The sequence below is a fragment of the Astatotilapia calliptera genome, chromosome 9 (genome assembly GCF_964374335.1).
Source record: "Astatotilapia calliptera chromosome 9, fAstCal68.1, whole genome shotgun sequence".
NCBI classification, from domain to species: Eukaryota; Metazoa; Chordata; class Actinopteri; order Cichliformes; family Cichlidae; genus Astatotilapia; species Astatotilapia calliptera.
The window spans coordinates 16,913,629-17,057,807 of record NC_137430.1 but is presented as its reverse complement, the minus strand read 5'-3'; the positions used below and the strand labels follow the sequence as shown (position 1 = coordinate 17,057,807).

The window sequence follows — 144,179 nt, the reverse complement described above, 5'->3', positions numbered from 1 at the left end:
ATCTCGAATGCTTCCCGGGCTCACAGAGCCTCACATGATTGATGCACCTTCCTCACTTTCAGTCACAGAGGCTGAGCAAAGGTAATAACCAGACCATAACCTTCTCAAAGACATTTCCCTTTGTCTTGGACACCTTTCTAATGCCACAAACATTCAGACCCAAACGGGCATAGAGAAGAAATACAGCACATTCACAAACATACACCCCTGTCTTCTGGCAAATCACAGCTGTGAGTCAGCTATTGGAAATGTGGCGAGTAAGGCAAGCACTTGATATGCAGGCATCTGCTTTGTGGCTTATCTCCACTGCTCAACTGTGCAGAGCAGTTGCTGCTTGGCTGGCCCTGGAAAAAAGCTTTTTCTCGATTCTTTTTCTCTCCTCCTTTCGCCTCATTTTCTTTGCCTTCTTTCCCAGTTTTGGGGGTTTCTCTGGCTCCCCATGGCTCTTAATTGTTATTTTGGAAAAACATTATCGGAATAATTTCCAATTATGTCAACTGTCATCAAATGGATGATTCAACCTTAATGTGAAAGATGGTCCAGTGCCATTGCAAATTATGTTAGTGTTGAGGCAGTGTCACTGATAGGAGATAGAGGGTAGGACGGAAAGCATGCACGTCAGGCAAGGAAAATAAAACGTATCCTAAAGTACAAGACTGGTAACTAAGGTAAGTAAAAGCAGAAATTAATGCCAAATTAATCCTAATTAATCCCAGTGATTATCTCCACTCCATTTCATCTGGTCACAATCACTCTTTGGGTTTGATGGTCTTGACCTCGTCGATGTTTTCTCTCACCACTATCTGTAATTTGAAAGACGTTCTTCAAGCAGGCAATATTTTTCTTTCTGAATTGCTTTATTGTGAAGAGAGATAGAGAACATCAGCTTTTTTCAGTCATGATTAGACACAGACTGTATAACAATATTTCCTTAATATAACGGAGCCTGTCTTTTGTGACAACAGAAATATGCTAATTTCCGGTTCAGCTGTAGGTCAAACTCTGTTTACCCGAGTGAGCCACTTGAGTTCTCTGTGCACTACATTTCTGCAAACAAACCAAAGGTTTCATGTCGGTGCAGCCTCCTACATTTCATAAAATAAGAAAAAAAAGGTGCCGATTCAGCTGACTACTTGCTACCATCACTGGAATTTTCACCACAGTGTTCACACTGTGTTTATTTATTTTAAAAACACATAAATTATAGCCACTTAATTGGGAAAATGTTTATGCTGAATTACTGTGATTACCAAAAAATTGTCTGTTATTCATTTTGTCCCAATTCATTATAGCAATCTATCATATTGTTGTGATACAGCCACAGTATGTATTCCCTGGTATCTGGAAATGAAACTGGTCACAAAGAGGATGCTGCAGAAAAAACATTCTTGCAAATGCTTTGGTTGGTAGCAGGTTGTCGCAGTTGTCCATAGTTTGCATGGAAGATGCAAAGAGTGGTGAAACTGCAGTGAAAGCTTTGAGAAGTGCAACACAATCTGGAAATAGAAAATTAAATTTGCACCATCTGGAGCGTGTTGGTTGCGGTGCTGAAGCATGAGTTTTCTGGTTTTTGTTACACTTTTTTACCACTGCTTGGCTAGTAGTTAGTGTGTGTTTACAGACAAATCAGCAACTTCCATGCAAACTACAGGCAACTGTGGCAATCTACCAAAGACCAAAGCAATCACAACAAGGTTTTTCCTGCAGCATCCTACTTTGTGGCCTTTTTCACTTTGCAATCACTCAACAAGAAACCCTAGCAATCAGTGGTTGCCTTATGGTTGCTAAACTGTCTCTAGTCCTGTGTAAAAGCGGCTTTGTTCTATTGACCCTACTGCATCACACTTCCAAATTGGTAAAAAAGTTCAAGTCAAATGTTTAGTGATTGCGCAACTGCAAATATTCTGGAAGTAGATTGCTTTTGACCAAGAATAAGAAAAATAAGTGACATAAACAGGAGAATGAATTTAAACATGTATCTGCTTGCAGTCCAACCTGAGAAACTCTATAAAACAAAAGTTAGTTAATTAGAAGAACTTTGCATTGGTCTTTGAATTCATCCGGTCCAAGAGTGTGACTTTGTGAATTGAAATGCTGGTTTCTCAAATGGTCCAAAACGGATTCATCATCCGTTGGCAGTACTAAAGCTGTTGTCATTGTTTTTTAGTGGTGATCAGAACCAGTAAACACACTTATACTGGAGACTGGAATATGAATGATTCATCACAGATTTATCACAAATGTCAAACTGCAAATGGAGGGGATTAAAAGATAGTGTTAGAATCAGGTTTATTTCATAAAAATACAAAGAAATATAACTTTAATGACCTAGTTAACATCACATACATTATGAAATCATGATCTGTGGATCAAACAAACGGCGAGTTATAACATCGATGGTTTAAGTCTTCTTGATACATTGTTGCCTTTAGACATTTAATTATTAGGAGAAAATAATAAAATTTGGGGGGTTTTTTGAGTGCATGTTTTCTTTAGCAGTTTGACTTTCCTTCTTTGAAGCATCAGAGCACCAGTTTTCTTCATCCCATGGAGCAGATCTGAAATGTCATGGAGAGCGTAAGGAATGATCCGGCTCAGGCAGCGGCTCAAATGAGAGATTAAAATATTAAAGTGAAGAAAAAAGTTTAAGATTTCCACTGAATGGGTGAGAATATCCAAAGTCAAATCCTTACCAGTTTTGAATATGGTATTATAATCTTCTTGTTCTTTAAAGGACACAAGAAATAAAAAATAAAGCAACATCTTTGGAAACGCATGGGGGCTTCTGTGCTTTTTAGATTTTTATCCTCCAATAACTGTGGACTTCTGCCATATCAGCTCCACTGGTGAGAGTAGACCCATTTTTGGGGTGCTCAAGTCTAACCTTACCGTTACCGTTTGCATTAGCAAGTTCAAATTCATCTGATAACACAGGATCATTAATGTGACTTAAAGAGTGTCTTTGGTCTTTAGATAGTGTCAGAAATGTTAGCTTACACCAGCTATATCATTATAAGTACAGTTTTTACTGAAACATATTCCGATTATAGTTATATAATGGACATAGACATAAAGTGTAGACTCTCAGTTTAAATTTAAGGGTATCTGTATTCAAATTGGATGAAAGGTTTAGGAGTTTTGGCTCCTTAACATGTGCCACCCTGTTTTTAAAGGGATCAAACGTAATTGACTCAAAGGCTATTTCACAGGCAGGTTTGGGTAATTCCTTCATTATTTCATTATCAATTAAGCAGATAAAAGGCCTGGAGTTGATTTGAGGTGTGTGGCTAAAGGAGCTCTCCGTGCAGGTGAGACAAGCCGTCTGCGAAAACAGAAAAAACCCGTCTGAGAAAACGCTACAGTGTTAGGAGTGGCAAAATCAGGTTGCTACATCCTGAGAAGTCTGTGATTATTCATTCTGAATTATTCTTAGATAGTACAATAAGTGATCTAATTAATTAAGTTGCTTTTGAAACTGCCATTGTAATGTAATGTGAAATCAGCATGTTTCATTGGCACTGTACGCATGACTTTACAATGCATATCTAAAAGTTTGATTCTAGCATCGCCTTTTATGAACTCAAATCTAACTCGATAAAATCAGGCTGATTGAGTTAGAAAAAAAGACATCAAATCCACAACAGGACAAAAATCCCCAAATAACTGTTTTTGACAGACTGACGGGAAACCGTGAGCCCTTTGGCATGAACTACAAAATGTAATTATTATGAAGGGACTCCAGCGATGTGGTGAAGAAATGGTCATGGTGAGGCAAAGATGAGCTTAATGTAGCTGCACATATGTTTTAATTCTAAATGTTTATGCATTGAGTTCCTGTGCCGTTTAATAATCTTTGCTATCATTCAATAATTCACCCTCAGGCGCGACTGAATCCATTCTGAAGTATAACTGAATAACGCTGATCATTATCATTAAATAGCACTGAATTGTTTTGTTGCTGCTTCCTCAGCTTAATTTCTACCCTGCCCGAGGTCTAGCTTTCTCTAAACCACAGAGTGCATGAATTTATTTTTTACCTGTGCATATTCTTTATATAACCTTTCAAACTCTCCCTCTTTCTTTTTTTTTTTTTATCCCCAGGCCTGTGTAACAAGGAGAACGTAACAGACAAATGATAAGAACTGTTTGTCAGTTATTCCCAGTTCACAGCCATCCTATTACCTTTTTTATGATGGCTTCTGACACACTTCCTCGTGCCCACATCTATCACTTAAAGTTTTCTTATGCTCTCCAGCAATAATCAGGTTGCTTGTGCCGTCTTTATGTAGTTCATTCAATGTCGTCTAAGGACGGGACAAGATATTTGTAGTGTATTTATAAAGTGAAAGTGGTTGTTGAAGCTTTTGTCCCATATATTAATAAGAGAAACTCAAACATGGTGTTAAAATTGTGTATAGGTTCATAATATACAACATATACAGTACTGTGCAAAAGTCTTGAACCGCCCTCATTTCTGTATTTCTTAGCCTCAAAGGAGCCTTCCTTGAAATTTGTCTTGAGCTATAGTTCTCCAGGCTTTCTGAAAGGTTTTGGAAATAGGGAGAAAAAAGTTGAGGTATGCAAAATTACACAATGGGACAGAAAATCAGAGGTCTCATGTACAGAACAGCAGTAAGTGCCATCTGTAAAACACGGTGGAGGCTCTGTCATGGCTTAGGGATGCATTTCCACCAGCTGTGTTCTGTGGATCTTGCCAAAATGCAGGAAGATTACCATCTATAAACACAGCGTTGTATAGTGGATAATCATGATCCCAAGCAGACCGCCAGTGTAGTAAAAGCATACCAGGATAGAAAAATCCATGACTGACAGTGCAACACTGTCAGTCATGTATTGGCCTCCCCAGAGCCCAGACATCACATTATAGAAACAGTGCGGGTTTATCTTGACAGAGAACAGAACAAAAAGCAGCCAACATCCAAAGAAGAGCTCTGACTGTCCTTCAGAAAGCCTGGGAACTATTCCTGCAGACTCCTCACAGAAAGAAAGCTTGCCTAAAAGAGTTCAGGCTGTGCTGAAGAATAAAGGTGGCCATAGCAAATCTTGAGTTTCAAGTTCATTAAAATGGTACAAGCTCTTTTTTTTTTTGCCTTATATACTATATTTCCATGTATGTTTGTATATGTTTAAGTAAATCACTGCACCTATTTCTCATTTTCCTGGCAAAATATAAAAAATTGAGGGGCGACTTAAGACGTGTTGCACTGCACTGTATACTGGACTTAAAATAAATAATATAATGCTACTGAATTTAATTAAATTTCCCTCTAACTCTGGTAGTAGGTCTCTTTTTCTCTTTCTGTGCCTCTTGTTTGATGCCTCTGATTGTTCACTCTGACTTCATTATGCATGTTTATTGAAGAAATAGATTCACAGACACCATTAACTTCTCATACACACCGAAATGTAAATGCTAATTGAAATAAGGCTCAAATTACACTATCTTGGAGTGGTAATTTACCCCAAAGTATTTTCCCCTCTCAGTGTTTGTAGTGAACTATAATATAGTTATTCACTGACTTAACAGTTGGTTGTGGAAGACAAGTGACACTGAGTACTTCTCTGGAGTCAGGCTGAGAGCCTTGGGGGAGACTTTTAAGTGCGAGCCTGGAACAGCGGCTGTCTGAAAATGTTTTTGGTGAGATGTGGTCAGTATAACTGATTGTGTTGTACTTAATGGATCACAAGACGTGTGTCAAATGACATCTGTCCATAAAAAGGATTTTTTTTTTAATGCAAAGCTGCAAACTGCTATGATTTACATAAGGATGAATAAGACAATAACTGCAGGTTTTTATTGCATATCAATCCACCTGTGTGACTTTCATTACATTTGACAATGGTGGCATGAAATATGGGTGCAGTCCAGTGATTGATAATTGCTGTAGTGTGGCCGCCTGCCTGCCATCTCCACTGTAGCCTGCCAATTCATCAGGCATCAGAGGCAGATTGGCCTGATGACTGATGTCTGCGTCTGTCTGTGACAAACCATGGCTGTTTGCGCGCTGCTGCAACTAGACACCACTCACCTCGCAAATCTGCCTTATTAGTTGAGGCTCTCGAACCTTGCTTCAAATAATAACACAAAAGGGTTAGAATTAGTTTGAAGTGCCTAACCCTTCTAAAACTTCAAAATTAAATGTAGTTCAAACTATAGTCTCAAAGTTTCAGCTTCTTTGTGTGCTATTAGCATTTTTAGCCCTTTTAGCAATATATAAGCAGGTCCTAACAACTGCGTTCTACACACTGCACCTCTGTAAATAAGGCAAGGATTAAAGCAACCCTCTCTGTTATTTGCTGACTGACTTCCTCTTTCAATCCATCATCCTCAGGTAGCGACTGGTATTAAACAAATTAACTGCTGCTCCAGTGAGCTTTGCTATCAGATAGCCATGACTGAAGGTTAATGACGTTGTTGTGCAATTGGGAAATTAGAATTCAGGGAGGACATCACCTAGCATGATGCCCTGTTATGAACACGTGCCCTTTGACCGGCTCTCACTTGTGTCACGCTCTGGAAGCCTGACTCTTACGGGCACGCGGTCTGTTAGAACAGGTGGCGCCAGATGCTCCATGCTAAACAGAAACAACATCATTAATCAGGGCAGGGAAAGGTGTTGTTAGTTTACTTTTCACTTGAATTGTTTATTACAGTAATGTTCACTGAGCAGCCAGGGTGGCTGTCATACAATAAATTAGCTGGCAGTCAAAGCAAAGGCAAGCAAGATTCAGAGGCTGACTTGAGTGTGCCTAAGGTGGCTTCAAACTGAACACCTGGCTAGAGTGTAATTTGCTGCACAGTTTCACACTGTATAGTAGGTCCCAGGATTGTACTTCTCATTATTTTGTTATGTTTGGAGTAATATTTGTGTGTGAGGATACTTTGCTGCTGGCAAAATGGTACTTACAGGACTCCTGACCTCAGAGCCACTCTTCAGCATCTCAAATTAATTGCTTTCCCTGCTTGATTTACTTTTACACCCTGAATAACATTCCCTCTTGTGCTACCATGTTGCTTAACTCTACACAAGTCTTGTGCATTGTTAAAGCCCTTTGCAGCAGCTCTATAATTAGGTTTTCTGTATTTCTCCGTCAAAGTGAACCAAGCCAAAAAAAAAAAAAAAAGCAACTAAGGAGCTTCTCCTTTTGACAAATCCATAACTGCACCAAAACATTTTTTGCCGCAGGTTAATTGCTGCATTTGAAAAGTCGACCTCCTTTGCCGGTCTTGAATGGATCCTTTCTTTGTCTCCTGTGTGCCAAACATGAAAAGAAGAAAAATAAATAGCTAGAATCCTAAGGGTTGGCAATGCCAACAGACATTGTGCTTGGCTCGGTGCCTGGTTTCAAGAGAGAACTCTTTCATTTGCAGCAGGCTTTCCTCACTCAACAGGAGGATAGAGGTGGATTTTCCTCTAAAGCTCCAGAAAATCACTCCTTTAATTTGAAATCTGGGTGATTTTGTCACTTAAGACTTTAGTGAAGAAATGTTACAACTTTTCTCACATCAGCAGCTTGGTGTGCACCATATTTAATTTGGGATCTTAGTATAATACAGCACTGCAGCGGATTCAAGTGGGTGTTCATGTATCATTAACCCTCTTTATAACTCCATTACTCCCTGTTATTTAAGGAGTTATGGAAACAACTCATAGGGAACAAAAATTCTGGTTTAAAAAAAATAACAACTGCAAAAAGATCTTTCATTGTGGTGATTACTGCTTGTAATGCAATATAGTGCTTTAGACTCCATTTCTGAGTACATAAACTATGCCTTAGGCAGGCGTATGCAGAAACCTTTAAACAGAAAAAGAAGGCTCCATCAAAAACAATTCTCCCGTTCACCGATGATACGTGGATTACATAAAACCTTCTGATGCAAGTCTTTGATAAACTTGAATGAATTTGCATTGAAATGTAGAATAAAAACTACAGAAGGCTGTCGACTCGAACCATCCACTGAATAGTTTGCAGGAAGCACGATCAGAGACTTTATAGTAGTTGTGTATTCAATACAATATATTGAATTTGCACCATATTCACAGCAGTATCAGTTCGGGAAGATTCTGTGAAAGCCTGGAAGACAGAAAAAAGAAAAATGATTTTGCACAGGGATTTTAAACATGCGTTACCATTTCTCCAAACTGACTGTGGGAAAATAGCTCAATTTTAACCTCATCTGTCTGCACTTGTTTCCAGAATAGTTCAAAGATTTTACTTTTTTACTACTTCAAACTTTGATTTTTGTGATGAGTTTCTAGGTGAAATTTTCTGCTGATGACTCCTCTGTGTAGACCCTTTTGTGTATCGGTGCTGCACAATGGTGGACGCCTCCTCTTTGCCAGCTAAAACCTTCCTGCAGCTCCTTTGGAGGCACAAGCAGTTTGTTTTCTGCCTAGAAGGTGTGTGCGTGTGTCTTATGTGAAAGTTGTGTGGGGATTTGCAAAAGTTGTTAAGACTCTTTACCCTGAATAGCGTTTTGTACAATGTGATTCCAACTATACTATGATACAAAGCAAAAATACAGTTAGGCACACGATTTTTGTACTTCTGTTTCTGTACACCACCAAAGTGCATTTTAAATGAAACAATGAATATGTGATTAAAATGCTGCCTTTGGACTTTAATCCAAAGGGTTTAACAAAATATTTACACAAATTTTTAGGAATTGGCTCAAAATTAATTTGACAAATAGCAGTTGGTAATAGTGTTACTCATTCAGACTACATCCAGGAAACTTCAAGCTCAGTGGAGCAGGAGTTTGAAGCTGTGATTGGCGCATGCAGGGACATTATCAGCTGCATTTCCTTTGCATTCTATTGGTGAAACATTTAGTTCCAAGATCAGTTGATCATGATCATTTAAATGTGATTAAGATTAGAATTCAATGAACTGCGCAGCCCTACTTCTAAATAAGATATGAAATAAATCCATCCAGAGAAATGGCAAAAACTCTAGGGGTGGCCCGATCAACAGTCTGGTACAATGAATGCACTGCAACAGCAACCCCAAAAGGTCTGAAAGAACACAGACGGCAACTAAAGCAAATGACAGCAGAGAACAGAGTTTGTTCTGCGGTTAAGAAAAACAACTTTACAGCATCTAACTAAATCAAGAACGCTCTCAGGGAAGTAGGTGTATCAGAGACACCATCATGAATGCTAATACAGAGAGTTTACATCAAGGTGCAAACAACCGGTTATACACAAAATCAACTGACTTTGCCAGAAAATATGTAAAAAAAAAGACGCGGCTCGTGATCTGAAGCGCACCACGCTTTGTGTCAAACATGATGGAGCCAATGTTATGGCATGGGCATGTTTGGCTGCCAGCTGAACCACTGGTGTTTATTGATGATGTGACTGGTGATAGAAGTAGCAAGATGTATTATGAAGTGTACAGGGCTATACTCTTTGCTCAGTTTCAGACAAAATGCTGCAGCACTGACTGGTCAGATGGTTAATGACGCAAAACATAACTGCAAAAGCAACCCATTTGAGATATTCAGTGATGTTAACCCAATAGAGCACATGCTTTTCAGGAGTTACGTACAAAATTTAAGGCAGGTCTTTGTCCATGAAATTATGGTGCTAGCTGTAACCTAAGTATTTGTAGGTTAGCACTACCTACAATTAGGTTTGATGAAAAAGGCTTAAAAGAGCTTCAAATAACGCAATACATGTTCTACAGGATAAAAAAGGACAACTGAAAGTGTAGCTACATGTGACAGTTTTCATGGTGGGATGAGCAGGTTAGTGTGTGTCTGTGGAAGGCTGGGTGATCAGAGTACTGTGGGAACAACACTGCTGCAATTGCAGGTGGTGCTGCTGACACTAAAGCACTGGAAAATGGCTTCAGTGGCTGAGAAGCAGTTTTTTGTGCTTTAAGGGGTCAAAAGGAGCCCTCTTTTGGCTTTTGGCTTGCCTTCACACTGAACAGAGCCATCAACTAACAACCATCACCGTCAGTCAAATGACATGTTGCAGCTTTTCTTTTGCGGCGGGAGAAGGGAGATGAGGAGGAAAATCTTCTGCTGGGCCTTGAAAGATCGACAATACTGTGTTCAGCACAAGGAGACATTGATTGCCAGTCAGCGATGAGCCTGCCAGTCAGTCTTCATCTCCATACTCTTGAGAATGTTGACGTCTCTAGCTCGATGGCGGTGTTTGCTTATTTTTAACGTTCGGTTGCTTTCACTCTGCAGATGATGCTTTTATCCGGCAGGCAGGGCAAAGTTTGCCAGTCACATTATTAATTCTTTGAACACTGGATAATTACAACAGATTAAAAGGTATATAAAACAATTCGCAGTGTGATTAAGTGCATTTCCACATGGCACAATCAATAAAGCAGCTAATAAACACAATTAGCAAAACATTGATTAACTAATCACTCAATTAATTATTCATTATTCTCGCTGTGAACACTGAATAAATTTCACAATCTATGAAAAGTAATTAGTTTTGCAGACTAATATTGTCATTCTAATTCACCGTTGCAAAACACAGTCTGCAGTTACAACATTGGCTTTATTGGCTGGGTTAGAAATGTCCTCAAGTGTTTTTCTATGGCATCAAGACAGAAGCTCTTTATTATACAGGCTGCATCTAAAACCATGTAAAACTTTCTATTGCCTTTTTCAGGCTTGCATCTTTTTGTTTAATTGGAAATTCAGGGGAAAAACATAATCATTGCAGGTTGTCGGATGATGCAGCTATCAAGTAATGGAGGGAGGGGTACGATGCTGACACATCAGGGTCACTTGGTGATCATCTAGTTTTAACCTTAAGCTCATACACGGCCTTTGTATAGCCAAAAAAGAAAACACCCCCCCCAGCTCTGGTGCTCACTTACCTTTTATTTCCAATTGGATTATTGATCATTGGTTTGTTGTCTTGATAGCATTAAATAGACACAGAGTGAGGTTTCTGAGAAAGAAAAGCCAGAGAGTAATGATTATGCCACAAGTTACTGCTCTTTCTTCTTTTTCTTATGGCCTTTTCAAGCTGAACTGAGTTTGCCAGCACAACATCAGTGCTTTGGCCCACAATTTCAAACATTTTATCTCCCAGTGAGGAAGAGGAGCAAGCAATTAGACCCATAAATAAGAGAGAAGCCCTAAACCAAAGGATGCCAGCTAGCTTGTTTTGTCATTGCACCAAGTTCACAGCAAGGTCGATTGTTAAATGTGGCCTAAAAAAGCTGGACTGTGGTGAGGATATCACGGTTGCACGATTCAGTTTCTGTATTGAACAACTGCGTCAGAACATACATGCCACACTGTCAGTTTTAATGATTCATGTTATTCCTATGACAGCAGATTTCTTGCTGCTGGAGTTGGCCTATTTATCACTCCCACTGTAGGCAGTAAATGATGTCTTGCATACTTTATCCAAAGGACAATTGTCACCCGTTGTAGCCCACCATGGAGCGTTGTTCCAAATGCATAATTAATGTTCTGCAATTAAGTAGGATCAAGCAAGCTAGCTTGGCTTTTCATTATGCCTGATAGTTTGGTCTGCTCCCTCTGTGTAGAACAAATATCAACAAATGTGATAATCTGGTATGAGATGTTACTTGAAATCATCATGTTTTAACTGGTCAGTGTGGAAATTATAAAGTTGTACTCACTGCTTATACTATTTTTAATACAACTTTCAATACTAATCAGCTGGTCTTTTGTAGTTAATTTTTAGGTATTCGGAATCAATAAGTTTCAGCACATGAAACTATTATTCCCTCAGACTAGTATGACAGTTTGGATGCTTAAAAAACACCAAGGTGGACTGAAGTAAAAAGTTAAGGCAGAGCACCACGTTTGGGCAGAGTTACACTTACAGTAAGACTAAGAATGAACTCACAGTTATTCACAATTATTAATCATAAAAGTAAAATGATTACATAGTTATAAAGATATACTTATAAAGATTACTTAATATGAAAACTTTAAACACATAGTTTTTACAGCCATATGTTGCCGTGCAATCACTACAAAGTGCACCATCATTTTAGGAAAGCACAGTTTGCTGCACATGCTGTTCCACCTGTGTCGGTCTAATCCTACCCTGCAAAAAAGATACAAACAGAAGATGCAAAACTTTTTACCTGCGACCCAGGTGGCCTCTGAAGTAAGATCCTTGCTACTTCTTAACTTTAGATTACAACTAGATATATTTACATTAAGTCCAAAACAGCTTTAAAGTATCTAACAAAGATAATAATATGCTGGCCTCCAAACTCATAAAGGGGGTTTTTGCTTGGAAATACACACTATAAGGACAAACGTACTGAGCCACCTACACATTATACCTACAAGAGCTGCTCAACAGATGTTAAACAGATGGTAGAAAATTTGTTTTCATTAGCTCGCAGCATGAAGTTTACCACAAAATCAAATGAGATGGATACCAGTGCAGTTTTACATGGACCTAATTATACAGTGGCTAGAAGTTGCATAATAATAATAATAATAATAAAAACTTTAGCAGCTTTCACAGATTTCAAGACCACTTTCAATCGGCCTATGAGCTAGATCTTTTCTCTTCATGTTTTCTCCTCATTGGATTATTTCCAATTTGTCAGCCATAAGAGCAGAGTCAGCAGGAAAAGCTGCTAAAACCTGGAGGCACAGCAGATACAATTCAGCAGTACGTTTACACACATTTTTAGTTTTTAAAAAAAGTCTTGTCATACTATCATCTGATGGTAATTTTGCATTCATTTTGGAAACCCTTAGATATTGCCTTTGCCTGTAGTGTCATCAAACTGTAGCCGATGGGTTCCTTAATTAGGTGGATACATACCTGCACGTGGCTAGCATAATAACTACCTCCTACAATCAATTATCATTGTTTCCATTATCAGTTTGATAATACAATTCTTATTCTGTAATATATAGATGCAGGAATGTATTCCTCTGCAATAATTTAGACAGTGGAAGACATGAGGAGATGCACGTAAATAAGATAAAAGCAGAAGATAAACTGTTGAGGAAAGAAATGGTCCAATAGAAAGGAGCAGCTTAGAAAAGTGCCAAACAACAATTCTTAGGAAAATAAAACCTTGCAGGAGAAGCTGTCTGTCTGTCAGTGAACATGAGAGCAGAAAGCTAAAGTGTGGCCTCCACAAGGCAAATGAGAATATTAGCTTTCTTATCCACCATCTCTCTTCTCTGGAGAAAGTTGACAGTTGAGCAGGTCACCTCTCTTCAACTGAGCGGGGCAAGAGCCTCTGCTCTTGAATACAAAGATCCCAGCGTGTGAAAGGTGGGTGGCAGAAACAAAAAAGGCAGCCAACTTGAAGATCTCCTCAGCAAAAAGGACAAGCTGATCAGTAGGGCCAGAGAACAACAGAAAACAAATAGCATGGTGATACTGAAGGAAAGATGGGCAGAGGGAGTTCCTTCAGAAAGAAGATGATGTTCTCTGAGCTTCCAGATGAAGCTCTCTGACAAACTGCAACAGAGGTGAACAAGATCCCAGCAGCTGGAGAGGAGGCAAGATGCTGCTGGTCAAACATGTTTTGGATCCACAAGGATACACAGAGAAATTTATTAAATTAATTAATCAAAAGTCAAATCTTACAGTTACTTATGATATTTCTCCAGCCCAAAATGTATCTTGATTTGAATTTTCAGCATTTGGTCTATTACTTTTCTGCTTTTGCATTTTGTCAGCCATACTGTGCAACCATAAGTGATATTGTGCACATCATAAAACAGTATTACCTGTGATGCTTTTACACAATCTTTAACCTGGTAACCTCAGGATCAGTTTTGAGGAGATTGCAGAAACACGTGGCAATTCCATTTTCAGTGTAAGGAAGATGACTCCCTTACTACTATGTATATTATAATTTGTATAGTACCTTATGAGGACCTTTCACTTTACTAAAAGCACCTTTTTTAGCATCGCACTTTAAGCATAGATTTGCACTTGAAGAACATTTGCACACAAAAAGTTTAATTATTTATTGAATATTTATTGTGTATTTTAAAATCAGTTGGTAGCCTTTGTTCCAGGTCCTGCACAGTTGCTCCTCATCAAGAAATGTGGTGGTTGTCTGTGAAAGGGAGAGGTTGTGGTTGAGAGCAAATAAGGTCTATCAGTAAGGAGAATTAATGCAAGTGTGTGTGAAAATCTAGAAATAAAGGTGGTGCAAAATGACTGTAAGATGTGATCAGTTACCTTTCTTTCCTGTGTCCTCTCCAGGGTGTTTCTCACCTGTTAATTGAATTATGGTTTAGCCTGTGACAGCTGAAAGTATGTAGTTGTCGTTAGATGAGTGAATGGTTTTGTGAGGACAGCTATATTGTGAATAAATGCCTCATTCCACTATACTTGTCTTGGTCTGCCTCACTGTAAATCCAGCCTCAAAAGCCCACCCTGTTACATTCGGTAAAGGTACATTTAACTAGAAATCATATGAGACTGAACAATAACAAGGCATGAAAGTGTTTAATTAGCACTTAGGAGTAAATCAATAACAAAATACTTATAAGCCTCTTTATTCACTTTTGATAGTGAAATGTTGTAAAACTGTTGTCATTTTTTCCAGTGAATAATAAGAATTTATGTGCCTCCACTTTATTAGTTTTAGCAACTCAAAAACAACACATGTGCCTTGGGACATGAGCTAAATGGGAAAGAGGGGGCTGCAGAGTTTATAGTATGGTGGAGCTGTATGCTGTTGCGTGTGCTGAGTGATGAATTCTATTAGGGAGCCAATTAGAGCAACATCTGAGTGAGAAGCATGAGGATGAAGAAAGCTATTCATCACTAGACCTACAACAACTCTGTAGGTAATCATAGAAATACTCATTCATCTTCAAACTTACTGAAAAGGGTAACTTGTGTTGCTTTTTTTTTTAGCCCATTGTCACCTCTGATTTAACAGTGGTGTTAACAAGGACTGTAGTCAATGACAGAGTGAGCTGGCACAGAGTATTGCTATAATGGGATGCCATACAATATGGAAGAAGGCTTTTTCTTTATTATCAGTTTAATCCTTCTCTTCTGCCCATTTCTTTGGCTCCCCAGTTTCTGCAAATATTTCTCCTATTGATTTTTCATTATACAAAAATATTACCAGGATCCTGCATTTCTTCCTCTGTCTGATGGAAGTTCAGTAAAATGTTAAAGAGAGGTAAAATAGTGGCTCACCAAGAAAAGTTTTACATTTCCGCTTTGATTTAGTCACGTAACAGACCGCCTTTCTTTATGAAAGCGAGAGCGAAAGCAAGAGAGGATGTATGATTTGTGTGTGTGTGTGTGTGTGTGTGTGTGTGTGTGTGTGTGTGTGTGTGTGTGTGTGTGTGTGTGTGTGTGTGTGTGTGTGTGTGTGTGTGTGTGTGTAAAATATTTAGTGAAAGGAGGCTGCAACAAAAGTTACCACAGGCGTCTCAGTTGTGAGTGAGCCATCATAATGACTACAGCTTGCTGATGCTTGTTTGTGACACTGGTAGCATATCAGATGTTAGATCCTCAGATGTTAGTAAACAATTAAGCAAATACAAGTAATCTGCAATAAATTACAGGTAGTAATAAAATAAACTACTAACTCTGTTACGCTACGTCCGCACCTACACGGGTAATTTTGAAAACGCAGCTGTTTCGTCCACACGTAAACGGCGTTTCGAATCACCGAAAACTGAGATTTTTTTTAAAACTCCTTTTTTGCGTTTAGGTGTGGACGAGGAATACAGAGTTCGTCATGCAACGTCAAAGGTATGTGCCCTTTTTCACGTCACGCTGTGCACCACCTTATTGTTTACATGACATGAATTGCAGAATGGCAGATAGAGACAAAATGCTGTTACTGTTAATCTGACTATCTTCAGTTTTTACACGCTTACATACACACACAGTTACTGTCCCTCCATTTACAAAGGCAGAGGCATCATGGTGTGATTATTTTAAGTGTAGTTGTTTTTTTCCTGTGTAATAATATTCAACATTGCTATCAATACATTTGTCAAAAAATGCCTCTCTGTGCAAAATGGGTTCAAAAACATAAACAGCTGTGGGATACTGTTTGTCTGTGATTTGAACAGGGGGAACAAATCGTGGCAGGATCCGCCTGATGTTATATGTATCCCGCTGTACTTTTACTGTATAAAGAGCTAACATCTCCAAAATGTCAGGAGTAGTTAGTCATTATGAGAAGTGTTTGTGAACTAAAAATCAAGAATGTGGGATACTGTTTGTCCGTGATTTGAAGAGCCCAGCGCTGCTCCCGAGGAAGGGAAAACCAATTATGCAGGGGAGACCTACCTCTGCACTTGTGCCGGTGAAATCAAAGGGCAGATATGCTTCACCATATTTTCTAGTCTGTGGCTTAGAATGAGGTTGGTTTGGAAACATATTCAGCTATGCTTCATCTCCTGATTTGCGCTAGTGGAGGCGCCCCGTGCTAGCAGTGTCGAAGCGTTGTTTTTTTTGTTTTGTTTTTTCCTTTTTTCCTTCCTTCTGTATGTAAATTATAAGTGCCTCTACACCAGGTCCTTTGACCCCAAAAGATGCTATTTGATTATGTGTACATGAAAGTCAGCAGAGTTAAGAAATATTTGAAGAAAATATTTGAAGAAAACACAGTTGGACACTTACACACTGAAAGATGAAACCACTGACAGCTCAATTCCAGTTTTAATTTATTTCCCACATGTGGCTTTGACTAAAATGCTACATCAATGGTCTCCTATACAGTCAAGCAATTTTATTAGTAACAAGCAACTTAATTTGAAAAGCATCAAGTCAAACGAAGCGTCTTCATTTTCTGCATATTACGGGCCAGCGTATCTGTATAACAAACTAACACACAGACCCATGAATCTGTGTGCCTGGCTTCTTTTTTGCATAAATAAAAATGCAGTTTTTAAATGATGATTTAATTTATTAAGAGGAAAAAAGTTTTCCAAAGCTACCTGGCCCTGTGTGAAAATGTAATTACCTCCTAAACATAATAACTGGTTGTGCAACCCTTGGCAGCAAGAACTACAAACAAGCCTTTGTTATAACTGGCAACGAGTCTTTCACATCATTGAAGAGGAAATTTGGTCCACTTTTCTTTGCGGAATTGGTTTAATTCAGCCACACTGGAGGGTTTTCGCCAAAGCCTCTCAATCAGTGTCACAGGTTGGCAGTGTAGCAGGCAGGCCGTGGATCCAAATTTAGCTTTAATGCTGAACTCTTTCGTAAACACAATCTCTGGAAAACATGGGACAAGGAAACACACTACCTAGAAGGAGGATGTGACTAAGGACGAGGGGAGACTCTGACAATAAATAAATAGAGTCGAGAGGAACAAGTGGGAAAGACTGTGGGAACAAATCAAGGATAACAAGACAAAGGAAGTTAAACTCACCAGACAAGAGACTCCCAAAATAAGACAGGAAACAACATGTGCTAAGACAAAAACTCAAACATAAGGACTAGACACAGAAAACAACCATGAAGACCTGCCTGGAGGAACAGAATGAGATCACAAATAGGAAGCTAACAAACGTATAACCATCCTAAACAAATATCTGCAGGCACAAATAATAAAGAGACTCAAATGTACTAGAATTACACAATAAACAGAAGATTAAATAGAACTAGAACATAATCCCTTCTCAAAACCCCAAAGAAATCCTAAACCCACAAACTCAAAACTCTGGGCTCAAGACCTGGGGACCATAAATATCAAATATAAATCGTTACTTTGACTAGACCACTCCAAAACCTTATATTAAAAAAAATGTTTTATTTATTTTTCAATCCATTCAAAGGTGGGCACAAACTGATGGCTTGACGTTCTCCTTCGGGATTTTCTGGTAGAGAGCAGAATTCGTGGCTCCATCAATTACCGCATGTCGTCCAGGTCCTGAAGCAGAAACCGTCACACTAGCACGACCATGTGTAACTGTTGGTTTGATGTTCTTATTATGAAATGCTGTGTTAGTTTTACACCAGATGTAACAGGTCTGGCAGTAACCACATCTGGGTGTTGCTAGTGAACTTTAACTGGTTAATCAGTATAAATTGATGATTTAACAAAGAGGGTTGTTACTTTTTCACACAGAGCAGGCAGGTTTTCAGATTTTTTTCTCTTAATAAGGGACTGTAAAGCACTGTACCATATATGATTGCTGTTTCAGTAGTCCAGTCGTCTTCTCTTTAAAATCCTCGCTGGTACTTGGTGGAATAAATTTTTCTTCTCCTTTGAATGTTGCTATAATTGAATCTTCTGCATCACAGATTAAGTGTGGGGAGTGGTGGAGATCCCAACAGATTTTTGGTAGCACAATGCTCTGGGGCGCTATCTGTAACCTTCCAGACAGTAACTTAATGGTGGCAAGTGACAACTGAGCACTGTTATTCAAGGCTGTCAGAGCTGGAGATGCAGGGTGCTGTTTAATATGCATGGACTCACTAATTACAGCCCTCTTACTCTAATGATATGGCCTTGAGACCGCCATGCTGAGGAATGGGCTCAAATCTGCATTCCTTTGACACACACGAGCCACTAAAACACACAACAGAACACCAGTTTGAATCGATGTGAGAAAGCCCTGGAGCAAATCAGCATGAAAATGGAAATTTGAGAAGGTGCCGGTTGTGTAGATTGGCACAACACATATGCCACAATAGATACATTATAATAAAGCCTATAAACTAGAATTAAAAGACCAAAATGTAATAAAGAGACTGTCTGGCTACATGTGGGGATAGGAGCAGAAGACCAGAGATGACTAAAAACCACAATACATGAACATGCCCAGAGAAAATTATAATGTCAACTGGCAGATCAGTTGGGTAATTGGGGTACACGAGGTGCTCATGCCGTTTCTGATCCAAAGCTGACAGCAGGACATAAACCTGGGATGCTGCCTAGCACACTGTCACCCAGTGTCAGCGAGAAATCTGAAGTCCTCTCTTCTCCCATCCATCTCTCTGCTTTCTTCAGCTCCCAAGAGAACACTGCCACAGCTCCCAAGTGCTCCCTCTCTGTACACACACAATTATCACCTCTTCCCAATATGTTTCCATTCACATGAAACATTTGCTTCTGTTGCTCTTTCGCTCTCATATGCGTACACCCGCCGGCACTTTCCAAAGGCATTTTGGGACCTTGTTGCGGCAGAAACTTTAAACATGTGGAAGCAAAATATCCTTTATGAGCCGGGGCAGACTGACACAACAATGCGGTGACACTCTTTGATAAATACCCAGCCAAAATTTCGAAAATACATTTCAGCGGAAAACGCTGCACATTCAGAAGCTGCCCGGTGTCGTGGGAGGTGACTGCATTGTGTTTGTGAAATGCAAATTCATAATTCACACAAGTATTGCAGTTCCCACGGTGTGTTTGTATAGCCACAGATTGTGTTGGATTAATTTATGAAGGGGTGAGTTTTTACATATTTAGTTTTTTATTTTATTTTTTATTTTTTTGTATTAGAAGTCTTATATCAAATCACTTTTTATTGTCACATCACATGTGCAGGTACATTGGTACAGCACATGTGAGTGAAATTCTTGTGTGCGAGCTTCACAAGCAACAGAGTTGTGCAAAATACAATAATGTAAACAAGCAAAATACAAGAATGGCTACATCTGAAACTAATAAATATATGTACAATATATAATAGTATATGCATTTCTGGATGTGTATACTAAATATTTTCCTACGTGTGTGTGTGTGTGTGTGTGTGTGTGTGTGTGTGTGTGTGTGTATACACATATTTTACAAATTAAATAGAGTAAACAATAAATAAAATATATAAAATAAAATATACAGAGTTGAGACATGTGCAAAACAGTGGCATTACTGTACAGTATGGAGTGCATAATGTTAAAGTTCCAGTAGTGAAGCTGAGGTGTCTATGACGTGTTCAGCAGTCTGATGGCCTGATGGAAGAAGCTGTCTCTCAGTCTGCTGGTACAGGACCGGATGCTGCAGAACCTCCTTCCTGATGGAAGTAGTCTGAACAGTTTATGGCTGGGGTGACTGGAGTCCTTGATGATCCTCCCCGCTTTCCTCAGGCACCGCTTCCTGTAGATGTCTTGGAGGGAGGGAAGCTCACCTCCAATTATCCGTTCAGAGCACCGCACTACTCGCTGGAGAGCTTTGCAGTTGTAGGCGGTGCTGTTGCCATACCAGGTGGTGATGCATCCAGTGAGGATGCTCTCAATGGCACAGTGATAGAAGGTCCTGAGGATGCGGGGGCTCATGCCGAATCTTTTCAGTCTCCTGAGAAAGAAGAGGCGCTGCTGCGCCTTCTTCACTGTTTTGTTTGTGTGTACTGACCACGTAAGATCCTCAGCCAGGTGTACGCCAAGGAACCGGAAGCTGCTCACTCTCTCCACAGCAGCGCTGTTGATGGTGATGGGGGTGTGTACTTCTCTGCACCTCCGGAAGTCCACTATCAACTCCTTTGTCTTCGCGACGTTGAGGGTGAGATGCTTGTGCTGTTCTGCTGGAAACTCCAGCAGAACAGCATGAGAGAGGTGTGGAGGGGCATGAAGACCATCACTGGATTCAGGCCAACCAACAGCAGGGGAGCTGAGGGAGGTGAGAATAGAGCCAATGAGTTGAATCTGTTTTTCAATAGATTCAACACCACAGTGTCTGCTCCCACCCCCACAACCTCACCTGTAGTCAGCCTGGAATCCAGAGCCACACCACTGTGCCAGCCTCTCTCTTCACATGTTGCCTCCTGTGAGATTCCTGACACCCCTCCCCCACCCATCACCTTCACTCAATACCAGGTTGAGATGCAAATGAGGAGACTTCACTCAGGCAAGTCTGCTGGACCAGACGGAGTGAGTCCCCTTGTCCTCAAGACCTGTGCCCCCCAGCTGTGTGGAGTCTTTCATAAACTGTTTATGCTGAGTCTGAGTCTGCAGAGGGTCCCGGTGATGTGGAAGACATCATGCCTCGTCCCTGTACCAAAGACGCCATGTCCCAGTGGCCCCCAGGATTACAGGCCCGTGGCATTGACCTCCCACATCATGAAAACCCTGGAAAGGCTCATCCTGGACCAGCTGCGACCCATAGTAAGACCACACCTGGATCCCCTTCAGTTCGCTTATCAGCCTCGTCTCGGAACAGAGGACGCCATCATCTACCTGCTCAATCGTGTCTACACCCATCTGGACCAGCCGGCGAGCACTGTGAGGGTCATGTTTTTTGACTTTTCTAGTGCTTTCAACACCATCAGGCCGACCCTCCTGGATGATAAGTTAGCAGCGATGCAGGTGGATGCTTCTCTGGTGTCCTGGATTGTTGATTACCTGACAGGAAGACCACAATATGTACGTCTCCCACAGTGTCAAATCAAATCAAATCAAATCACTTTTTATTGTCACATCACATGTGCAGGCACACTGGCACAGCACATGCGAGTGAAATTCTTGTGTGCGAGCCCCACAAGCAACAGAGATGTGCAAACACAACAACACAAACGAGCAAAATACAAGAATGGCCAACCTGAAACTAATAAATATATGTACAATATATAATAGTGTATGCATTTCTGGATGTGTATACTAAATATTTTCCTACGTGTGTGTGTGTGTGTGTGTGTGTGTGTGTGTGTGTGTGTGTGTGTGTGTGTGTGTGTGTATACACATTTTTACAAATTAAATAGTAAAAAAATAAAATAAAATAATAATAATAAAATATATAAAATATACAGAGTTGAATATGTGCAAAACAAGTGGCATTTATATACTGTGTGGAGTGCATAATGTTGAAGTTCCAGTAGTGAAGCTGAGGTGTCTATGACGTGTTCAGCAGTCTGATGGCCTGATGGAAGAAGCTGTCTCTCAGTCTGCTGGTACAGGACCGGATGCTGCAGAACCTCCTTCCTGATGGAAGCAGTCTGAACAGTTTATGGCTGGGGTGACTGGAGTCCTTGATGATCCTCCCCGCTTTCCTCAGGCACCGCTTCCTGTAGATGTCTTGGAGGGAGGGAAGCTCACCTCCAATTATCCGTTCAGAGCACCGCACTACTCGCTGGAGAGCTTTGCAGTTGTAGGCGGTGCTGTTGCCATACCAGGTGGTGATGCATCCAGTGAGGATGCTCTCAATGGCACAGTGATAGAAGGTCCTGAGGATGCGGGGGCTCATGCCGAATCTTTTCAGTCTCCTGAGAAAGAAGAGGCGCTGCTGCGCCTTCTTCACTGTTTTGTTTGTGTGTACTGACCACGTAAGATCCTCAGCCAGGTGTACGCCAAGGAACCGGAAGCTGCTCACTCTCTCCACAGCAGCGCCGTTGATGGTGATGGGGGTGTGTACTTCTCTGCACCTCCGGAAGTCCACTATCAACTCCTTTGTCTTTGCGACGTTGAGGGTGAGATGGTTGTCTTGACACCAGTGGGTCAGGGCGCTGACCTCCTCCCTGTAAGCTGTCTCATCACCGTTGGTGATAAGACCCACCACTGTAGTGTCGTCCGCAAACTTCACAATGATGTTGGAGCTGTTAGTGGCTGTGCAGTCGTAGGTGTAGAGTGAGTACAGGAGAGGGCTCAGTACACACCCCTGTGGAGCACCAGTGTTCAGTGTGATGGGGGATGAGGTGATGCTGCCAAGTCTGACCACCTGGCGTCTGTCAGACAGGAAGCTAAGGATCCAGCTGCAGAGGGAGCTGCTCAGTCCTAGATCCTGCAGTTTCCTGTCCAGCTTCGAGGGAACGATGGTATTGAATGCTGAGCTGTAATCTACAAACAGCATCCTCACATACGTGTCTCTCTTCTCCAGGTGTGACAGGGCAGTATGTAGTGTCAGGGCTATGGCATCATCAGTGGACCTGTTGTGGCGGTATGCAAACTGTAGAGGGTCCAGTGAGTCGGGTAGTGCAGAGCAGATGAAGTCCCTGACCAGCTTCTCGAAGCATTTGCTCACGATGGGGGTCAGGGCTACAGGTCGCCAGTCGTTCAATGAGGAGATGGTGGAGGATTTGGGTACAGGGACGATGGTGGCCATTTTGAAGCAGGCTGGGACTACAGACAGAGAGAGGGAAAGGTTGAAGATGTGCGTGAACACTCCAGCCAGCTGAGCCGCGTACATCTTATATGAAGATGTACTGGCAATTCCATTGAGACAGTTCTGACTGAAATTGAAAGCAATGCATCCAAATTGTTCCCCAGCCCTCAGCAGGGATTCAGCTCCTGGAATTCCGCAGCTCCGTGCTGCACCGTGGTTAGCAGCGGGGGAGGATACAGCATTGTGAATGCTTTCTGAAGCCATATCTTCACCCTGCTCTGCGGGTGGTTTTCACACCCACAAAATGGATCAATTATCCAATCTACAGGCACCCATCCACACCACTCTCACACAATTAACTCAGCCAGACACACGTCAAGAGGACTAGATGATTTGGGAAAGGCTTCCTCGCTCATAAAAATCGATCGAAAATGCATACCCTCTAAACCTTTTCTAAAAATAGCACAAAAAAATTCAATTTTACTCTAGCGCTCCTTCAGATCCCATCTTTGTTCCCCTCAGCACACGCAGTGATCCCTAAAATCTGGCAAATCCAAGTCCAAACAGTTTGGCCTAAGACACCACTAAAGCTCCCAGACTGCAGTTGTTTTTACAATCACAGCAATGAGCCACTCGGCAAAGTCATATCTGTGACAAAGCGATACGCTGTAAATGTGAAAGGCCCCTACTGTTCTTCTCATGTGGCTGTCATAAAACATGGTGTTGCTTTAATTGCTTTTTGTGCTGAGATGTAAGGGACATGAAGGAGGGGAGATAATTATAATAAAATGAATAGATAATTAATGATTATGCTGCATAGATAATGTCATTACTTTTGGTTAATTTCCAGCTTAGCCTAACACATGCAGGGACAATCCTTGGACTTTGTTTTTAAATAGAGTAGGACACACCCTTTAGGTTTATGTGCAGTGGCTTCTGCTTTAATAATACAGGTTGTATTGCATGAAAAATGACACCGCACTAAAGTGGGGAAGGGCAGCTTTGGAAACTAAAAAATGTTGGCTCCATATTGTAACCTCAGATTCTAAGAGCTGTTTTGCATCTGTATGTATGACAAGTGTGTTCAGAGCAACATATTATGCAATTTTTAAATAGCTATTTTTACAGTGATACACTGAAGCAGACAACTATCTATTATTTATTTATTTATTGTTTTGTTTTCTCAAAAGAGAAGTCAGTCATATTAACAAATTACTTGTAAGTTTAACCTAAACCTAACTTTATTTTTTTCTAATAAAGACCTCCCCCACAGCCATTTATACCACAACAAAGCAAAAGAGTTCGTGTTTTTCACTACCACATTTGTTTCCAGGTAAAAGTGGAGTGAAGTTTCCTTTAATATGTTAAAAATATGTTATTAAATAGAAACAGGTGGTTTTGCATTTTGCAGCTCTGTTTCGTGCTCATTACAAATAAACTACCACAGGTAATTGAGTGGTAATAACCATGTTATTGCGTTCTTGGTTCTGCCTTGTTACCCTACTATTACCACTTTACCAAAGAAAGTGCTACCAAAAATTTGGTTAAAAAATGTTTGTTAAGAACAATTATGTGTCCCTGTATATGTACCTCCATGTAAATTGAGTTTGACATCCCTGCTCTACACCAACAGAAGCCACACATTTGATATTCAAAGTGTGCTTTAACACGCAGCCAACATATATTCTTAAAAAGTATTTACAATCCTCAAGCCTGACAGAAATACACCACATGTGTTGTTCCACAGCGACAGTGGCAGTCTAGTGAATACCTCATTGCTTGCAAGCTTTGTGCTTTGCTTGTATAAGCTGACATGCAACTGGTCAGGTTGTGTATGACGTGTGCTTGATTCACAGCGGAAAAACTTGGCACACACTTGACACCTGCTTTTTGCTCTGTTCAGAGTTAACATATAAACCTGTGTCAGAGCTCCGAGTGATGACATCATCTTTATGCTTGATTTAAACCGCTACATGTGCATAAACCTGCATGACGGTAATCTTTAATAAAGCATGACTCGTTTCAAAGCTATTTCTTCAAAGCTGGGACATTAACTAAAATGTAAATAAAAACAGAGTGCAATTATTTGCAAATCTCATAAACCCCTATTTTATTCACAACTTTATATAGAAAAGCCAAATGTTAAAATGAGAACATTTTAAGAAAAATGTTGGCTCAACATATCTTAAAAAAGTTGGAACAGCAGTTTGTAAACATGGGGGAACTAAGGAGAGCAGCTGCTGAACCGTTGGGAGAGGAATGTAGTCCCATTCTTGTTTAATATAGGGTAATATAATACCCTACATCCTAATAATGCAGCTGCTCAACAGTCCTGGATATTCTCTGCTATATTTTTTGTTTCATGATGCTCTAAATGATTTCCATTGGTGAAAGCTCTGCACTGCAGGCAGTCGGTTTATCTCCTGGACTTTTCTACTACACAATCATGCTGTTGTAATAGATGCAATATGCAGTTTAGTACTGTCTTGCTGAAATATGTAAGGCTGACCCTGATAAAGATGTCATCTAAACTGCACCATCTGTTGCTCTAACACCTGTATATACCTTTAAGCATTAACAGCGCTTTTCCAGATGCTTTTCTCAATGCACGGCCCATGCAGCGATTTTGGGCATCCAATAATGATTTTCGCCTGCGTCCCTCACGCACAGGGATTGTCTGAATCTGTTGACGACGTTATGTATTGTAACTGAAAAGATATTTAATGTCTTCAAAACAGTATGTTGATGAACATTATTCTGAAATTATTCCACACTTTGTAATTGCAGTTTTTGGCAGATCCTTCAACCTCTGTCCATCTTTACTTCAAGAAACTCTGGCTCTCTTTTTAGAAACAAGAGCTGGAGAACCCCACAGCTTAAATATGGCTAAAATTAATTTTTTGTTGAAAAATGCCTACAAAATATAGTTTGGCTGCCTATTAAAACATAGCAATAATTTTCTTTTAATACAGAAATGTAGCATGATATTTGTAAAGGATTTAGTGGGTATGAAGACACCTTTAAATGGTCCCGATTACTTTAGAAAGGTAACATAACATGTCCTCACTGTTGATTAGTGATTATGGTTATTTCGTCTCTCCAAGCACAGATAACTATACACACAAACTCAATGAACAAATACAAAGCTGTGACAAACCACTGGACCGTTCAGCCCTGATTTTATAGGCAAAGGTGGACACTGTGCGTGAACTTGTGTGTTTGTGGCTGTGTGAAGGTAATGAAAAGAACAAGAAGTACTGCAGGAGAGAGCAAGATGGGGGGTGGGTGGAGGTGGGTGGAATCCTGGGTGAAGGACAGAACTGCCTTAGCACTCTGTCACTCCAACAGCCAGGTAAGCTCATCATGCTCTGAGATGATCATCAAACTGCAAACACGGAATAACAATATCAGCTGGGCTACATTCAGTGATCCTTACAAGAATTTATAAATGACATAGTTACATTGCGGCAATTACTTTGAGACAAACTTTTCAGAACAACTCACATTTCCATTAACATATGTTCAGCCAGACATTTTATTGCCTCCCTCGATTTTTTTTATTGCTCCAGCAGATGTTCTAGTGGCTATCATCAAAGAGATTTATGCAAGCTGATTACAGCCAAAGAGTCCCTAGAACTGAATAAACATATTCAGGCCGGAAATGGACCCAGGCTCCTTCTGTAGCTAAATAAGGTCTGGTCTCCTTTGGTCTATACAGCTTAACCCACATGTACTGAGACACTGGGAAAGGTGTGACACACAGGACTTGAAAATATAAAAAGTTGTGCTCAAAAACTGAGTGAACTGACCTTGAAAAGTAAATATTGTGTTCGTAAAGTCATCTCTAACACACAGGCAGTAAGTGCAGGAAAAGTGGCTTCATATTAAGACTTGCTTTTCTCTTCCTTTCTCTTCTTTTCTCTTCACTTTGACATTGCAGCACATTGCAGAAATTTGCTTTCTTGCCATCTCTGCTACCATCTTTTATGCATTATTTACAAAAGCATATGTTTTTGCTCTGCAATTACAATCGCCTGTCTTCATATTCTGCGTCACTGTTGTTAAGAAGACTCCTAATTATTCAGCTTTGCTTGGTTTTGCTTACACTGAACTAAACAAACCCGGCACAAGTGTTTGGGGATTTTAGGCAGCAATGAAGAGTTATGGCATGAAATGTAGCACAATGGATTTGAAGTTTAATATGATGCATAAAACAGGCACTGGAAATATCAATACCCCAACCAAAGGGGTTGCTTTCAACACTTGAATCACTCTCTCACCAGTTTGCAGAAATTTTCAACCGTAACATTTTGGTTCCTGAAGGTTAGCTACTAATTTTCAAAAAGCCCAGTAGCACTTTATATACATATTAAAATGTCTTCACACAGACCTAGATCAAACTGTTTCTGCTGCTGACTTAACCGCAGACTAAAAATGCCGTCCTCTTTCCATGTTTGAATATTCTGACCACCAATAAAGAAGAATTGTAACGACATACCGCCCTGAACACATTGTATGAAAGGGGGTCATATTCCTATGAGAAAAACGAAACACATTCAGTTACTGTATGAAAATTATCATTATCAAGTAAATTTAACTGTGACTGTGCTTACTTAGAAACTGGTAAGGCCTCAATCACATAGGCCCGGTGATCGACTGGCGACACCATGGCAACCACTGGTCACTAGAGAAAAATATCTATTGCCTGACCGATTGATGAGTTGTTGCTGGAGGTTGCTGTATGTTGCTAAGTCAAATTGGTCGGAAATATGAATACAGTGCTGCACCAGAAATGTTCTTGCGATTGCTTTGGAAGTTTGCTGTGATTGCATACAGTTTGCATGGAAGACATCAACTTATCTGCAAATGCTCGCCAACTACTTCCTGGGTGGTAGTGAAACTGTCTCCTTTCCTTTCCTGTCTCCTTTGTTTGCCTTTAACATAAAGGTTAAAAGGAAGAGCTTTTATTTTGAACACTCTTTAGCAAGTGTCTGCAAACAAGTCAGTCTTCCATGTAAACTAGGAGCTACTGTGGCAATCTGCTATGATCCAAAACAATTGCAAGAAGGGTTATGGTTCAGCACCATGTACCTCTTTGTGACCAGTGTCACCTAGGGACTGTCAGCAACCACTCACTAACTGGTCAGTGAATACACATCTTTCCCTAGTGACCAATAGTTGCCAGGGAGTTGCTGGTCTCTAGGCTTGTGTGACTGAGAGCTAACTTAAAAGCCTTTTTATTCTCTTTTGTCACTTAAAGCAGGCTTCTCAGGCAGATGTTTATCTACAAATGCTTCCAAATTTTAATTTTCATTTATGACACTTATTGGGAACAGGCTTAAAATTTATAAAGCACTTAATTTAATTTAGTTTAGCACCTAAAAAAACCAGTTGTAAGTTATTTCATAGTCACCAAAACACTTCCCAAAATCATTCATCACTGACTAAGAAGGTAATTGTAACTGGAAGCAAATTCATTTCCTACACACATTAAACCACAGAATGGTGAATTTCAAAGTTTAAAAAAAATATTAGTTCAGTTTTAACTGAGCAACGAAACTCAGAAAGGTCAAGGCTGGTTTATTGCTGTGTGCGCTTGTCTCTTTATTTCCACATGTTCTCCTGTGTCCTCATGTACCTGCTGCCAGTGTTGGGAGTCTTTAGTGACTGTGAACAGCTCAGGCCAAGAGTAACAGCTGACAATGTTATGTGCTTGTTCCCACTTTGTGCCTGCACCGCTGAAGGCTGCGAATTAAGCAGTAAACAGGCTGTTTGTCTACAAGTGAACATTTAATTAGAAACTTTTGACTGCATGTCTTGAAATAAACACACAGTCCCAGGTGGCCTGTGCGGGCCTGTGGCATGACCTGTCTATCAGCATTCAACTCCTGGAAGCACTCACTCTTAAACGACTCAAATTCATTATATAGACAGACAGCGCTAGGGACCACCAGGTGTACTGCTGTTGTCTTCTGGGTTCTGAGTTGGAAACATAAAGCACAGAGAAACAGAAACAACACAAATCAGCTACCAACAAACAACCTTGTGCATTAATTTAAGGCCATCTCTTGACTGGGATACCTGTGGTTCCTATCGCAGTCCAAACGCATGTTTATTAGGTTATCTTAATGATTCTAAATTGACAGCAGGTCCAAATGTATGTGTGTCTGTGTGTGTGTTTTGTTTCTATGTCTCTCTGTCTTGCCCTTGTACAGTACTAAAGACCTGTCCAGGGCGTACCACATCACCCATGCTATAGCCTTAACATGTGAGCAAGCGCTCTGTCAAGAAATACTGCTTCTGCATGTTGTTCAGCTGTAGCGCTTACTTTGAAATATATCTCAGTTTTTTCCACAGAGTTTATATTTAGACATTTTTGAAAAAGGCATTGCTTACCAGAGAAGAGTCATGCATAATAGGATTTCATTTTATTTATTTTTTCATTAAAAGCTTGACTAAAAATAGTTTCCGTGTAACTGCACGGATGTTCAACAACAAATGTTTTTGTTCCAACATCACAGTGTCCTCTGAGTAATTATTGTCTCCTGTTAGCAAGCAAAAATCTTATCTCTTACTGACACAACACTATCCTTACCAGTCCACAGGGAGTCAGCTGCTTTCGTGATTAGCATTCATTGAATACAGAAAGGACTGATTAAAAACACTAGAATTATGTCTCCCGCAGCACGGTTGAAATAATTGATTTTCTGGGGGGAGTTTAAAGGGGATTTTTGTCCTCGATGATTGTTTAACCAACAATGATTGATTATTTCAACTGGTCTGAACCTGTAGAGAATAATAACGCTTTTTTTTTTGTTGTTTGCAAAACCAAAGACATGTGAGGTTAAGTGGGTTTTAGTGTAAGAAATATTTAAACTATCTATGATACATCAGCACTTCCTAACTGAGATGATTTCTTTTGAAGACAAGGAGGATGTTGTTAGGTAATAACATTATTATGTGCGCTGGGACTTCATTGTATCGTGTCACCCTCTGATACCAGTTCTGGATGCTTTATCAGAATTTATTATTACTCAACAAACCCGAGCCTTCAAGCAAGCATTGCCAGTTTAAGATATCAGAATTATGAATAACACCTAGTAAATCTAGCACGCACTTATCTATGAGTTGGGTCTGAGCTGGTGTGGGTCTGTGAAGCACCTTCTGCTCCCTGTGGTCTGCTGCTGGCTAAGCCTTTGTTCATTTCACGAGCCACCTTGGCCACACCATCATCATTTATCATCTTTCGCTCCTCTTTTCCTTTCCTCTTGTCTCCTCCACCCTTCCCCCACATCCTCCCATTGTATTTTTCTACCTTGCTTTATCGCCACTCTTCGGCTACCTGGTGCTCCAGTGTTTGTTAAGAGCTGATGTAAGAAGATATCAACAATAACTAATGGCAAGAATTCAATAAAGCTGACAAATAATCTAGCGGATACCAACAGATAATCCTGCACTGCACTGTTATGGGCCACAGTCAACAAGAATGTGCTATAAACTACAAAAAACAACAAAAAAATAGACTCATACCAACTCACCAATCTAAGCCTCCAGCCCCTTCTAACTGATTAAATACAAAACACAATAACATCACATTTAATATTCAACCACCCAGTTTCTTCCAGTTATCCAGTTACTCAATTTAGTGTCATGGTGGGAGAGCTGGAGTCTATCCCAGCTGCCATTGGGTTATAGGTGGGGGACACCCTGGATAGGACACCAATCTGCCACAGGGCGGATACACAGAGAGGCAGACAGTCATAAACACTCATGTTCACACCTGAGCATCACCAGTTAGCCAGTGCATGGTTTTAGACCTGGAGAGAACCTATGCAGACATGGGGAGAACATCCAAACTCTGCAGAGAAAGACCCCAGACTGAATTCGAACTCTGTGAGGTGACACTGCTAAACACAGCATCGCCGTGCCGCCCATTTGCTTTTCCTATATTCCTTTTAGTGGCAATGAAAGTGAATGACAAACGAGTTGCACTCAATTAGCTAACAAAAAGATGGGCTCGAGTATAGAAACTAAAGAGGAATTATTGATATGAAAGAAAAGAAAAATGACTCTTTGTCAGCATCACAAATCTACATGGTTCAAGATTTCAGCAATGGCAAGAGCCTCCCTCTGAGATTAATTATCAAGCTGCCATATTGCAACATTTGGACAAGACTATGATTCACACATAGATCCATATGCTGCAATGTCTTTGTTTTTTGTTTTTTTAAGAAATCCCGTTGAAAGTACCTCTGTGGAAATATCTATTGTTGACTCGTCCTGGGGTTCACTGTTATATTGCATTTTTTCTTGCCACCTGACTGCTGGGATTTGGAAATCGCACTAATATAATAAGGATAATACTAGCAAGAAAGTTTCATTGCAGTTTTATCCATCATTTTATCTGACCTGTGACCAGATACTGACAATACTGACTTTAAACCCATTGTAAACAGCTTTGGGGGGAAACTAGCTTTCATTGAGCTGTTTGATTTATAGAATGTAATTTATTGATCTGTTTTTCTTTCTTTGATCAGCTTACTGCTACCCTACTGACACCACTGAGACCCACAGCCAATGACAATTAAGCAAATATTTGGGTAGTCAAGGAAGCCAAAGTACTTTACCAGTAACAAAAACGCACAAAAAGAGAAAGTCCACAGAAAGGGAAAGCCACAGCCGGCTGCTGCACCACCCTGTGAGTCTGAGCCTGTATGCCCCCTGAAATTTTTACATCTTTGGTAAAAGGCAAACATAGAATTTAGCGTTCAGTAGCCGAAAGAATGTGTTTTTGTGCTTTCATGTCAAATGTGAAGTGAAGTTTGCAAAAGGCACAATTAGATACAAAGTCTATACAATTAAGCCAAATGAGATGAGGTCGTCCCAACAATCCAGCGGCACAAACACTCAGAAATGGATCGCATGCTAACTGATGCTGTTTCAGGGCAGCTAAAGATGTAGGAACTTGAGATGATAGGTCTGTACTGTAAGTTTGCTGCTGTGATGCTTTTTTGTAATGTTGCCTCTTTACACCACCACAGTGGATGTGTAACCGGTGAATGTGTCTCTTCATTTGACAACGATGTACCTTCTCAAGAGCGTTCTTGTCTTGGCTAGATATCGTGAACCAAGAAAAGCATGATGCAATTATCCACTTTAGTTATCTTCTGTGGTCTTTGAGGCCTGTGAGCTTGTCAGTGCAGTCCTTTTTAAAGAATTTATCAAATTATTGATTTGGCCACCCCTGAAGGCTTTACTAGCATCTCTAGCCTAGTTTATGATCAGTGTGACGTCATCATCGCTTCTTCGCTGGTTTTGGTGCCTGAGGGCACGCCAGACTCGGTGCAGCCTTTGGATAAATGATAGGTATTGCCACTCAGAAAAATAGGTCTGCATCGGTGCGGGTATAGGAGCAGAATAAGTCAAAACAGAAAGCAAAGAAACTGTAACCTTTTTACTTATTTATTTTTGAGTTTTCTTCAGAAAGTCTCATCTTTTCACATTTTGTGATGGCATTTTTGGCTCATGCCAGCTCCACTTAGCACGATAATGACAAGCATAAACTATTTGTAGTGATGAAATTCTTCATTTGTGTCAATATTTCTTTGGACCACATACAGTAATGAGAATTCCAGTCAAAAACTAACAAATTCTGGTTCAGCACTAACTCCACATCATTTATCTGCGTAATATTTCATAAATAGAAAGGTAACAGACCTCACATAAAAGTGTTTGAAAATGGGAAACTTTGTATAAAAATGGCTGTAATTCCTAAACAGTTACAAACAATGCAAAACTTCAGTAAACAACCCTTTGAAAAAAAGCTGAAAATCTGCTGTTCGAGCCCATATTAAATGTATGAATTTAAACCCATTGGTCTACATGTGATTCTACTTAACTCTAGACAGACAACACTTGGGAAAAGTAATTGAAATTGTGGAACATCATAGTAGTTTTGAAAATTTGCTTCTGTGACTTTTTTGCCTAACGGTGGGTTCATCCCTAACACGATTAAGTACAAGTTAAGGCTAGGGAGAAATTGTGTCATAATATGTGAAATAAAGCACGAGATAGGACATGTTTGTTAACATTTTGCCTGCCTGTTGCAAAAACCATGTAGGACTGCAAGTTCCAGAAGAGATTGCATTTGCCTCTAATTATACTTTTGCAGTAAGTTAATCAATCAGTTAATTGGTAAGACAAAATTGAAAATTAACATTTTACCGTGATATTAAAAATCTCAGCACCTTCCACTGTTTGACTTCAGATATACAACCTCAAAGTTGGCATAAAGCTTTCTCTCCTCTTTCATTTAGACAAAATTATTATTATAGGCATCAACTGGTGCACTCTGCCCCAGAAAACTGAATTTGTCACACACCAGTGGTACAACTACACAAATCAATGAGTAGGTCAAGACTTTTTCACATCACACAGCTTCTAGACCAACACTGCCTGCAAGGGAGATGAGAAAGCTAATATTGGAGAGTCGTGTAATGTTATGTAACAATTTTTTTCTCCTTTCACAGATGAAATTAAGATGTCAAAATGTATCATTCTTAAATACAGAATTTGATGATAGCTGGTGTAATTATATTTAATTTAGATTATTTTATATAACTGGATTTTTATTGGATTTTACCCTGATTAACTTTTTTAAAGAAAATACATGCTTCTCTGTGACATTTTCCACTGCACTGTCACTGAGTGCAGTGTAACTGCTAACTGAGTGAAATGTACCATGAGCAAACACGGTGGTTAGTCACAATGTGAAAACTGTGCAGGCATGTTTAAGGGTGAGATGATCTTAGCAGTTATGCTTTATCTTTAAACACTGGGTCAAATATAAAAGGTCATCTCTCTCCACTCCACGGAGCTCACCTGGCGTTTCAGCGGAAATGATCTCTGTCCATGCCAGCTTACAGTGGGGCATCACTGAGCACAGGATGAGGGCGGATAACATTTTTACACTTCCACAGTTGGTGAGGAAGTGAAAATTAAAAACCAAAATACATATTTATAACAGTTATAACCTGAATGACCTCAACATGTTATTTCAGCTGACACGACACTTCAGTTTTTCAGTTTCTTTTCATAAAATTTGCAGATTAACTACTTACAATTTGTTATTTTATCTTTTATTTTACAGCAAGTGATCACTGATTCTGTATCATGTGGACCTTATGATTTACAACTTCATAATTTAAAGATTAACGTCACTAAATAGACCCTGTGCACAAGAAAATGCTAACTTCCTGGTTTGAGACGGGATGTAGGGTTGTACATTTCCAGTAGCTTTACTTTGCGGTCAATCGCTACTGCGAAGATATACTCCAAAATCATGTCCAAAACTCGAAAACAGAAAGATCGTGTTAAGTTACAAAGAGCAGAAGGTGGGAACACTCACCACTGTTGTGTCATAAAAAATCTAATGATCAATTTTGACGTTTAAAGAGTTTAGAGCGATCAGTTGTTTACATCACTCAACACAAGCAGAACTGCATTATTGCAGCAGAAGACACATCGACCACATTCAGAAGCACATCTCTGTATAGTGACTGGTCTTATGATTTAAACAGGCAAATGTTCAGCATTCAAACTACAGGTGAAGAATAGTCAAACCAGATGTTTCCCCGTTATGTGATATCAGCTAGTCAAGTACACACCTACACAGCATGTTAACAAACCCTGAAAAAAAGCCACACAAAAAAATGAATGATTGCTGGTAAGGGTTTCTATACATTAGTATTTACGAAGGGTATGTTGTGACTTACCTTCACAATTACAGTGGTCCCTCGCTATAACGTGGTTCACCTTTCACCTTTCACATTGTGTCCTGCGTCCTGATCGCTGCAGACGATCTCCTCTGTGACGTCTCTCCTGTACAGTACAGAATCGCTGCATCGATCGCCTGCAGTGTGCAGGCGATCGATGCATGCGAACAGCATGTGGAACCTGCAGAAATCAAATTGGCTCGTGATCTGACATATGTCAGACTGACCCAGTCAGTCACCGGTGAGGGCGGGAAAATGGTCCCTAGCTGGTCGATTGTTGCGTCTCTTCAGTAAATACAGAAACAAATTTTCGTCCAATTATAAGTATTAAGTGTTTTGTTTAATATCTTACTCTTTTTTGCATGACGAAATATTTTGATGTCATGTGGATATTAAATTTTTTATCTTTTAAATATAGCATATTTCCTCAAAAATAATATTATTAGCTAATGACATCTCCCTTACCTTTCAAAATACATGTAAGCTGTGATTCTTGCATCATTCCCCATACAGTATATCAATCTAAAATAACCCCCTTTTTAGGCGGTGGTATGACATTGGTGACTCTTACTCCTGCGCTGGTGTTATTACCCGCAGAGTGCCAGTCCACAGTGTCCACCCCCCCCCCCCCCCCCCCCCCCCAACGTGGCTAATGAGGTCAAATGACGAATTACACAGTCGGTTAAACAAAGGGGCTCGGGACTTCATCCACAGAACAGATTGCAGAGGGTATGTTAGTGCAAATGCTGTGAAACAGCAAGCCATTGCTTGCTTCATGCTTGAGTGTATGGGAAGAATGAAGGAATGAAAGGCATGTGGAGGAAACACTGAAAAAGAATTTGCTGAAAAGTGGTTAAAATAAAGGACTACACGCAGATGTAATTCCTCTCAATCCTGTAACTAGAGCAGAAATCTGCAGACCAGGCGTAGCAATTCAGCAGACATTTAGGTTCATAGACAGTACAGCTGCCCCTCTTGGGCTGAGATTAATTGCTGGATGGATAAAGCTACAGTGATTGACAGATGAGGAGAAACACTGAAGGGACTGAGAGAGATGAATGTGGAGCAGTTCGGAGGGAAATTAGTGCTGAGTGTTTAAAGTTTCTCAGATTATGGTTCGCTGGAATCAAATGTTTGGAGTTCATCATGCAAAATATGATTGAAGGTCATTAGAAGTTATCAATTAACACAATCAGTGGATGAGTTGTAGTCATTGTAGGTGGGGTTTTTATTTCCTGTCCTACTGACGCTGTTAACCCCCAAATACGTATCCTGAGAGTGATGCTAGGAGTGTGCGCTGCACAATATTGTGTCCGGTGTCCTTATATTTTAAAATATTCACCCCAAGGGCAGGTAGCTCACGTTGCATCCATCTTTAAATCTAATAGTGTGCCAAGGTAACAAATCATGTTTGACCCCGAATGTTCTATAAACAGCATCATGTATGCGCTGTGAAGCAAAATAAGAACAAAGTCAGGCATCAATTGCACTCAATTTTACAGCTTTGTTGAATGGATTACAGCCTTGGCATCGACTCGTCACCTCTAAGACTGTCAGGTATTTTTATTTGGTAAAATTTATGTTACCTTCATAAAACACTTTTGGTAATTTCCAAACTTTTCTGTAATAGTTAGTGCACCAGTATGAACAAGCTCTTTGACCAAAATGATATTTTTAATGCTAAAGTGTAGTTATTGTTGTTATCCATGAATTTTCAAATTTACTGTTTTACAAAAGAGCAGGAAAAAATTGCAAAGCACGTCATTATTTTTTGATTACGATGCCAAATTACAGTTATTTACTCCCATTCCTGAACAGAAAAATTTGTCTTAGTCATTGAATGTTATGATTAATTAATGTCTGACTTCTCCGACCTGTTTGACGACTCAAATTTGGGTAAAAGGATATGAAGTCAGTTTGCTGATAAACAGATAAAAAGTGCAGAAAAACAAAAAAAAAAGTCTTATTTCTTTACAAATTCAGCAACATGAAAACAAAGATTCCTTGAAACCTTACTTACTGACTGTTAAAGAGAAAATGATTCATTGGTTAATCCAGAAAATCGGCATCAGATTAACATTTAATGAAACTTATTTACAGGATAACTTTAAATCTCCTCTATATTAGAATTTATCTTCTGCAAAAGTGGTGAGTGTTATTCGTTTCTCCCGTTTTGTTTGTGTTGTATGTCAAATATAATTTGCCTTCAATCTGATTTTTCACACCGCACCCTGTTTGCATAACTCAAGATGCTCTTTTTCTTTTTTTTTGACGAAGAGCCCAGGACCTAAAATGACATGCTGTATTGCCAACAAACATAAAACCACGAGTAGTTTATGGGTTATCATCTCATGGAATTATTTTCTTACTAGCTCCAGGTGCAGGGCCAGGATAAAGGCAGCCTATCGCCAGAGACCCAGACAGCTAATGTAGCATAAAGAGCAGCTCAAAATTTGCCCGTGGACGGAGCAACCCTTTCTTGTAACTGGGTCTTGCTTAATGAACTACAAGGCGCCTCAAATGACAAATAAATTGTGTTTTTTTTAAGCCAACACGCTGCTCAATGCATCACTAATAAGGTTAATTTGAGTCCCAGTGGGCAAGAGGCATTAGCCTAAGTGTTTATCCGCTTTAGCACTGTCCCCTGTTAGAATGACAAAAAGAAAGTGTGCTGGCAGTGTCATTATAATGACAGTAAGTAGAAGGTGAATGCCTAATTTGCACATGAGGTCTGAGCCAAATGAACAGGAAGCAATCGTGAATTACTCTCTGTTTTGCGTATGCAGCAGAGTAATATACTTGTTGTGAGTGCATTTTTGCATGTTTTAAATGAAACTCATGCGCCTTGATGGGGTTTTTTTGTTTTGTTTTTGGGGGGTTGAGGGCACAGACTGTAGGAGTTAAATTGCCTCTAGACAATGAGCAATCGTGAAATTTAACTGAAGATGAAACAGCAAACAGAGCAGAACATGTGTAATGAACGACTTCATTGAACTGGCTGTTTAGTTATGTGCGTGCTGTTAGTAAAATGTATAGTTCCAGACCTGAATGTTCCCAATTCCCCAAACTGATTACAATTACAAATGTAGGTAAAGCCGACACAGCGCAATACTTATCTTCAGCCAAATGATAGACTTCCTTAATTAAAAATGGCAGACTTTGAGACTGCTGTTGAATGAATTATTTCTCTGATATTCTCCCACTGCCTCTGTGCTACTGAGTCAAAGAGGCGGTTTATGTAGCTAAACTGGAGGCTGCTGTTAAATTCGCTAAGGCTACTCTTGCATACAGTAGGCTAGATAAGCCTCATTTGAATAATACCCATGTAGCTCTGCTGCTTTATCTCCGAGTTTACCCATCAGAAATGTGTGCCGTTGTGTTTATGAAGTTGTCAGATGGCACAGCATCACTGCTGATCAATAACAAGCTTTGGGCACTGCATTGTATGATATTATTGACATCCCTTCAGACTCGAAGATCTATAATAAGCTTTGCCTTTGCTGAGAAATTGACATTTTAAAAAATTTTTCAGCATTTTTGTGTGTTTGTGAGATTTTGGAGGGAGCAGAGCGAGCTACACTGTGTAGCGGGTTACAAGTTTCATGGGAGTTTTTTGTACAGTAGCAAGAAAGTGAGTGGCTAAGCTTTGGTTCGTGTGTGGGGGTCCAAATCCCAAGTCCATTAAATCACTCTATAACAGATTAGCGGGAGCCTATTAGTTGAAAAGAGTTGTGAGATTTTCCACTCCCACATGTATTCTTGAAGTCAGCGTGGCACCTTCAGAGTCTACATTACCTGCTATAAAACCAAACAGTTTTAGAGTGAAGAGTAACAAGCCAATCTCTGGAACAGGATGTAATTAAGAGAAGGACGTTGGAGGCGATAGTGAATCTTTATCTTACAAATCTCAGGTGGGTTTGTGACCTAGAAAGACACACAGAGGAAGAGGGAGACAGGAAAGGAAACAAAGTTGTACAGGAGTATGTCATGCTGCAAAAGATGAGACATAAATGTCCACTATCGCGAACAGTTCTGTTGAAGCTGATCGCAGTTGCGGGGCAAATGCAAACCAGTAACAATAACAAATGCACAGAGAAACCGAGTCCAAGTTTGCCACTGCAGTAGGAGTATCTGAAGATGGATATTGTCTGATGGGAGCCAAAAACTATTTTGGGAGCCTGAGCCCCTGAGTTGTCCCTGGGCACCCTCTGATCAGCTTTGTCATCAGGTGTGAGAGTGACTACACAGTCAGTAGAAGAGTGCAGATGCATCCTGACACTCACACTACAGGAAAGTCGCTGGCACGGTTTTAGAAAAAAAGAAAGAAAAGTGGAGTTTTCTCTGTGTCCTCTTATCGCTCCAATTTCTGTAGAAACTGGAAACATGAAGTGCAGAATTTCTAAAGATGCCATCCTTGGTCACTTGTTTGTGGATGACAGGTGTGTTGTTGTTCTATATAAACTACGTTAGCCTACTTATGCATTTTAGGATAGCTCCCAAACACAGCAGAAACAAATGGGTGGATTCTTAATCTGATAAAAGAAGGCGATGTGCATTTTTTTCGACCATTGAAATATGACTTGAGATTCCTTTATGCTTAACAGTGCATTTTCCGTTTGTTTAACCTCGCTCCTTCGCGTTCCTCGACTGTTTATTTCATTTCCAATCCCCTTTGCCTTTTCTGCTTACCTTTCCCTTTTTATGTTGCGCGGTGGATCTAGTGAAAATGAATTCTGCAGCGCGTGCTTTATTGTTCAAACACGTGCGCGTGTCGTGTGTGTGATGAAGTCGTGTCCTGGAGAACTTTTCGATGCGTGCGTCAAAAGTACGTGAGGACTGTGGCGCATTGGACGGCCGTAGTCGGTGGTGAATGAACGGGAGGAGGAAGAAGATCTTACATTAGCTCCTGCCGGCTGCGGGGACTCAGGCAGTTGACAGAAACCCAGGCAGAGGGACTCAGTGAGAACAACACTGACAGCTTTTTTGGGGAAACACGGGGCGACAAATGAAAGCCAAACAAAAAATCAATTAATTATTATTATTTTTTGTATCTGTTTGGCAACCTCTTGTTTTCCAGAAGATTTTTACGCAGCGCAAAAGAGTACAGAAAACGCCGCAGAGATGAGTGTTGCGTGGTTTTACGTGCTCTTGAAGGATCATCTCTCTTGATAAAGGGACCAAAGCGGACAAAACAAGGTTGCCCGTGATATTTTCTAAAAGAAGATTGCAAAGGTGGAGCGATTAGAGAAGGGCTGATGAAGGGACTATTAATCCTTTCAGTGCATCAAACGTGCCAAGGGGTACTAGAAACGTTTGGATGGAAATCGGGCGAGTGTTTGGAACTGTTTTTGGTTTTATATGAAACTGGTGATTAGTAGTTGTTGTGACACATCTGGAAGGATTTTTTTCTCTCTCTGAGATTTTAATAAGGAGTAAAATTTCGCTTTTTTTTAACCCACCACCGAAAGGTTTGATAACATGAGCGATATCTCTGCGTGAATACTCAGAAACTTACATCTCTATCTTTTTTCTCTCTTCAAGTATTCCTAATCTAAATGGAATTAGTTGAGCCTAAAGCCGTTTGTGAAAGGAACAGACATGCTACATGGGCACAGCTTCCATCACGGTAAGACATCCGTATTCACCAACTGAAGCACACTTGCTGAAAAGCTCTTAATGTTTGTCCTACCCAAGCGCAAAAGCGGCATGATAATCTTTTAATCAGTTTAGACGGACTGTAAATATCAGAGCAACAGATCGAAATCAACATAGGAACAAAATGGTGATTCAGTAGGGATAAACAAATATGAGATGAAAAACGGATGCACTGCATCCTGCAACCTGTAAACTCACAGTGAAGGTCACAGTCTTAAGTTTTTTTTTAACCTCCAGTTTTATTTATGGCAGGAAATAGTCATATTGAGATTGTTGCAGTTTGTGATGTGGGCCTATCGTTTAAAAAAATATATAATTTTGAAGCCTTTGGCTAAAAGGGGCTTTATATAGGTGTAGTCTTTGTTGGAAGAGACTTTTAGTAGCAGCCTGTAGGTTATGTTCTTACGTGACCTATAGGTTGCGTGATCTATACTATTATTATTATTATTATTATTATTATTATTATTATTATTATTATTATTATTATTATTGGAGGTATTGTGTGTTTTTTTAATTCCTTTAGGTCGGGACCAGGTTGTTACATTACGTACATAAATACAGTATTAATACCTTTGTTCCAACCTAAATGAAAAAAACAAACAAAACAAAGACAAAAACTAGTGTAATTAAAAAAAACAAAAACACCCCCCAAAAAACCCCCAATATGAATTCATCTTTCTTTCCTTACAGTTGTTGCAAGTCTACTCATACTTGGGTTGTGTGGGGCAACAAAGAAGGATACAGCAGGTAATAGCCATCACCAGCTTGTCTTTTTGGTGTCCAAATGTCCTCTGTTCAAATTTATATGTATATGCTTAACACTATCAAATACATAATGTATGTGTGTGTATATTTCAGTGAAAAACAATTCTGGAGTGAAGCCTGCAGGTCAGTGTGGAACGTGGGTAAAGGAAGCAGAAGGAGGGCTCTTCACTTCTCCCAATTACCCAAACAAATACCCCCCAGACACAGAGTGTGTTTACATCCTTGAAGGTAAATCATCTCTTTAAACACAGCAGTAGTGAAGAAAAAAAGCCAACGCGATCTAGCTGTTTATTCTCAACTAAAGCACTACTGAGGCTATCCTCAGTGAGTGATGATACACATTGGACTGATTGGCAAGCCTAGAAAGCCTTTTTTAAATATAAAAACATGTTTTTTGTGTGTCAGTGCACATAGCCTCATTAATGTAGTACCAAAGTGAATGTGGAAATAACATCTCTCGTTATTTAGAGATGACTTGACTAACAGCCAGAATTTGAGTTGAGCGCTGATAATGAAAGAAGCTGAATGTTCATCGATGAAAGCATGACTAATAGTTTACGCCATTCTTTGTGCTAGGTAGTAATTATTTCCATTGTGTCTTGCAGCTCCCCCAAGGCAGTGTATTGACCTACACTTTGACGAGAATTATTCAATCGAGTCCTCTTGGGAATGTAAATTTGACAACATTGAGGTACGAGATGGACCGTTTGGCTTCTCCCCGATTCTCGGACGGTACTGCGGTCAGCACAGCCCGCCTGACATCAGGAGTAGCGGCAGATATCTGTGGATAAAATTTGTTACGGATGGTGAACTGGAAGCAGTGGGATTTTCGGCAAGTTACAACTTTACTGCAGGTATGATTGTTTTTGTAGCTTTTTAGGCTTTTTTTTAGACTTCCTTTATAAGCATATTCAGAGTTTATAGCTCTAACAGCAGGTTCCCAAGTGAATAACGAACATCATCTGGGGAGCTCGGCCTTGATATTTGTGGAAGCCTCTTAGAGTGTTATTGATTGTCTGTCTGCACACGCTCACTGTTACCATTGGCATTATGCTGTCATTGGCTGGGACACTCTTGTGACTGGTTGGCTCACTCTTGTTTTTCTCTCTATATGTGTAGAGACATGGAACGGTTTCATCAACACTGATTCACAGGGAGAAGCTAACCTATCTGTAGTGTCGAACACAAACCTTGGCGTTTTTTAATTTACCTCATCTTTGGTCGTGATAGCATTACTGAAGCAGCATGAGGATTGGTGACAAAGAATCAGGGCATAAGAATGATTTAATATTCACTCACCCACACTTGACTGGGTTTAATAACACTGTCAACTTTTTTTTTTTAGTGAGTCAAAGGCTTGAAAGACATAGTGCCAGGAAATGCATAGAGTATGCCAATTTGTCTCCAAACCTTCTGGGGCATTTTACCATCGGATATTTGAGCGTGTCACTGTTTAAATAATGAACACATGCAGTACATGAACCTTTCATCTGAAAAACACGCTATTAGCTGCAGGCAGTTGAAAAGAAAGCTATTGGGGTGAAAAGGGAGAGAGCTGCAGATTTATCTCCGATTGCTTTGTGGAAATCCGAATGGTGAAGCTGTTCATAGGAAATTGCGGGTTTCTACTGTATATTGACAAAGCAGCCTGGGGATAAACCCAACTTTTACCTCAGGGAAGGGTTTCAATTTCATGCTGTTCATACTGACTCCTCTTCACCTCAGCGCACACTGCAGTACCATAGCCTTGCCCATCGTGTCATTCTGTTCTGTTGGCTTTGGTTTATCTGAGTAGGAGCACACCATTAAGCTCGCTCATTAACACAAAGATTCTTTTGTATTTATGTTCGATTAGCTTTACCAATATTCTTCAAAGGCAGATGTCAACTCTTGACCAAAACTAATAATTATATATGAGATAAGCACTGTTTCCAAAATGTTAAAGGTGATCATAAAATGTCAAAATAGTAGCATTTTCTGAGTTTTTACCCTGACTAAGTCTGCATAGCTTTGTTTCCTAATGGGTGTGAATAAGAATTCACATGTGGTAATTGCAATTAACATCTGTACTGTAATTTTTCAAAATTGCTCTGAAAAAGAGTTGCACATAAAGGATGTTTTTTTCATCCCTGATAGTTAAAGACCCCTCTTTTTTCCCAGCGGTGTGTAATTCAAGTATTGTTTCTCCTTCCTGCTTCTCTTGGGAGTCCTATTGAAAATTTGCTTAGAGAACAGTGAAAAGCTTTGCCTCTTGACTTGATAGGACATATCTGAGGCATATGATTTCCATAATTAATGAAGATAAAAGTCTTGAATTCACTCGACTCGATACTCTGAAATATGGCAGTGTGAATAGTGTCTCACATCTGCAGCTGCTCTGCTAACCATGCTAATTTACACAGCCCTCCTCTCATGAATGGAAGCAAAAGAAAAAAAGATGTGGCAACAAAGCTGACATGAATCATCTCCTCTCACTCTCTTTCCTCAGTCATTTTAGCAGCTGCCAGATAAAGAAAAAATTGTGCCTCTCCTTCACATTCTGCTACTGTCCTTTCAGAGCTCTTGATGACTAATTCGGTTAATACAGCAGCCAGTGAATGAATAACCAATGACTGGAATCTCCAGTATCTAATGTCCTATCATAGATCTTGAGGTACTTGAAGTCTGAAGGTGCTATGTATTAAATTTTTATATTTATATAAGAGATTTAGCAGACAGTAGAGATCCAAATATAATAGTCTTTGATGCACTTAATGTTCCTGTTGATGTGACTCACAATTTAGTTGTCAAACACGTTACACCAAGATTCTTCATACTCAGTGTATTGTGTCACAGAACTTGTACAGCATTCTTTTTTCCCCTCTTCAAACTGTGCTGTAACTTGTTTTTTGCAAAGAAATCAAAGTTACGTTGGGATTTGACAGATATTTTGGAGGTATATGTACAGTAGCTTCCGACTCAATTACTTACAGTCACTCAGACACATTTTTAATTACAAGATTGCCTGGCACTTTTGCAGGATTTATAATGGAAGCTTACCAGGCCATGGCAAGCTGCCTGTGTGACTCACAAGCGAGCCACCTGACTGAATTAGAACACCTGACACATATAGAGGTTCCTCACATGACATCACTCATACCTTGCACGAGAGTTGTCCGCCATATTGGATGTGATACAACTACCAGTTATGAGGAAGAACTGTGTATTCCACATGAGCTGTTACTGGATGCTCCTGGCTATCACTAAGCACAATCAGTTGAAAAGAGAGGGCTGCACCAAAAACCTTTTTGGGATAGGTGAGACTGGGTCAATTAGCAAAAACAAAGTACTAAAAATTGAAAAAGTGTGATGCAAAGAGGAAATGGAAAGCATTTGTAAAGTCAAGTAGGTATGTGAAAAAAGAAACCACAAGGAGATTAATGGCAACACATTTTTCTTTCACGTTGACTGCCATCAACCTCCAGCAACCACTTGCCAACCAGTTTGGGAGCATGCGTATTTTTCTTGCAACGGGTGGTTGGTAGATTGGCCCAGTCCAGTCTCGAGGCCTGTCTGACTTGGACCTAATTTACTTGGCCTTACATTCTCATACATCCAACATGGCTGATAAGTTAACTTCACCTACTTAGCTGTCACGTAAATGCAAAACCTCATTAGGTTCCCCAGCTCCCCAATTGCAGCCATTTGAGACATGGCCTGTATAACACATAAGTCACTTAAAGTAACATTAAGAAAAGGATCTATGTGTGTTTGTGTGTACTGCATGCAGAAACCTTGACTTCCACGCAGGCTCTGTAAAAAGAAACTGCTTCTGAAGAGGGAACAGTGACAATGAGTTACAGACAAATTTCTTAATCTCACTTTGAATTAGAGGCAGAGTTGATGATGCATATGTCTTGCTGTTTATGCAAAAGAATGAAGTTCAGACTTGCTAGTCATGCTATTATCTACTGGCACCCACAGTGCAAGAAGTAACCATTTTGCAGCCTTCACACTAAGCTAAAAGGTTATTGGTCATACTGGCAGTAGCTTAAAGACATGTGAGTGGCTTCAGTCTTGGCAGCGAACTCTTTGCAAGAGAGCAATTTCACCAGCGTATTTGTTAAAATGTCACACTAGTTTCTCAAAAACACCAAAATGCTGTACACTTAGTCTTGACATGTAATCTTAATACCACTTTGAAACAGCACGCAAACCTCAGTGTATCTCAGAATTGATCACATACTGCTCAGTAATCAAGTGAATATATAAAAAAGCCTGTTTAGCCAGAGGGGATTGAGACTAAATAGTGATCAGCAAATATTCCAAAACAAAACTATTTTAAGAAAGAAGAATAAGGCCTGAGGCTTCCTGCGTTATAACTTATGGTTTTATTTTTGTGTTAATCTGCCTTTTTCATTACAGTGCCTGATTATACATGTATTCATGGCAGAACCATAATGTAATTGTGAACTAGTGACGAAATGTAAAAGTGTGATACTGAGCCATTGTGTGCAAAAGCCCGTTGTGTGGTGCTATGAAAGAAACTATAATGAGCGCAATTTAGTTGTCTGTCATAAAAGCCAGCACAGTAATAAGCTTGTTATATTTTAAAAGCACACGTGAAGTTGTGGCCAACAGATTTGCATCATCCGTGGAGGTCAGCGAGAGAGCTAATGCATTAGGTTGACGGGCAGCCTTCTAGTAATATTGTGTAATATAAAAGTACAACGTGTGCAGCAGGGGAAATTACTCAGTGGAGGAGCTGTGGTATGTGTGTTTCTGTGTGTATGTGTGCATTCAAGACTGCTGGGGGATTTCAGCAGCATTCTGCTATTCAGGTTGTCCTAGGGCGCCGTGACCTTGGACCCTTGTGGACTGGTAGATTAAGTGGTGTTTCAGCACCTTAAGCGAAAGCCAGAGCAAATAAAAGCTGCAAGTTCTCCCGCCTCTTGCTCCCTGCACTCGGCTGTTTGCAGAGCCAAGACCTGGAACTGAGACAGATGCTGTGTGGTTTGTGATAAAATATGGAGACTGTGGTGCTCCATGAAAAGCGACCATACATTTATAATGTTGACTGTTTTAATGGTTTTCGTTCGATCTTTTTGAAATGTGCCGCACACAATCTAATATTCCTCATCGTTTAAATTCCACAGGAAACCTCAGATGTTAATCGAACATCTTCTTAATGTTTTCTTCTATTTAAAATTTTAACCGTGCCTGGTAATCAAGATGACACTGAGCGATCACAGTGCTTCAGAGCCAACCGCGCTCTAACTGGGCTGAGAATTATTTTGAAATGAGTCAAATGGCATTTAGTATTATATCTGGAATAGGATGTATGGGCCCATCACAAAGGAGGCAGGGTCATGAGATTGAACCTAGATGGGCTCAAACAGGAAAATTGGAAATTGAACCACAGAGATCGACTTGTCTCTCTTGGAAGCGGCTGAGTACAGCGACACCATCGCTGGGGCTGGGTAGAAAGTTCAGTAACTTCCCAGTAACACATCTCTTTCCAAAGCCATTTGCCAGCAACTGACATTTAAATGTTTGAGTCACATTTTATTTAATTGCATCCACCAAACTCTCAGAGTGAACTTTCTAAAGACACTGACATTCAACAGACAGGCAAAGAGAGGTAAATAATCATTCATAATAGTTGTAATTTATGGTATTGTGTGTGGAAAGCGAAGTCACATAGGTGTTTTAGGCTGTAATAAGGACAGTTTTAGGGGAGTTTGTTCAAAGTTTGCCTGTAGAGAGAAGTACAGGTCTGGAGCATATTCTACATTTGTCTGCAAAAACTCACAATATGTCATGAAAGTGTAAAAGAAAGACAAAAGTGGGAGTCATGGAGTATCTATCAGGATCGTATTATTATGTAGCACTTCTGTGATATTCAGTAGTTTGCAACACAGTTATTTGCCATCCATCACAATATCTGTGTAACCGGAGAGGGAAAAATAACCCTCAAGTGACCTGAAGTGTGTATTTATCCACTGCACCATAGCAATTGATCTACTGTTTCAACCATTCAGTTATGTGTCAGTTTAGTTAACCAACACCCCCTATTGGGTCCCACTGGGTAACCTTCTTATTTCTCCTTCTCCACTGTTCACTTTCTTCACATTTATTTGATAAGCCCCACCACAGGAAGTCATAATGCAGTGACTCTAGTAAGTCTGAATCCATTTGAGTAGCTCCATAGTTTGTGCCAATAATTAGCACGATGAAGCAGTACAATGTTTTGCTGTATCGAGGTATTGAATGTAATTGTTGTCTGGACTGCTCTCTCCTGATAAGCATTTTCTTCCCCGACTGCAAACTATTGTTAGCTACTGCAATTGTTCCTCGTAGCTCTTTTCTCCCGAAAGACAAAAAGATGATGCTTTTCACGCTACAAAATCTTTTTCAAGTACTAAACATGTATCCAGTTGTTGGCTGATAACACTTAGTTCAAACACATTTCAGTCTTGTAGTGTGTGCATGTGAGATGCGGTCCACTTGCCATCATAAATCTAATAAAAACATTGTCAAAGTGGTATAGCACCTAAGGTAGTGGGAGTTAAATTTCATTTTCCTCGGCCCAGCAGTGGTAGGGTTTCAAATTCAGTGGAGCACAGAGAACAGGTAGAAATGGAGAGAGAAATCTCCCATGGTACACTTTTGGGTGTTCCCTTAAGACCTCAGTGTGTTTGCCTGAATAAGATTCTTGCATGTAGTCATTACTAATAAATCACAAAGCCACCACCAACAACAAAATGATCTCCCTCCTTATGTTTTGCTCCAGTGCTTATTGCCATTAGCGCTGCCTACAGTGCAGGACACATTCTCTGGGAGTTTCTTTTCTGATTGTTCAGGGCTGCCTGCTGTTTCTCTGATTATTATGGGTCTTTCTTTTCTTTACTGGAAACACATGTAGGTGTACTTTTTTTTAACACACTCCCCATGTGTTATATTGTTTCACCAAAGGAACGCTATCAGGCTAAAGGCTTTAGCAAATAGAAAATAACCTGTGTTAAGAGAATAGGCTCTCCTGCGTATTTTCTTTTCTAACTTTTTGTTTTTGAGTGGTGGCTGCCAAACAAAAATCTAATTTCAAGAGGAATCTCATGCGCTCGCATCAGGTGAAATACGTCAAACGACAGGTGGTACGTCCGAGCTCAGCTAAAGACTCCCTTCTCTCTGCGCTGAGCAAAATGAGACGGATTGAGCGAGTTAGCATTACAGGCACACCTCTTGCAGCTGTGGATGAGGTCAGCCGTGCCCTCGCTCCCCTCATCTCATCTCTCTCTGTTTTCAGCTAGCACACTACCTCTTTTCTTCTCTCCTATTTTCTCTCATGCTATGCATGGTTCACACCAAGTTTATGAAAGGGAACAGCACACAATTCTTGCGCTTTCTGTGATGTGAAAATTGCAAATTTACATGCAATTAAAAGGTAAGTCTCAAATATTAAAACCCCGTTTCTATCATTCCGATTTATGATATTTACACCATATTGCTTAAATAAGATACTAACTTGGATTTTTCCCTTTAATTACTCCCTTTGTAGAATTACGGTTGGTAACTAGCTGGTTTGTTAGTGGTTTTCTCACCAGCTAGATATATAAGCTATCTTGTAAAACTACATATGTTGGAAAAAAGTGATTGAACTTAGCTGTGCCGCTTTCTTGTGTGACTGTTCATCTGCCCCACTCAACTCCTCTCACATCCTTTGCTCTGATATTACACCTTGCTCCTTCCTGCTCAGCAGTGGAATCTCAGCACAGAGTGTTCCCCAGCTTATCAGACAACAAGCCTTCACTCAGGGGACAACCAGTCAGAGTTTATCGCTCTTGTGGAACTTAACTCACTGTCCAGCGGGATGGCTGATATTTACGTCCTCTGGCTGTTTCAGCCACTCCTAGCCAATTACGCTGCAGATCAATCAGCAGCTCAGCCTGCCTCCTGCTTCTATCCTCTGTGGCGGTTTGTTAGCCAGGCCTGCTGTTCAGCTACAGATGCTTCTGGGGTCAGGGCATCTCTCTGTTGTAGCTGGAAGTCTGCAGTAATGTAAACCATGCTTGGTGTGGGGGTTTATTTGTGGTGTGGTGTGGGGATTGGAGTGGGGTGTGTGTGTTTGTGTGTGTGTGTGTGTGTGTGTGTGTGTGTGTGTGTGTGTGTGTGTGTGTGTGTGTGTGTGTGTGTGTACACCATGCAACTCTCCAATCTGTACCAAAATCTTGGCTGCCTTCCTGTTCAAACCCCTGTGTCCTTCCTGTGCGACATCCACAATAGAGTGCTCTATTGTGTATGCACGCTGTGTTTGCTACATTGTGCACATGATGCATATGGTCTCCACTGCATTGGAAATTAGCTCGAGTGTTGTAAGGCTTTTTTTTTATATTGCATTCTTCCTACCTCTGTAGGTATAACAGCTTGCCTAGGGCTCTTTGTTTCATTAGCCTATCGCTGTGGTGGATCCATGGCTGTCATGCCGAGAGCCCGACTCTCTCCATTATGCTGTATTAGGCAGGAATGAGATTGAGCTCTGTGTTTTATCTCTGTACACATTAAGGCCTCAACCCATCGAAAACGTCTAAGAGAGTTATTCCCTTAAGAGCAGATTGAAAAGGTCTTTTGATTGTTGGAAGGTGAAGGAATTTTGTTTGTTCATCACTCCTGATTTGCACCTCTGATTCCATATGGCATCACAGAGCAGACTGCTTTGCGTGCTTGATGGATTTTACTTTTATTTTCATCTTCTCATCAGTAGGACGCTTCCTCAGGGATGAATGATGAACGTTCTGTTTTCATTATCTACACTTTTGCTCCCCCATTTTCTTACATCCAGTTTGGCAGCGGCTTGGACTTTAAATTCCCAGCTTATCATCTAAGAGCAAATGTCCGATTCCAAAGGGACCTAAATCACATTTGGCTTCTGGGTAATCTAATAGGTAATGGCAGGCTTTTGTTTGGCTACTGGAAGAATGATGTCAACAATGAAGGAGGGCATCCATGATGGGATTATGAAATGTGGAATGTCAGTAATCCTCGTAATATTGCAGAATAATAAAATAGTTGTGGATTCAAGCAGATGGCCACACCAGTATATAATATTCCCTTATAGAAAATGACAATAAAACGAGTTAATGGTACATTTCATGAACTAATAGTGCAGCTTGGGCCATATACCAGCTACTCTACTTCATACACTGCTGAGACCGTGATGGAGGTTTAATGTATATCATTACCATCTGTTAGGCTTACGGGCAAACCGTGACAAGTGGTTTATGGTTTACAACTGAATGAGTTTCCTCCTATTTCAGCTTATTTCATGTATTCTTCTTTTCAAGGTTCAACCAAGGAACAAATACTCAACATGATTATAATGGAACAAAATGTTTACACAAAGCAGAGCGCAAAAGATAGACTGTATTATGTTCAACAAAACTTGAGTTTGCCCGCTTAGTTCAGCTGCCTCATCCTGCCTTTTCTTATGTGTGCAGAGGGTTACTATGGCGCCCAGAGGATCCATTAAGTGAGCTTGCAGGGTCCTAAACTGTTCCTATAAGAAAGGCCAGTTTAAATTGGACCGCTTGTCGTCCTAAAGGTGCATGTGACATTTGGTTTCATAGAGGTGTAAACCAGATTGCACGATGTTCCGTGTTATTTTGTCTCAGTTCACTTTTTGCTTGAGCTGCCAAGCATTTTTCTCGCTCTGCATCCTCGAGTCGCACACCTTGACAAAACTGTCAAAATGACAAACACGAATCTCCTTTTACCCTCGTCAAAGCTCGAATTGCTCATTCGTCTACGATTTTTGAGGTTCACGCAAGAGAATTTTATTTCCTTCTCAGACCATTGACTGTACACCGGCGTGCTCCAGCAGCTCATTTAAAGCCATCTTCTTTCAGTGAGCGACTGAAGTCTTTCTGGCAGAATGGAAGGACGTGGAAAAGTCAGGAAGTCAATCGTGTGTGTTCGTCTGCGTTTCTTTCTCAAACTAACACTAACAGTGTGTTGACGGCATGGCCTTGCTGGCATTTTCCAATTGGCAAGCTCGATTAATCACGGCACTCCTATACAATGCGACGCACATGGCCACCCACTGTTGCTGGCTCTCATTATTCCCCAACACGGGAAAATGTACAGCACGGAAAATGGAGGCAGAGAAAGAGCAAGACTATACAGGAAGGGTATATATGAGTGATAAAGGTAACAGGGAGAAGAGAACAAGAGACAAAGATGGAAGAAATTAAAGGAGGATTCAGTGATACAGAGAAAGATTTGGATTGCTGTGAATAGGTTGTGGCTGCGCTGTGAGGAAGACTGATAAAAGACTGGGGCTGCTCCATGTCCCCTCAAGGCTTCTGCTTCTATCTGAATATTCATTGAGCTGACAGTGGCTTTTCTCGCCACCATCTATAAAAGGATGCCAATTGGCTTTTACCTTGTGGCTTCTAATAAGCCCGTGTGCCTAACATGCATACAAATGACTCTTCGTAATACACAAATGCACATGCTCGTTCCTGTAACCTTCTCACGAGCAGCCTCAAAACAACTTAAAGTACCATGACGGTTTACTCTCAGTAAGTTTCAATTGCTGTGCATTAAAGATATTACATTTTTTTTAAATGCCACTTGTTTGGCTGAATATCTCCGGGATTGAAATTGAGACTTGCTGACTTTATCTGCTTTCCTGCATGCAGTGTGATTGCTTATTCTTTCTTAATAATGAAATATCTGATCTGCTGCAGGGGTTGGGGGGGATTGTTTCAGGAAATCCTTCAGTTTGTCAAAAAGCAGATTATTCATCCATTCAGCACATTTATATAATTTTTATTCAGATATGATCCAGGATAGTCAGGTTTGCAGTGATTTTTTGTAATCACATTGCATCACTTTGCTCGGGGTTGCAGATATCTTTGTGAGAATAAATGAGTTCGCTGGAGAATCTGTACTCTGCAGGTACAAGATCTTTCCTGTGTAAACGTAATTTTTAAGGCTGGCTGTCACTGTCCACGTATATGGCCGTAGACATACAATCTTGTTCTTGTAGCGTGTGTGTGTGTTTGTGTGCAGAGGATATTTCTCATCCAAGAGTTGAGTCAATCTGGATTTTGGTTGGGCGAAACTGCTCAAATCTGTATGCTGCTCCTAATCCCTGTGCACAAACACAGACATACACTCTGGACCTCCGCTGAGCAGCTACATCTGAACCCTCAGATCTAAAAATCCTTTTCATTTTGTCCTCCAGTTTATTTGTAGGGGTAGTGTTGGTCCTGGGTTTGTGTGCTGGCAGCAAAAAAAAAAATCTCCATGTTCGTAAGGAGGAAAGCCGTGAAGAATAAAATGATGGGAAGTAGCTGAGCAGCAGGGCTCTATCTTCAAGTGGAATACACACACAGCACAATGCTGCACACATTTTGTCCGTTTTATACACCGGACAATCTTAAATATTCAGACGTAATCCGTTTTGGGGCTCTGCTGGTAAAATGTAGAATTCAAGTGCGATTTGAATCATAGTCCTTTCCCTAGATAACTGGGTGCCACAAGGACATAATTTCCTTTTTCTTAAATTAGAAAAGATGAGGTTGAATCTGCAGAGCTCGGCTGAAAATTTTGTCTCCCTCTGGGCAACACTGTATTTCCTGGTATTTCAAAAGTCTGCCAGCTTTTACCTTCTGACTTAGTAGATATTTCACACTCTGTCTCTGTTGTAGAAAGGGAGATTATGTGTGTAGGTTGCTGTACCTGTGGGAAATTACTTCACCTACCACTTCAGAGACATTTGACTAATGTTTTTGTTGCTTGACATGAACTGAACCACGCCACATGTAATGAAAACACCAGAGCACAGCGAGGTAAGAGGGCTGGAAACAGCATTATAGGGTCACGCGTCAGAAGGAGAAATAAAGAAGAGTGGGAGGTAGAAGATGAGATTAGATTTAAAACCTCCCTTACAAAAACTCCTTGTGTGTTTGTAGCTTATAGGAGAGATTGACTGTGATCAAGAAGAAAGTCTGAGTCATTGATTTTATCGTGCTCTGCCTCTGAAGAGCAGGGCTTTGTGGAAACTTATATTGTAGTAGAAAAAGCTCAGTGAAAATGCCTAAATTGAGTGCTTGGAGAGGAGGGCTTTGGTGTGGCTTAAATATTCATTTGCTAGTGGCAGTAGCTCTGGAGTAAGGTTTTAGCTCCAAGCAGTGGATCTCTTGACACACTATTTGTCAAACATCAGTGATTTTTGCCCGATGGGCTGATGCAAAGCTGATTTCAAAAGCATGGGGTTTGAATGTTGAGTTACACGAGCATTTATTGTCCTCCTGTGGAGAAAGGTGCTTTTGTGTCTTAATAAAGAGGTTTGCTTTAGCAGTTTAGAAATGATAAGTGGTTTGTTAATGGCTGGGTATGCTATTTCTGAAAATCCGTCATCCTATAGCACTGCATCGTCTGTGCAATTGTTCTGTTTGATTGTTTGTTTGTTTTTTGGATAAAGTTTATTGTTGTGTCTCAAATTGTGTACTTCCACTCCCAAAGCGTAACATTTTACACTAGGTGACAAATCGTCGGTATATTACGCTGTCGGCCACCCAACACGTCCCTAATGAGGAAACATGGGAAGCATTTGGAATGAATCTTCACATGTGTGTTTATTTTACTTAAATCGCTTTGGAAAAACTATCTAACATGATTAAGGTGGTGGTTAACGTTAGGGATAAGGTTGTGGTTAGGGCTGGAATACACGGCTGGAACGTGTATTACCGAGGTAGCATCATTCTATTCGATTTCATCGACAATCTGGCGTGTAACATTGGAACGCGGAAGGTCACCTTTTGTGTTCCCATGGGACGTCTCGGGACATGAGACGTTAGCCCTCAATGGATGTCGTGTCTTGGCAATGCAGAGTAAAGGGAGGGACCACCAAACGTGCAGCAGGAGGACTCTATTTAGCCAATACTGATGTTGTCATTGCAAACCAGGAAGCTAACAATAGAACAAGGTTGTTATAGTTAACTAAACTAAAACCTAAAACTAGATTATTATGGCAGAAATAGCCTTAGTTTTGTATTTGTTAATCTGATAAAAAAAAAATTAAAAAAAAGATTGTCACAAACTACCTGATATTGTTTTTATGGACATGTTTATTGAGGCTTTGTATGTCTTCTGTTTACGTTGGAATATCTATCATATAAATGTGCTAATAATTTAAAAAACACTAAAAATTAACATTAAAACTAATAAAAAGTAAACTGAAAACCACTCTGGAAACTAACCGAAACTAAGCTGAATTTAAAATAAAAAGTAAAAATGAAATAAAATAAAAACTAATTAAAGAAAAATCCAACATGCAATAACTCTGCAGTGGAAGGCTGCAGACCTAACACAAACACTACATTACAGAATTAAGAGGCCTACAACAATAAGTAGATACATAATGACAACAGACAGAACAACAAATGAGGGATTCATGAGTTGGAACGGGCAAAGTGTAAAAGTGGATTTTGAGCTTCAATTTAAAAGCAGAGATTGAAGATGCTCTTTAAAATAAATGTAAAGATCCAAATGTATCACATGAACAAAATATTTTCAGTCTTTGTTGGCAGGCATGTTATTTAGGGGAGACTAATTCATATTCACGACTGCAGTCTACACAACACCCAGCTTTGTTGCCGTAACACATGTGAGTAATTAGATAATGTATTCAGTGCGCCACATGAAAATATCCAGAGAGAAATATTATATGAAGGCATCGACTCAGAATGCATTCTGAGCTGTCAAATACTGGTTTATCTGGTTTTTTCCCCCAGTTTGGCAAGACACCAAGTACGGTAAGCATTTGGACATTAAGTAGCTGCTGGCTGTCCGTCAACTTTTCCTGATGTCAAATCATTGTTGGAAAATACTTCCAAAAGGAAAGTTCAGGAACATTACCATGACATCAGTTTGAAGTACTTCTTAAGCATCGCCTAGACTTCCCTTTTTAGACTTTTTAGCAAGAGACGCTTTGTTTTTTATCAACTACAATAAAGTGACGTAAACATTTAAGTTTCTCGATAGAAAAGAAGAGAAAGGAAAAAGCACACCAACTCACAATGTCATCTGACTGAGTTAACTCACTTCACATATGCATCATAGGATTGCTGATGTCATAAGTGTAGACATCTGTAGAAAGATGTTCATTTCACCAATGAAATTCAATTTAGGTGTAAAAAAAAAAACATAAACAGCTTAAAAGTTTTTATTTATCAAAAGAAAAAATGGGAACAAACATGGTCAGGTAAAATATTGTGTGGACTCCATATGAATTTTTCTTTAAAAAAATATGTTGCTTTTTTGCAATTGTTACACACTGAAGGACGACAGGGTTCATTCAGGTGCACATGAAGATTTATTGCACTGAAACACAGCAAAACAATTCAGTGTTACTGGCGGCTTCCATTGTAATAACTGGCCTGCGTTACTTTTGTAGCATTATGTGTAATGGCCACGTATTAATCAGCCCTTAACACACAGAGAAAATGACCAGTAAACAATAGACAACATAACATGTACTGGCTGGTCTATTTCCTATAACTTTAACTGAAACCAGCTAACAGTTTCCTTTCACATTACTGATGGAACAACACGGTTACAGAGATTAATGCAGGAGGCTAACATGACTTAGCTAGCGCACAAATGTTACTAGCATTACCCACAGATAACGTGAAACAACTCCCTTATTAGCTCACATTAAACACCATATAAACAAGAATTACACTCCAAACATGTTAAATAAGTATCAACTTTACATAAATGTATGTAGTTCTCGTATATTGCTCTCACCTGAAACACAGCAAAACAATTCAGTGTTACTGGCGGCTTCCATTGTAATAACTGGCCTGCGTTACTTTTGTGAAGGATTATTTTGCCAGTTACCCGTTTGGCTGAGCCGCCACTGCCACCTACTGGCGAAACTAAATATCGCCCTAACATCACATCAGGTGGGAGCAAATGAGCTTTTCGCTCTGTGTTATGATGCAAACTATTGTCACAACAAATAGCAAAAAAAGATGATGGGGGGTGGGCACGAACACATAAGGAACACATCTGAGACTTGTTCTTAATGCTCAAAATACTCAGGGCGCCACACAATAATTAGATCCCTATTTTTCACTTTGTAACAGCCTGTTTGAATTTACCTCAGTTCTGCGTAGGACCACCGTTGGCATTCGTCCTTTTAAGCTTCAGTTTTTGCTCATGAGGATGTTGGGACTTCAAGCATGTTTTCTGCGTAACTCTTGTTTACAATTGTGCTGCTCTCAGTTCTGATTGGACAGATGTTTCTGTTACCATTGCCACTATACTGCTGCGCATAACAGCTTTTCTTTCTTCTTCTTTCATCTACTACCTGAAGGGGATTATCTGCCTCCATTCGTACTTCAGCATCCCGTAAAAAATTGCATTACAGAATTATTCAGATCCACGTACTGTCTTTGATTAGGCAGCTATGTTAATATGTTACTTGGCTACAGATATGCCTTCTTGACACAAACCTGCCCATTTATTGGAGAACACTGGCTAACACGAGTGCTACAGTTTGCTGCGGCGTGCTGGAAACAGTGTTTTGAAGTTCCACCTTTCTTGGTGTTGGCAAATGTTGAGTCTTAGATGTTCTTTGGTTCCATTCAATAAAGGAAACACGTGCACATCACATTGCGTTTGTTAAAACACCAAGCTTCAGGTATCACTGCTTTGAACGGTACTCTGAGCGTCTGTTGGTAGAGAAGAGATAATTCCTTCCCTCTGCTGCCAGCGCACCACCTCATGAAGCTTTATTTGAAGATTAAATCCGCAATTTTCAACCCATAAATGGCTCCTTCCTAAATGGCTTCCTCCTAATGGAAGAAGCCATTTGTGTCATGCCATTTACGCCAATGGCATGACTTACAGCGACAAAGGCGGGTGTTGTTGGTTAGACAGTTGTGAATATAAATTAGTCTCCTCTAAAGAATATGCCTGTTAAAAACGAGTGAAGATGCTACGCTCACGTGATGAATTTTGAAGCATTGATTTCATTTTTACCAACTTAAATTTGCCCTTTTGATGCCAACCATACAACTATATTGATAATGTTAATTAAACAGCCTCGCAGAGGTTAGCCCTTAAGGTTTGGCATTTCTCAAAGATTGGAAACTGTTGTAGTGTTTTTACAATTTCTTTTAGCACAGCTTGTGTTTTGTCAGTGCACTTGGAAATCTCTTTTGGGTTTTCTCAGTGCAATCCTGATCAGGACTTTTCTTTTCATTAAAGGGATTTCATCACCTGGAGGCAACAGCTTGCCTGAGGTTTAGATGTGTGAAGCAGCCGCAACTTTAGTAATTTCCTAAACTAGCAGATGGGATTATAAGATCGGCATTATGAGTGACAAAAGAGTTTACATGAGGGCAGGATATGTAAACGAGTAAGCGCTTCCTGTGTAGGGTGGGTGGTGAGTCCTTATTTAGGCATATCCGATTCCCACCTCTGTCACTGGACTTTAACAAAAAAAAAAATCGCTGCGAGCAATCGCTGCGAGCAATCGCTGCTGCACCGCGGCCGGCATAATTAGCCAGCGCACCAAAGAGCAGTGTTTCATTACGCTGGAGTGAGATCTTTATTTGATCTTTCTCTTTTAGAACATTTCCCTGTTAATACCCCTTCTGATGCCTGATTAAAACTCACAGTAATGTGCATACAACACCCCCCCTACACACACAGAGACATGCAAACACACACACACACCCTCTATCAGACACAAAAAGCCAATTTAAGAAAATTAAAAATCTTTTAAAAGGATGTAGTTATCTCGCTTTTTTTTTTCCAGCGGACATCTTTATGTAACTCAATTGATGCATGACTGTTTCCATTAACTTCTGAACCCTAAGTTGGTATAAATATTCTTTTCAATTTAGATAGCGGTGAGTGGTGAATGGGGCGTTACGTTAGCATGCATGTAGCGCGTCGACCTCCACGACAATTCTTGACGAATCCTTCATTCTTTTTATTGCATTAAGCCGATGTTGCTCTCTGCTCTGTCTGCGAGCCCGGACGACCAGCTGTCTGTGGCGACGCACAGATATACAACGCAGCTCTTAATTGCGGATTGTGATATTGCATGTGCAAATCCTTCGCAACAGTGTGTCATTTATTTTTTCCCCCACTCATTTTGAGTCATCTCAGGCAATTTGCCTTCCCCTTTCTGAAAGCATCTTCTCCTTTATCCACGTTTTATACAGCATCTGAGCAACCTTGTATTTTTGCCCTCAAACTGGTTCCTCTGAGGCTTATAGCATGTAAGCACTTGCGAGAAAGAGAGAGGGGGAGATAACGACAGTCTAATAGGGTTTATCAAAGTCAACCTGAATACTCTAACAGTCTGGGCCTGGACATCAAAGCCTACTCTCCACTCCACTGCCAACTACTCTGGGCATCCGTCAAATAGCCAAGCAGGGGAAAGCCTAAATTGACTTAACTGGACGACGGAAATGTTTGTATTGTAGGGACAGATACTCTGATGAAGGTGTAATCCCAGCCTGTCAGTGTGACTGTGAATAAACCTGACATTTTGAAGAATTAACTCGCAGGTGTCGCAAGAAGCTCTGTCCTATTTGAAACTGTGTGAAAGAGTCAGGAAGCAGCCGTGCTCATCAGTAGAAAATGCCAGAATGCCGCAAGGTCAGCCCCAACATACTTTACGACATGGTATCGATTCAAGAGGAGATGAAAGGAAATGCTGTGTGATTTGATTTCTCATTCATTGGTCTTAATTCCCCCTGACACACACTGAGAAACACACGGTCCTTTTGATTGCAGTGAATCTGACCAACAGGGTTATTCTCTCTAGGAGATCAGAGTGTTTCTTCCCATTTTTATGAGACTTCAAAGGTTACATGCAGAAATAAATGCAGCTCATATACAGTATGAATATATATATACATATATTCATCCTCTGGTAGCTGTGGATACACCATAATCCATCATGAATCTGCATATTCGTGTGAGTCATGCAGAGCAATGTTTGCATACTTTCCTGGCAATAAAAATTAAACAAGATTCTGAAAACAAACACAGAGGCTTTGCATAGTAAACCCATCTAAGGGATGAAAATCCATTATGTGAACTGTACTTTGTACTCTCCACAGGTCACAGAAACAGATATTTACATACGGCTGATCCTGCTTCAATTTGAATCTGTAGTATCGTTTTATATTTTGCCACTCGTAACTGCGGCTTTCTGGTCAGGATTGACTTCTAATTATAAGTGGATGTAATGTCTAATGTCTGGAAAGTCGAGGTTATTGATGAGATAAGGTGACCACATTGACTGTGTGTTACAGTTTGTGGTGACGTAGTGCTGGCACAATGGGATCTGTCTTAATTGTTTTAAGTTGTTTCCATTAAGTTGTTTCAAATTAACACAATTTACAGTCTGTCTGCGCTGAAGCCATTGTCCGTGTGATGCTAGCTTGTGTTTTACATGTGCTCTAAACCCATAAACACACCCAGAAGAGCGTATTTGCTCTTCAGAAAAAGACACAAAGTGTACAATATTTTTTATACTACTGCTACATTTTATTCCCTGTGAAACAGGTTACTGAACTGCAATATGTTAACTAGCAGGATTAGCAAATTAACAAAAACTACAAAGTACACTGGAGGTTGATTGGATTTCCATTATTTATTTGTTTTATTTATTTTTTAAATGTTTTTTGTCATAAGTATTGAACAGGTAAAAAATTGTCCTACATAATGTACGCTCGACAGTCATGTAGCGGATTTCATTAATCAAATTTCATTCCGGTTGATGAAAGTTTACAATTGAAACCACCACACTGATCCTTGCAGGATCACCAGAGTCAGAATAAATCATCACAGATCCACCAACGCCTGCACAAAATCCAGTGGCAGTTCATAGTGTAATAGTGGAGATGTTTCAGTTTGTTAGAGCCAAGTAAATATGGGGCCAATGCTGCATGTGTGGACCACAAGCACCAAAAAATCAAAGTCAAACTGGGTCAACGCGAATACACAGGAAGTCCACCAGGTAACAGTGAAAGTCAAAATCTGAGGAATCTAAGGGATTGTTTGTTTTTAGAAGGAAGCAAAAAATGACTAACCCTGTTATAGACTGATGACTTGTGTCGTATGACAGACGGAATAAGCTCTAAACCATGAAACCCTGAAGTGTATATGCAGTTAAGAAAATGGATGGACTTTTAGCCCAAACACTGCGACTAAATTTTCTTAAACTAGTATTAATACTGCCATCAGTATCAATTCCAAAACTCGAGTGTCAGTCAGGTTATCTCCATCACGAAGATTTATCAAGTGGCAGGCAGACCAACACTGCCGTCCCCAGAGTGCGGCTGCGAGCAGATGTTAAAAATCATAAACAGTCATTTTACATGTCATCCACATATCATACATTTCTGTCATAGTGCAGCTACATAGATGCAGTGTAAGCACAACTACAACGGCCAGTGCAGGCGTAGCTCACACACGCAGTGCACCCACACCTTAACTGTATAGTTATTGATTGCTCCTCTCTATTTTGCTGAGACAGATGCTGTTTCTCCCAGGATGGTGCTAGACCACTTGGCTGGTGGCTGGTTTCCTGCTAGAAAGCTATCCTTCATCAACAGCCATATGCAGACTCACGCACACACACACCCATACCTCGAGTCATCACATCACTACTAATGACCTGCCTCTCTCATCTGAATGTAGACAGCTCGCAAACCTTTTTTCCCTTTTTTTCGGTCTCTCTTTGCTTCTGTCAGGCGCTGTTTTACCCACTCCCCATCACTAGCTTTTCCCATTTCTCGATACTCTTTAATAGCCTGGATTTCTCTTTTTTATCTCTTCCCTACTCTCTAGCTCCCACTGTTTCCCAACACTCTGCTGTTTCCATCTCCTCTTTCTACTCCAAACCCCTCTGTGTCTCTGTTTCTCACTTTATGTTTCTCGACAGCCAAGGCCATTTTTTTCTGCCCTCGTCAGTTTTTGTGTGTCAGTCTGTTTTTTATTTTACAGGTGGACAGGTGCTACCCTGGCTGTGTCTCTTAGTATCACATTGGGCAGCTCACTATGTCACAGTAGATGATTTAGTAAGCGTAATGCTTGTCTCCCTTTATCTACAGCACTAGAAATGCATCATTTCAGTTTAGAGCACAACTAATTTCTATATATCATCATGTAGCATCACAATTATGTTTCACTATTGATTAATATGTTTCATTAGCAACTCATTCATTATTTTAGTATAAAAATTACAGAAAATGTAGAAAAGTAGTTCCAAGACCCAAGAGAGATAATTTCAATCATCAGCGTGATTTTTTTTCTCTCTGAAAAATCTGATGTATACAGTCAGACACATGCAGTGCTACTGTGAGCAATTAATTGCACATAAATGGAATTTTAAAAAAAATATTTAATGAATTTTATTTATTAATTTACATTTGTCAGAATGTTTAATAAACACTCCAAAATTAGGATTTATAACAATTATTTCCTGGTTCAGGCATTACAGGGTTAATGTAAAGAGCCAGCTAGCTAGCTAGCTAGATAGCTATCACCTGTATATAGAACTTATATAGGTGCCTGACAACAGACCCAACAGACTCCCCATGCAGACTGATGACGTTAACATTCCTCTGCACTGCCCTCTTAGTCTCCTTGCTAACACCTTGGCTTAAAAAACATGTTTGATCATTCTCAGGGTTTAATCCTGACCAGAAAACCTTCAGCAATATACAGGGAGTGCAGAATTATTAGGCAAATGAGTATTTTGTCCACATCATCCTCTTTATGCATGTTGTCTTACTCCAAGCTGTATAGGCTCGAAAGCCTACTACCAATTAAGCATATTAGGTGATGTGCATCTCTGTAATGAGAAGGGGTGTGGTCTAATGACATCAACACCCTATATCAGGTGTGCATAATTATTAGGCAACGTCCTTTCCTTTGGCAAAATGGGTCAAAAGAAGGACTTGACAGGCTCAGAAAAGTCAAAAATAGTGAGATATCTTGCAGAGGGATGCAGCAGTCTCAAAATTGCAAAGCTTCTGGAGCGTGATCATCGAACAATCAAGCCTTTCATTCAAAATAGTCAACAGGGTCGCAAGAAGCGTGTGGAAAAACCAAGGCGCAAAATAACTGCCCATGAACTGAGAAAAGTCAAGCGTGCAGCTGCCAAGATGCCACTTGCCACCAGTTTGGCCATATTTCAGAGCTGCAACATCACTGGAGTGCCCAAAAGCACAAGGTGTGCAATACTCAGAGACATGGCCAAGGTAAGAAAGGCTGAAAGACGACCACCACTGAACAAGACACACAAGCTGAAACGTCACGACTGGGCCAAGAAATATCTCAAGACTGGTTTTTCTAAGGTTTTATGGACTGATGAAATGAGAGTGAGTCTTGATGGGCCAGATGGATGGGCCCGTGGCTGGATTGGTAAAGGGCAGAGAGCTCCAGTCCCACTCAGACGCCAGCAAGGTGGAGGTGGAGTACTGGTTTGGGCTGGTATCATCAAAGATGAGCTTGTGGGGCCTTTTCGGGTTGAGGATGGAGTCAAGCTCAACTCCCAGTCCTACTGCCAGTTTCTGGAAGACACCTTCTTCAAGCAGTGGTACAGGAAGAAGTCTGCATCCTTCAAGAAAAACATGATTTTCATGCAGGACAATGCTCCATCACACGCGTCCAAGTACTCCACAGCGTGGCTGGCAAGAAAGGGTATAAAAGAAGAAAAACTAATGACATGGCCACCTTGTTCACCTGATCTGAACCCCATTGAGAACCTGTGGTCCATCATCAAATGTGAGATTTACAAGGAGGGAAAACAGTACACCTCTCTGAACAGTGTCTGGGAGGCTGTGGTTGCTGCTGCACGCAATGTTGATGGTGAACAGATCAAAACACTGACAGAATCCATGGATGGCAGGCTTTTGAGTGTCCTTGCAAAGAAAGGTGGCTATATTGGTCGCTGATTTGTTTTTGTTTTGTTTTTGAATGTCAGAAATGTATATTTGTGAATGTGGAGATGTTATATTGGTTTCACTGGTAAAAATAAATAATTGAAATGGGTATATATTTGTTTTTTGTTAAGTTGCCTAATAATTATGCACAGTAATAGTCACCTGCACACACAGATATCCCCCTAAAATAGCTAAAACTAAAAAACTAAAAACTACTTCCAAAAACATTCAGCTTTGATATTAATGAGTTTTTTGGGTTCATTGAGAACATGGTTGTTGTTCAATAATAAAATTATTCCTCAAAAATACAACTTGCCTAATAATTCTGCACTCCCTGTAATATCAGTCAATAAATCTGCTTATAAAGGGGGACACTGACTTGATACAGTCCAAAGTAGATCATTAGCAACTGTGATAAAAGTAATTTATGCTCCATTTGTATTTTTATTATGTTCATAATCATTTTTTGCCATTATTATTGGCTCGCTGCAGAAACTGGATTTCTGTCAGTGCTTCAAGCAAATATGAATCAGTTGTGGAAATCGAAACCCTGACACAATCAATCCCAGTGGTCAGTCTCTCTCACCTCAGATTAGTTATTTTGTAAACTGGCATTAAGGGTGACCTGAGCAAGGCTCAAATCTATTTGGCTTGTTTTGAGTGGACAATTTGACGAACAGTTTGTAATACTAAGAGTAGTAAGAGTAAGATGATTTATGTTGAATCACAAACACTTATCGCTCGCCTCAAACCCGGTATACAGGTTTAGACTCAGAAATAAAATCAAACTCATCAAAACCATCTTTGTTTCTGATTCCACTGATCTAATAGCCTCAAATTCTGGTTTGTTCAAAATAAAACCTTCAGTAGCTTACTCTACTGAGTTAGATGTGAAAACATCAGGGGAAAATGAGAATCAAAGCAGGTAATCAGAAAGATAGGAAATGAAACAGCAGGTAGAGCCTGATTGTGTTTTTTTTTCTTCAATGTTTTTTAATTTAATACTGCAAAATCTATTGAGGGCTTAGCCACTTGTGGCTTACACTAAACAAGGTAGCTAGAAAATTACTGTCTGGAGACTGACTGACTGACTGCCTGACTGACTGCCTAATATTACGTTCCCATTCAGAGCTAAATCACTTAATGCTATTAATTAAAGAGATCAAATATGTTTGGTTTAATTTCTCCCCTACACGTACATGTTGCTGTCTCATCGTGCCTCCCATGTGCAGATGTGCACCTGCACGGCTCTGCAGCTTTGTCACACAATTAGCAGTTTGCATCATAGTGGATGAGTAGTGCCACATGTACGATATGGAAAGTAGTGGCGCTGCGCTGCTCTACACATTCTGTGCTGTATGTCTGAGTAGTTCTTGTGAAAGATATCCCACTAGGATGTGAATCGCTGATTGCTTGGCATGCTTTTGACAAGTACAGACAGACTCGACTGTGGCTTTCGCTCGGTTCAGCAAGGTGCTACTGAGCACCGCTGTGTCTCTGACTTCTTTTTGTGTGCTATGTTCAGCTTAACCAGCCGCACGATTCATGACAGATCTAAGGAATGTGGAGCATTTTGCAGAAAAGGGAATTGAGCTCGAGTCCAATTGATCTCATTAATTCTGAATTTCTAAAACTGATTTCTGTCCTTTGCAAATTGCAGTGAAGTACAAAAATCTTCCTAATGCAGGCAAAGTTGTCCTTTCAGTTTGCACATGCTCCAACAAAATGTTGAAAACATCCAAATACTAAAAATCTTTGTTAAATTTCACCACTGCTCAGCCCCTAAATGATGCTTTGGGCTGCCTTCTTATCCACAGAAGGCTCCCTTGTTTTCTAACAAGTGAACTGTGACCTGTTGAGTAATTTGGTTGTGGGAACCACAGTGGGAACAGCTTAACCAGCAGTAATCTCCTCATCTGGCACTATGTGGTCTGTCAAACACAAGTGGGGCTTCATTTCACTTACTCGTTGGCATCCATCAAAAATGGATAGAACTATTTTTAACTTGGCATACGCGAAATAATGCATGTGAGGAAAGGATAATGAATGATCATAGCAGGTGTCAGAAGTATTCTGGTATAAAGCCTTGGGGCTAAGGGAAAATTGGACTGATCTTGCTGTATTTATTTATTCATGCTCAAATCTGGCAGACATGTAGCAAAAGCTATGTTGCAGAACAGCTTCCCTGCTGCTTAGAACCTTACAGCTAGTGCTGAGAGCTAGTGCTTGGCTAGCTTCCTGTTGCCTTCTTATTGTGCCGGTGGCAGGCGAGAGTCCCACTGCCAAGTAGGCCTTATCCTTCCTTAAAGCTGCATTTATTATTTTTCGGAGAAAAAAGTATCACTGCTGCTGCATGAGGCTTTTTAACTGCTTCTAAATCAAACTGGATATACATATGAACTTCCAAAGTAGTTTTGCATGTTAAAAATCCAGCAAAAATGAAATTTTTATGTCTGTGTATTCCTCTATTCTGTGATAAAATCTAATTTAAAGTAATTCGTAGGAAATCAGCACCTCTAATGTTGTGATTGATCTGAAATGTCTACGCTAGCTGGAGGAAGGTAAGCCTAATTTTTGAATTGGTGAAAAGTTCAGGAAAAGCCTGAGAAATCAAATGAATTCAGTTGATCTGCCATGTTTCAACAGGCAGAGAGCTGCACTTTCTTATTTTGCACATCCTACACCTATAAACAAGCGCACACTACCTGTCACGGAAACTGTCAGAATCAGCACTGACAGACAGCTGACATGTTTTCATTCCAGTATTATTAAACTATTTTAAGTATTAATGTCAGTCCCGATATGCACAAGCGGTTCCTCTGTGTGTCTTCAGCAAAATCAGGAAACCTTAAACTGAAATCTATTTTTTAATCTCCCGTGCGGCTGCAAAGGGCGCTGAGGATACTGGTAATGGATACTATAAATTATGTAGCACAGTGCAAGTATTTACTGTACCTTTGTGTGCACAGCTACTGTGCATACATATGCATATGCACTACACTCACAATCCTTAGACAAACCCACCCACACACACAACCCACATAAGTTAATCCACTTCCACTTTCAAATTTGCCCTCATAAAGCTTGTGATGCAAACTCATAAAGTGGCACTTATATGACTTATGAAGCTGCTGATTTAAAAAAAACAAAGTGCCAATCTGTGATAAAAGTTTTACGAAGTGGAAGAACACTCATATCTTTGTCATATCTCTGTATTCTGTTGCGCTTTATTGGTGTGTGAGAAGTTTGTGGAACAGTTATGCACCTACTGGCGCCGTAAACGACACGATCTGAACTGCTGAGCATGTTGATGTTTGACATTTCAGGTAACGTAAGACGGTACTTCAGCACATGCTGTCAGTATGGAAAGTGTGACATGGAGATATGCAGAGGGCAATGGAGAAGAGCTTGAGTGGTTTTAGAGTTCATTTAGGAACCTTGTTATCAACATTATGTGCTCTGCAGCTTTGATTCAGCTTTACTGGTCATCACCATACTCATATATCTGACAGTGAGAAGTATGTGACTTGAATTAAAATGGCTGGCTGCAAATATCTTGCAAATGAAACTCACTCTGCTGGCTGAGATTGGCAGACTGAACGGTGTAAGACAGTTAAGATGCAATTTGCTCACACGGGCAAAAAACCTGTGAACAATCTGAGGTGCATAATTATTACATGCGAAATGCCATCACGGAAAGAAAGAAAGAATAAAATAGATGAGATGTTGATCATTTTTTCCCCACTTTTTTTATCGTGTGAGTAATTAAAATTTCTTCATTTTCAGCAAATTGCAAACAGCTTAATTATCATTGCCAGCAACTGCCACTTGTCATCATGAAACGATGCTGACTGTCTTGCAATATTAAATTAAAGCTGCCCTCTGGAGTTTTTGACCACTATTAGCACACAGTAGTTTTTTTATGAGTGAGTCCTTATTTGATTTCAGCTGTGCACGTGCACGAGGGCAAACATGCGGCTTTTCTTATCAATTACTGACTAACTATGTAGGAAATGCACCCGCACGGGCAGTGCAAATAGGAAATCGGCACATCCATTTTCTTCCATGTATCCAATTCAGGGTTGCACCGGGGCTAGAGCCTGCAAACAGAAAATAATATAATGACCACCTTTGTTTTGGTTAATTAATGAGAAAATCCTACAGGAGATCTTCAAGTTACATATTTTAGTGCGTGCTGTGCAATTGATCTATAAATGAAAACTAACAATCACTGATAGATGATGAGAGCGTTTTATGTTAATTTATGTTTGTAATTGACGCTTGCATCCTTTTCTCTTGAAACTTTTGCAGGAGCTGCACATTTGAGTGTAAATAAGGGAAATAGAAGCTGAAGTGCTCATAATATCATAGTGAAAGTCGGATTCACATGGCTGCCCATCAAGTTGGGTGTCTCGACAGAGATGTCACACTGCTAACAGGCCGGCATCCCTGCTGCAAAGCGATGCGAGGCATGTGTGTGTGACACGTTGAAATGATGCAAACCTCTGGGCCTCAGTCTGGTGTCTTTGTTTCTGGGCTGTCATCATTCTCATGAGTCCAAGGCTGCTGACCTTAGACCTTCACAGTGACAGCAGGACTTTGAAACAACAGACCTAGAAGCCCATACTAAAACTGGAGATGTCAGACACATGAACTCCAGGATATGGAGCTCGGATGTCAAATAGTAACAGAATACGATGCCTGCACGGGACACTCAATTTGATGGGGGGGGGGGGGGGGGGGGGGGGGGGGGGAATGTTGACAGTGTGACGTATAATGGTGCAAAGACTGTCGGTTTGACATTTGCAACTCAAAAATGACGGGCAAAGGCAGGAAGATGAAGGAGGGGAGGGGAGGGGAAGAGAGGCTTTCCTAACCCCTCTCTGTTCTGCACCATGGGATAGAGAGCACAAGCAGAGAGAGGTTGACGGGACAGGAAGGAGAAAGGCTGGCATGTTGACAGCTGAATTCTCTCTTTCACACACACACACACTCACACACATTCTCACAGGTATGCATTTGATTACATAAACTGAGTAGAGCTGATTTTAATACACAAGAGGTGTTTACTGTATATATTAGGCCTCACTGCTGACTTCTGTCAGAGGTCTGGCATATGGCTCTTCCCAACATAATTTGTTGTAAAGAAAAGTAGGTGCCCTGTCAACACTATCACCTTGACGAGTGAACTATGAAGCGAGCTTTTAGAATGCAGAGTGCGCCAGCAGCTCCCCAAAGAGCGCTGCTAAAATATTTCAGCAGGATATTATTAAAAGTGTACTGTGGGAGACGAGAGAAAGAAAAGCTATCAAAACAAAAAGTGCAGAGCCCATAGAAAGGACCCAGCAAAGATTACAAAAAAACGATAAAACTCTGGAAGTTTTATAGATTGAAACAAACTAAACCTTTACTGTAACGTTTTGGATGATGAAGGAGAAACTTGGCCCAAGCTTGCATATAAAGCAAAGTACAGCTGAAAGGGGGAGGATGCATTGTTCTATTATGCACTGCCTCCGCTGAGAGTGCTATGATCAAAATTCTGCAATTTCACTTTGTCTGCGAGAAATGAAAATTATTGTATCAATATCCACTGAAACCATTTCTCTCCTTTTATCTCCCCGAGACAGAGAGATATTTCAGTATCCATGGGGTTCAGTCCAGTGGCTCACAATAGAGATTGGAAATAGACAGGTACTAAAGAAAGGTTCATGGGGGGAAAAAAACTGAAACAGGATATGAACACGGTCCAAAAAAGAAGCAGATCCACATTCAGTAATTAGACCTTTCACCCCTACTCCCAAGCCTCCAAGTCCCCTGGGTTTCCAGGCTTGGCATCACTACATTTCACGGACACTGTAAGCACCAGGGACACATATAGATTAGCCCTCAAGGGTAGTCTCACACTGAGGCTATTGCTCCTGACTGATTACAGATTCAGCTCGAATGTTCCGCTCCCGCTTCAACAAAAGATATCAGCACCAGGGGTTAACTCCACTGGATTCATTTCTTTCTACAGTCACAGCGAAGATTATTGTAAATACTCACCAAATGCCATCACAGGTGTCTCGCAAACCTTATTTACCCCATTCGACAACTCTATTTTACGTTCATATGCGGTTCTAAACTTTTTTTTTCTCCTCGTTTGGAGCCAGGAGTTTAAAATGTGCAGCTGCAGTTCGAGTTCAATAAGTTTCAGCAATTCATGCTCATCTCTCAGATTTGTAACACTGTCAGCCTCCATTTTTTTCACTTTGTCTTCACAGGGACATGATTTTCACGGGAGTATAAAAATTGAGGGGTTCTACTCCAAACTCAAGTATGAGCCGCTTTGTGGCTCTAGAAGACGAGCGATCTCGGAGACATCAGAACATGCTAACAGGCTGAGAAAACCAAGTGTTCAAGAACGCTGTGAATGTTTGTGTTGCGGGTGCTGATCAGTTTGTAAGGAACACTGAAAAGAGATGGATGTGCTTGTGCATCGGAGCTTCCAGTGTGAAATCTGGCAGCAGTCCAGTCTTAGTAAAATGCATGTCAGTGGCCTTTGCCGACTGAATGATGAGCCCGTCACTAATGATGTGTCCATATGGGAGCATGGGATGAGCAGTCATGAAAGCAATGACAGAACACAATACAACAAAGTGGAACATCTGGATGCTCAAAGCTGGAGACACGCACCAATCTTGAGAGCACATGTGCAGCCATGTAATTGGATAAAGGATCCCTATATATAAAACACATTCCTACATCCTCACATTGAGAGATGGGGGGAAAAACCTGCTTGAACGCTCCCTGCAGGAGCTCCCGAGTACGGTTTGATCAACCACAACATTATAACGATCTCAGTGAGATCCATCAGCGCTGACAGTGATCACTCATGCCCGCTGTGATGAGGGTATGTGACGCTCAGCCATCTCTGCCCTGTAGCACAATGATGGTGAGAATGGTGTGTGAGGAGAAGATATGGACAGAGTGCTATGTGGGTGGCTTTTAGATGACAGTTCATCAGTAGCTCTGTGTGCATGTAGATATTTGTTGCTGTGCCAACAGGGACTTAATCAAGTGTCACTACAGTAAGTGGAGCCGGAGGTATATTTATGTGTGCGAACCTATTTGTGCCTGTTTGATAAAGTGGAGGGATTAAACACCTTGTTCCGTTGTAGTGTGTAAATCTCAAGTCTTTTCCACTGTGCAGGTGTTGATTTAATGGAACAGTTCGACATTTTGGGAAATAAACTTGTTCAGTTTCTTGTCAGCACAGTAAATATGAAGCTTCAGCGAGCAGCCAGTCATCTTACGGGTAGATCTTTGTTAGCGTTGGACAGAGCAGGACAGCTTTCACCCCCTGCACTTACGCTGTGTAGGATTTTCTAACACTAACAGACTATTAGTGGTAGCTTCATGTAGATAGACACACGGTACAGTGCAAAAGTCTGAGCCAAAGGCAAGTATTCTTCAGGAGTAGTTCTCCAGGCTTCTCAAAACATATTCAAAGCTCTTCTTTGGATGTTTCTGCCTTTTGTTCTGTTCTCTGTCATGGTGATCCCACACTGCTCGAGTAATGTTGAGGTCTGGGCTCTGCAGGGCCCAATCCATGACTGTGTTCCCTTGTGTGTTTTTCTATTCAGTTGTGTTTCCTGCTGTCAATGGTTTTTAGGACTGACAGTTTTTCTTTTGTCCTCCACTTTTGTTAAGCACACATTGCATACCATGCAGATAGATGGCAATTTTTCAGCTAATAGCTCTTTGGTACGCATAGGCAGACTTTGTGCAGACTTTTTAAACACTCATTAGGTGAGTGTGTAAAACCTCAGCTAAAGAAATGGAAAGAATGCATGTGTCTTTGTGACAGGCTGCTGGTAATACAGTGTTTAAAGATACAGTTTTAAACCGGTTCTTTGCTAAGTTCTCTGTTATGTGTAGACCAATAGCTAGTTCATCACTTGAGTTAGGGGCCTTTATGTTTGAATTATTCATAAGTCAGTGTTAAGTGGTCGAATACAATGAATGGACTAAAAATGAGGGGCAAAATAGCCAATGTCCAAAGAAAAACTTTGAAAGACCTTCAGAAAGCCAGAGAACCATTGCTCAAGACTCACTCCTTAGAGGGTGACCTCTAAGGAGTGAGTCTTAAGGTCATCCGAGAGGTAAGCCATGAGGTAACACCATTAACGTTATATTTTTAACATGAGTAATTGACATTGTGCATGAATATTTCCAAACCTTAATCTTTTCCTAAACTCTGCGTGATACCCTGGTATTGTGCACTGAGGATATTTTTTAAGCTATACCTTTAAACTTCTTGGCAATCAGTCTTTTTTTTTTTTTTTTTTTTTTTTTTTTGCCTGTCCCGTGGGTGTAGTTTGTGGGTGTGATCACCCGTGTGTACACCTGTGAGCATGGACGCGCTTGTTTTTTTGGGGTTTTTTTTAAAAGGTTCCTTCATGTAATGACCTGCTAGAGGGTGTGGGGGGGCCACAGCCCCGTCCTCCAGGGCATGAAGCAGGTATGAAGGAGATCAAAACTCCAGACATCCAGAGGCCCCCAGAACACAAGAGACCAAGGAAGACCAACAGAGGGGCAGCCGCGCCACTGTCCCAGAAAGAGCTGAGGAGAGTCCCAGATGAGAGCTCACTCAGCAGCCGCGGAGCAGAAGCCAGGGGGAGTTGCACTGACGCGCCCGTGAGCTCCGCCGGCAGCCAGCCGTGCCTGAGTGACCGAGCCCCAGGCTGAGAGGCCGGGGGCACCCCGCCTCCGAAGTGGCCCGAGCGAGCCCCAGGCTCCAGGCCCCGATAAGCGGCCGCCAAGGAGTGAGCCGGTGTGTACCTGGACGCCCACCCCCGGACACAAAGAACCACCAACGCACCGATGTCTGAGGGAGTCCGCCACTGGCAGGGGAAGTGGTGGTGGGGGGAGATAGGCCTCCAAACCTTGGAGGGCCTGGGATGTCCCCAGAGAGGTGCCGTCTGATACCCAACCTGACATATAGACACAGACATACAGGCACACACAGATACAAACATCCATTCCCACCCTCATGCTCTCATATGCACTTACTCCACACTCAACCAACGTGGAGACAGACATAAAGAGACGCTGTACACACGATCACACTCCCCAAGCGTACTCTACGAACCGGGTCTAGGTACCCTTGCCCCTGGAGGGGGGAACTGCACCCAGACCCAGGTGGTGTTACCCTTTTCCCTGCAGTGGGGGGAGGCAGACCGCCCCGACTCCGCAGCAGCAGGGAGGCCCCACACTCCAGACCGCAGTCGGACGGCCAACTCCTCCTCCTAGCCCCCCTGCTCCAGCAGGTCGCAGAGAATGGGGGTGAGAGAAGACTCCAAACCTCCCTCCACCCGCTCATAGCTTAAAGCTATGCTGTTTGTTATCGATTGTTGTCTTCCACTGAGATTGCAATTAAGGTGAACAGTGCGAACCTGCGGAAGTGCTGAGCTTTTAGACCCTGAACAGTATGAGAAGAATTGACGAATAATCAAACATCCTAACCTGGTCTGCTTCACTGAGTCCAGCAGGAATGCTTCTGTCAGCTTTTTTATACAGTGTGGTAGCTGCTGTGAAAGACATCCACCTCTGTATGGATTTTTTACTTGCAGCACACTAACAAGATTTTCCCAACAGGTCATCATTAGGATAAAATGCGAGACTTTGGCAGAGGTTTCTGGGTTAGAAAAATTAGCTCTCAGTTGACATTCAGCACATCCAGAATTTATCCCAAACAACCTGGGTGAATTTATAATGTGACAGATGCATGTCGAAACCTGCCATTATGGGCACAGGTCAGACATCCTTGGCTTCATCTTTCACACAAACCCTGATTATCAGTTCATTGTTCGACCTTTATTACTATTACTACCATTAAAAAGGGATAAAAGGCAAATAAGGTATGGGTTCAGAGTGCTGAACTATGTAATAGAATGAACATCTAAAGCAAGTCACATTTCAGTTCACATTTCAGGCACTGCAGTTTCTTCATTGTTCCCAAATTACTGGCAATATGAAGTCAAACACGTGGGTCACCCATTACTCTCTCGTCCACACTGCTGAGAGCTGTTTGAAACGCTTTCAGTGCGCACATAGAAATTTAAATTCTATTAGTATGTAACTATGGTACCACTCCACCCTCCAACGGCATCCCCCTCTCTATCACTGTTGATTGCATTTACTTATTTGGGTGTAATGGAACTGGCTTGAAAATATGCCATGCTGCATGGAATAGCTCTCTGCCTGGAAATATGCCATCATTATGCTTAACCACTCTGGGTGATTACCTACCTGCCAATTTCATCTGATTCCATACTTCATGCGACATATTGGGGAAGAAGTGACAGTCTATGATGTATAAAAGTGAATTTTCACTAAACAGCATCCTGTGAAATGACGGTCACGATGGACGTGGAGTCGGATTTGGCAGTTCGCTGCCAGTCACTGAATACGCTCTACAAGAATAAATTGCTGACTGGCATAAATATTTTTTGACTGTTGTGGCCTTAATGCGCAGTCATGGTTGGATGGGTGCTATATTTTAACAGGCTGGGGTGTGTTGGAAATAGACTGTGTGGAGAAAGTCAAGGAGGGTGAGCAAGATAAGGCCAAGTAGTTTAGCCCAGAAACAGCGAGTGTGTTACATTATTTCTATTACAAACCCAGTGAGACCAAATGAATGCAATTAAAACCAATCAAACCTGCCTGTTTTTTTATGAAATGATAATTATGTAGAACCATAGGAAATTAACCTTTTTTTAATCAAATGGCCAGTGATTTAATTAGAGGGTAAAATGTCTGTATGTGACCCAAGCACTGGGTGAAGAAAGCTCAGCACTGTTATCCTGCAGGCTCAGTTGGGATAGACTCATACAGGTCTCATGCAAGCAGCCCACCATATAAACTAACCACACAGATAGCAGCGTGCTAAGATATCAGAGCATTTGTGACAAAAAGAGTGAATAATGGACTCTGGATATTACTCAGCTGCATAGAATTACAGGTCAAAACGAGAATAAATGCAGAGCACCATCTTCTGGATGTGTAAAAAAAGGTTTGCTGGTAAATTTGCCACATACACTGTTAAAAGTAGAAATACACTTTTTTGTTTTTTATTCCTTTGGTAAACACCGGATGCTACATTTTCCAAAAAGCTACTTTATAGCTATTTTCCAGGAAAGAAGAAAAACACATTTCCATTCCAGCTTCTCAAGCTCGACAAAGCTCCTTCTGAGTATATTACATAACAGTTTGCCTCCATGAAGCCCTTTGATGTGTACAGTCAGCGGAGAATCCCTTAAAACTTCATAAATGATGTGTGTTTTTAGACAGATTCCTCTGTTGGTCTCCATAATTGATTCAAAATATTCATCAATTTATTCACCACTGGTGTAAAATCCTAACAGTAATCCAGCACTTAGGGCCATAAAAGTGGATTTTAGCTGCTGTTCACCAAAGTCACTTCCTAATTAAATTACCTCATTCTTTATTGTTAAAAAAATCAATCAATTTCATCAAGCTCAAAGTTTATAGCCTCAAAAACATGTCATTCTCTCTGTATTCTGACTGTAAACTGTACTCCACCCTGCCAGCCGTGTTTCCAGAAACAGATTTTAGAAGTAGCTTGGGTAAGTAGCCCATATGTTGTTGGGATTATGTTCTCAAAGGGAACATGAATGTCGGAAATGTATCAGCATGGCTGACAGTTGTGACTGTTACCAGAGCTGTAGATTTTATAGCTTGTTCTGCCTTTGTTCTAATGACCAGATCCCTTAAGAGCTCTTGTTGTGCTACTCGGCTGCACTGGTGGTGTAATATTCTTAATGCAGCTGTCAATCCTATTATGGTCCGTCACTTTTGTGATGGAAAAGTGTAAGCAGCAGTCTGGGAGACAAAGTCTCAATCTGCGTCTTTCTCTCAGTTTCTTAATCTCTCGCTCATAATCCCTCATCCACTGTTAGTCCTCTCACTCTCTCCGTAATTAAAGATTCAGCTGTCAGATTGCAGTTTTACTGTTTCCACCCTCATTCTTCTTAGGTTTCACCCTTCTAACCAACTGACGGTTTGTTTAAGAGCTAATGCTGCACACAGTTTAACCCTGTAATTCTGACTAATCTTAAACCTGTTACCGAGCTAACGTGGAAAAAATAAATGCTTAGCAATCCCCCTTTCATGTTTTTGCATTGGCTACTAGTTGAAGTATGTTAGCCTGTAGTTTATCGCCCCGCTGGGTCAAATTGCAGCCTGTTGTTGGTATAGAAATGTCTGTGAGCCATCGATCGCCTCCCCGGGCCCTCTGGAACAGATGCACAGCGGCAGTGAAAATTGAAACAGGAGTCTGCTACCACTCATAATTCCATGACAGTGAAATGAAACACATCTCAAGAAAGCAATCAGACTCTTAAATTACCTTTCTTGAGGGGGGCATTGTTTGCAGATCAGCAGAACTATCCTTGCTCTGTCCCTTTATGTCACTGTATCGCTCGCTCAGTCTTTCTCCCTGCCTCTCAGACACTCTGCGTGCAGTAATGAGTGGCAGAGTGGCGATGTTGTGTTGATTTATTGCATGGTTGCCCAAGTGGAACCTGGATGGAATTTGTCTGTCATTGGGGTGTCACTTAGATGGAAACACCTGTGATGCCTAGGGACAACTAACCGCTCCATCAGGAATGGGTTCCCGACTGAGCTATCAGCCTATCCTAGATGCATGCACACAAATTTACACAGGTACACAATCGCGTGCGCTAGGACTGAAAACAAAATGCACTCTGTACTGACAAAGCTACACAGTCTTTACTGTGAATAAAATATTGATTTATTACCATTCTATTTTTATTTTTATGTTACGAAGCAGCCCAGCTTTTTCAGAATTGGGTTCACAACATGAACCAAAGTGCTTTAGCTGCCCTAATCTAACAACAACAGGCTGTATATAAGAAATAAATATGGCCTCCAGGTCTGAAACGTGAAGCCAGCTCTGCAATTCTTTCTAAAGACCAAAGGAGGGAATGACTCGTCTGCTTGAAAAAACTGATTATACAGAAATCTGCTTACTTAATCTATATTTCTAAGCACTTTTCTATTTAGATTATGATTGCAATTGTATAACATATAGTGAGCCACTGATAAAGAAAAACTGCTAAAGCAATTTAGTTGTATGGAAATCTCCTTTTCACTCCATGAAAAGATCAGTTTTGTTACTTTAATAGAATATTTTGCATAGATCCAGTTATAAAAGATGATTTTATAAGTTAAGCTACCCCAGAGTAAAATAGTTCAAGCTCTTCCTACCAATATACCACTCCAACACTGCAGCATGCCGTTTCTTAACAACACATGCACACATACCTAAACAGGATGGGGGACATTGTTGGCAAGATGCAGGAGTAGCGTTGTATCAGCTTTGTGTCCTTGTCATTGTTCCCCGGGGTATTCTGGAAAGAAAGAGGAGGAGAGAAGGAGGAGAGCAGTTAACAGTTTGATCAATGGGAGAGATGGAAGCACATGCACACACACGCACATAGAGCTATGGGCACACACAACCATAAACAGATTTCTCAAATCCATCAGTGTAAACAAGAAAGGAAAATAAAGTAAAAATCCATCCCAGTGACTGAATTCCCCCAGAAATCTGGATGGACACATTTATTCAATGCGGCATATACACTGTGAGTTTCTGTAACAAACTCCTCACACTAGCAATGTTAAAGGAGCATACTACACTCCAGAGGATATGGGGGCAGAAAGATGGATGAATGGACCATTGAGCATATTTATTAATAAATATGATTTTTTTTCTCTTCAATGCCGATGTGCTTAATGGTCTGTAGCGAACAAAGACATTTCAGCCTGTGAAACCAAAACTAATTAAGACAGTAAATGAACAAAACACATAATTAAAGACATTGCAACACTTCAGTATATTTTCATAATGCGATTCTGATTGAAGAGATTTCGAGCTGTAATCTGCCAGAGGTGCTTCTGCGATATGTCTACATTTGCTCATACATGGAAAGGTTGCAGAGTAGATTATAAAAGACACCCCTTATGGTATTTTTGGCTGTGTGATTTTCTTAGGAGCTATGTCTCACCATGCCTGGATGGAAGGGTAGTGACCAAAGTTATCAGCTGAACCAATCTAGCTTGGTTACTACAGTGCACAGGTACCTGCTAATAAGAGCTAAAATGTGAAGAAAATTATACTGGAATGTTATTAGCTGAAATAATCTAACTGCACACTTCTTAGGCTGTCTGTTATTTTAAAAATAAGTGCACAGCAAGTCATGAATTTGTGAGATAATTACAGTTAAAGCACTAAAACACATTCTACTTGAGTAATTTGAACTAGCTAATGTACCCCAATGGACTATAACACCTTGTGTTGGTACCGTCTGTACCAACAGAGCTGTTACTCAAAGTAGCCACGGCCCTTTTCATGCAAACTTTAAGCCTTAATACAGTTTAAAGTGGTAATTTATCATACAGGGGGTTGAAGTAGTATGCAAACATTGTTTTTTTGTACTGAAGTTCAACATTTTGTAGGAACTGCCTCATTTTTGGAGCTAAACTCAAGTGGCCACTCTTGGAACAGCAGTTTTTGGTTCTAGTGGAGCGGTCCCCAACCTTTTTTGTGCCACGGACCGGCCTTTAAGGTGTCACGGATAAATACAACAAAATAAAATCAGTACCGGCACCAAAAAAAAGAAGATTTATTCATAACACATGGGAAAAGATCCAGGGAAACTGAGTTAATGATAAAAACGATTAAAAAAATAATGCTAAAAACCAATAAAAACCCTGAAAACCATAAATTTCACACCCGAGCCTCAACTATCGCAGCCTGGTACCAAACAACTCACGGACCGCTACCAGTCCGTGGCCCGAGGGTTGGAGACCGCTCTTCTAGTGGACTGTCTTGATATGAGGAATAAGTTGTTACAATTAAGTCCACATGTGTGAGTCGTCTTAACTGAACACTAACTTTTGAATACTGAAAAGATAACAGCTTATGATCCAAATGCAACATGGTGAATGGTCTCAATCAAGGGAGAGGACTATGGGACAAAAAGAAGCCTTTAGAGGTTAGAAACAAACGAGATGACCCTGAGTGTCATGTTTTCCCTGCTGAAGTGTCCTTGACCAAGACACTGTATCTCTGTCTGCTTAAAGAGCTTTTCTATAGTGGTTTTCCTTATGGAGATCAATAATGTATCGCATGAATCATAAATTCAACCACAAGGACAGAGATTCCCCACCTCTTGTAATTTATATCTCTCTGAAAACGATGTAACAGTCAGTTCTGCTGACACAGGATTTTTCTTTTTAAAAAAAGACACATTTCTGGATACTGATCACCTCCACTAGGAAATACTGAGGGTTAAGTGCTTTGCTCAAGGGCACTTGAAGTAGAGGTGGTAGTCACTAGCTGCTTTGACCTGTATGGATTTTATTTTCTCAGCTACAAGCTCATCCTACTCCTTTAAAGAGTATAATTTTACATTTGCAGGTCAGTGACATCCTAGCCTATCATTTTGTGCACCATAAGCACAAGTTGAACTCTTTCCATCTGTCTTTTTTCCCCTTTGCAGACTAGCTCAATACAGTTCTTAGCAGGCACATTGATGTGTGGCACTGGGATACACATCAGTGCTAATCACTGTTTGGGGCAAAGACCCAGCTCACTGGCCGTGTCACCAGGGTGTGGTGAATCCTATCAGTCCCCAGCAGATATTGCCCCCCACTTTTTCTCAGCTACTCCTCTGTATAGTTGGGTTGTCATCCACAGGGTCAACAAAGCACTGTTGAGTGTGTATTAGCTATATGGCTAATCTTTACAGCTCCGTTTCATTGAAAGAGGCTTTCACAATAGGCTTTTGTTTGCTCAGGGAAACAGTCCAGCATGTATTTTGCCTTTATAGTTGAAAGCTGGTCAAACTGCAAGAACGAAAAGTGCACTCAAAACAGGAAGCCGTGAAATAACGACACCGGCAATCGTCTCTGCCAGAATTGTTCTTCAGATTGAACTGATTGAACGGGCCAGACTGTGGAAAATCTTTTGTTTTCAGGCCCTGACTTTCTCACTCTGCCTCTTCCTCTGCTTGTCTTTTGAACTCAATCCTCAGCTACGGCTGGTGTGATTAATGGCAGCCATTCATTAACTTGATCAACCACTTTAGCAGAGATTATTAATCAGATGCTTATTTAAATGTCACCACCGAGCAGCTGAGAGGAAATGAGGCCACTGGGAAATTGAGTTTTTGTGTGTGGGCTGCTTGTCTGTCTGTGTGTGTGTGTGTGTGTGTGTGTGTGTGTGTGTGTGTGTGTGTGTGTGTGTGTGTGTGTGTGTGTGTGTGTGTGTGTGTGCGTTTGCGCACTGTGCATGTTTACTTGCTGGAATATTTCCTCACACTGCTAACCTTGAACTCATTCATATGCTGTTATACATGCATTTGTGGGAGCAGCTAATACTGAAGGGATATGTAGCAATGGAGCCTAATGTTCAATTCCAAATGAGACGCATTGTGTCTCATTAATAAAACATTTTGTTGTGCCTGCATTATGAAGAGCATTACAATACTTATGGGATTGTTCAGTTATTAGAAATTCACACCTCCTGACAGCTTTGCAGGGCTCTGCTTCATTTCTATGTGTGGGCCTAAAGTATAGGCTATATGTGCTGTATATAGAAGATTTATAACATTTATCACTAAACATGCTGCCAAATAGGGATAATCAGGACCTACGTATCATTTGTTTCAGAAAGTTTTACCACAGCAAATTCGTAATGATTGTTTTCGTGTCCAGAGTTGCCACTGCCAAACTGCTAGTACAAACATGTTTTGAGGAAATGTAATGAGCAAATTTGAGCTGGCATTTGCAAGCTGCTCATGTTTGCTTTCACATACAGTCCAGACCGTGTGTATTTTCACAGCTACGTTTTTTTTCCCGCTCATTCGGGGCTGTGCTTCAGCGCATTCAGTTTGAAATGAAATATTGGATATTACACTGAAGTCCCTGGTCTTTGCTAAAATTTGAGCAGGATTATGCCAATATTGAGAGAACTGTGTGGGAGGTATTTTCACACATAAGGGCCAGATTTTTAGGGATCTAAGTGACATGAAGTCAGAAAAAAATTTAATATTCTGTGGAGAAAAAAAAAGAGCAAAAACTTCAATGACAGCCTGAAGTCTTTGACACACAAACCAGGCCCTTTTATCTTCCCTGGTGTTGCTCACACAGACCTTCAGCTATTGCTTATTGTGGGGAAGTTTTTTCCATGCGTGCTTTTTTTATACAATGAACTCATCTATTTGTGGATTTTAAAGTCGTATTCCTTTACACGGTCACATTGTTACTCCTCACAGTCAGAATAAGTTTTCTGTGGAAGCTGTTATCACAACCTTTAGTTACTTTTTAAAAAATAAATGACAACTAAACACCACGTGAATATTTGCAAGTAAAATGTGTGGCTTTGTGTGACCTTTAGATGTGCTTTTTTAAAAATCTGATGGTTAACAGTGTACTTTAACCCAAACGAAGATCTAACCCTAATCAAGTAGTTTCTGTGGCTGTGTGAACAAATAGTTCTAGCGCCTGACTTTCTTCTTGTGGCTGCTCCTTTTAGGGGTCGCCACATCTACCTTTATCTCACCCTATCGTTAACATCCTAATTGTTGTATGCCTAAACGTAACTAAACCAGGAATAAAAATGAAAGCAAATAGAAAGTGTAAGCAGAAATTAAAAATACTCCCAGACTGGAGTCTCCCAAGTGAATGTCTGGTATGCTTGTGCCACCTTCAGCCTTCCTGCCTTTAATGAAGAAGCTTATGCTTGGCTGCTAGTCTATTCGTTGCCTCACTTCCTCTTTTCCACTCTGTAAAGCCGACATCATTGCTGCAGTCCAATGATCTATCTGCCCGCCTTCTTTAAGCCAGTCAGCCTCCACTCTGTATACTTTAACTTGCGCTGCTCCTCTTTCATTCTCCCTTGCAGACTCCTTCGTCCAAACCACCCCCTCCCCATCTCCGGGGGGTCTGCCCTAATTCCCATCACCACTAGGATTTCATTCTGCCGTGATGGGCCATCAGAGTCAAATCACAGAATACCATAATTGTGCAGAGTTCCTCAAATATTCAAAGACTCAAACTGAAGTTGAGACCTGGCACTTTGTTGTAGTACTTTTTTAAGTAGCCAACTTAGCATGCAGATTATAGCTTCTGTGAATTCTGCTCTGTCTCTGGGAATTGCAGTGGTTGTGCTACCTTCTCTTTTTTTAACCATACCTGTTGTACATATAATAATATGCAAAAAAGCTGTTTGTGTGGTTAAGATTAAACTGTACGCTGGAGGTGTTTTTCTCTTTAAGTTGCCTGTGAATGAAGAGCACATATAGGACTTAAAGTCTGCATCCCAGGCTTTAAAGTGAGCAGTTCTGTGCTGCAAAGGGTAAACGCAGTAAGTCCCAGATTACACTTAGACGAGCTTTATGAAGGGAGGAGAGGGAGTGGCCAAGTGTGGATGTGCTCTGAATCCAGCTTGCTTCGAAAGCATTTATACGATAAAGCAGGGCCTTTAAAGACACTGCAGCGAATACGTCTGCAGAGAACGCACAGATCCCACATGTCAGCTGTCTGAGCTGAAATCTCTATTTTATGATATTTACCTTCAGTGTAGCAACACACAGAAAGAGCCTTCTGAAATGTCCCATTCACAGTGTAATCAGTATTAATAGTAGGGGAGAGTGAGGTAAGATGAGCCACTTTTTACTCATGTTGCCCTGGATGTGAGAAAAAATGACACAGAAATAGAATGATAACATATTCCTTTATTTCAGGATGTCTCCTTTCAAATGTAATGATCAGAATCTATGTCTGATGACGCTGCCCAAAATAATGACCTATTAAAAAAAAATGCTCCTTTGGCTCAACTTGCCCCAGATTAGGGGTAAATTGAACCTAGTCAGTGGGTAAACTGAGCCATCTTGGGGCAAACTGACCATGTAGTTTTTAAAATGTAAAACTGATCATATTGTGAAAACAAACCATTTTAACAGTTGTAAACCTGTGAGAACAAACCTGGAAACTGGTGGTTTCTAAACAAACCACCAGTTCAAAACCATTTATTCAAAAGAACTATTCAATATTCCAATGATCAAGGTTGCAGGGGAATATGAACTGTTGCTCCCTCCTTGCAGTTCCTCCAGCCTGTTGAGGTTGAGGTAGCTTCTTCAGCACATCCTTGCGTGGGAAAGATGCCTCATCATTTTCCTTGAACACAAACGTGGGTTTCTTACTGCTAGTGATCCCTCGGATTCTTCTGAGAAATCTGGCACTCACTTCGTTGTCTGCAAAGCTGTCAACCAGGCCAATGTAATGGTGGCTCCTGGATTTGGATGCAAATCTTACGATGACAAAGTCACCAACTACCAGGTCTGAGACATCTGGTTCACTTCTTTCATCGCTGGAACTCAGCGTGTCCGAAGTGTACTCAGAAGTGTCTTCAAATGGGATGGGAACATCACTCTCCTCAGAGCTGCTTTCCACTGCAATTTTTGTCTGGGTTTGTTTCCTCTTCCACATTCCTTGCTTTTTGTGGATTATTTCTTTTTTGCCTTTCAGTTTATTTGTCCTTTCTTCATGGGCTCTCTCTCTCAATTGCCTGCTTTTCAGGTGTATCAATCAGGATTCGTGTCTTCACACGCTTTCGATTTGTTTGTTTCCTGGGCTGCTGACTTTTGGGTAAGGGTAGAATATCAGTGGGAGACACATATCGAGCATGGTTGGGGTCACTTCGTGAACCACATGCATGTACAGGGTCTGGTAAAAATCTGGAACTGCTCTGCAAGCTTCTTGATATGCTCTGCTAGCTCCTTCTCCACCTCCTCAGAGAAGACTCTCTTTGCTGAAGCTGTTCCACTATAGCCAACCGATTTGACCTCCTATGTGTCCCTCTTTTTAATATATCTCCTGAGTGTTGACCTGTCAATTTGTCTTTCTTTAGCCACTGATCTTATGGACTTTCCTCCCTTGACTTCACTCGCTGCCCTTTCAATCTCCTCCAGGGGTGTTGAGCCCCAGCTGGTCTTCCGTCTGTAGGTCCTTGGCATGATATCTTTTCTATAATAGTTAACATATGACAAATACAACAAAAGGGTTCAGTATACTGAACTAAAATACTATTTAATAAGTCAGAGCCTTAAATAAATTTCAGTGCCTTATGGTGGGGTAGGTTGAACCATTGGATCAATTTACCCCATAGCCTTTGGCTCACTTTGCCCCATAGCCACCATTTTGAAAAAAACGGGCTAGCTTAGCAATTTAGGCTAATCTTTAGAAAACTTCTTCAGATGATATTATATTTTAGAAACCCACCAACATGTATAATATATCATTTTAGACACAGATACGTTTGTTTTAATATTACAGTCAATTTACCTGATATGCAGAAATTTTACTTTGATAAGCAAAAAACATTTTTTTGTGTAATACAGACTTACCCCTTCTCCAATGTGCTCCTCTTTAATATAGCAGGATGGAAATGATGAGTGCTTCCTGGATTTATGGTCACATGACAAAACATGTACACAGTTACCTAGATACAAGGGGTGGTTCAACTTACCCACTGGCTCATCTTACCTCACTCTCCCCTACTGGTGAGCTGATGCATCCAATTTAACAGGTTAAATCAGCTGCTGTGGAAGGAGTACACTTCTTCTGTATATGCTTCATGAATCATTCCATCAATCCATGTAATTGATTAAATTGATTAATCAGCGAGGGCAGAGAAGGTGATGGATGGCGAGAGGGATGGGACCCATCAGAATGAAATTCAAGAGCTGAAGTTTAAAAAGGTCAAAGGTCACACAAGTGACATTTATAGGCATAGCACCCTCTTCGTTCTTGATGTTAGGAATAACCTTTATCAAAGGTTCATGAATGTGTGTGTGTTTGCCCGAATGTGTGCGTGCATCGCCATAGATACATTCCACTTAGGTTTCTTGCCCCTGTGATCGTGTTTGGGTAAGTGATGCCAAAGCCCAATAATAAATCTGTGCCGCAACTATCATCGATGACCTGAAGGTTACAGTTTCATTAAGTGTCTTCCACTTTGATTTTCTCATCCCTCATGCCCTTCTGCTCTCCTGCCTGCCTAACTCCCCACTACACCTAGTAAAGATGCTCTGAGAGGCAATGTAGACACAGATAATGAGAAGGGGGGGGGGCTTTCATAAGTGGTGCAGTCAGCAGGCTTTGAGGAATGCATTGACATTTAAGGAAATATACTGATTACCTTTCTGATCAGCCTAGTTTGTTATTGATCCTTGCCTAGTACACGTCTGCGTGTTTGCAGATGCAGCGCCCAGATGAGATAACAGTTTAACTCTGTTAATGCCTCTTATTACTTGATAAATGTTGATATCTATCATAACATAGTTTTATATTTCAGAGTCTATAATTACTCCATCTTTAAGGTGATCACGAGTTAAATATACTTGCCGTACTAATTAACATCAGACCTTTGCAAGTTGGCTGATATCCACACCAAGGCTGCCTCAAAGTCAGTCCACAAGAAGAAGAATCAATGCATCATATTTTGTTTATTTCAAACTCCCGTGTATGAATAAACAATACCTGCTTGTGTGTGTGTGGATAGAGAGCGAGATCCTCCTTTTACATTCTTGTTTTTCATTATTTATAGTATATGTAAAGATAAAATGAGCTTAAACGATCAATGGAATAAAGATGCTGAATGGGCTCTAAATGTGTGGTTTTTAACCGTATACAAAAACTAGGCCACACCGCTTTCATTTGCAAATTTAACAAATGTTATATTACATTACAGCAAATTCACATGTTTTTCTTGTAAAAGGAAAAAAAATCACTCATAATATTGAAGCATATGGCATCTTTCACCACTTCTCCAGATGGAAAGACGACAAGTGGGTGGATTTGTTTGAAATGTACAAGCAAAGCATTGCTTTCTCCAAAAGACAAAAAACATGTTTACTACCACTTAGCTGTCCAAGGCCAGAGGAGCCACTTTTAAAATTGCGTGGTATTCCCCATTCAGCTTTTTAGAGATTGAATCATTGAGCCTAAGTTGAAAGCAACAATTAATCAGGAGGGAAGTGTAGTAAAAGCCTCAGGAGAAACTCTTGAGTACACTCTAAGCACGTCTCCTGACTGCTTTTGTGCTCACATGAATGTTTTACTGTCCCAGACGGTGTTAAAGTGCCAAAGAGAGAAGGGGTTTCGGCAGCCTTGCTACATTTGTCACAGGTATTCAACAGGCTCGTCTTCTCACCATTTGGGGAGGTTCCCATCTTCTGAATCTGTGAGAACAAAGCAGAAATTGAGCCAAGAGTGCCTATCTGAATCCTATCTGTTCCATCATTTGACTCCCTTTTTTTATATCACCGCAGCACAGGCGTCGGTGCAATGTTTTTCCGAGTCCGAAGTGCTCACACTCAAGTACCGACTCATGTCTAGACAGAAAAATTAGGGCATACATACAGACAAAAAAAAACTTTGACATTTAGACAAGGTGTTCACGCTGTGCAATCAGACCTCATTTTCCACACAGAGCTCAGTCAATGGTAGCCATGTCTCGATTTGGCAAGGAACAATCAGATTTAATGTGAAGCCTTTTTTTGTGTTTCTTGTTTCTGCAGGCTCTATCCTCAAAAGAATGCAGCCCGAAGATCACAGCTAACGGCATATCTTTGAAAGCCCAACCGCTCTGTTACTAGGCTGGAATAAAATGGGGTCTCTGGGAATGTATTGTAATTCTGTGGAGGTTTTACATCAAAGAGAATGCTGTATTTCAGGGCAGGTGACATGCAGTGGTGTAATAGTGGAATGCTGCATCAGAAAAGTAGCCTAATAACTTCATTGCTCTTTCCTTTTATTGAGAAACAATCATAAATAATCACACATCGCATGAATTTTAGACGCGTTTAAGCTTCACCGGTTTGTGCTTATGAAATTCTGATAGACTGAAAAAACACACACAAACCTCCTTGACAAGATACACACACTGAAATGATGATGTGAAAGACTAGTGAGAGTGTTCAAGAGTCAATTTCTGTCTTCTGTGAAGTCATCTGAAGAGTGATATTGAGTCTTTGGGGATAAGAGATGAGACTGTGATGTTGCGCTAGCAGGAGGAGGGAACACAGCTCAGAAAGGCTGGCCTTGTTGATGTAATTTATTGCAACATTATTCAGGAAAAACTGCTAAAAAGCTCTCACTTGAAGCTGACTTTTTAAACTTTGCGTGACACGTTTCTTATCACGTACAGCTGGGAAGTTGAGTTTGATTTTTGTTCTGAATATGTAAAAGTTTGGTGGAGGATTACCGTCACACCTGCTAAAATTTTAAAACCTTTCTTTAGGACACATTTAATGTTTCTTCTCTTCCGTTTAGGTCTGTTAAGCCTCAGTTATGCTTTGTTCTGGCACTGCTAAATGGAACAAAAATGAGACTTATGTGGTGAGCTCAGGGGAGCCGAGCCCAAGAAATGTTATCTTTGCTATATACTTTCCAGAGGCTTACAGCGTCATCTGCACAGGAAGCATTCATCTGAATGTCATGAATTACTGGATACGCATTCATCCACTGATTTGCAAAAAATGTAATCTAACCTGAATTGCTTTGAAATATAGCTAAAATAAGTGATGTTGTGTGTTAGCTAATGAGCTATGCTAGTGCTACCATTATCCATGCAAGCTATCTGATGGTTAAAACAAAATTCCAACCCGAATGAACATTTTTTTAAACACTGGCTATCTAACTGAGAAAGATTCTTCAGCTCTGACATGTTTGTGCATTTAGCTATTTGTGTTCCAGTAGTAAAATTAGAAAAGTGAGGATTTGTTATGCTTCCTAGCAAGGTGGAGTCATTCATCTACCACTAGCAATACAGCGCAGTACCAGTTTTCAGAATCAGAATCAGAATACTGTATTGATCCCTAGGGGAAATTATTTAAAAACAAATGCTTTATGCTTTTAAAAACACTTCTGCAACCCGTCGTGGGTAGAGACTGGTCAGGGCTCTTTATATGGCTTATTTAGCAGGTCACAGATCATAACAGATTACAGGTTTCGCAGTTTTGCTAACATTTGCATGCAATGCTGCCATCGTGGATTGTAAAGTCAGGACTCTCAAAAGTCAGGATTACCAACATGGACCTTGAAATGCACCCCCAAGCAGGACATTTTTTAAGAAACGCAAACATCTTCATCATAAGTTACTAAACACAATTGGTCACCAATTTAAAAACAATTTTTGCCTTTTAAGGGTGTACTTACGATGTGATTAATAATCGTTGATGATCTATAATCGAACAGATTTTTTTTTATCACAGTTAATTTTGATTTTTGTTTCTTTAAAGAATAATATTACATGATGCTGGTTGCATGTGATCTGTCGCTACCCAACCCTGATTGTGAGTAAATACTGACTTGACGGTGACCTCATGTTGGCATCAATAAGTTGGCTGCTACACTTCACAAAATCATCACCTGTCTTGGTTTAAAGCCAATTACTGTAAAATACAGCTGCAATGTCCTGATAATATTGAATTGAAGCACAAGCGTGCATTTGCCTCAATCCTCCAAATCGTTTGATTTTATTCAGAGCAATATCTGACAAACATATTAAGAGGTTGTTTTATTGTACTGCAGGACTTTGCATGTGGGTGGAGTAGATTTCTTTTTGTAATTTTATCCAACTACTCTAAGGAAACAAAAAAGCGTTTTTCAAATACTCCACAGATTTAAAAAAAAGAAAAAAAAGAATTGCCGCTCAGTTTGGTTTATTCATCCTGCTTTATCAGTTTCTAAAACGTTGGTCCTTTGGTTCAGTGATTTCAGCTAGACTCGTTATCATGCATGCCCTGCAACGGTTTGTGAGCTCACACTTTCCAATGTTGTAGATGTGAACGTGCTAAAATGACAAACTAAACAACTGTATAGTAATTAAAATGCTAGCATGGTGATGTTAGCATATAGCTTAGTGCGGGTTCAGATAGACAAATAGATACTGGAGCACTTCCCAGTTTAAAACATTAATGGCACAGCTGCCTTAACAGTGTTGGTACCTGTAGTTAAAAAAATATTTTTTATGTTGCTTTAATGCTTAATCCACCAGTGCAAAGTGCAAAAGTCACACATAACCAGATGTTATATGGAGAATATCTGGAGAACTTCCTGTTGGTGACTTCAAAGAGGAAAAAGCAGCAAAGCATTCAGAGACGCTGAAATAATTTATACGTGAGGACAGCAGTTTGTTGTCTTTGCAGGAAGTTCCTCAGTACATAGATAAACCTTGTTGTGTTTTCCTCTGTAATGATTTTGATTTTGTAATCATATATTAAAAAATAATTTCCCCCTTCCTCTATTCTGCTCTCTCCTCAGATCCAGACTTTGGAGACATGGGAATACCCCCACCTCTGCCCTGTAGGTACACTCCCTCTCTCTCCCGCTTTCTGCTTTCTTTCTCTCTCTATAGCCATTCTTCTTCTCTTGTCTCTCTAAAGTGTATTTATGCTGTTTTACTATCACTTATATACATACTGTGTGTTGGTGCATGTGTTATACCTCTTAATCATCGGTGTTTGTCTGCATGAACCACACATGTGTGCATGCATTTGTTTTGGGTGTGTTTATACATATGCGTGTGTTTCAGCCTGTCAGTATGACATGGTTGGCCCAGAAGGTATCGTCGAGTCTCATCAGATCACCAGAGACGGAAAGGCCGGTGCCACAGAGGCCGTCGACTGTAAATGGTACATCCGTGCCCCGCCGCGCTCCAAGGTCAGTGACGTAAACTACGCTCCCATCAAACTGTGAATTTGATTTGAAGCCAAATTTTGAAATGTCACATGAAATAAAATGGAAATGAAATTGTGTCCCCATTAGCTGAGCTGATGACAGCACAACATAGTTACATCAGAAAGACTAATGTTCAGCTGACAAATCCTGGATGTATTCCTTGTGAAATTTCCGGCTTCTGTTGAGATATTGAGGATATTTTTTCTTAATAATTATCTGTTTCCTTTCTATATTTCGCCACACAGGCAGTAAGATCAGGGGTTGCATCAGGAAGCTTTGATATTACATGTCAGTTTGTCTGCAGCTGTCAGCAGTATCCCGACGAGAGTGTTTGTGGCTGGGGGGAGGACTTGTTTCCCCGCTAGGGTCAGACAGATAGGCAGAAGGGTTTATTTGGGGTCAGGCCCATTTTTTTAATCAGTGAGCTGTTGCCAAGAGGAATAGAGGGAGGGAAGAAAAAAAAGAGAGCGCTGCAGAAGGAGAGAGGACTGAACAAACAAAGAGAGGCAGGAAGCGTTACCATTGATAAAATAGTGTTGGGTTGCAGTTTGACCCTGAGGCCTGCAACAGCCTGCATTTGTTTTCCTCGCCTGTGTTTTGCATATACAAATACAGGACATGCATATGCATGCACACCTTTGCTCCAACCCCTAATACACACTAGACATGCTTCCTTATCTACTAGAGGTACCTGTGCTGCATTAATGCATGGGATTAAGTGTTTCCTAAGGGCAGAGCAGCAGTGCAGGAAAAGGCTATATTTTACAAATGCTACCACCTCTCATATGATTCTATATGGTTTGATCCTGTACATCCATGACTGCAGTAAATCTGCTGCTCAAATAGTGTTGGCCCTCTTCTGAGTGCATTTGGGGGGTTTGATTTGATAGCATAAGGCCACAATTTTACTTTGACTTTCATGGTTAGAACAATTCTTTGAAGGGCAGGAAGGAATTATGGTGTCTGCATAGTTAAAATGTTAAAATATTTGATCTCCCTCGTAATACTAAAACTATAAATCGTGACCTTAAATAAACCCATGTTTTATATTACAGTGTCTTTTGGATCTGCGCGTGTCTGGCTTGTACGTATGTGAGAATGTATTTATAACTTTGGTCATGACGGGCTTCTTTAACTATGACTCACTTATGGCACAGACATGTGGTTCATTTATATTTATCTTCATTATGCCACTGTAGAAAGTCAGATGACCAAAAGGACTGGTTGTATGTAAACACTTAAAAACAAAATGTATATACATTTAATAAATATATATACATTTATTTGTCTTCTTTGCGAGCTACATAGAAATCTGTTCAGTTTTAAAGACAAACAAAACCTAACCTGTAAGCTTTGGGTTTGATGTTTACCTGGAATACAGTAATGTTAGGTGTGGCTGGTGATGATCACCAAAAACCATACGCATTTAAATTGTTATTTAAAAAGAGACATTTAAGGCATTTAAGGGACATAGTACATGTTTGATTTCTTTGGTCAATAATTTAAGATCCCAGTTGTAATGCACATTTGTAACCTACTGGATTCACATCTTGGCTTTCGATCTAAATTTACCCGGAGGCTCATTAGTTAGATGGAGCCACTCTCCTAGCTTGGGAGTCACGGCACCAAGTGCTCTGATTACCACTGCACCGCTGTTACCTTCACCCTCCACATCTTCTCGAGCTCTTCTCTGAGCCCTTGGTACTTCTCCAGCCTCTCGTGTTCCTTCTTCCTGATGTTGCTGTCATTCGGTATCGCTAGATCGATCACTACAGCCGTCTTCTTTCGCTTGTCTACCACCGCTATATCCGGTTGGTTAGCCAGCACCATTTTGTTCATCTGTGTCTCGAAGTCCCACAGGATCTTAGCTCGGTCATTCTCCACCACACTAGGGGGGGTCTCCCATTTTGCCTTCGGGACTTCCAAGCCATACTCAGCACAGATGTTTCTGTATACTATGCTGGCCACTTGGTTATGGCGTTCCACGTATGCCCTGCCTGCTACCATCAGGGCCATCTTTAAACAGCTTGCACCTGGGGTCTTGCCTGGTGTGGTAGACCCCAGCCTCTATGGATCTTGTGCCTAGAGCTTACTCCTGTGCTGCCATGATTAGTGCCTCTGTTCTGCCTTTCAGTCCAGCTTTGTCCAGCCACTGGTAGGATTTCTTGATGTTAGCCACTTCCTCTATCTGGCGGTCGTACATACCGTGCAGGGGCCTGTCCTTCCATGACGCTTCCTCCTCTTCCTCCTCTTTCTTAGGTTTCTGCTGCCATCGTCTCTCAGTTGGCAAGAGATGATATGCTATGATCATTATAATAAGATACGACAGCAGGATATGAAATAGTGACTTGCTCTGACTTAATGTTAATAGGAATCAATTACGTACATGCATTGTTCAGTTATTCCAGGGGGTGAGGTAAGGTAGCTGTATTGTCAGCTTTACTGTGTCACTATTAGTTTCACTAATTCAGTGCTTATTAGTGATGCCATGCTATTATGGTTACTGTAGAGATCTTTTAAGATTTATAGAGTACACATTAGAGAAGCTATTAAGGCATAGTTTATATCAGATGGAAGCTTTGATTAGGTTCACAGTATTTTTTTCTACACAGGCTTTTCATACTGAACTGCAGGCTCTCTGTACTGTACACACACACACACACACACACACACTGGCTTATGCTATGACTGGCTGATAATGGTTCGACTGTTATTCATGGGCACAGTATTTGTTCTTATCTGGCATATTCCTCGGGTCGCATATTTCCTGCTAATGCTCTGGTTTCCCTTCAGAAATGACCTTCGGATTCAGCTGTTTTGAAAACTCAAGGCCACGGGAGTTATACAACTGCATCAATCAGGAGACTTACTCTTAGTCGTCACATGGAAGCTTACAATAAGTGTTAAATTGAAACAGCTATTAGCAGGGAGTCTTGCCAGGGTTAAAGGTTATGCTTGATTTTTTTTTCTTTTTTTAAAAAAATCAATTGATGCATTGCCAGTGAGCCATCAAAACAGACAAGTCAAGTTTGTGTGCATCACATGCATCCTCCGTTTGTGAGTGAATATGTTAGTTATGTGCATGAAAGAGTAACAAAGCAAGCAAGCCTGGCAGTATGATGTATTAGTTTGAATAAGTGTCACATTTCGTACTGCAGAAATGCCTCCGAGGCCAAGTCATGGGCCAGAGGCTGACAGTCATTGGCACTGATGGACAAGGCAGCAAATCACATTTTTAGTACAACTCTATCTTCTGTAAATCACAGTCCTGAAGCTCCCACCTGCACTGCAACTATTCGCACTCAGTTACACATAAAATATAAAAAACCTACAGTTTCTCTCTTTGGTTCCTCACTACCTCTGTCAAGTAGACGCATGCATGCTCACATGCTGCTGCAGAGAGGGGGACTACATTACTGTGTGTACGCATGCATGGAGGTCGCACAGTGTGTAAGGCAAGGTGTTCATCTCCCTATGCTTATACACTACTGCACTACACCCAGTGTGCCAGAAACAGCAGAGATAATGACATCCTATACCGGAGGCTCTAATTAGACTGCACCGGAGCACTCCAGAGAGAAGCCGGGAGAAGGAGGTAGGAGAGGACGTGGAAGCATGAGAAAGGAGGGAATAAGGGAAAGCAATGCTTAATAATGCGTTTTACTGAAGATCTTAAATATATAGGGATGGAGTTTTGGGGGTGAGATGGCACATGGCAGATGGCAGAGAGAGGGATGGAGTAAAAAGGAAAGAAAGGTGGAGACTGACTGAAAAACATACCTGCAAGTAAGCAGTAATGACCATGTGTTGTTGCCAGAAGTCACAGCAATGCACCAAATTTAATACCATCACGTTACTTTACACCACCATTCATCCTCCACTTCAGAATAGATTACCCTTCACTAGGATTCACAGTGATATACATGTCTAATAAGAGTAATTTACAAAAACTTTGAACTGAAACTTATATTTAAATTTATAAACTCTTCCTATCACCACTGCTGTTTTTTTAGGTTCTTTGGGCTATTTTGGACAGCTGTCCAAATTCAGCGCAAACTTATTAGCTGTACTGAGGGATACATTCAGTTACCTCATCAGTTTCTCTGTTTTCCACAGAGCATCTCTATCCCGTCTGTTTTACACAGTCTGGATTTTTCTTGCCCGCGCTGTCTGACACCTTCTACATCCTTTCATGATAATGGTCAAAATATGGACATTCATTCTGACTGTAATGAACAGCACGCGCTGTTACAGACACCCTTTAGCAACAGAGAGAGCATATTCTTCCCCGGTCAATGATGGATTCGGCGTCATTATTGGGCGCTGCAATCAATGAAGAAGCAGCCTATTTCCCTGCTGGAGCCAATCTCTCACCGTACAAATTGGTGATTGTATCTATCTTATCCGTTGCTGTCATTCTGTGTTGTGATGCCATCTGCACTCAGAATTTTTCTTCATCATCGGCCTGTTAGGGCTTAGGAGCCACAGAAAAACAACATCAGAAGCTTTTATTTGTGAATTTGTTAGTAAATGTTATATATTTGTCACATAATGAGGCCGTCCTGTTCACCTTCCAGTCAGTGCTCACAGTAACTACATCGGTCAGATAATGAGTTTGTGTATGCAACGCCTGATCAAAGACAATACTGAAAGGATTTTTTTTTCACAGACATGCACATCCTTATGGCCTGCCATACAAAAGTACTCGAGTTAAGCATGTTAGAATGCTACAATATTAGAAACTCTCACCCTAGAAAGCCATCGGCCAGTCTGAGGGCCAATTTTTCAGCTTAACTGGTTAGTGTGCAGGTCACTGGTTAGTCTTTCATAAGGGTTATATATTTAAAATTAAAAGCTACATTTTCACACGATAACTGACAATTTTGAGATATCAGCAAAGGAACTGATTGATTAAAAGAAATTTAACCAAAAACAGGTGAAACGGAAAACCAGAATGCCTCCAGTATCAAAGGTTTTGAACCTTGCCACAGCTCCAAGACTCTGTACACAATTTTGTGACAGTGCATCCGTTCAGATATTCTAACGTGATCAATGTGGAGAAGCCCCCTTCTTCAACACCATCACTGTCATGCTTCCATCCAGAAACAGTCATGATGGTCAAGACTGGGAATTATGCTATTTAATGGCTGTAGTTTTATTGCTTTAATTAGCCATTAGCACCAATTGAAGTCTATGCCAAAATCCTAATTTGTTCATTATATCAACATTGTTTTGCATTAGCAATTAGTCTCCGCTTGCTGAAAAAGTACTTTTATCGGTTACAGATGGCTGAATTTAGTGCATTCTTTGTGCTGTAGGTGGAAAACTTCATGTCTAATTCTCCCACCATTCGCTGACGATGAAACGACGGGGCCAAGTGTCCTAATTAACATGCTCATTGGTGCTTTTACCAATTATTTGCCTCTTCAAATCTAGAACAGACAAAGAAAAAATTGGCAGAGAGTCCCTAACTGTAACCTTAACCTTCACTATAACCTTAAAATTTTTGCATTAAATCTGTCGTCTTTGGTAATCTGCCATATGGAAAGGAGCCATCATCCACGTATTATAAATTCTTTGTTCTTAGTCAAAGTCATTTCTGGCAGTTTTCCCTTAATCCAAAGTTTTCCTTGTTCTTAAAAACTTAGAACTTCTAAACTTAGAAACCTTTTTATATTGTACTACAATGTCAAGTGACATTCGTCTCAGATCACTAACTTAATCACAGCATTATCCCAACTGCTGAGAAACCAAATTTTAGGCACTTACTGCATGTATCTCCAGTCTAAAGCTTTCAGTCATATTTTATGCTCTGTACTGGAAATCATTGTAATATTGACAAGAACACAACAGCACTCAGTGGCGTCAGCTTAAGTGTATTTTCAGAGTATCCCCCCCTCTCCCAGTGTAGAGCCATTAATATGAATGTAATCTATACACTCCCTGGGACAAATCACTTTTAGTCACATGCTTCCTATGTGATTGAGTTTATAACTGGATACATCTTTGCATCAGAAAGCCTGCAATGAATTTGACAGTATTTAATTCCACAATCGCAGTATAGGAGAGAAAACGCTTCCCCCATCCCTGTGACAGTATAGCTGAATATGATTGTTTTTTATTAGACTGATTATTGACATCAGTGTGATACCTCGAGAGAGCTAGCTTGTTTTCCCCCCTCTAGTCCATTTCGCTTGTCATGTTGTTGAAGCCAAGTTGACATTGCAGGGTCCATTATCCTGCTCCATCTGCAGCTTTTGTCTTTGGGTATTTAAAGCGTCAAATTTTCCTGTCACAGTCCAGGAGCCGTCCGCTCATTAACCGTAATGATGGCAAGTGCTGTGAGCGGCCGACCAGAACCATAGCTGTGATTGGGGGATCTCAGCCTGATGAATGAGTGACAGAAAATGGTGCGGAGACAGTTAGGAAGTGCAGAATAGCTACTATGAAGAGTCAAGGTGGATAGCAAGGTGGATATTTTACTCAACGAGCGATTGTTAGGATATTAAAACAGAGCATGTGTTGTATCTGTCTTAGTTGCTTCATGAATAGTTAGACATAAGGTAAGTCTGTTTATATACCAAATATGTCCTTTGGTGTATAAGTTCTTTGCATTTTAATTTTAAATGATGACATCTTTTTTTCGCTTAAATATCCAAAACTGGTGGCAAAACGTCCAACATGTCCTTAAAGTTTAACAAGGTTGTAGGTTTTATGTAATTCTTTATCTCAACAGATATGGATAATGAGTGCAAAGCTAATAGACTCCGTCTGTCTTTGAGTCTTCATTTGAAATGCGTATGTAATGACTTTGTGCTAGCTGCTGTCTGTCAGTCTTATTTCATTACAGGGCTGCTATATCAGGCACTTGGATAATGACTGAGATGCCCGGGCAGTAATAGGAAAGAGCTGAAATCTTTTCTCTCACTTGTCTCTCCTCTCCGCTGTTTGCTTCACATCTTTCTTCTGTCACCTCCAAATCTTACTGTGTCCTTTGATTTTCCTCGCCTGATCGCTTCTTTTTCTTTCTCTTCTCTTTTTTGTTTTTCCCTCCTCTCTGCCTCCTCGGACAGATCTACCTGCGTTTTCTCGACTATGAGATGGCAAATTCCAATGAATGCAAGCGCAACTTTGTGGCAGTGTATGATGGCGGCAGGTGTGATTTTTTTTTTTGTACATCTTTAATGTGACATGCTCTTGTTGCACAAGAGGGCTTTGTTTTAAATCTTCAATTGTATAAATCACTTCACTCACTTTACTTTATCCTCATATAACAACTTTGTGCTGTTCATGAGCTTCTGATCTGAAAACATGAAATTGAAGTCGCCTAAAAAAAAACTATTTTAATTTAAGGAAACTGTTTAAGTATTTTAGCTGAGTTAAAGGGTAATCACATATTGGCTTTGTTGATGAAAGCTAGATAAAAAGAATGATGCTACTCATGTCTATATGGGAAATACAGATGAACTGAGCTGAATGACTGGAAAGGGTCAAGTTACAGCATATGTAACATCACAACTTCATAATTTCCATTTATGCAGTCAAAAGTGGGAGTCTTCTCCCTCAATAAACATGAAGCAATAATTTTGAGTAACATGCAATGGAAATATTTTAAAAGGTTAATTTATTCAAATAATTCTTTACTAAGGGAATTGTGCTTGCTCTAAACTGAATGTATACCAATCGAGTTAATCAAATTTGATTAAATGTAAAATTTTTAAATTGTAAAAAAAATTACATGGAAAATTTACATGCAATTAAATTATTTAAATTCAGGAATTTGGGCAGGATTTCTTTTCAAGTTTAGGCAGCAAGCTTTAAAGCAGGGGTGTCAAACTCGTTTTATGTCGAGGGCCACATACAGCCCACTCTGATCACGAGTGGGCCGGACTTTTACTACAGGTTTAATAGAGATATTTCATTATAAGAGAAAGAAGGTCAGTTCCAACAGTACGTCTCAGTCTTTCTACATGATATATAAATGCTGCTGTAGCAAATGAAAGAAATGTGTCAGCATGACTGTTTGGGCTTTAGCTGTAAGAAATAAATGTGTACAGTTCAAAAACTGTCCTGTAATTATAACACTGAGCTTACAGACAATGTCAAAATGTCTAAAACTTATTAAAATACACTTAATTGTCCAAAAATGTAAGACCTCTTTCACATTTTCTAAAGCTATCCATTAGGCCCGACTGGGCGATTCTGGCCCCTTGGCTTTATGTTCGACACCCCTGCTTTAGAGGATCTGGATGCTGGATTTTATTAGCTGTGGGTAGAACCAGGTCAGGCTATCCATTCCAGTCCTCATGATAAGCTACACTAACCAACTGCTGACTGTAGATTTGCAGTTTAAGGACAGATATGAGAGCGGTATTGATCTTCTTATCTAACTCACAGCATGCAAGCTGCACACTTGCTTCTCGCGCACTTCTCACAAACAAGTCTATTAATATAAAGTAACCTGTTTTTAATCTCCAAATAATGAGATTTTGAAATCCAGATTAAAGAAAACAATATTTGATACACTGAGATAAGGATATAATTGAATCACTATCTACTACACACTTGAGCTCAGCGGCAGTTTATTATCTTGAGAGATTCAGAATATTTAGCAGTGATCAGACGATAACAGCCCAGAAAAAACAAAACCAAACATTAAAGTACCACGACTGCTCTTTCCAACTCTGTGGATTATTAAGATGCACAGTGACTGCCTATGTTACTGGATAATAAAGTATGCATGCTTATCTCGTCCCGTCATGTCTCAGTTCAGTGGAAGACCTGAAGAGCAAGTTCTGCTCCACGGTGGCCAACGACATCATGCTGGTTTCCACGCTGGGAGTCATCAGGATGTGGGCAGACGAGGCCAGCCGCAAAAGTCGCTTCCGCATCCTTTTCACAACCTACCAAGAACGTAAGCTGATCTTTACTGCAGTGTGATCTTCCTGCTTAGGCAGCTTTCTTCGTCTGGTCTTTGCTTAATTGCAGTCGCCAAAATAAAAGCACGTCCAAACTGTGAGATTTCTGCACTCTTATAAGTTTAAGTAAACCTAAGAAACTTGAGTACAAGATCACGTTTGGTCTGTGCAGACAGTGCAATGCAAATACCTGCTGAAACACACACACACATGATACATTATTACGTCCTCTAATATTTGTTTTTCATGCTAAACCCCCCGCGGTGCAGTCATAATAACAGCTGGTCGACACATCGTGCAAACAAGGCTTTTGCCTCAACTAGATTTTCTTCTTAATTGAGTGTCGATCAGTGTGTAATTTCATGCTGCATTCCCGTTGGTTGCCTAGTAATCGCAGGTTATAGAGGCATTTACATTTTCCCACATTTACATTTTCCCACACTGTTCAGTTGCAGAATTATTCCAATAACGAGTTTTAAAACACAATCAGAGATATCACTGTGATTCTTGCACATTGGTCATATTTCATCTGGAATCTTTCGTCATAGGAAATGGTCTATAATGAGTTTCCATTAAGATTCATAACAATGTAAACAGCAGCAAGCAGGAAACCACCGAACACCATTTCCATCACAGGGAATCTTGCCTGTGGGTAAATGTGAAGATGACAGCACAGGTGGATTTGAGTTCAGCTCTGCTGCATTAACACAGGTGGAGCATCTGCACCAGCTAATTCCTTTGTTTAAAATATGTAGAGACTGTGACTGCACCAAACCTACAATATGTTCACATCTACCTGTCTTGTTTCAGAAAAAAATCAGTTTGAAATTCACACAAGCACACTCAAAGTCTGTCTATTTCTCATTCAGCGGATTTTCATTGATAGAGATAGTCGTGTGGAGAGGCCATTCTTTGTACTAGCGACATGAAGGAAGAGGGTCTGGGGCCCATTAGTCTACACTGTGTCAGCATCAGTCGGTGCCTTTTAATGACAAGGACACGAGGAAATAGGTGCACGTAGCTGCACACTATTGAGCGATTTCAGAAACTGAATGGGGCTTCTTTCTGAATGTAGATAGGATAAGAAAAAAATCTTAGAATATTATTTTCAAACTGTTTAAATGAAAGACTTACTGCATTTTAAAGTTATTTTAATGCTTTTTGCTGCCATTTCAAAAGGACTGGAACCACTGACATTATCATTTGTGAGAAGAACCATTAACTCATAAAAAGAGAGGTTTAATAAAAGACTGAACTGCAATCTGTTTATCACTTTACACACCTGCACCTTGTCTTCATTGGCTGTTTATTGTGTGCTTGTGCTTAGCTTAATCAGTAAGCAACTGCAATAGCGACAGAGTTGTTTACGTTGTGAAGTCAGTGTCCCCTTTGTGAGGCCCTTTCACCAAGCAGAGCCAGGATGTGCTGTTGCCGGGGCAACGCCTCTGCCTAAGTCACTCAGGCGATCCCCGGCCAGACCTCAGCCTTTAGAGCAGCATCCACCACAGCTCAGCAGCACTGCAGCAACCCTGTCAACAGTGAATGCACTAATGTACCAGAGCTGCGAAAAACGCAAACAATTAAACAATTCAGACTTTGCTTGTTTTACACTCTCAGGACAGATGTATTTGCTTCTATTTGATGTGTATAAAGTGGTGTTCTGTGTTGGGAAACGTACTATATTGTTTTTTATTAAGATGCCAAAGCACAGTTAATAACATGTATTCCTGAAGAGAAGAGTTTGTTTTAGCAGTTAATTGTTCCCCTTGACAATAACATTTTTGGTTTTAGCAGATTTCTAAAAAGTTTGTGGGTTTTTTTATGACAGGTGGTCTGATAAATTTGAAAAGCACTGTATTTGATATTGTTAGACACATTTACTGAACAGGTGCCCTCGGGTCTATTGTTTCAGTTACATGAACAAAACATTGATTTTTCTGCTGTTTGTTTTTAATGAACTCATCATATATTCCGACTATTTAAATCAGTCATTGAACATTTATGTGAGATAAAAGATCCCCCGTTAAACAGCCAAATGCAAGCTTAGAAAAAGCAATGTCAAAATATAGTTTAGATTTAGTTTTAACGAATAAAATTACTTTTTATTGCACAGAAATGTAACAAAAAGAAAAATGAAAGCTCAGAACGGCAAAAACCAGCTGATATGAAAACAAAAATAATGGCTTTCATGCCCTATGTGATCACTGCAGATGAGTGACTCTGCTGTGCGCGCATGCAGCTGCTTATAGCCCAATTGTTACCATAAGTGCTCCCCAGCCATGGAGATCCTAAACCATTGGATGTTTGTTCCCAGCCGTTGGTTCCCAGTGGAACCAGCGGCTCTTAGAGTACCGTTCAGACCTGCTGACACCCGGCAAACTGCTCATGTGGGAAACGCAATGTTCTCAAACACAAACATGCAGCTTTACCATCTGTGAAGAGTTTACACCTGCTGACACTAGCACTGAACTTTACTGCTTCCATCCTCTCTCTCACATACACACACATGCACGCACACACACAAACGCATAAACAGCCCTGCTATGAAGGTAGTATATAGTTACAAATGTGAAGCATAAGTGATACCTACCTCTACCCAAGAACCAATTATGTCTTAGGTGATAAATGTACGCTTGCGACATCTCAGCTGTCAGCATTGTTATGGCTCATCTGCAACACGTCTCCCGGGTTGCAGATGGAAATTTGCTCTGGCTTCACTACACATGTCACTTTTTACCTATAGGAAAGCTTCTTTACTGTGTGCATGAAAGAGTTTGAGACCAACACAATATGCTAATGCCTGTCAGCGTGCTTGGTCTTAGATTAGATTATATCAACTGTAGGCACTCTGTTGCTTTGCAGTTAGAATGCTTTGGGAGGATTGTGGAGAGACTGTAGTGCTGGACATTGTAAAAAATCAGTACCAGATGCACTCTGCTGGGTAGTGTTACTGTATTTATTATCAGCAGTATTGAAATCTAGATAATCATAGCAGAAAATAAAAAAGAAGCATCAAAAAGGCCGTAGAGTAACAGAAAATAACTCTATGGGTAAAAAAAAAACAAGACTCAGGTAGGAGCTGACTATCCCAAATCATAACACGTGAGAGCTTGCATTATTGCAGGTGTTACCATGTACCAAACAAAAAAGATCTTTATTAAAAAATCACTTATGACAAAAAACAGAGACTCATCAAACTCATCTCATAGAAATATTATAACTGCACTTTAAATCAAAACCCCACGAAGCAGACATCTACAGTAGATTGAATTTAAAGATTCATGATAACCAGGTGTTGCTTATAGCACTTCACTGCAGACACCTCTTTGCTCTTAGACCCCGCTCTGCAGAGACACCCAGACTATTTTCATCAGCCACTCATTTACGACTTAATTTATGCTTCCAGCAGCGACTGTGGACATTTCTGTGTGGGCAAAAGAGCACTTTTATTACAGAATGTCTTGAAATTAATTTAGCAGGAGATTAGTGTGGATCACGCTCTTTATAACATCTGGTCTCACCCTGCCTTGAGTGGAAAACGAGAAGGCGTGGGCTCCCTCTGGTGGCTGCTAGCAAAAACAAACTGTCACAGCTTTGGTGTGGAGTGTACTACATGACATAAAGGATTAGAAAAACAGACTGAGGCTGGGGGCAGAAAATGAGAAGAGGAGTATTAGAACACACACAGAGAGCCAATATGACTCAGGAAATGCTGGCAAAGGCCCAGACAGGATGGGTTACAGAGAGAGATACAGATAAGTCACTCTAATTTGGTGTGTTATTATTCACTTGGGATGAGAGCTGGGATGAAAACAGCCATACATCACAGCGGTAACGCTGTCAAATAGTCCCCAGTTCTGCCATACCACTGGCAAGCTGCTTTAGCACCAGTGCCAGTGTTGTGTGTGAGTGGGGAGAAGGTGAGAGATAAAGACAGAAAGTAAGAGACATGCAAGAGACCAGGGAAGGACAGCTCCTCTGCAACAAAACAGCCAGCAGCTAAACAGAGCCATTGTGTTCACATGTCACTCACTTTTAAAACACAGAGAAACTGAAAGCGATCCTGCATTACTTCTGCTTTCTGCATCCTTTTCACATAAAGCTGCATGGAGCAGACATATTCAGCTTCGTATGCTTTAGGGATACTTTTGCAAAATAACAGGAGGGTCAGGTGATACATATATAGGTGATCTATCAGAAGACATCTATCAGTTACAATGAATAAATAGTAAAAAGGTCAATATCTTATCTTTTAATTAACTTGTTTATTTTTTAATTTCCAAGTAACACAGTTACAAAATTACAACCATGTATGTAAATGCTTTAGACTGGTAGAATGGCATCAAATAGTTTATACAGTGTTAAACAGAAACCTCTTACTTAACACCCAGAAAATGGTCCGTTTAGATTTCCAGGTTCTTTTTAGAGAAAAGAGACTTTCTCCTAGCAACCCAAACTTGCCATACTTTGCCCTGGCAAGCCTGAGATGTAGATGTTGTTTTTCTGAACATCCCAAGGTCTCATCTTGGGATGATTTTGCCAAGACATCAATTGGGAAGACTGCAGCATTGTCCTAACACTCAACTGAATGTTGCACATCTGCTTTTATAGAGGTGCTCAAATTTGCTCGTGATCATTTAATCAAACGTGTCTGATTAGCAGCACCTGGCTGCTACTTACCCTCTTAAATCATAGGGAAGCAAGAAGGGTGTACTCAGCTTTTCACCTAACTACATACAGTAATCTTTTTCACGTGAACGTGAAAATACAGTGTATAATAGCTTGCAACATCAGCACATTGATTTGATGAATTTCTGAAGAATGGCTCTTCTTCCTCACACTGAGACAAAACACGTGAATGTTGTGTCTCCGACAGGTCACACCATGGGGGCGGGTGTCACGGTGAACAAATAAACAACATGCAGTATAAATAGAAAGGATTTGTTTTGGGTGTGTGTGTGCAAATGGTTGTAAAATGTCATGACTTTTTCTCCAGACACCCCGCACACTCACCCGCATACAGCTCGCACACATACGCACACATACGCACACATAACAAGAAATTCATTCATATCCACAAGTTGTTTGAAGAGGAGGGTGAGAATGAAAATTCATGAAGAACAGATGGGTTCAGGGGAAGCAGGTTTGAACTGAGTCTGAAAATCTGCCACGCTGGACTTCTGCTCTACTTCTTATAATGATCAGTACAGTAGCGCATGTAATTGTCCTTTGTGTTTGCTATTTTTAGAGATGGTAAATATACTAAAAATTGCATTGAACTTGTCCCGTGAACTGAATGTGCAAATATAAATAAACTTCTTTAATGTCTTAATTGCTCATTGTGCTCTCTCCCCTTCCAGCTCCATGTGATGCAGATGCCTTCTTCTGTCACAGTAACATGTGCATAAATAACACACTTGTGTGTAATGGCATGCAGAACTGTGTCTACCCCTGGGATGAGAACCAGTGTAAAGGTGAGATGTTACGTGTAGTTATCTGACCTCTCATGTCACAGCTTTAGCAGATCTCCAACAGCTAGTCACAGCAACACACAAAGATAGGAGTGGATGTTTAATGTTTCAGCACCATGGAGAGTGACACACAGAGAAACCTGCCACTTCTTGCTATATGCCACCCCCTTTCTTCCTTCTCCCTCTCCTCCCTCACCCAAATTTGAACCTATCGTCAAACTGATCCAAGCTGATGCCCCTCCACTGTCCTTTGTAGTCCCGTATTTTGAGCTAATGCCCATTTTTTTCATTTCCTCTGTCGCTCAGTCCTTCACTCCTCTCAGAATTGTAATGCCACCAAATCCATACATTGATCCCAAACATCTTATTACTGGCTGTTCATAATTTATAATGAGGAGGTTTGCTGATTGCAGTGTCCTTGATCTTATTCAGTAATTTAAGAAAGTGGAGTAAGAATTGACTAGTTCAGGTTTTTTTTTCTTTTTATAATGCAGCATCCTTCTTATTCAATACATGTATTTTTTAGACTATTAAAGTGTTTTGCCTGGTTTGCAAGTAAGATGTGTTCTTGCTATATTATTTTTTGTATATATTTTCTCCCTCAGATCGAAAAGTTGCACAGAAAAGATGCTTGCGTATTCTGAATGTGCACTCTAACCCTCTGAAGCTTTAAGCAGAACCGCTGACAAATTTTATCAATTAGGTAAATCCTGCGTGACCTATTACTCACTCAGACTACCAGATACCTTTCCAGCCTACAGTCTGAGTTTGAAATTGTGCAGAAATCAGCAAGAAGAGGGCTTGTCTCTCAGACTCCTACTCTGCTCTGGTAGAGTGTTGGCCCCACATTTGTCCTCATTAGCAGTAAAATGTCAAGTTTCATTTCTTTCTCCTTTACATGTCTGAATGTAACCATTTGCTGTCATTGAAGCTCAGTCCACTGCACTACAAGTTCATAAAGCATTTAAATGTCACCCTGATTGGCTCTCTGTACTGTGCGTGTGCGTGTCTTTATAGTAGCCCGTGTTATAAATAGACTAAAGCTGTGATCCTGTAATAAAATATATGTCCATCTGTTTGATAATTCATGGAAGTCACTTAATCTTAAGCTTAAGCTCTTTTAAAGGACATACCAGACCATTTGCTCATCCCATCACTAATTCCCATTTAGAAATTCTTCTAATGTTATGTATAATTGGTCCTTAAATTCAGACAAAAGCATGCTTCCAATTTCAGTGTAAGCGGCAGCTTTCATGTTGCTATCTAGCTAGGCAATTAAGGCAATAACCACTAAAAAGTTTCATTAATTGGTTGACGATGCACATCTCTAACTGATGTTATAATGTTGTAAGACAGCTTAAGTTAAAATAAAAACTCAAGTCTAAAGTAAAGCATGGCAAAATCTCTTCATCAGACATTTTTGTTTTGTGGTTTAGAGATTTTTTTTTCTTCTAGCGTCTACAAATTTGTGCTGACCTGGTTAATGGTTCAGTTTGGTTGGACTCGGATAGTTAGAAGTGGATACTGTAAGCAGAAAATCCTATAGAGCAGGACTGAGCTGTGTTAGTTCACACTGTTCCCCCACAAAATAACCAGTATGAAATCCTCAGAGTGATGCAAAATGTGCTGGTTATCAAGGCTTGTGCTGTACTACAGTAAACAAGGCATGCTAACTAACTTGTATTATGCTTCATTCCCTTTCTCTTAGAAAGGCTTAAAAAGCATTCAGTTGTGTTTGTCTTATTTGCACTTGGTTTTAAAATGTTACCACAACCTTTGTATCCAGTGTCAATCACATGTCCCCAAAGTGTCAAGCTGACTTTTGAAGATTTCTGCTCTGTCTGCGTGACTTCTACTAAGTCATTTAACCATTATTTTTTTTCATCCACCTGTCAACAGTCAAGTGCAGCATTTGTTAGGATTGGCTTGCAAAGAAATGAAGTGTTTCAAGAATCAATATGGCTGTACGGGCTGTTCTAGTGGTTGAGCTGGCAGGACGAAAGTCATTTGTAAAGGGCATGTGATGAAATAAAAAGGAAACAACAAACAAAGTTTTATTTTCATTTTTTTTTCCTTAAAGACCAAACAGATACAGTGATGTGAAAACGTGTTTGCCCCCTTCCTGATTTCCTATTTTTGTATGTTAGTTGCACTTAATTGTTTCAGATTATCAAATATTAGACAAAGATCGCACAAGTAAACACAAAATGCCGTTTCTAAATTAAGGTGTTTATTTTTAAAATCCCCAAAAGATAGACCAAAAAGTAGGCCACACATCATGCCACGGTCCAAGAAGTTCAGGAACAAGTGAGAAACAAAGTAATTGCGATCTCTCAGTCTGGAGAAGGTTATAAAGCCATTTCTAAAGCTGTGGGACTCCAGTGAAGACAGAGAGCCATTATCCACAAATGCCAAAAACATGGACCAGTAATGAACCTTCCCAGGAGTGGCTGGCTGACCAGCACAGAAATGACTCATCCAGGAGGTCACAAAAGACCTCAAAACAACATCCAAAGAACCGAGGGCCTTACTTGCCTCAGTTAAGGTCAGTGTTCATGACTCTACTATAACAAAGAGACTCGGCAAAAATGGCCTGCATGGCAGAGTTCCAAGACGAAAACCACCGCTGAGCAAAAGAAACTTAAAGGCTCGCCTCAGTTTTGCCAGAAAATATCTTGACGATCCCCAAGACTTATGGGAAAATACTTTGTGGACTGACGAAGCAAAAGTTAAACTTTCTGGAAGGTGTGTGTCCCATTACATCTGGTGTAAAAGTAAGACAGCATTTCAGGAAAGCAACATCATACCAACAGTAAAATATGGTGGTGGTAGTGTGATGGCCTGGGGCTGTTTTGCTGCATGGAGGACTTCTGCTGTCTCCTAAAACATCCTGAAGGAGAATGTCCGGCCATCTGTTTGTGAACTCAAGCTGAAGCGCACTTGAGTTTGCAGCAGAGCAATTATCCAAAACACACCAGCAAGTCCACCTCTAAATGGCTTAAGAAAAACAAAATGAAGACTTTGGAGTGGCCTAGTCAAAGTCCTGACCTGAATCTAGAAGGCGAGGCGCTAGGTAATGTGACGATCCAGCGAGGAAGCAGCCTCTCTTGCCAACTTAAGTAGTCTGCCAGGATCAGTGTGAATGAGCCACAGGTGTGTGTTCAGGGGGGGTTCAGAGGCGGGGAATCAAGGTCCAGTTCCACCCTGGTGGGAGAGGCGAAGACAAAAACCACACACACCACGACCTCTCCAGATCTTGAGAACCATGACAGTTTTTCTCTTTTTCACACAGGGCTATGTAGGTTTGTACTTTTTCCCCCATTATATTAAACACCTTCATTTAGAAACTGCATTTGTATTTACTTTTGTTGTCTTTTTCTAAATTTTGTTGATGATCTGAAACATTTAAGTGTGACAAACATAGAAAAAACAGGAAATCAGGAAGGGGGAAAAGACACCTTTTTACAGCACTGTATGTATGTAAATATGTGGCCTACAAAAGACATGTGGCCAAATGTGTGAAGTGGTTAAATGTTTGAATCACAGCAGGTCTTGGCGGTTGTTTTAACTTATAATCATTGCTGACCACTTCTGGTCTAATTGCCCGAGATACATTTTAAAAGTAAGTTAAATCAGGCTCTTAGTGTTAACACTGTACACTGTTTCCTGGAGGGGTTTATCTTAGTAAATCCCTCAGGATTATATTGCATTCACATAAAAAAAAACTTTACCTTTTTTGTTTTGCTGTTTTTCTCCCACACTACAGAAAAGAGGAAAGCCAACATCCTGGACAACCTGAACAACACTAATGGGACCATAATTGGCGTCACCTGTTGCATTGTCTTCATTCTCCTCATCATCTCTGTTATTGTCCAGATCAAGCAGCCACGCAAAAAGTATATCTTGCGACGTGAGGACTTTGACCCCACCATGTTCCAGGAGGTCTTTGAGCCACCTCACTATGAGCTGTGTACGTTACGGAGCGCCACCACACCCACAGCGGCCTCAGCAGACTTAGTCGACCTGGCTGAAGACTTTGAGAACTACCACGCCCTTCGCCGTGCCTCTTCCCGCTGCGTTCACGATCACCACTGTGGCTCCTCCTCCAACCCCGGCTCCGCGCACATATCCCAGCTGTCACTCAGTGCACGAGAGAGCCGGGGCAACTTGAGCGCCCGTGATGCTGCGGCTGCCACTCTGCTCACAGACCTTCCGCAGCCTTCCATGGCAGTGCGGCCGTTGTTGCCGGCCACGGGAAATCGCAGGAGCATCTTGGTCATGAAGCACAGCTACTCACAAGAGGCAGCAGACAATGGATGTGACCTGGACGACGACCTGGAAGAAGTTCCCACCACCAGCCACCGGCTTTCACGCCACGAAAAGGCAGTACAGCGGTCAGTATCCATAGATTTCTGATCAGGGAAGAGCAACAACCCCAGAGTTAACTATGGGGATGTTTTGAGATATATGTGGGATATTTACATTTATTTTTTGCATTCCTTTCATTTTAGCTTCCTATTTTCGTTTATTATTTTGATATTACAATAACCTTTATTTTTGCATTGATCCTTGTTATTTCCCCTTTTTCCTACATTAAAAACATTTTCTCAAAGGGCTGCAATACAAAGGACAAATATGTCTTTGTCCCGTCTTGCATGTTAATCCTTGAAAATGTAAAAAAAAAAAAAAAAAAAACCCTCTTCCAGCTAGCTTTTTATGAATGTTGATTCACAGCTTTCCTACTCTAAACTCTACTGTGCTTTGAGGTTTGTCAGAGATCTTTAAGAAGACACAGACCTCAATTTAGCAGATGATAACTCTGTAATCGTCTGGTTTGACAGTTTTCCACAAGGGCTTGAATCGGTGCCTCACAGAGATATTTAATTCACTGACATCTATTCAAATGAATGCAGTTTGCTATAAAATACGCATTTGTATTTCTAACTGTGATAACTGAAAAAAAAAAGATAACTTGTAATCTCTATCCAGTAGCACATTATTTTGGCATGAGCAAGATTTTCTATAGAAAAAAGATTTTACTCTGTACTTGTACCGTGACTGCTTGAAAAGCAACTGTATATGTTTACAAAATCACTATGTGAATCAGAGTACATTTGGTTTTGGGTTTTTTGGAGGAAAAACTTTAAAAATGCAAGGTTTTCCTGCATGCACTTTCTATGTGCTCTGTGCAGAGTGTTTCCAACTGAATTAATTTTCTACCAAGTCTGCATGCCTGGCTCTCAGACGCCATCAAAGCACTAATGACGTTTATTGCTGTTTTGTAGCACATTATGCATTTTGATCTCTCTATGCAAAAGGAGTTTGATATTAAATGAAAGAGCCATGATATTTCAGGTTCTGCCTCATTGGCTCTTTGAGCAAACATGAATCAGAGTACAACACCACTAGGGTCTAAGAGACAATCTCAAGGTAAGCACCCTTATCCAACAATCAACATCTTTATATGTTGTTGTGTATCCATCGTTTGCCCAGTTAATATATACTTTTATGTATTTTATTTTTCTGTGATTTTTTTTTTGTTTTGCGCAGGTTTATATTTTATTTTATTTTTTTATGTTTATGTTTGAATTGTTCATTTTCACCAAGATGGTTTTCTTGCTTGCAGCCATCTTGGCCGTGTTGAGTTTGTTTGAAGTCTTTGTGATGCTCAAGTTTACTGTATGTCCTCTTCCCCTTGAAGGCATACATTAAGTCACTCAGTGGATATTCATTAGCATGGACTTCTCCAATTTCATCTTTAGTTGGTGCTGGTATCAGTTAATATGTCTAACCCCTTCCCAGCTCTCCTTAGTTAGCCTACGGAAAATCATACTTCACTTAAGTTCACATAAAGGCCCAAAAGGGAAAAGCACACACTCAAATGTTTTTATTACAACATCACATTACATGCTTTAAAGGAGGCACATTGAGATGATGTAAATATCCTGTTAGTCTTTACTTATCACACACTCATAAAGAAGTCCTCTGTAGATTTGCATGATCAGTGGTAGTATTTGATTTTGTGTTTGGTTAATTGCGAAGCGTAGTGTTTATAGCTGTGTGTAACATTTGATGTGCGTATGCTCCTTAAATGTGCTTTCATGAAGTTGCAAAAAGCACCATATGAAACAACGATAGCAATGCATACATTTGAAATGTATGTAACTTTTCTGATTCATATTTGAATTTAATTGACAATTAAAGTTTCATTTGGTTTAAATGTGACTCAGCGATATATAAGATCATGCTTGCAGCTTCATGCCTGCGTAAGATGGAGTAGCCACATAAAATGCTACCCACTGTTTTGTCTTCTACTGTGAAAAAATGTGCTGTCCTGATATACATATGTGTGTTTGTGTGTGTGTGTGTGTGTGTCTGCTTATGTTCTGCATTATGTTGCATTGTCTCCATCATGTAGACTTCTTGAGAATAGTGCAATCCTGGATCAGTACGAACGGGCGTCACTGACATATGAAAAAACGGAGCGGAGATTTACACCAGCATGATGCTGCTGCTGCTGCTGATGATGATGATGAAGGGACAATTTGATGAAACAAACTAAATGTGCAAAGATGAACATGAAGACTAGATGAAACTGCTGCAGATGCAAAGTTTTGAAAATCGTCTCTTTGCTCTACGTTCGGTAGCCAGTGCAGATGTCTCACTGCAGAAGCTTTGGACCTTTACAACAAACATCATTCCTGAACTTTAGATTTGGGACATTTAGAAACATATGTGTCATCGTAGATTCTCAAGTGATCAGGAAATTTCAAGTTTATTTTAAGCATGTATTTTTTTGTAGCATACATGAGTTTGATAGCCAATTATAGGTGCTTGCGGTTTGTCAAATCTAGAAAGATTTACATTAGTCAAAATTGGAATTAAACTAATTACTAACCTAATTGAATTTAATTCTATTGGACAACTGTTTATTTGGTTAACAGCTCAAAGTCCAGTTTTATGACTCCTGCATGCTTCTTCTATACCCATTAAAGCATTAACATACTAACAACTGAGTATGAAAATAACGCATCTACTAACAATACTTAAGTCATACAGGAATAAGATGTGGGTTAAAAGGTGTTTTCAAAATAGATTAATTACACTGCATGTTATTGTGTGGCTGAATCATTACAAAGCAGAGCTCCAATTTCCAACATAATAAGTTCAACTTCTTAAATGTGCTAACTTTCCAATAAGCATTTTTCTTTAATTAATTTTTATTTATTTTTGGCAACTTTGATTCCTTCAAATCTGTCTAACTCCTAATTCTCTTACTTACTGTAGAAGCTTCATATCTTTGTATTAAAACAGGATTTTATACTAAGGCAAATTGAAAAAGTGAATGTTTTTACAGTTACTCGAGTTATCTTTCAGGGCTGATTTTACTGATGCTTTATAAAATAAATAACACTTAAGCTTCACCTTTCCTTTCCCTTTGTTTTATTGGCCTTTGGTCAGTAGTTCCTCTGTCCATTAAGCGTGTCCTCAATCTGTCAGCACACCTCGTTCTCCTCTCACAACCAATTAAATGTTGCTCCTTTTTTTTCTGCCTGACTTGCTTCTGAGGAAGCGCAGACTCAAACCGGAAGGATTTATTTCACCAAGCAGTACACTTCTTTTCAATCTCTGAGAGTTTAAATAATTCCGGGTAATCAAGGTATCTGACAGGCAAGTTAATTGACTTTTTGTGATGCGTTTATCCAACTCGATCAGAAGTGAAGGATTAGCCTTGCACTCGGATAACACTTGCTACTGGCAGGCTGGTTAATATAAGACGACGTGCACTATGTGGAGAGTAAAATAAGTGGATCTGAGCACAGTGACACATGCAACACATTTCTTACTCACTGTCATTGTGTCCTTACCTGTATTTGTGGGAATTTGAATTTACCATCTATGTGTTCATTATTTTTCTGTGTTTAGTGTCATTACTTACATTCATACTCTCCACTATTTTTTTTCCTTCCGCATACACACAGCCATACACATAAATATTCCTGCAAATAGCGAATAAAATGCTTTTCTTTTCTGTACACACATTTGCACTGCCTGGTCTGTGTGTTGTCTCTCTGCTTCACACGTCTGTCAACAGACATGTTCAGCACAGGTACCATATCCATGCTCTCTCTGTTTTGTGTCTTCTTTACTCTTTCTTTCTCTGAAAATGGACACACACACAAACACACACAGTCTCAAACTCATCCGCCGGTTTATAGATGGAGGCGGACACGCCGCTAATTAAGTAAGTCTGAATCAATTCGATCAAGCAGCAGCAGGAAGCAGATGAGAAAAGTGAAGGGCCCAGAGCGGACTTAAAGTAATAGTGTTTTCATTTCTCTGCAGATACATCAGACAGATGCATCATTCCTCTGCATCTTGCCAAGTTTGACAGCATTTGGAGCTAAGGTTTCTCTCCCATGTGCATCTTGAGTGAACTGTTGTTAAAGAGCAACTTTACCAATGTAGAGTGATGTTATGAGAAAATTCCTTAAATCAAGAAAAAAGAAAAAAAGAAAAAGGTTTGTGATGTATGAATCAAGTTTTTTTTTCTTCTTTGCTTTGGACTAGAGGTGCATTTGCTCCCCGCCGGTCTTGGATTGAGCCGCCACGGAGCGCTGATAACTTCAGATATGAGACTGAAAGTTTTTTTTCGTTTGTTTGTTTTTTTAAATTTAGAGTACCTTTAATGTAAAGTGATTCATGGAGGCAAAGAAAAAATGCAGAATCAGGTTTTTACATCATTTTAATGTAACCATGAAAATATAAAATTGCATATTTCAGCTGCTGATTTCACATATTTTCCTATTTTGGTGCCGTGTCTTTACAGTAGATAATCAGGTTGTTTGGTGGGGGGATGTGGTGAAGTGAAGAAGTGACTAATGTTAAACTGCATATATGGGTGCATACATGGTTGTCCCTGCCTTTCATCTAACATCCATTTCGTCTCATTTTTACTGATACTTTTACCGATTCGTTTTCAGTCTCCTGGTCAAAATTCATAGCATTGTGGTATTTTGTTTTTGTTTTTTGTTTTTTTATTCATGTGCATTTTTAACTGAAGACACATTAAGAAAATGCTGGACTGAATGTTTTCAATAAACTCATGTTTACTGATTTTTTTTTGTGATGACTTATTTAATAAATGAGTACAAACTGAATTAAGTATTATGTTTAGCATGATGTCATTATATATTTTTTGATACATTCTTATGATATTGATAATGGTATCCCATCAGATGTAGGGATGTTGTTTTTGTGTCTCCAGATGGTTGTTTATTGCACTGGATTTATGCTTGGGGTTGTTGTCAGGCATATTGTTTGAGTGATCACACACCTATATGATGATATTGCACAGTGTGGCAACCTGAGCCTTTAAAGTTTAGACAACAATTAGACAACATGCAGAAACTGCAAGGAAGTTCAACTACATCTTCAAACATTTTGAAGGACACACCCTACAATTTTATTTGTTGACACATTTGTTGGACATTTTAAGAACAGGTATCGGTTAGAAGATGAAATAAGCACATACGATACTCAATGAATAGTGTAATGGTGTAACTGTCTGGGAGCAGCAGATGCACCAAGGCCAGTAAGAGCCATTACGAATTTCAGTACTAAACTTTGGGACAAAAGTTTAAACCATCAAAGATTAACAGTGTCATTTGTACCATCGCCTATCAACCTTTTTAATTTGTATGGATGAAATTTAAGTTATATTTAGTTGTTTTTTGTATATATTGTTTGTTTAATGCTTTTTGTGTTTTGTTTTTAATCAAACAAGCTGCTGCACCACAAGTTTTCTCACTTCGGACAATAAAAGTAGGGGAAAATCTATGACTACAAAGCTACAATCAGTGATCTGTTCGTAGTATAAGTAATAATTGTTAGTAGTTAGCATGTGGTGTTTAAATGGGAGGCTGTAGTTCAGGAAGTAGAGGGCGCTGTCTGCGATACACACCCAGGGCTCAGTGTGTACGTCTCCCTCTTATCCTATGGCACTTATGGTAGGCACTAACCTTTATATATAAGCTGCATAGGATATATATAAACACCCAGCACGCCCCTGCGGGCGGTTTATCCTTCAAGCTCGGGTCCTCTACCAGAGGCCTGGGAGCTTGAGGGTCCTGCGCAGTATCTTAGCTGTTCCCAGGACTGCGCTCTTCTGGACAGAGATCTCCGATGTTGTTCCCGGGATCTGCTGGAGCCACTCGCCTAGCTTGGGAATCACCGCACCTAGTGCTCCGATTAACACGGGGACCACCGTTACCTTCACCCTCCACATCCTCTCGAGCTCTTCTCTGAGCCCTTGGTATTTCTCCAGCTTCTCGTGTTCCTTCTTCCTGATATTGCTGTCATTCGGAACCGCTACATCGATCACTACGGCCGACTTCTTCTGTTTGTCTACCACCACTATGTCCAGTTGGTTAGCCACCACCATTTTGTCTGTCTGTATCTGGAAGTCCCACAGGATCTTAGCTCGGTCATTCTCCACCACCCTTGGGGGCATCTCCCATTTTGACCTCGGGACTTCCAGGTTATACTCGGCACAGATGTTCCTGTACACTATGCCGGCCACTTGGTTATGGCGTTCCATGTATGCCTTGCCTGCTAGCATCTTGCACCCTGCTGTTATGTGCTGGATTGTCTCTGGGGCATCTTTACACAGCCTGCACCTGGGGTCTTGCCTGGTGTGATAGACCCCAGCCTCTATGGATCTTGTGCTCAGAGCTTGTTCTTGTGCTGCCATGATTAGTACCTCTGTGCTGTCTTTCAGTCCAGCTTTGTCCAGCCACTGGTAGGATTTCTGGATATCAGCCACCTCCTCTATCTGCCGGTGGTACATACCGTGCAGGGGCCTGTCCTTCCATGATGGTTCCTCGTCTCCCTCCTCTTTCTTGGGTTTCTGCTGCCTGAGGTATTCACTGAGCACTCAGTCAGTTGGGGCCATCTTCCCAATGTATTCTTGGATGTTCGTTGTCTCATCCTGGACTGACACTCACCAGTCCCCGGCCCCCTTCCTTCCGCTTAGCGTACAGCCTCAGGGTGCTGGACTTGGGGTGAAACCCTCCATGCATGGTAAGGAGCTTTCTTGTCTTTATGTCAGTGGCTTCTATCTCCTCCTTTGGCCAGCCTATTACCCCAGCAGGGTACCTGATCACGGGCAGGGCGTACGTGTTGATGGCCTGGATCTTGTTCTTACCATTCAGCTGACTCCTCAGGACTTGCCTGACCCTCTGCAGGTACTTGGTGGTTGCAGCTTTTCTAGCGGCCTCTTCATGGTTCCCATTCCCCTGTGGGATCCCCAAGTACTTGTAACTGTCCTCTATGTCTGCAATGTTGCCTTCTGGTAGTTCAATCCCCTCAGTTCTGACTACCTTCCCTCTCTTTGTTACCATCCGACTACACTTCTCCAGTCCGAACGACATTCCAATGTCATTGCTGTATAGCCTGGTAGTGTGGATCAGTGAATCGATGTCTCGTTCACTCTTGGCATACAGCTTGATGTCATCCATGTACAGGAGGTGGCTGACAACTGCTCCGTTCCGTAGTCGGTATCCGTAGCCAGTCTTGTTAATGATCTCACTGAGGGGGTTCAGGCCTATGCAGAACAGCAGCGGGGACAGAGCATCTTCTTGGTAGATCCCGCACTTGATGGTGACTTGTGCTATGGGCTTGGAGTTGGCCTCTAGTGTTGTACGCCACATCCCCATTGAGTTCCTGATGAAGGCTCTTAGGGTCCCATTGATCTTGTACAATTCTAGGCATTCCAGTATCCAGCTGTGGGGCATTGAGTCATAGGCCTTCTTGTAATCAATCCAGGCAGTGCACAGGTTGGTCAGTCTGGTCTTGCAGTCTCGGCTGATTGTTCTGTCTACCAGTAGCTGGTGTTTTGCACCTCTGGTATTCTTGCCAATTCCTTTCTGTGTCCCGCTCATGTATTGACCCATGTGCCTGTTCATCTTAGCCGATATGATGCCTGACAGGAGCTTCCATGTAGTACTGAGGCAGGTTATTGGTCGGTAGTTGGAGGGGACCGGTCCCTTCTTGGGGTCCTTGGGGATCAGGACCGTCCGGCCTTCAGTTAGCCATTCCGGGTGTCTCTCGTTAACTAGCAGCTGGTTCATTTGTGCTGCCAGACGCTCGTGGAGTGCAGTCAGCTTCTTCAGCCAGTAGGCGTGAACCATGTCGGGCCCTGGTGCTGTCCAACTCTTCATACTGGAGACCCTTTCTTGGATATCTGCCACTGTGATGGTTACTGGACCCTGTTCAGGGAGGTCGCTGTGGTCTGCCCTCAGATCCTCTAGCCACTGAGCATTGCCGTTATGGGTTGCATCCTTCTCCCATATGCTCTTCCAGTATTGCTCCGTCTCCAGCCTTGGTGGTGCTGTCCTCTTATTGTTCCCTTGCCACTGAGAGTACACCTTTGCTGGTTCTGTGGAGAACAGCTGGTTTATTCTCCTGCCTTCTATCTCTCTGGTGTACCTCATCAAGCGGCTGGCCAAGGCTGTGAGTCTTTGCTTGGCAGTTTCCAAGGCCTCAGGTATGGACAGCTTGCTGTATTTCTTAGGCACCTTATTTGTCGCACCTTTCTGCAACTCCGTTAGTTGGCTAACCTCCCTCCATGCTACTTTGATCTTGCCCTCTAGCCTCCTTCTCCATGGAGGGTACTGCCCCTTGTGGCTGTTCAACTTGTAGCCAAGCATCTCACTGATCACTGCTGCCGTATTGTAGATCAGCTTGTTAGTGTCGGTAATCGTGGTTGTAGGTATTGCCCGTAGTGCTGCATTAACATCATCTAGCAGACCTTCTGAGGGTACTTCACGACATCTTGGTAACCGGCTACGGTGGATCCAGGTTTCAAGCTTGGCCATGATCCTATTTTTCAGGTCAGTTCCTCTTGCACTCAACGATCCTTCTCCTATCGCACTTGGGGCTATGTACCCAATCTCGGGTGGGGGTGATGATATCGCCCCCCTGACCTGGCGTCCTGACTCCTCCTTGCCGTAGCATTTGTGTTGTACCTCGTCAATCTCTAGCTGTGAGAGCAGTCCCTTCTTTCGAATGTTGGAACACTGAGCTACTAGTTGTTTCGCCGTCATTGTGGATGTTGGGTATCGAAGAATCCATAGGTCCCTCATCCTATTCATGTAGCCCCTTCCGCCGGGGTTACTTGCGTAGTAGCATTCCAAAAACGCCCTGTTTTCGTCTCTTGCCCACCGATGCCTTCTTGTTCCAGTAGCCCACTTTTCGTCAGGGTGCCCTGGTTCCTCAAAACCTGACGCGGACCTTGTTGATCCGGGCGATCAACAATATACCATCTTCATCCGCTTTGTCCGGGGCCGGGTCGCGGGGGCAGCAGCCTAAGCAAAGAGGCCCAGACCTCCCTCTCCCCAGCCACCTCCTCCAGCTTATCCGGGGGAATACCAAGGCGTTCCCAGGCCAGCCGAGAGATATAATCTCTCCAGCGTGTCCTGGGTCCGCCCCGGGGCCTCCTCCCGGTGGGACATGCCTGGAACACCTCACCCAGGAGGTGCCCAGGGGGCATCCTTGTCAGATGCCCGAACCACCTCAGCTGGCTCCTTTCGATGTGGAGCAGCAGCTGCTCTACTCTGAGCCCCTCCCGGATGGCCGAACTTCTCACCCTATCTCTAAGGGAGAGGCCAGCCACCCTTCGGAGGAAGCTCATTTCTGCCGCTTGTATCCGCGATCTCGTTCTTTCGGTCACTACCCACAGCTGGTGGCCATAGGTGAGGGTAGGGACGTAGATCGACCGGTAAATTGAGAGCTTCGCTTTTACACTCAGCTCCCTCTTCACCACGACGGACCGGTGCAGCGTCCGCATTACTGCAGCTGCAGCCCCAATCCGTCTGTCGATCTCCGGCTCCCTTCTCCCATCACTCGCGAACAAGACCCCGAGATACTTGAACTCCTCCACTTGGGGCAGGAACTCATCCCCGACCCGGAGTGGGCACTCCACCCTTTTCCGGCTGAGAACCATGGCCTCAGATTTGGAGGTGCTGATCCTCATTCCCGCTGCTTCACACTCGGCTGCGAACCGTTCCAGTGCGAGCTGGAGGCCCTCACCCGATGAAGCCAACAGAACCACATCATCTGCAAAAATCAGAGATGAGATTCTGAGGCCACCAAAGCGAAAGCCCTCCGCCACTTGGCTGCGCCTAGAAATCCTGTCCATAAAAATTATGAACAGAACCGGAGACAAAGGGCAGCCCTGGCGGAGCCCATCACCCACCGGGAACGAGTCCGACTTATTGCCGGCAATGCGAACCAAGCTCTTGCAACGGTTGTATAGGGATCGAATGGCCCGTAGCAATGGGCCAGACACCCCATATTCCCGCAACACCTCCCACAGGACACCCCGAGGGACACGGTCGAATGCCTTCTCCAAGTCCACAAAACACATGTAGACTGGTTGGGCAAACTCCCATGCACCCTCAAGTATCCTGGAGAGGATAAAGAGCTGGTCCAGTGTTCCGCGACCAGGACGAAAACCGCATTGTTCCTCCTGTATCCAAGGTTCGACTAACGGACGAACTCTCCTTTCCAGCACCCTAGCATAGACTTTCCCAGGGAGGCTGAGGAGTGTGATCCCCCTGTAGTTGGAACACACCCTCCGGTCCCCTTTCTTAAAGATGGGGACCACCACCCCGGTCTGCCAGTCCACAGGTACTGCCCCTGATCTCCACGCAACATTGCAGAGGCGTGTCAACCAGGACAGCCCTACAACGTCCAGAGCCTTCAGGAACTCGGGGCGGACCTCATCAACACCAGGGGCTCTGCCACCAAGGAGTTGTTTAACTGCCTCAGTGACCTCGCCCCCGGAAATTGGCGGGTCATTCCCCTCATCCCCAGACTCTGCTTCCTCCTCGGAAGACGTGTCAGTGGGATTAAGGAGGTCCTCGAAGTATTCCTTCCACCGCCTGACAATTTTCTCAGTCGACCTCAGCAGCGCTCCGCCAGCACTATACACAGTGCAGGTAGAGCACCGCTTTCCCCTCCTGAGACGTCTGACGGTTTGCCAGAATCTCTTCGAGGCAGTCCGAAAGTCTTTTTCCATGGCCTCTCCGAACTCCTCCCACACCCGAGTTTTTGCTTCAGCCACTGCCCGAGCCGCATTCCGCTTGGCCTGTCGATACCTGTCGGCTGCCTCCGGAGTCCCACAGGCTAACCAAGCCCGATAGGACTCCTTCTTCAGCCTAGTGGCTCCCTTCACCTCTGGTGTCCACCATTTGGTTCAGGGATTACCACCACGGCAGGCACCAACCACCTTGCGGCCGCAGCTCAATGCAGCAGCTTCAGCAATGGAGACGCTGAACATGGTCCATTCGGACTCAATGTCCCCAGTCTCCCTCGGAATGCTGTTGAAGCTCTGCCGGAGGTGTGCGTTGAAGATCTCGCGGACTGGGGCCTCTGCTAGACATTCCCAGCACACCCTCTCATATATACATATATATATATACATATATATATACATATATATATATACATATATATATACATATATATATACATATATATATATACACATATATATACATATATATATATATACATATATATACACATATATATACATATATATACACACATATATACACACATATATATATATATACACACATATATATATATATATATATATACACACATATATATATATATATATATATACACACATATATATATATATATATACACACATATATATATATATATATACACACATATATATATATATATATACACACATATATATATATATATATACACACATATATATATATATATATACACACATATATATATATATATATATATATATATATATATATATATATATATATATATATACACACATATATATATATATATATATATACACACACATATATATATATATATATATAGTGAAACAGTGTTTGGTGAAGCAGTGTTTGGGTCATTACTCAAAAAGAAGTAATGTATTACACTTTATTTGTCACTTTTCATAAAAGTAATGGAGTACATTAATTAAATACTTGCCAGAGAACGTAATTTGTTACACTACTTATTACATAACTTTCTCAGTACTCTCTCAAATGACCTGAAAAGCATGGTCACATAATTACCGGTTAACACACGCACTATCTTTCTTTTAGTTTTTAGGTGTAAACAAAGCCAAAAATACAAAGAAAAGATGAAAACCAGCACAGAGAGACTTCAAAAGGATCTTCCCTGTAATTGTACTGTAAAATATGAACAGGAAGAAACTGAGGCTACTAGGCAGAATGCACATCACTACTTTGTTACCTGTAGAAGTTTAGGGTCTGGGTGCTGGGCCGGGTTTAGCAAACACTCAGTTTCAAAATCTTTCTGGGTTCTTGGGTTCTGGTCTTTGCGTTACCATGTTGTCTGTTCAGATGCTTCTAAAGAGCCAAAGTTGTATTAGCAGTATATTGCTCTTGTTTCTATCTTGGATGCAGTTTGCACTTTACCATCACACACTTGTCCTTTTGAAAATGAAAGTAATGTCCACATCTCCACTCCTTAAAAGCTGTATTGCTATATTGCTCCACAACTTTGTCCTCTCACATGAACTGAAATCGCCTGATTGTAGCCAGAGTGTGGCGAAAGATAAAAGCATGTTTGATTGATGTTAATTTTTTCTTTCTATCTGCCCGATGTGAACTGAAGAGCCTTTTTTAACATAAGTAACGACACAATTAGTGCTGATTAAGCATTGACAGTATTGAGATGCTATTTTTATTCTGTACATTTTTCGCTTATTATCTCCTTCAACAGCGCTCAACTTAGAAAAACACCATTAGATTTTTCTTCTTTTAGACATGTGTGGTTCTATTTCTGTCATTTCTAACTTTTAGATTTTTTTAAAGATTCAACTTTATTCAACAAAAATGTATAATGTATTTCAATTGGCAGACTCTTCAAATTCTCATTCAATGTACTCCTCTTTCAACTGCTTCTACATATGTGCACCTAAAGACACCATTCAAACTTTAAAACGAAGCCAAGACATTGAACTATTCAGCTTTTAATTATCTTTTCAATATCTTTTATAGTTTTTCTTCACTTCCAGTTTAAGATCCATGCTTTCTTCACCAGTTTCATATTTTTTAATGGGTGTCTTTGTTTCAGTGAGTAGACCAACTGCCACAGTGGCAGAAACCTATGACATTATTTTTGTGCCTCGATTCTGAGCGCACGTTAAAAAAAAATTGTAAGCGCAAATGTTGGATTTTGAGGAGAACGTTTTTTTAAGAGAAGAAAAGTTTAATTTGAGCTAACAAAATTCATTTCTGCGTGCAATAAATGTATTTCAGTGTTTGCTATTATCCATATACACACACAATAACAGCCCCTCTTGCTCAGTTGTTGGCATTTGCTCTTGCTCCTTCCGGAAACACGGTCCAGAATGTAGCTAAATCCAGTGGAGTGGTTTGGTTTAAACTAGATTAAAACCAACAATGGTCTTAAAATATATATATTAAAATAAAATAATAAAAAATACTAACCGAAAATGGACTTAGCTACATTCTGGACCGTGTTTCCGGAATGCAGTAGCTAGCGAGCTGATTGGAGACTGTAACAGCGAATCAGAATTTTTGCATCCAAGTCTGTGATTGGTTCTGTGGCACACTTATAACGGTATGCACGGAGCAGAGATGTTGTGAGCGCGAATGACACACTGAGAGCAGATGTCTGTCAGCACACAGAGCAGAGATCTGAGCAAGAGCAAATGCCAACAACTGAACGAGATGAGTCAATGTCCCTGACATGGATCCTGGAATGGCTAGAACTGTACAAGATCAACAGGACCGAAAGAACCTTCATCACAAAATCAGTGGGGGGTGCAGGGAACAACACTAGAGGCTAATTTAACGCCAGGAGAACAGTCGCCATCAACTGCAGGATCTACCGAGGAGATGTTCTGTTCCAACTGCTGTTTTTCATTGGCCTCAACCCACTCAGTAAAATCATTAACAAGACAGGCTACACACACGAGCCAACTTTTAGGAAAAAGATTTGAAATGTTCAGTGTATGCAACGAAACCCAAACCCTGATCGAATAGAAGACACTTTATTGGACATTGTAAGACCAAAGACAAGAAGAATGCAATGTATGCAGCAAAACCTTGATCCCCAGGAAGGGACCTCATTGGCCGCTGTCCGCCCTAACTCAAGAGCGATGCAGCAAACCCAAACCTAAGAGGGAAAAACCGGGCACCAAATGAGGTGATTCCATCTGACGCTGCCAAGCCAAAGGGTGAAAATAAGAAGAAAATGCAGAAAAATGCAAAACCAAACCCCAGAGCCAGAAGCCCTAGACCCAATCAAGGGCCTTGGCCACATCAGTCCAATGCCCACTTTAAACCCAATAATGGGCCTGGGCAACATTGACGCAATCCACAGTTTTTACCGAATCAAGGGCCTCTGCAACATCAGCCTAATCATGACCTTAGAACCAATGATGGGCCATCTCAACCACAGCCTAATCCTCACTTAATACCAAATGATGGCAGACATCCATATAATGAGACTGATGAAGTGGGTGCGCTGAGATTCCTCCTGCAGGAGGCTCAGCACATGTGTAAAACCAATCTTTACAAAATGACAGCTGCAAACCACAAACCTAAAACACAGAATGATTGGCTTCGCCTGCAGCTAAAGTGCTGCAGAGAAAATGCTGAAAAAAAACATTCTTGAGCTCCAACAACAATTGGAACAGGCTTGCAGAAACAGACCCGAGGAGAACTTCACCCCTGTGGTGAATGCAGCTCCTGTTAAAGACGACAACACAGCTGTGACAGCTGCAGAGCTGAGTGTGGACGCTTCAACACAAATTACAGAAGTTCCACACACAGACTCTACAGACATGAAAACCGTTCGAGTAGCTGATTTGGAGGCCCAAGTAAAAAACAGCAGGAAGAGATCGAACAACTCCGTGAGAAAATCCTCAAAACTCAGAAAACTCTAGAAGAGGAAGTTGCAAAGCGCAAATAACAGGAACAAAGAACCCACTGTGAGTACGCCAAACTCAAAGCCAAACTCAAAGCCAAATAGAGACAACACATCAGTCAAGTTCAGAAAAAGAGGCCAGCGTTAACAATCCAGAAAATTCTCCAGCCCAAGCCGAGACACTCCAGGAGAATCAGCAAGAAAAAGAGGAGGCCAGTTCTACCAAACGAGAAAATCCAGAGGCCCGAGATGACAACATGCCAGAAGAAAAACTAAAAAAGAAAAAGAAGTGCAACTGGTTTTTGAGACCATTCACTTAATTGACTTCACAGTAATATACAACAAAATATTAACAGTTACTTAAAGTGCCTAAACATGCATTTTAAGCATATTTGCTTAAATATTTTGTTGTGTACAAAGTTTTCATCGGCTCCACCCCCCCCCCCAAACCAGCCACGGCAGATGGCCGCCCCTCCCTGAACCTTTTAAAAGGTCGTTTTTCCTCCCTACTGCCGCCACGTGCTTGCTCATAGGGGATTGTTGGGTTTTTTTCTTTAATTCAGTTCAGTTTAATCCATTTATATGTAAATACCGTTGAATTGAATTGAACTGAATTAAAGATTTTTAGGAGACAGAGTCACTGAGTGAACCAGGTTATTATAACATCTTACCCATAAAAAATTACGATTGACCAGTTAAATAAAAAATTTGATTTACCAAAACATCTGAAGTGTGAACATTTAATTTTGTCTCATTTAAAACATATTAAAATGTCAAATTACAACAATCATAATAATAACAACATATTAACAGCAGAAATAAAAATGTTTACATTCTGCTTGAAAGCATTGTTCTTTGAATGATATCCACTGTATCTATGCTGTTGATGCCTTTTGAAAGCATTTCTAATAGCATCTATCAAGTAATATGCCTTGCTCAGTGGTTCATGGAAGTATTAACAGTTTTGGTAACTTCTTTGTAAATAGAAATTCTACAGTCTTATACTAGTAAACACTTTTGCTACATGCAGAAGACAGGTATAGTCAGCTGAGTATCCAGCCATTATTATGAACGTTTTCTCTTTGGCATCCACAGATGCAACAGCTCATAACAAAACGGTGCAAACACAGGTGAATCCACGTAAATATACTTTTATATCTGAAAGTCCTGAAGAGAACAGTGTTATGTAAACAAGTAGGAAATTAGTTGTTGGTTGATAATTTCTTTGTTGTAAGAATGATTTGTGGCAATAAATCTTACACCATTGGGAAGCCTGTTTATTTCCCTTTCAATAGTGACAAGTTTACAAGTAAAATGTTTTTATGGATTTGAAAGACAGACTTTGAAAAGGAAGCTCTTCAACTGGTGGAACATCAGGCATTGACAGGCTTTCAGAAGGAGGTTCTTCACTGGGAGGAACATCAGACATTGGTGGAAGCTCAGAAGGGGGCTTGAAGTTCTTGCATATGTGGTTCTTTGCTACATCAGCAATTGTAGTGAGCAGCTCTGATGCAAAGTTTGCAAGGTTGGTAAGTAGAATTTCTGGAGGATGTTTCTGTCTGATCTCCCTCAGAATGCTCTGGACTATGTTATCTCTGACAGAGCGGGACAGGTGGCCTGCTATCCATCGCTGTAAGAGTTTTGGTGACACAATCCAAAGTGGCCTTTGTGACACTGGTGGAGAGTATGCTCAAACTCTAGGAGGCCATGTTCAAGAGGGGGCAAGTAGGAAGCTCCCAGAAGCCCTGCAAGGTGTGGGGAACTACCTCTATAACCACTTGCAGTGAGCAGATTGGAGCTATGCTCTTCCTGCTGCTTCTCTTTAAGAATCTCAATGTAATTTCTCACCATGCTGAGGAGTTTAGTTGTTCTGTAGAAAAATGTTATGATAATGATATTTTAAACATATTTAAAGCATCACAGAAACTGTAGCTGGACTGTTAATAATTGTCAGATGTAACTCACTGAAATTTAGGAGGAATGAACTCTGGAAATTTAAGGAGCATCCAGGCAAGAAATTCCTTGTCCCTCATTTTATTAACGACATTTACTGCCCACACCTGAAACACAAAACACATTTACAGTGTAGTTTTGTTTAGATGTTATGTGAACAAAATAAATAAACCTCCAAGTTACAAGTCTTGTGAGTTTTCTAGTCTCACCAGTTTCAGAAGAGGTTTGGCTTCTTTGTCTCCAAAATCCCCCAATTCAAACTCCCAAAGCCTTCAAAGGAAAATAAACAGAGGCTTTCTCTCAGCATTTACACTTCATCACAAACAGACTGTCAGGTTTGAGGTGGATGGTCAGTATCACAATAACTCACTGCTCTCTGAGTGTCTGTTTGCTCTTCTCCACCAGAAAAATCTCTCAGGTCTTCAGCAGTGATGTGTGGGATTTTGCTTTCCTGCTGAAGACTGAGGAACTCCATCATTGCAATCTAAAAATAAAAGGAGACATTTAAACATCACCACTCTCAGGTCCTGAGAAATCACCTGATATTTTACATGAGCTTTGGTTTGGATGGATCTCAGTCTTAACTGAGCCCTGTAGCCTGGAAGATGCCAGCAGTGTTGTTCGACATGAACAGCACCTGTCAAAGAAATAAGAAGTTACCGATTGTTACTTAAGTTGATTCTCAGTCTGTCAGCTTTTAAAACTACGTCAAATTCTTTAAACTGCTAAAATGCAGAAGAAGGAAAAAACCTGTCATATACCCTGATGGGTTTGTAGATTCCTCTACTTGCTTCAGTTGAAATGTAGTTCTTGTGTCACAGTCGGGAACACAAACTGTCAAATACCGTCCAAATTGTGTAAATTGTGTAATGCGAAATGCAGAAATGAAAAAACTCTGAGCTCGATGGTTTCTGTTGTACAGATGAGCTGTTTTTAAAGTCTGATTAAATTAAATTAAATTAAAGTCAGATTTATTTTTATTTTATTTCATTTATTTAATATTTATTTAATGCAGAATTCTAGAACGGTCACCATGGAAATACTTGATGCAAGTTTCATGTTATAAAATTAAAAGAAAACACTTTATCTACATTACACTAAACTTTATTATCATATAAGTAGATAAGTGAAGGCTACAGGCGTCCTTAAGTCACTCCTGTGAAAAGATGCAACATGGTGAATCAGAAAAGACAGAAAGTTACTCTGCAGCATCGTGTCCTTTTATATTATTTGCCTGCTTATCTCCATTTTCTTACTGTAGATGTGAACATGAGCAGTAAAACAATGGTGGAGGGGACTAATGCATACATTTGAAGGCTGACAGCATGTAAACTGGCCCTTTAAACAGTCCAGAGGGAGAAATCTCTGTGTAATCTGTAGAGTCTAAAGCACAATAATAATAGCACCCTAAATAATGAGGTCATTAATTACTAGGATACCTACTGTTGGAGTCAAATTGTTAAATGTTGTCATTGTGTTACTTAAATTTGTAAGTCTTAGTTCAAACTATAGGATCAAAGACATTCCTTTGTCTCATACCACCTCTCCAGCCACTCTGTTGGTGGGGGAGGCTGAGGTGTTTTATTATAGGCGCATCCTATCTGGAAGTTCTGTTTCTTGTGTGGTAAGCTTCCTGCTTTTATTACCCTTTTGGTGAGCAGGAGGTCACACAAACGCACCCCGAAACACATTCTCACACTCACATACCTATACACACACACAAACACATTCTCACACATACATGCATACACACACAGTGCCTTGTCTTTTGTAACCATAGGGGGGGTTTTACAATGGGAGGTGCTTGTGTGTACTGTAACTGCCTGTGGAAACGCAGACCCAACACCTACTGCCATGTTTTTTTTTAGTAATATATCTCTCATGTTTTCTTAGTAATGTGTCTCACATTACTGATGTTAGAGAGGCCTTGTTATGTTTCACGGGAGTTCAGGAGTGAGTGATGAAAGTGATGCTACACCACCACTCTGCCTCTGGACTAGTGGGTTGCTGCTCTATGAGCTCAGCAGGAGGAGTTGAACCCACAGTGGTTCCCTGGTGGGTAGGAACATCATACTTCAGGTTCAATATTATAGTTACGTTCTTGATGGTCTGAACCTCAGACAGGAACTGGTCAGGACAACTGACTCAGTTTTTTCAAGTTCTGTTACAGAAAGAGAACTAAAACAGCAACACCTACACCTCTACCTGACCACACAATGTTAATGATTTGTCTTTTCAGTGTTGCTATAATATTTTCGGTTGCTAAATACAGCTAAAAGCAGAAAATTCATTGTTGAAAAATCAACACAACCCGACTTACGAAATAAATTCGTTCCCGAGGGTCTTTCGTAAGTCGAAAATTTTCGTAAGTCTAAGCACCCATCGCGCCTTTTGAGTGAACGATAAGCTATAGGCTAATTGCTAACTGCAACAACAATCCGGTCGTTAAGTCTGACGTCACTAGCCATGTCTGGGCCTAAACTCCGCTGCAGGTCCATATATCAAACGATGACTATGGCATTACTGAGAGTTGAAAAACTGTCTAAAGTATTTCATCTTTAATAAAATGATCAGCATTCTGCTCTACCAGGTGTAACAATTGAGTTTAACATCCAGGCATCCATGAAAACGGAAGTTATGACATTTAACGGAGTTAGAAGTTAGCAGGAAGTTAGCTCGCTAGCTTCTATCTAAATACAATATAGCATGTCCTGACTGCGGGGTTTTGGAAACAAATTAAAACGTACAGCTCTGCTATCACTTCCAACATAAATGAAGACAGAAAACTAAACAGCAGTGACGTTTGTAGGCTTACTGAAGTTTGGCTAGCTGGTATATAATGATGTGCTACGTGACCGCTAGCGACACAGCTATGTTAGCATAATATAAACAAGCTAACTTTTTTTCCCACTCGATAAAAGTTAACGTGAGTGTTCTCGGTGGTCAGGAACAAATGTAATCGCATGGCAGGATGCTGTAAAAGGACCAAACTTCAGCCAGGAGAACAACTGAGATAATCCATCCACAATACGAGGTTAGTCATTCATATACTGCTGCATGGGCTGGGCTGTAGTTACATCCTAAGGTTTTAAAAACTGAGCTTAAATAAATGATTAGCGGTAATAAAAGCCGAGGGAGGTCAACAGTGATCACTGACTGTTTTAGGAGCTTTTTGAGATTAAATAGAAGAAAATACAAAACATTAAACATGTTAACAACACAAAAGCCATATTAAACGCAGACTACTTTAGGCCTGGAAGTAGGATTCGTCACGTCATCACTTAATGACCGGATACGTTGTTCAAGTGGAACAGCAATGCGCAAGTACGAAAGCCAAGGGGGTTGTCACATGATTTGGAAGGCATTGTGGGAATTGTGGGCATTGTGGGCTCAGCCAATAAGAGCCAGTGGATTTTGTTACACGGGCATTTTGCCGTACCACAGGCAGAAATATTGCCGTTAAGTGCCTTCGTAACTTGATTTTTTCATTAAATGGGGTATTTGTAAGTTGGGGTTCCACTGTACTAAAGTTCCCCAAACAGTCTACAAAGGTTTTTTTTCTGTCCACCAAAGTAAATATGATTCAAGAGATTTTTGTAAATTCACTTGTCCAAAAAGCAAATAAAAAGATCAAACAAAAGATATACTGAACGACAGTCAGCATTACCAGAGTTAGCAGAGCTACTGTAGCTTGGTTTATAGATTTGAATTAGGAGGGATGAAAAAGTGAATTCACTTGACTGGAATCTGCAATCTACTGACTTCTAATGGTGAGATTTTACAAGCTCTAACTTTAATGATACTTAAACAATAGGCCAGGCACGACATTGCTTTTGCCTGAGCCTGTTCAGCCAGCTATGGAACGCCAGGACTGCCATAATGAATTAATTAAATACACCATTAAATAATTAATTAAATGTGGCAATAATTAATTAAAATTGGAATTAATTAATTAAATAAATAGTTATGACACATGTAATTAATTAATTATTGACACATTTAATTAATTATTTATGTATTTCACATTTTAATTAATTATTGACACATTTAATTAATTAATTATTGACACATTTAATTAATTATTTATGTATTTCACATTTTAATTAATTATTGACACATTTAATTAATTATTTATGTATTTCACATTTTAATTAATTATTGACACATTTAATTAATTAATTATTGACACATTTAATTAATTATTTATGTATTTCACATTTTAATTAATTATTGACACATTTAATTAATTATTGACACATTTAATTAATTATTGACACATTTAATTAATTATTTAATGATATATTTATTTATTTCATTTTGGCAGTCCTGACGCCTGGCTCTCATCATGAAATAATTTTATCTGTCAGCCTCACCCATCAAACTCAGGGGGCGGGGTTAACGCTGATCGAGTCAAAACCATTGTTTTGGCCTGGTGGCCATTGTTTCTAGCACACAACAACCGGCATGTGGAAGCTAACAGAACTGAGCTTTGAAAAACCCTGTTTGTGTGTTACCAAATACCGTTTTAATATTTTTTTAGCCGAGAATGTAGTGGTTTAATCTTCATGTGTCTGGTCGGTTTGTCAAGATACAGCCTCTTTGCAAAAGTGTTTCGATGATTTCGGAGATGTCTGCCCAGTCTCACGGCAAAGCGTGGGATAGACCCGCTCGCCTCGCAAGCAATCCCACCGACAAAGCGCAGGCCCCGGTACACAGCTGTAGTAACCCCCGCTGACTTCTTTTACTGAGGTTATATTTATCGATGTTTTATTTCCTGATGTTCTTATGTGTCCTACGTGTTTCAGTCGCCAATTCTGACTTATAACTAACATTAAAAACATGTTTAAGGAGGAGAGAGAGCAAATAAATCTGTTTAACATCTGATCTTTGGGTTTTTGTTCAGTAATCAGCGTGACCTGTGCATAAACGCATAAAAGAGATAACGTTGGTGTTTCCGTCATGTAGTAACTGCTGGCTTTAACTGTACAAAGGTTGTTCGACACTATGAAACACATACAGACTTCATGATGTTCGGCTAATATTTTTATTGTGAATATTAATCATGCTGACCTCGCTCTGTACACCACGCAGCGAGGTCAGCATATCCACGATATCCTCAGCTCCATGAGTTAACACAAAGTTTCCCAGCTGACTATCTAACTGCCAACTATTCCAGAGACGTGAAAATATACAGCATAAAGAAAAGTGTAAGAGACTCAGCAGCAGATTAGAATAACAGTTATACATTTAATAAATCACCAAATGAATCCAAGAAACGAGCAAACCTGTTCCGACAATTTGAATTTGTATTCCCTCAGCTGCAGACTCGCTGCTGTTTAAATGTTTGAAAAGGAAGATTAGATATAAAAAACGTCAAACATAGACTCAGTCTGCCTTCACATTTGATATGAGGCCAGCACGTATAGTGGCCTCAGCAGGCTATTACTGAAATACACGTGCTATATCATAAACTATGATATAAACAGGGAGGTCCTATTAACATGTTTAGTTTTAAAGGACACCTTCCTGCCTTTAGTCTCATTCATGAGCAGTATTAGTTTTCTTCTAACATTCAGAAGTCTGCACAATGTGTTTCATAGTTTGTAACAAGCCTTTGACAGGTAAACATAACATGACCGAAAAAGCAAAAAAAAAGAAAAAAAAAAGAGAGAGAGTGTTGACATAAGAAGAGAAAATGCTCTCAATTATGGAGACAGACAAATGGTTCATTTATGTTTGATGTGTGTTTATTCCTCCCTAAATATCGTCGGTGAAGTTCGCCATGCATGTCAGATTTTCCTGCGCATTTTTATACCTCTGCCAACAGAGAGAGAGAAAAAATCACATTCTAACAGACAGCTGGTGCTTAGAATACAGTTGAATAACTATTAAAAAACAGATGATATTTAGATGATAGTTCAGTCTAACACATGTGCCAGTGGTTCATTAAACGTCTGTGAAACTATGCAGTTATGAAACGTAACTTTAACCTCAGCCAAACCGATTTGCTCAGTTGTAAATAAAACAGCGAAGTAAACGTGACCCGACAGACAGAACCTGAGTGAATGAAGTCCAGCGTTTAACCACTGAGAGCTAAAACTCAGCTGAGGTTTGAAAGCTGTGTGCCGGTGATTGGACATCAGCCGCTGATAAAGCTGTTCGCCTATAAAGTGCTCTGTAAGGAAACAAGCTCCAGCAGCTCTGCGCTCGGGGAAAACACTATATTTACTTATCTTGTGCAGAAAAATGCGCTGACATTGCGTTATATCGAGCACCGGCTGCCCAGTTAAACTGTGACTATCACCAGGTAACGTAGGCGTGTTTCTTGAATTAGCAGCAGGTGTTAAACAGCTGACAGATGAGGAGGAGGATGCATGCAGGTAAACTGAGGGTCTGTTGAGCTGATCGCTGGTTTCGTGAGAAAAATGTCAGCTCGTTCTTTATGTTACAGAAGCACAGAGACACAAGACCAGGCGGAAAGAGACGATCGTTCGGTGAAAATGAGAATCTGCGAATGCAACATGTGGAACACGGAGAGTGGAATATGTAAACAAACCGGTTAATGTACCCCCTCGGTGCACTCTGCATGCTAACTGTTAGCAGAGCTAGTGAAATCTCTGAAAACATCTGAGCACTTTTGCAAACATGTTCTATGTTGACAACCTGACCAGACATACGTCGCGACATTCGCGGCTAAAACACTGTTAAAAGTGTAGCTGGTGACAGAAAAACGGGGTATTTTAAAACTACACCACCACCATTGCTGCTTGTGATTTGATCTGCATTCTGGGATAACTGGCTGCCCCAAGTCTACACAAGCAATCGATTTTCTAGGATCGACCTGTTTTGACTTACTTTGCATGGCAACCAATCAAATGTTAGAGAAGCTGCATGGGCAGCGTTAACCCCGCCCCCTGAGTTTGATGGGTGAGGCTGACAGATAAAATTATTTCATGACAAGAGCCAGGCGTCAGGACTGCCAAAATGAAATAAATAAATATATCATTAAATAATTAATTAAATGTGTCAATAATTAATTAAATGTGTCAATAATTAATTAAAATGTGAAATACATAAATAATTAATTAAATGTGTCAATAATTAATTAATTACATGTGTCAATAATTAATTAAAATGTGAAATACATAAATAATTAATTAAATGTGTCAATAATTAATTCATTACATGTGTCATAACTATTTATTTAATTAATTAATTCCAATTTTAATTAATTATTGCCACATTTAATTAATTATTTAATGGTGTATTTAATTAATTCATTATGGCAGTCCTGGCGTTCCATAGCCAGCAACACAGCTGTGTAATATGTGAATAAAATCAAAACCTGTTCCAATCAAATTTCCCTTTTTTTAAGTTTTGACCTTTTTTATTGTACTTCTAATTTCTGAAAAATTACTCTAAAGCTTCTTCTAATGCTCCAGAGTCTATTTGGACCATTTGGACATGACAACCATTAACTGAAGTATGAAATTATGCATTCCAAGGTTCACGTCAGAGTGCATGGAGTCAGGAGTAAATTGCAGTAGATTTTGTCAGTGTCTGTGGCAAATAAATTCAACTTACCTCCAAAACTGACAAATACATTCATAATTAACACACTTCCCATTGTGTGAAGACTGCAGCAAGACATCTGCAGATCTAAAAACAACAACAACAACAACAAAAAAACAGCTATTAAAAACTAATTTACCTGCTCATTTGATGTCCCTCTTACATGGTAATTCACTCACTTGCTGAAACTCACACACACACACACACACACACAGCAGATGTTTTGCAAATATTTTTTTTATTTGAGATTCTTGTGTTTAGACCTTTAAAAAACATAATTCCACTCTTAAAGTGATTTAAAGAATATGAGATTTTAATATTCATTTTGATTTTTTCTGACTCTAAATTTTCTTTGGTCATTACTCAGTTTTTTTCTTTCTAATGTACATTTTGAAGATATTCAGTTACTTTGCAACTTTGAAACTTCGTCTTCTGTGTGAACTTCAGCTTTCAACATTTCTGCACTTTGGCTTATAGGTGAAAGATTTGGTGTATGTCAGTTAAATTTAACAACCTTCCCAAATATTTCAGCACTTTAAAAAACAAACAAATATTCATGTATCAGCATTCACACTGCATTTTCTCCAGGAAATGCATTCTCTAGTTGTAACGGTAATTTTTTTTTCTTAAAGATTTTTTTTGGAACTTTTTATTTTATTTTGTTGAAGACGTTTTCGCTGTAGACGATGATGAAGAGCGAGTGACGTTTCATTGCTGCGCTGTCGCTTTAACGGTGAGTGACGGCAATATTGTGCGCCGGTGAAGCACAAATCCGGTGACTGACTTTAACCAGTCCTGTTGCCCAGTGTTTTGGGTTAGTTTAGTGCTGTGAATTCATGTATACTAAGTCCGTTTTGTCTACTTAAACCACACAGTAGGCTGGTTAGTGTAGTTCTGCGATATTGGGAAGGGGCTCGCTCAAATCAAATCATGGCTTATATTCAGGTTTTGAAGGTCCTGCACCGAAATCTGCAGCACAGAGCACCACAGGTCAGCGTGCTTATCCATACGCACAGGAGAGTGTCAACATTATCAAGACTGGCCTTCCACAGTGGACTAGAGGCTAATTCGCCTGTGCTAAGCTGCTTAATACAAACACACAGACGGCGGGGTATTTGTCTCGACTTTACAGCCAGAAATAAAAGCAGCCCCGAGGACCGAGACAGGTCAGTCTCCAAGTTCCAGAGTGGGAGTCCAAAGCCTTCAGCTGCACAAAAAGGTATGCAAGGCGAGGAAATAAAAAGGATTTAAGTCGTGCTCATATGTACTCAGATATTAGGAGCGTAGTTTCATGATAGCCTGCTATTTTCAAAGCAAACCATTAGGGTTTGTCCGTAGGCACTGTGAAGAAAATGTACTATATTTAACCAAGCAATGATTTATTTCATTGCAGCAGCAGTTTTGGGACAAAAATATACACAATTATTGTATTTATAATCGCAATCAATCGCTCTGATTATCACCAGCAGCAGAGGAAATATCTTAAAATGACCCAGGAGTTTATTTACTGAATAACTGAACAAACACTTGCCTTTATTAGTGAGATTCTAACTTTGCCTAATATAAATGAAAACTATGCACAGCTGTTGCATAATAACCCTCCACACTGAATGCCTTCCAGTGAAAGAAGCTGGCAGGGACTTCACCTACCTGATCGTGGTACTCATCGGGCTTGGAGTGACAGGTGAATACAGCGGAATTAAAAAGCTGCAGTCGTAACCCAAGCAATTCATCATCCTGTTTGAAATGACGTCTGTGTGTGTTGTCAGGTGGGCTGCTGTATGTGGTGTTCCAAGAGCTGTTTGCATCCGCGAGTCCAAATAAAGTGTATGGGAGAGCCTTCGATAAAGTCAAGTCACACCCAGAGGTATGAACGATATTAGTGACTGTCAAACATGAGACCAGGCTAACAATGTTACAGTTCAGTATTTAAGGTCCTCTTGATGATCTTATGAGGTCATATAAAAAGTTTCTTGTTTATTGAAAATGTAGGTAATTGGTGCATTTGGTGAGCCAATCAAATGTTACGGGGAGACCACCCGTCGAGGAAGGAGGCAGCAAGTCAGGTTGGTGTTTTGTTAATTAGTCAAACAAGTTCAGCAACAAAGCCCGCTTTTAGTTAAGGTAGCCTTAACATGTATAATGGCAGTCTTTGTCTCTTCTCCTCAGTCATATCGAGTACCTGAAGGATGGAATGAAGCATATGAGACTTAAGTTTTACATTGAGGGCTCAGAGCCGGGAGTGAAGGGGACAGTGCATACAGAGTCTAAAGAGGTTGGTATTCTGCCACTCAAAAGCCAGCTTATGAAATACATACATGCACAAGCACTGATTGACATTTCTGCGGTGAATGTTTTGTGTCTTTTCACTAGCACCTACTCAACTCGACTCTGCTCTATTCAGTTTCGGTCATTTTTAATCATATTTGAGTACCACCTCGATGTAGGTGGGATCGTTGTAGCAAGGCGACCTGGAAGTCCCCTGGCGTTATTTGTATGTGACACAAACACAATGCAAAAATGGAGGTGTGAAGCAGCACTGCACTCCTCTGTCGTCACTAACTAGGGAGAGCATAATTAGCCAGCCACCCTGCCATTGCCCCCGAGCCCGCTGAACCGCCCCTCTACACACCTCTGACACAGGAGGGCATCAAGCCAATTGTTTACCTGCTACCAAACTGATGCTAAAACTCTGCATCTCATCATTGGACCAAGCTGTTGGTTTGTGTTCTTATGAAGGAGTTGCTCTCATGACTCACCCAGTGATGTCACCCTCTGCTCAATCAGTGGCTTGTGGTCTATTGATGTCATATTTTCAGCTTGACTCAGCTCGCTTGGAAATCCAGACTAATAGGTACTCAAAAAGTACCTAGTAACAAGTACTACCATCTAATAGAAAATTGAGTAATTTTCAAATTGAGATAAGCCGAGTAGGTGCTAGTGGAAAAGATGCTTTTGTGGGGCCTACAATGTAGCCTACCTATCGTAGGCTCGTTGTTGCCAGCATTTATGCTTGTGCGGGTGTATTACGGGTAAGTTTATGTTGATGTTGTAATTATTATTCCCTATATTGAGGCAGTGATTGTTGTTCTCTCACAGTTAAATTGAAAAAACGTGGCAAAAAAGTATTCCCAAAAATGCACAGAAGAAATCGGCTGTACTGGACAGACCAATCACAGTGGTTGCGGGCTGTGACGTGTAGTTAGATTCAGGTGCATGTCAGGTTACGTCATAGAGTTTCAGAGGATTTTCCAGTTACAAAACGGCTTCAATGGGTAGATTTCACACTGAAGTGTAAATCCCCAGTAAGTGGCACTGTGTGTCTTCCTAAAGCTTTACCTAGTTTCATATGTGATGGCCGTCACATCGCTGATGTTTTTATATGTGTTTAATCAACCAGTTTTTTTTTGTTGTTGATTTTACAGAATCCTGAAACTGGAAAATATGAGTTTCGTTATATATTTGTGGACATGGATGTCTACCCAAGACGGACTATAATTGTGGAAGATAACAGATAAGGACCTTAGATGTGTGATTCAGCGTTATGGAAGCATGAGGAGTGTGTGTTAGATGTGTTGCTGGACAAAAAAGCTGGAGAATTGACCTTCACATAGTGTCAGAGGCTGTTAAACAATTACAGCTTTGGTGTAGCATTTGGTGTAGAGCCTTGCAAAGCAGAGATCAAAGGATCACATTGCCCCGTGCTACTAATTTATAAATGTTTGTTTTTTTTACTAGATTGTGATCTTGATTTTGAATAAAATAAAACACTTGGGAACAAACATACAACTGAAGCTGTGTGTGTGTGTGTGTGTGTGTGTGTGTGTGTGTGTGTGTGTGTGTGTGTGTGTGTGTGTGTGTGTGTGTGTGTGTGTGTGTGTGTGTGTGTGTGTGTGTGTGTGTGTGTGTGTGTGTGTGTGTGTGTGTTTGTGTTTTGGACCCTCCCAGGGAAGGAAGTATGTAATAAGTTCTGTTTGTTGTTAGCAGTCAGTTTTCAAGATATCATTTTCAAATCTTGTTCGATGGCAGATACCAATAGCAGCTTAAGCTGTTTTCATTTTAGTTCACATCAAATGTGAACTTCAGTAAAAACTTTATATTACCCACTATATTTTGGCTTCAAACTTCTCAACAATAGATCAGACCTTCATTGGGGGACCTTCATTGTAAGCCCTCCAAGGTCAAAGTTAATCTTTGGGCGGGGGTGTAATTCAAGGAACTATATTGAGTAATACTTCATATGAAAGCGCATGGACAGAGCTCTACAACACATTAACTTTTTCAGTACAATGCCCTACAGCGTTACAATGACCCCATAAATTTTTACAAACTCACACACTGCATAACTATATCTTAAAATCTCAGGTTTCTATAGCTTGTACAGCCAAAGATAATAAAAATACATCATTTTAGTATGTAATGCTTCAAGGTTAAAGGTCACACATCAGGGTGCTGTAATAAAACCAGGCTGACGTCAGTGTGTATTAAAAGCCGGCTAAAGTTAGCAAGTTTAATAAAACCAGGCTGATGTGAGCTTGTTGTAATAAAACATCATAAAACAACCATGCTTTAGCGTAGCCTTTGTCCTTCTAGGGGAGTTGCACTCTCTCGAGTGCTCTTGTTTATTGTAGAGATAATTTTCATTGGAGCTACAATTCTTCCTTCATTTGGAAGTTGTTTTTGGGGTGTAAGGTCCAATGACAATTTAACACATCTTTTACATGTTAAGCTCTTTTTTTTTATATACATAAAATACAGGTCTAGAAAATATTATGGATGCTTTCCTGTCAAGTTTAGTTTATTTGTTGTGTACAGAATTACATTTTTAGAAATGAAGTATGAAACAGTCACCACTAGATGGAGGTAACGCATTGAGCTATGTACTGCATGACGTGCCCTTTTTTACATTTTTGCAAGTATTTTCCATATAGAATGTGGAAACCGTAATAATAAACCAATATTAAAACTTGTCTCAACTTAATGTCTCATTTTAAGCAATGGCTAGCAAGATTGCTTTGAATTTAGTCTGTTTTCCCTCTATTATTTTTAACTTCAAAACAGTGCTAATGTCACAGGCCTGGATTAAACAGGATAAAAAAGCAAAAGCAGGGAATAATTAGAGACAAACCAGACCATTAAATGTTCCCTTAGGCTTTCAGAGGCGGTCATATATCCATAAAGCTTTTTATCACCCTATAATTTGGAACTGAGCCCATCTATTGAGCAAAAACAGAAAATATTGATATTTCACAGAGTTACAGCAAGAGGCGTTTCGTAAATCCAGTTTATCCAAAGTATATATGCATTTTTCTATCAAGGGAACAAAGTTTGATTAACAGCTTCGATCTTCTTACGTCCGAGATACTGTTGCTGGAGGTCAGCACGAATAAAAACCTCTATAAATCTCGCGTTTAATGGGTTTATGCTTCCAAATATTTGCACTGATCTCATTCTTGTGTAATACTGTATCCCATGTGTACCCAATCGTCCCTAGAACTCGTGCTACGTTCCATGACCCTCGGAAATAGTGGAATTTGTGATGGACCCCCAGTAAATCGTTGTAGCAGTTATCTTGGAAATGTCGCTTTTTATTACTGTTTCTGCGTCAGTGCTGCTGCTGAGATATGAGTCTCGTAGCTTTATATTACACGTCTGTAAATCATCTAAAAACAGACAGATTTAGGTGTTTCTTTTTTATGAAGGGGTTAAAAGTTGTTGGGTTTTTAATAATTAAAAAATTATAAACCATGAACGTACCCAAGATAACGTTTCTGGTTCGCATACCGAACACGAATTAGCTTGATGCTACTCGACTCTAAATAAGTTCTGTTTCAAACAGACAACACTTGAACGGGGAAATTTACGCGATTAATTATAATAACTGCGTCCAATAATTTGTTCCCAAGAGGGGGCAGTTTACGGGAAGCATGAAGACAGGAACCCTGTGAACATTTGAACACCGCCCACTGTGAAAGCGAAGGCATCGCTGAACACAGGGGCGTGCTCAGTCAGTCAGAGCTAGCTAAAACTCTGTAGGACTAGTTTAGTTGTTTCTCCAGGGTTAAGCCAGCGTGTAGCTGTTGTAGTAACTAGCTTATGAACTTGTATATAAGAGCAGGAAGGTATGCTCACCAAGCAGCCCAGTCTCCGTCGTTGTTTTTCTTGCGGTGTGGGTAAATAGTGTACGGCTGCTGCTGTTCCTGTTGTTGTTGTTGTTGTTGTGGCCTGCTAGCTCTAAACTAGCCGTAGCCTCATCTGACTCACGGAGCTCCACTCTCATCACATCCCCGAAGACGCTTGGGGGAATGGCACACCTCGTCAGCTAATCAAGAAGACCGACTTGTCGCTACAGAGTAAGTTTCGTTCTTGTGTCTGCTTTTACTAGACCAGGAAGCTATACTAACTGACAAACCGCCGTGTTGAACTCACCATCTTTTTTTTAAGTTGCATAAAAGTGCTTAACCCGAGCTCTGTGTGGATAGTGGCTTGAGGGTTACACATTCCATGTGAAATCTTCAATGATTAGTTAAGACGGTGCGATGGATTTTTTTTTTCTTTTTGGTTGAATAGCCTTGGTGAAAAATGAGTTAAAAATTGCTTTAAGTGGAAGTTTTTCCTTTTTCTTTGGGCAGGAATCTGCAGTCTTCTTCCTCAGCTATGAGACTCTCTGCTTAATAATTAACATCTCACAATAATGGAGCTATACTGGTACATGTGAGTATATTGTATGTATTTTTCGTTAATTAAATACGGAGCTTAAAACTGATCCTTGAATCTGATCAACCTTCCTTCTCATTCTTTTGTGTCCTTTACAGAGTTGTCATTATATTCATCGTCATAAAGATATTTTTCTATGTGTGCTGGTACCGGTCGAGACAGAGGCAACTGGCAGCATACCTGAGCAACCCACGCAATGCTCAGATAGTCATTGTTGGAGGAAGGGCCTACCTCCATCAGATGTGTGAGAGACAGAGCGTAAGTGCAGAACCCCCAACACACATGAACATGCACCTCACAGCGCAAAAATCCAGCTGTGAACTTCTGAAGTGGTTTCACACCTTGGAGGAAGTGACTTTATACACAAAAGTTCAAGGGTGTTCACAGTGAAGAGGACCTCCTCATGCTGGCTGAGAGACTGGAGCTGAGTGAGAAAGAGACAGTCAAATAAGGTCGTGGTTGTGTTACTTTCTTTTTTCTTTTTGCAGGGGAGTTATTTGCTTTCTCGAGAAGGCATGCGGTTTCCAGTCGAGTCATTTTTACTTCGATAGGCAGCATTTCACTTTTAGTGTCATACTGAGCAAGTTTGTGGTCGTCCATTAATAGGAACACATTCTGGTTTGAATGCATGTGGGGGTTTTCGTTGATCTGGAGCTTTTCCCCCCCCACCGTCTCTGTGTGAACTGTTGTGCAAAACCCATTAAAGCGAAACGCAAACACAGGGAGTAATTTAAATGATTGTCTTGAAAAACTTTTTTTAAGATCCTACCATTTACAAACTATTCATGAGATATATTGGGAGGAGGTAGTCTCGAATGTTTAATTTGCTTGAGATTGTGATTAGTTTACATGGTTTATTCAGGCTGTTTATCCAGCCAGCAGAATGGCTTTCATAGTTTGCTTTGAAACCTCTCATGTCTTGCCGAAACACGTGCTTTTCATGCTCATTTTAAAATTAGCTATTAAAGGCAGCCTTCTGTTTTATGAGCCCCTTGAAATGCGTGTTGGATTTGCCTGTGTTTCTGTTGATGTTCTCAGGGATACGTCTAGAATAATAATGCCTTTCCTCAACTTCAGCGTGTAGCAACTGTTTTCTGTGGGTTACGCCACAGGTTTAGGCATCGTGTTTGTACCTTCCCCAGGGCCGTTCAGCTTTACTGCCTCTCTAAAACACCTGGAAGCAATCTCCATGATTCAGAGCTTCCCCAAAATGAGAATTATTAACAACGGTTTCTAACTCCAGACCGCTACATTCACTCCTTGTTAGGTGTTGTAAATGCTGCATGAACGGGAAAGTTAGAAACAGGTTTTTGTAATAGATTATTAATTTAAATGGAAATGTACATACAGAAATTCATCTTCACCAGATTTTGAATTCTTTTTCGGTGTTGTCTGTCCATGTAGCAAGCACACAGAGGGATATTTTTAGTATTGTTTGAAGGATTTGTGCAACAGGAAGTGACCCATTTATAAAATAAATAATGTAGCAAATGATGCAGGGGCGACTGAGCAATGCCGAGGCCTTTGACCTTGGGTTTCCCAAGACCAATTATGATATTATGTGTGCTATCTGAACTGAAGGAACATGCAGTCCAACACAAGATTGCCGGCTGGCTATACCTCCTTGAACTCATTTTGCTTATTCACTCCTCTCTAATCTTCCATTTGTTTCACAGTTTCTGCATTCCCCCGTTCCCCCTCCCACACTTTCCCTTTTTCTCCCCTTCCTTTTTCCCCCTGTTCCTCTCTTTCTTCCTTTCTCTCTTCTTTGTTCCCTCTGCTGTCTCGGATATATAATGTTCCCTGTTTAGATTTTAATGGAATGTGCAGCAGGGAGACCCCTGTGGTCATCCATAACCCGGTACCCTGAAAGTTTTCTGAAGAAATGCCAAGACGACTCAGCTTCATGATGCAGCACTACTTGTTAAACCTCTTGGACAGCTCTACTCACTCAGAGACTAATATGGCAAAAAAAAACCCAACCTTTTGATAGATAAGGGCCATGGAGAGAAATCCAAATGATTTGATAAGCTATGAGCTGGTTTCAGTCCTCTTTTTTTTTAGGCCTACATAAACAGTTGCTATTATGTAAGTGGTACCCAATACCTGGGCCATGGACTGGTACTGGATGAAAGCATTTAATTAGATTTGGAAAATACAGATCACAATAATTGTGCAAGTTTAGTTTAATGTAGCTTATTAGTGTGGTAATTATCTTGAACTATTCTGTCGGTGCTTCACTTTCATCATCATTTCCTATCACGCCCACAACAACAGGATGATTAAACTAATAAGCTCATTAGTCTGTCATCACCGACTTACAGCGTGTACACCTGGATCACCAACATGGGCAACAGGTTCAAGAGAGCTTGAAAGCATCATTCAAAGGTGCTGATCTGTCACTTAATAAAACGGACTTCTTTGTCATATGTGGGCTGTATCACAAATCTGCAAAAAGCATTTTAAAACAGACATTTTTTAACATCTCAACTATTTTCCCGTCTTCTCTCATTTCTCCTCTCTTTCAAGGAAATGATTGTATGTGTATTAAAAACGTTCCAGCCTAGTGTAATGTAAGCAACAACTGCTGTTATGTTTATACAATGAACTGGCAGATGTCCTCGCTTCTTCTTTTGTGTAAATACAGGCTTAAAAAAACGGTTTATCGGGTTTGGGGGGAAAACGTTCCATGGTGGTGATCTGTGTTTGAAGTCAAACATTAATGATTTGATTCTTTGAAAATGCTGCCCGGCTGTTTATGTTCTGCCCTTTGTTCACTGGTGGTTTTTTGACTTGTGAGCTGTGGACTGTGGCAAAAAGAAAGAAAAAAAGTTTAAAAGAGCTGATGCATGAGTGTAATATTATGATAACCAGCAGCAGCGTCATCTCCGGAGATGTGTACAGTAAAGTTAATGCGGCTCGTTTCCTAATAGTGTTAGCGGTGTTATGATGTTGGCTTTAGCTAATAGATTTCTGTCTCTAACGGCTAAGTGTGTATGTGTGTATTTCATTGTGCTTCTGCTTTTTGTGTGTGCATTTGTGTAATTAACTCTGTGTTTCCTTCCTCCTGTAGCAAACATCAGTCTGGCCTAGTTGGTATGGTGTCCAGGATGACCTTTCACTAGAGGAGCCCTCCACAGCCCTGCCACCAGCAGCATCCTTCTCCCAGCTCGACATGCCACCACCATACGAGGCAGTATCTGGAGGTAACAAAGCTGAATAAGTCACACACATCTTTTGCCTCCTTGTTCTGTTGTTAGCCTGCAAGCGAGCCCCATTCAAAATGTTTCCCCCTTCTCGTACTTCAACATCCTGTGGGGTAGAGCGCTCGACCATTATCCACTAACAAGTTGGTTCACAGCACCCAGTAAAGAAAAACAAGATATTTGATTGGCACGAGGGCTTAACTGGAGTCCCCTATTCCACCTGCGGTGCTGCTTTGAGCAGTTTAGTGTCAGATTACACAGCTTGATGGTTTCACTACAACATAAGGGTGGTTGTGTCATATGTACTTGAGATGAATTGTGCGTTAATTACATTCCCTGACACCCCCCCCCCCCTAGTAACTGCATTTACATCGATTTCATTCACAGAAACGGTGGGAAAGTCCACCACGTTTCCTGACTGAATACTCTGTGTGGTCGCTGTGATTACATAGTTTCATTTACTGCGATGCAGAGCGCTTGTTGCTGACAGTTTTATAGTGGAAGTGGCTTTTTTCAGATATAAGTAAAAAGAGAAGACAACTGCCGGATGATGTTTTTCGCTCTGAGCAGCGTTTGCCAGCTTTAGAAAGTCTCGGGGCACACATCAGCTTTGGCATTGCTTCAGAGCCTGTGCACATAACGGCTGTAGTTTCATCCAGTTCCCTTTAGTGCTCCATAGTACTTATATCTCTAAAAAGAGCTGTCCTAATTAAAATGAGTTCACATGCTGGTTTGCAGTCAGAGGTTTGTTTATCAGAGTAACTCCATCAAATTGAAACCATCTGTTTCAGTTGTATCCAAGTGCATTGCTTCTGTGTGTGAGTTAACTCGTTTTTGATGACTGTTTTAAACTGCGCCAGAAAAAGCAACACTAAAGAAGAAAGACCCTAGTTCCTTTTCCTAACAGAGGCTCAAATACTGGACATGTGACTGGCACTTTGAGAGCTGATGACTCTTTCCCAATTATTTTGTTTTTTAATTCCATTACCCCACTTTTGTTTTTCAATTTTAAATAATATTGCTACTCGTAATCACTCTTCTCTCAACTAGAAAAGGGATTTTCTCCCTTTTCTAGTTGGGGTTAAATGTACTTTAAACAGTCATGTCAGTGCTTTCAGTTTTTCCTGTTTTGCATAATTAGCTGCAAATATGTGTTTTCGTAGGAGGGCACAAGCTAGCCACTCCAGCTTTTAAATCTTTGTATCAAGTTTCAGAGCGTCCTCTTTCGCAAATGGCATCTCATTTGCTCTGAAGTGGTAGTTGAGTCTGACAAGCAGGATGTGGTTACAAAGGCTGGAAATGGTGACATTTCAGCAGCAGTGTAATTACACAATGTGACTGGTTCCATTTCGCCCTCATATCAGATCTTTTTTTCCTATCGGAGACACCGGGGAGGGGACGTTTGGGTTGCTGTAATACAGCAGTTTTAATAGTGCCACTGCATGAAGGTATAATAAGCACTGAATTCGGCGTTACAGCCACACAGCACTGTGTAACTCCTGTTTTCTGCGTCTGCTGCGGCACAATTTAACATTCGCTGTTATTGAATATTTGAAAGTTTTGTGACCGTATGAAGCATGAGTAAAAATTCATCATCTCAAAAAGCTCAACCGAGAAGCTGTGAGAAGTACCGAAACCTTTTTTTTTTTTCCTCTTCCATAAAGGGAGTGTCAGGAAGGTTAAGATTATAATCTTTTTTTTATGATTTTTTTAAACAGCTGACTAAAGTCAAAGTCCTGCCCACAAAAAAACAAAACAAAACACCTTGCTGCTTCCTAACATTACAGCTCATTCTATGATCAGCGTGAGCCCCATGTTTAGAGGTGATTTATGTTTTCTCCTGTCGGATGTTATGGTTGAACAGTTTGTTTGTAGTTTATTTTGGTGCATAGTTCTATTATATTTAAGGTGAGGGAAACATTTATCCGGTGGATATCCCTAAACTTAGCAGCTCAGTTCGGGACAAGTGTGTATGATTTCCTGTTTCCTTAAGCTGTCTTCTCTGTTCCTTCCAGAGGACGACCTGAAGCCCCCTCCCTACAGCGAGTGTGCCCAAGGCGACGTGCCCGACGCCCCGCAGCCCTGCCATAACACTCTTCGTATTTCTGAGGGAGGAGACTCCACTAGCGTAAATGAAGCCCCGCCCCCCTACACAGCATCTCCCCCTACACAAGTCAGCCAACAGGACGGCGCTGTAAGTCACAGCGGGTCCACTTAATCAATCCCTGATGCCAGTTTGCCTTTTCCATGCACTGCCTTCCTACGTTCAACCTCAGTGATTGTTGCCAGCCTAACTCTCACAGGAGAGCAAATGTTTATTTGGATGTTTGTGCGTGTATATGAGTGTGTGTGTGTGCATATGTTTGTTGTTTTGTTT

At 40.6% G+C, this 144,179-nt stretch overlaps 3 protein-coding genes and 2 long non-coding RNA genes across 12 annotated transcripts in view; 3 read left to right on the top strand and 2 right to left on the bottom strand.

The window, feature by feature from the left end:
- The first annotated feature begins 39,586 nt into the window (after positions 1-39,586).
- neto1l (neuropilin (NRP) and tolloid (TLL)-like 1, like) lies at positions 39,587-112,491 on the top strand. 8 transcript variants are annotated; one of them, XR_013911273.1, is made up of 13 exons: positions 39,587-40,389; positions 41,109-41,165; positions 41,277-41,411; positions 41,789-42,037; positions 88,568-88,609; positions 88,839-88,966; positions 96,058-96,140; positions 97,753-97,898; positions 103,263-103,376; positions 107,140-107,767; positions 108,729-108,803; positions 111,567-111,618; positions 111,720-112,491. XR_013911273.1 is itself a non-coding variant. In XM_026179454.2 (12 exons), the coding sequence occupies exons 1-11, from the start codon at positions 40,362-40,364 to the stop codon at positions 108,787-108,789; spliced, it is 1,671 nt and encodes a 556-aa protein (XP_026035239.1). In that variant the 5' UTR covers positions 39,587-40,361; the 3' UTR covers positions 108,790-108,803; positions 111,720-112,491. The 8 variants fall into 8 exon arrangements, 6 of the variants coding, with proteins under 6 accessions (XP_026035239.1, XP_080162102.1, XP_026035238.1 ...); XM_026179454.2 differs by lacking the exon at positions 111,567-111,618; XM_080305976.1 differs by having other exon boundaries at positions 111,567-112,491.
- Positions 81,956-83,794, bottom strand: LOC145430936 (uncharacterized). The gene is made up of 2 exons (XR_013911274.1): positions 83,647-83,794; positions 81,956-83,266 (listed from the first exon to the last, which is right to left on the bottom strand). It is a non-coding gene; the product is annotated as an uncharacterized LOC145430936 (long non-coding RNA).
- A 10,602-nt stretch (positions 112,492-123,093) lies between the features above and the next one.
- Positions 123,094-126,021, bottom strand: LOC113029300 (uncharacterized). The gene is made up of 4 exons (XR_013911271.1): positions 124,678-126,021; positions 124,517-124,577; positions 124,320-124,414; positions 123,094-124,224 (listed from the first exon to the last, which is right to left on the bottom strand). It is a non-coding gene; the product is annotated as an uncharacterized LOC113029300 (long non-coding RNA).
- Positions 126,022-132,603: 6,582 nt separating this feature from the next.
- timm21 (translocase of inner mitochondrial membrane 21) lies at positions 132,604-135,665 on the top strand. The gene is made up of 6 exons (XM_026179643.2): positions 132,604-133,098; positions 133,501-133,563; positions 133,649-133,746; positions 133,872-133,945; positions 134,049-134,154; positions 135,305-135,665. The coding sequence occupies exons 1-6, from the start codon at positions 132,810-132,812 to the stop codon at positions 135,395-135,397; spliced, it is 723 nt and encodes a 240-aa protein (XP_026035428.1). The 5' UTR covers positions 132,604-132,809; the 3' UTR covers positions 135,398-135,665.
- Positions 135,666-137,825: 2,160 nt separating this feature from the next.
- Positions 137,826-144,179, top strand: part of LOC145430935 (uncharacterized) — a 6,814-nt gene continuing 460 nt past the window's right edge. The window contains exons 1-5 of the mRNA XM_080305973.1: positions 137,826-138,232; positions 138,512-138,593; positions 138,695-138,854; positions 141,670-141,802; positions 143,818-144,179. The exon at positions 143,818-144,179 is cut by the window's right edge and continues 460 nt beyond it. Coding sequence (XP_080162099.1) covers positions 138,574-138,593; positions 138,695-138,854; positions 141,670-141,802; positions 143,818-144,020 — 516 coding nt within the window. The 5' untranslated portion in view covers positions 137,826-138,232; positions 138,512-138,573 and the 3' untranslated portion in view covers positions 144,021-144,179. The remainder of the gene's footprint in view (positions 138,233-138,511; positions 138,594-138,694; positions 138,855-141,669; positions 141,803-143,817) is intronic.

Excerpts from the sequence above, each read along its gene's own strand:
- neto1l (XM_080305974.1), top strand. The coding sequence starts at position 40,362 with ATGCTACATGGGCACAGCTTCCATCACG. Across the intron at positions 41,166-41,276 it reads AACAAAGAAGGATACAGCAG|TGAAAAACAATTCTGGAGTG; the intron begins GTAATAGCCATC and ends TGTATATTTCAG. Across the intron at positions 41,412-41,788 it reads GTGTGTTTACATCCTTGAAG|CTCCCCCAAGGCAGTGTATT; the intron begins GTAAATCATCTC and ends TGTGTCTTGCAG.
- timm21 (XM_026179643.2), top strand. The coding sequence starts at position 132,810 with ATGGCTTATATTCAGGTTTTGAAGGTCCTGCACCGAAATCTGCAGCAC. Across the intron at positions 133,946-134,048 it reads GGAAGGAGGCAGCAAGTCAG|TCATATCGAGTACCTGAAGG; the intron begins GTTGGTGTTTTG and ends TCTTCTCCTCAG. Across the intron at positions 134,155-135,304 it reads TGCATACAGAGTCTAAAGAG|AATCCTGAAACTGGAAAATA; the intron begins GTTGGTATTCTG and ends TTGATTTTACAG.